The 137,056-nt window shown below is 52.6% G+C and overlaps 10 protein-coding genes across 15 annotated transcripts in view; 6 read left to right on the forward strand and 4 right to left on the reverse strand.

Moving 5' to 3' along the window:
* The window catches only part of DIS3L2 (DIS3 like 3'-5' exoribonuclease 2), a 184,017-nt gene extending 150,985 nt beyond the window's left edge, over window positions 1–33,032 (forward strand). For all 4 annotated transcript variants that reach the window (XM_027685729.1, XM_027685731.1, XM_027685732.1 and 1 more), the window contains 7 exons: window positions 22,269–22,452; window positions 23,612–23,698; window positions 28,254–28,401; window positions 28,519–28,649; window positions 28,883–28,987; window positions 29,668–29,769; window positions 32,488–33,032. In XM_027685729.1, coding sequence (XP_027541530.1) covers window positions 22,269–22,452; window positions 23,612–23,698; window positions 28,254–28,401; window positions 28,519–28,649; window positions 28,883–28,987; window positions 29,668–29,769; window positions 32,488–32,586 — 856 coding nt within the window. In that variant the 3' untranslated portion in view covers window positions 32,587–33,032. The remainder of the gene's footprint in view (window positions 1–22,268; window positions 22,453–23,611; window positions 23,699–28,253; window positions 28,402–28,518; window positions 28,650–28,882; window positions 28,988–29,667; window positions 29,770–32,487) is intronic.
* Window positions 33,033–34,398: 1,366 nt separating this feature from the next.
* Window positions 34,399–37,598, forward strand: LOC113968850 (intestinal-type alkaline phosphatase-like). The gene is made up of 11 exons (XM_027685804.1): window positions 34,399–34,503; window positions 35,055–35,171; window positions 35,326–35,441; window positions 35,517–35,691; window positions 35,791–35,963; window positions 36,037–36,171; window positions 36,251–36,320; window positions 36,437–36,569; window positions 36,673–36,866; window positions 36,990–37,106; window positions 37,311–37,598. Exons 1-11 carry the CDS (start codon window positions 34,407–34,409, stop codon window positions 37,595–37,597), a joined length of 1,614 nt encoding a protein of 537 aa, XP_027541605.1. The 5' UTR covers window positions 34,399–34,406; the 3' UTR covers window position 37,598.
* A 641-nt stretch (window positions 37,599–38,239) lies between these two features.
* Window positions 38,240–41,661, forward strand: LOC113968834 (intestinal-type alkaline phosphatase-like). The gene is made up of 11 exons (XM_027685776.1): window positions 38,240–38,442; window positions 38,945–39,061; window positions 39,177–39,292; window positions 39,523–39,697; window positions 39,838–40,010; window positions 40,107–40,241; window positions 40,331–40,403; window positions 40,489–40,623; window positions 40,741–40,932; window positions 41,047–41,157; window positions 41,246–41,661. The coding sequence occupies exons 1-11, from the start codon at window positions 38,379–38,381 to the stop codon at window positions 41,506–41,508; spliced, it is 1,554 nt and encodes a 517-aa protein (XP_027541577.1). The 5' UTR covers window positions 38,240–38,378; the 3' UTR covers window positions 41,509–41,661.
* Window positions 41,662–41,826: 165 nt separating this feature from the next.
* On the reverse strand, window positions 41,827–52,117 carry ECEL1 (endothelin converting enzyme like 1). Its single transcript, XM_027685769.1, has 18 exons — window positions 52,001–52,117; window positions 49,683–50,572; window positions 47,709–47,777; window positions 47,441–47,551; window positions 46,788–46,880; window positions 46,445–46,569; window positions 45,837–46,059; window positions 45,589–45,687; window positions 45,427–45,501; window positions 44,866–44,969; window positions 44,600–44,658; window positions 44,394–44,445; window positions 44,213–44,280; window positions 43,977–44,101; window positions 43,636–43,701; window positions 43,332–43,427; window positions 42,736–42,812; window positions 41,827–42,497 (listed from the first exon to the last, which is right to left on the reverse strand). The coding sequence occupies exons 2-18, from the start codon at window positions 50,424–50,426 to the stop codon at window positions 42,398–42,400; spliced, it is 2,286 nt and encodes a 761-aa protein (XP_027541570.1). The 5' UTR covers window positions 50,427–50,572; window positions 52,001–52,117; the 3' UTR covers window positions 41,827–42,397.
* A 3,284-nt stretch (window positions 52,118–55,401) lies between these two features.
* On the reverse strand, window positions 55,402–66,891 carry SLC12A9 (solute carrier family 12 member 9). The gene is made up of 13 exons (XM_027685747.1): window positions 66,663–66,891; window positions 64,475–64,609; window positions 64,176–64,313; window positions 63,671–63,970; window positions 63,338–63,445; window positions 63,118–63,229; window positions 62,851–63,008; window positions 62,503–62,585; window positions 62,071–62,195; window positions 60,522–60,714; window positions 60,186–60,360; window positions 59,262–59,408; window positions 55,402–58,831 (listed from the first exon to the last, which is right to left on the reverse strand). Exons 1-13 carry the CDS (start codon window positions 66,841–66,843, stop codon window positions 57,993–57,995), a joined length of 2,694 nt encoding a protein of 897 aa, XP_027541548.1. The 5' UTR covers window positions 66,844–66,891; the 3' UTR covers window positions 55,402–57,992.
* Window positions 66,892–69,764: 2,873 nt separating this feature from the next.
* PRSS56 (serine protease 56) lies at window positions 69,765–75,828 on the forward strand. Its single transcript, XM_027685901.1, has 17 exons — window positions 69,765–69,789; window positions 70,243–70,404; window positions 71,010–71,195; window positions 71,714–71,767; window positions 72,082–72,271; window positions 72,374–72,482; window positions 72,563–72,722; window positions 72,854–72,996; window positions 73,137–73,296; window positions 73,382–73,570; window positions 73,684–73,845; window positions 73,994–74,057; window positions 74,283–74,445; window positions 74,796–74,949; window positions 75,065–75,150; window positions 75,409–75,525; window positions 75,655–75,828. The coding sequence occupies exons 1-17, from the start codon at window positions 69,765–69,767 to the stop codon at window positions 75,826–75,828; spliced, it is 2,298 nt and encodes a 765-aa protein (XP_027541702.1).
* Window positions 75,829–76,901: 1,073 nt separating this feature from the next.
* Window positions 76,902–80,863, forward strand: CHRND (cholinergic receptor nicotinic delta subunit). Its single transcript, XM_027685559.1, has 12 exons — window positions 76,902–76,953; window positions 77,596–77,741; window positions 77,909–77,953; window positions 78,044–78,153; window positions 78,269–78,424; window positions 78,641–78,756; window positions 79,006–79,206; window positions 79,543–79,654; window positions 79,778–79,892; window positions 80,089–80,290; window positions 80,395–80,513; window positions 80,599–80,863. Exons 1-12 carry the CDS (start codon window positions 76,902–76,904, stop codon window positions 80,779–80,781), a joined length of 1,557 nt encoding a protein of 518 aa, XP_027541360.1. The 3' UTR covers window positions 80,782–80,863.
* Window positions 80,864–81,876: 1,013 nt separating this feature from the next.
* CHRNG (cholinergic receptor nicotinic gamma subunit) lies at window positions 81,877–86,503 on the forward strand. The gene is made up of 12 exons (XM_027685564.1): window positions 81,877–81,946; window positions 82,353–82,492; window positions 82,596–82,640; window positions 82,852–82,961; window positions 83,057–83,212; window positions 83,473–83,570; window positions 84,358–84,561; window positions 84,833–84,947; window positions 85,206–85,320; window positions 85,575–85,779; window positions 85,882–86,015; window positions 86,093–86,503. The coding sequence occupies exons 1-12, from the start codon at window positions 81,904–81,906 to the stop codon at window positions 86,258–86,260; spliced, it is 1,533 nt and encodes a 510-aa protein (XP_027541365.1). The 5' UTR covers window positions 81,877–81,903; the 3' UTR covers window positions 86,261–86,503.
* A 4,309-nt stretch (window positions 86,504–90,812) lies between these two features.
* On the reverse strand, window positions 90,813–109,182 carry EIF4E2 (eukaryotic translation initiation factor 4E family member 2). Of its 2 annotated transcripts, XM_027685546.1 has the most exons (8): window positions 109,089–109,182; window positions 108,269–108,383; window positions 106,860–106,994; window positions 104,433–104,537; window positions 101,457–101,609; window positions 101,229–101,365; window positions 93,782–93,860; window positions 90,813–91,291 (listed from the first exon to the last, which is right to left on the reverse strand). In XM_027685546.1, exons 1-7 carry the CDS (start codon window positions 109,106–109,108, stop codon window positions 93,815–93,817), a joined length of 711 nt encoding a protein of 236 aa, XP_027541347.1. In that variant the 5' UTR covers window positions 109,109–109,182; the 3' UTR covers window positions 90,813–91,291; window positions 93,782–93,814. The 2 variants fall into 2 exon arrangements, with proteins under 2 accessions (XP_027541347.1, XP_027541348.1); XM_027685547.1 differs by lacking the exon at window positions 93,782–93,860.
* Window positions 109,183–127,864: 18,682 nt separating this feature from the next.
* The window catches only part of LOC113968651 (cytochrome P450 2J6-like), a 10,525-nt gene continuing 1,333 nt past the window's right edge, over window positions 127,865–137,056 (reverse strand). Inside the window, exons 2-9 of one of the 2 annotated variants that reach the window (XM_027685382.1) lie at window positions 136,736–136,898; window positions 135,492–135,641; window positions 134,287–134,447; window positions 133,097–133,273; window positions 131,581–131,722; window positions 130,721–130,908; window positions 130,145–130,286; window positions 127,865–129,050 (exon numbers count right to left, since the gene is read on the reverse strand). In XM_027685382.1, coding sequence (XP_027541183.1) covers window positions 128,872–129,050; window positions 130,145–130,286; window positions 130,721–130,908; window positions 131,581–131,722; window positions 133,097–133,273; window positions 134,287–134,447; window positions 135,492–135,641; window positions 136,736–136,898 — 1,302 coding nt within the window. In that variant the 3' untranslated portion in view covers window positions 127,865–128,871. Of the gene's footprint in view, window positions 129,051–130,144; window positions 130,287–130,720; window positions 130,909–131,580; window positions 131,723–133,096; window positions 133,274–134,286; window positions 134,448–135,491; window positions 135,642–135,888; window positions 136,001–136,735; window positions 136,899–137,056 lie in introns of those variants that run through there. The other variant, XM_027685381.1, reaches the window with a different exon arrangement.

Below are 137,056 nucleotides of genomic sequence, written 5' to 3' on the forward strand. Positions count from 1 at the left end.
TCCCAGACCTGCTGAGAAGCTGTAAATCCCTGTCAAGTGTGACACTTCCTTGTCCCCAGCTGGTGCTCCTCTAATATGGCTTTCCTGCTCCCTCAGCCTCTAGGTTTTGGTCTATTTTTGAGGTCCCTTCCCCACATCCCAGATTCCACCTTTACCAACAGACCAGCTTGCAGCTCACAAATGAATTTCATTTTAATTCCTTGCTGCAGCTGCGGTTTGTGTCAGGATTATGAATTTGCAGTGGGGGCTTTCATGTTCTCTTCAGAGTAATTTCTAAACCCAGAGGAGCAGCATCTCGCATGGAAGCACTTAGAGACCTCTTACAAAAGCAGCATTGGAGTATTGATCATTTTGTCTCTCTGGGGACCCGGAGTGCTGCAGATCGAGCTGCTGTGCAGTGTAGCCACTTGCGGGCAGCAGCACACAACTCTTCAGAATGAGGAGTGAAAAATAGCTCCAGTTGAAAGGAAAAGTGGTGCCCCCTTTTATATAGAGATCAATGATGCCTGGTACATTGGATTATCAGTTAAAACACCAGGACTTCAAATGCCAGGGTGCATGCACTCCTGATGCTGACAGGCTCGTGATACATAATGCTGTTTGGGTTACCAACGGAGCTCCTCTGTGCAGTCTTTTCATAAGGTGAATGTAATATCTGCAGTGATGTACCCAATGTTACATCAGGAGAGCCAACCTATAATTATGCTGGAATTGTTTGAACGGGTTATTTGTCACTAACACATTAGCTCACTCCATTTATTGCTCCCATTCAGGACTGCAGCAGGTTTGGTGTAAACAGAGCTTGGGTGGAGGTTTGGGAAGGTTTATTTTTCTGAAAAGAGCAAAGCAGAATTGTTTGGAATTTATTCTTTTTTGCTAGGAGAGCTGTTGACTGGCAGTGCTAGGAACAAAATATGTAAAGCAGCTGACACAGCATAACTGATTTGTTTTTAGAGGTAATTCCCGGGTGCACAGCTCATGTGTTGGACTTTAGCATGGACCTGGTTGCTCTGCAATGAGCTGGCAGGTTTACCGTAAGATGTTTTGTTCCTTTTGAGAAATTGAGGCTTGCAGAGTGGGTTGTTTGCACAAGGAGCTGCTGCACAGCTCACACAGTCCCTGGATGCCTGACCTGCCTTATTACGTGGTTGTTTCATGGCACGCATCCCAGTGGAGCAGCACTGCTTGTGTTGGTGTAAATGAGCTCCCCTGGTGGCATCTGATTTTCTGGTTAGTGATCAGCAAATATGTGCTCTGCCCCACTCTGACCTGCAAGGCCAGGGAAGTCTCTGAAAGTGGCATCTTCTCATGTTTGTCTTGTCTGGAAGGCTGGAATTTCATGGGGGAAATCCATGTACATGACCCTTGACATCATAGGGTTGGATGGATGCTAGCTAGTAGCCTTGATATGCCTTGTTTAGATTTCGCATCAAAATAAAATCAGTGTAATTTCCAGGAAAAAAAGAGAAGACTGAGCACATTGGAATTTTTCTTTTGATACCATGTCTTGGTTTTTGTTTGACTTAATGGCACTAAACTTTACCCACGTACACCCTTCATCTGCCAAAGCCTAAGCATTGGAGCTGGCCATGCAAGGCTGGTAAATTATTCTGTCACTGTACATGGTGATAAACCAGTCCTCCTGGTTTTCATATTGGTTCAGTGAAGGGTAAATTGTCCAGGAGAATAAGTCCGGAGGTTGACCTTTAAAACTTCAAAAGATACATAATCCTTCCTGCCTAAGGCATGAGCTCGGTTTTCTGTCTGCCACCTCCAAAGGCTGCTGGGACATATGCTGCAAAATAGCCTTTGTCACTTGAGACTTGCAAGAGCAGAGAGCTGTTCTTTCCTTGCAGAAGGGCCCCTATGGCCATTTGTAGCTGGGGAAGAAGGGCTCTTGGAAAAGGCTCTGTCCAGGGACTATTTAACTGCTTTTGTTGACACAGACCTGCCTCCTCCTGCCACCCTGCTGTTTAATAACAGGTTTCCAGTCCATCAGAGCTGTAGAAATAGTAACTGCCAAGTCCTTGGAGTGTCAGTGTGATATGGGGGATGCAAATAGAAAAGGTGATCAAGGAAACCCACCTTTCCCTTGAGCAATCAGATGGGATTTGAAGATAACCTTATCCCTTCCAAATGAATCTTTGAAGCCTTCTTTGGTGTCCTGCACAGTATCCCACAGTGGCCAGTAGCCCTCTCTAAATCCTCATCAGGGTTCCAAAGCAGTCAGTGTGTGCTCCCACCCTTAAAGGATAGGAAGGACTGGGATCTTAAATCCTGGTGAGTGCAGGACCTCCCTTCTCTCCCTAGATTGAATCAGAGGAGTTTGTCATCTTATTTGTTTCAGTGTTCGCTTGGGGAGGAGCTGTAAAACCTCCTTATTATCAGTGTTAGGTGTCTGGGAATTTGGTGGCAGTCAGGTAGGCGAGAAAATATCCTGCAATTGTAATTGAGTCAGAGATGCTGTCTCCATGTGTCATCCTCTGAGATCTGTTTACATATCCATTTGTTTAACAATAGGTTTGAAAGCCCTCAGCAGCATTTCAGCACCATTTTCCCTGGCCTATGTGTCTGACTAATGCCCAAGCCAGTGAGCTATATCTGGACTAGAATTGCTAACCTGTGGATGTGGGTTTCTTAGCAGCCCTGAATTTGATGAGTCTATGATTAGCCCTTATGAACATGGGAGAGGACAGATCTGACGTGGGAAAGAATGAATAATCGTCATTCCACAAGAACCACCTCTCAATTTCACCTTGAACTCGAGTTGCTGGATTGATTTTGTGTCAAGGAAGGCCCTCTCCTGGGCTGACATCTGGCTGGAAAAATCACCAGACCCCCCAGCTATCCCTTTCCCAGCAGGATTTCTAGACATACTCTTTTCATAATAGGGAGGAGTCCTACTTTTGGCTTGGTCTCTGCGTCCTTGAATATATAGGCATAGTGCAGAGTGACTTCTCTGCCAGTAGTGGGTTTTGCTGGTCACCCTGTGATGTTACAAGCAGGGAGCACTGGGACAGCAGGTAAGTGCATGTGCTGCCTTCTTTTGCTTTGTCAGGAGGTGCTTCAGGTACAAACTAGGGGTGGAGAGTTGCATGTAATCTCAGACAGTGGGGTAACACCGATGTGATGAAGGGAATCATGAGTACTGGCGGCAATGAAGGATTCTCTGCTTGGGGATAGACCTGCCATTCCTGCTCTCCAGCCTTGGAGATAGACCTGCCATTCCTGCTCCCCGTCCTGCTGTTCGATCTGCACTTTCTGCCTGGAGGGAGTGGGGGTTTCAGTTTGCCATGGGCAGGACCTCTACAGTCTGTTCAGCACTAAGTACCTTTGTTCCCCAGGGAATCCACAGTGTAAACTGGAGTAACCGGGTGGATTGTCAGCCAGCTGGGATTGCTCTCTCATAAAGAGCTACTGGCTGAAAGCTGAAGTGTTCAGATTAGAAATAAAGCAGGCATTTGAAAGGCAAGAGAGATTAACTGGCAAATTGTGCCAAGAGAAACCAGGGGATTCTTATTCAAGGACAAATGTAGTTCTGGAAGGTGTTTTAGACCCTACACATCAGTTTATTTGACAGACCAGTAGCAACCTGAAGGCCTCCAGGCACAGGAGATCAGCTGATGGAATAATCCTCCCAGTCTTAAATTCCTGCCACACTGCTCTATGTTAATGTAAAGGATCAGCTTTGCACTCATACCACTTCTCTTTCCATCTGCCAAGCTGGGCATGCCATTTACCTTATTGTGTGAAATTATGTCCTCACGAATTAGAGGGTGAGAGTGGAAGTATCTCTCCTTGCCCTATCCTGAGCAACTAGGGTTGCAGTTCTACTTTTCCAGCTACTGCTGTGTTTTGTTCTGGGTCCTTTTGCTTTTTCAGTGTTTTTTCCACAGTTCAGTTCAGCTGAATCAGTCTGGCAGTGGACTCTGCTCCCTCCACACCTCCCTGCTTCTTCTCCATCGAAAAGAGGAACTCCAAGTCACAAGCATGTTTTGTGCGCTCAGCTCCTTACCGTGTCAAGGTCACCCTGAGTGGGGTTCTTGTTACAGCTTAGCACTTTCACCTCTTTCAATTTGCCATGCATTAGTCAATCTGGAGCCTAATGGATTTGTAACCTGACTTTGCCTGTATTATCTGAGCCGTTCCCAGCAATGTAAGAGGATTTGGGCACAACTTCCTTTCAAGTTAATGGAAAGATCTTGCTTGGAAAGAACCTGCTTGAGGATCTGAGTGTACTTTGCATTAATGTTTCCATTAATTTTAATGGGAGGTGTTTCTAAATTTCTCAGATCAGCTTTGAACATCTTAAATTTTGTGTCCTTCACCTGTCTCATCTGAAATGCAGCACCCTTAAATGAGCAGCGTCATTATTGGCCAAGATGTTCTGCAAGATTTTTCTGCCTCTGGAAATGTTCTGTTCTCTGGTGATCCCACTGGACACCTCACCAGCTCACCAGACGTGGGGCAGGATGTCCAGGGTCAGCTCTTGGCTGTCCCTTGCGTGCTCTCTGCTCCACCACCATCTGCAGAGCAGAAAGGAGAAAGAATCCTCAGTGACTTTTTAATTAGCATTTATAAAGCACTTTGCCATCATCAAACAGAAGGGAATAGAGAAAAGCAAATTTACTGTTGCCACTCAACTCTCAGTTACAGAGCTCAGCCTAGGTTTTAGCCTGGCTGGTGTCTTGTCTGGCTTTTCTGCTCCTGCAGGGCCATGCTACTCTGGGCACTGGCCTTGTGAGCTGAGCAACACAGTATCCCCAGCTTCCCCTCCTTCTCTCTTTGCTCTCTGCCCTCCTGCTACTCGGATAACTTTGACATTTGAACGCTCTGGTGATTAACTGTTCCTGAGCATCTCTTGCTGATCAGATCACTCCTCACTCCTGCCTTGTTCAGCAGAGCATTTATCTCCTTCTGGGGTGCCCGTAGATATTCCTTTCCATCTCCACTGAGCTGAGCAGAGACCGACATCCCAACTGCTCATTGCACCATTCCTGTGATGAAAACCAACCCTGGCAGAGCTCCTGTATGTGTTGCATCTCTGGCATAATCTCGTTTTGCTGAGACAGTCCAGGCCAAACAGTCTGATGTAGTAAAAGAGTTCATGCAAACTCTACTCATCTCAGCATAATCAGGTTAGCGAGCAGCTACACGTGCAGTTGTCTGGGCTTTAAAGAAAGACCACACTGGCTTGGCCCCTCTGGAAGTACCTCTGGGTAATGGGTGGTTAAATAGGACCTAAAGTGGTGAGGAGGCAGCTCTGCAGCAGTAAAACAGGGCACCTTTTGGAGAAGTCATCATTAGTGAGTTTTTCATGCTTTATTTAAGCTCAGTGCTCATTTGCAGTCTTGCTGCCAGACAGGCTCTGTCTGGTGTGGTGCCACTTGCCTGGCACAAGTGTCCAGGTAACAGAGGAGCAGAGAGGGTCCACCAGAGGCAGAGGGGTCTGGTGTGACTTGTTTGCAGCATAAAGCAGGAGAGGCTGGGAGCTGGCTGCCCCGTGCTCACACGCTCGCTCGGAGCCAGGCCAACTGCGGGTCAGTTCCAGCCCCCAACAATTAGTGAGACAGATTAAATCTAGATTGATCTGTCTACTTTCTCAGAGTGAGCCAATTCCAGCAAGAAATTCTCCTTTCCCTCTGTTTCCATGTTAAAAGGAAGGAGACCTTGTCAGATTTCTGGATAAACGGGAAGCACAGGGCAAGGTAGAAATAAATGTTGTGCTAATGCGTAGGAAGAATCATTAGGACAGAGACATCGTTGATGCAGCTGGGCTGCGGCTGATCCACATTGCTGTATTGAAACTCTGCCTCTGGTGCAGCTACTGCAAAAGACAGGATTCAAAAGGGCTCTGCTATTTATTGCACATTTGCAGTGTTTTGCAGAGAGTCAGAATCTGGTTCAGAACAAGAGTTTTCGGCAACAATAACAGTCTGGACTGGTGCAGTGATGTTTGCTGCAGGGAATTCTTAGGAATTACCTCTAGGTGTGGTTATTTGACAGATGCACTTGGATTGCTGAGGTATTCACAGTCCCTATCGCCACTGAGTGAAAACTGAGATTGTGGGAGAGCAGAGGAGAAGGGTCATGTTACTCCAGTGAATTTATAGGAGCAGGGGTGTGGTGTCAAGCTAAGCTGGATTTTATGTGAGTCTCTTTGGGGATGAATTTTTGGGAGGGCAAATGGGAAGTGAGAAGCAGGGGATCAGTCCTTGATCGAAGCCAGCAGAGGAAAATCAAACATCTGCTTCATGCTGTGTGTCACACCTGCCATTCTGAGGCTCCACAGCCAAAATAGGATGACACTTAGAGGGACACTTAACTGAACAGCTGCTGGCCTGCCCTCTCCCTCAACCACATCTCCATGCTGCACTGTGAGCAACACGGACAGCAAAGATTTTCAAGGAGAGTGGTTAATCCTGAAGGGTGCAGTGCTCTAATCTGAGCTCGGCTCCACAAGCTGTTCTGCCCACGCAGCCAAGACAGGACCTTTGCAACAAAGAGTTCTCTCTCTTACACCCGGAGTGCTCAGTTTTTTAAGGGTGCCGTAGAAAGACTGAGAAGTACAACAGAGCACCACAGCCAAACCAGTTTGGCTTTGCATCACTGCAGAGAGCAGCAGACAGGCCTGGAGAAAACAACCTGCAAGCTCACTGACCGCTCCAAAAGCAGAGTGAGACAAAGGATGTTTGTCCTGAAATCTGTGGTGGGTGTAGCCATTCCCAAGCTCCCAAATTCGCAAAGGGATGCTCTCTTAACTGGCAGAGCAGTGTGGTTTTGTGCATGTTTATTGAGGATTTTTGCCTGCATGGTGCCAGTGCAAGAGCCATTGCTTGTAGTTGACAGCTCAGCTATTGTTGCAAAGTGTGATTTAATAGCAAGACTTGATTACAACATGCAAATGTAGCTGCTGGGGGACTATCTCAGAGGTTTGTGGAGATTAGCTGTTAAATTGGCCAGTGCAAAAACATTATTAAGCAGAGAACATAATTACTCATCTTGTGCTTCTGTAGTGTATAGAAGAGACAGATTTGTTTAAAAGCCAGAAAGTCCTATATAGAGAAAAGACTCGTGTCAATGCCACATCATGTACTGCTGTATGTTGCAGCATATTTTATTAGAGAAGCAATACTTAATAACAACATTTGGGAACCTGTGGAAGGAATCCATTATATTATTCTGCATCATAAAAGAAAACCTAATGCCTAGTCTTTGTGAAAGCTGTGCAGATATTGAAACATCTCCTTTTGGTGGTGGTTGATTGCTTTTATGGAGATTGTATCATATGGATATAAACAAATCCAGCACTTGATATGAAATTTGGAAGCAGGGTTTTAGACTCGTTCATCTGTCTTCTATCTGTGCATGTTCCCTCTGAAATGCATCAAGGTTCCCATTAACACCTTAAACGTGGAAAGTAGAATTAAAGTGAGACTGTCAGCACATACAAAATGAACAACCGGGCGTGCATTGCTGTTATGTTTTTCCCCTTCGGTCCTAGAGTAGTCTGTGATTGCTAAAATAAAAAGCTTATGTGTGTGAGGATGCAGGGGAAAGGATTAAAGTGTGGAGAGCTGCAGACCTCGTTTTGGGATCAGGCTGTGGTTCAGAGTTTCCTCCTTCCCCGTGGCTCTCTGTAGCCCAGGCTGGGCTGCAGGGCATAGTGCAGTGGCAGCTAGAGGACTGAAGTCAGATGTAAAAGTGCATTTGGCTAGTCAAAGCCCCAGACAGTTTCAGGAAAATCTTTAACAGAGGAGTCATGAAGACTAAATTAGAGGAACAGCTTGTTCCTAATGCAGCGTAGTTCCTGCAGTCACGAGTGCTGGCATGGGAGTGGGATGATGCTGTCAGGATGAACCTGCTGTGCTGCTGTGGCTGCTGCTCACCCCTGATTCACAGTCGCTGGTCACTTCTCCTCCAGCATCTCTGGCCCCCCAGCAGATGCTCTGCCAAGCCTTCACTTGTCTAAGCAGAAGGAAGTGTCCTCCCAAGCCTAAGTGGACAAGATAAAGACTTCAAGGAGTGTTGATGGGAAACTCCTTGCCTTCCTCTTGTTGCAGCTCAAGAGCATTTGTATACCAGTAATTGCTCCCCAGGCTGCTTCCCGTGTGACTCAGAGCTGAATGTGGAGCTGCAGTGTGAACCTTGGCATCCTGGCACAATATATCCCAATCAGTCTAAATTTGAACTTATAGTCAGTCCTCCTTCCTCTTTTAGGGCATAGAAGCACACCGCCTTGCTTCTACCTGCTCTGTACTGGAAAATTTGCCACAGCTGGAGCCATCAGCTCTTCCAGGTGTGCAGGCAGGGAAATGAATACCTTGTTTGTGGCTGGGCTTGTTTTCCACTCAGAACCACAAAGCACCTGAACCGCAAGACAGCTGCTCACCGGGATCTCCTGGGGTGACTGTAGGGTGACTGGGAAGAGGTCTGGCTGCATGCAGCAGCAGCATCTCCCTCCTTTCATTACTCAGTGCCAAAGGGTAATCCTAAAAAATACCTGTGAGTGGTTTGCGAGCTATGAGTGTCAGAGGGGACAGCTCTGCAAAGGTCTAGTATCAACTGGGGAAGGGAGAGTGACATATCATGTCATCACTGAGCATGAAGGGATGGTACCTGCAGCCAGGCACAGGGAGTGGGTGGGAGCAGGGACTGAGTCTGGGTCTCAGCAGAGGAGGCCAGCAGAGCATGGATCAGTCCTGTTGGCAGAGAAGCAGGAAGGGACATGGGGCAGCGTGGGCTGAAATGCTGAGCTAGGGCATCTTATCCCTGCACAGGCACATGTCAGTTGCAGCTATTTTTTTATAATATTCATTGATAGTTTGTGATGAAGCCAAGAAGTGGGAGAAACCACACAACAATATTTCATAATAGTGTTGCCCCAGCTGTGTGAGGGCTGTGTGTTCAAGCTGCCTGCATCTCCCTAAGCACCATGTGCACACTTTGAAGCTGCATATCCAGTAATCGGTACTGATAAATGCAATACATTTCACATGGTGGTAGAGTTACAACAGGAGTGTCTGATAGTCAGGGAGGAGGCAGAAGTCATGTATTCCTCTGTTAAGCTCCTTTTTTTTTCTGTGTGTACAGTTTGGGAATGCAACAGATCCGTCTGTTAAATGGCTATTAACCTGTTCTCAGAGTCTGGAGTGCAAGAATTTGTTTGTGTGATCCTCTTTGACAGTACTGATGCTGCCTGTGGGAGATGCCGTTGGCTGCAAACTGAGGTACTCTAGGGAGAGTTGCAATAGCTTTGTTTCTTGAATGACAGAGTTTTACTGTACTGAGCAGAGTAGCACACAATTTGAGGCAGGACCTGCTCCTAGCAGGTCCTAAGAATTTGCCACTGCTGCTCTGAAACCCTAGGCTGAAATAAGGCTGTGATAATTAATGGAAGTTAAAGTGCTCCTTCTGCCTGTGAGCTGGTTGGAAATGGAAAAGAAGAACCTGTCACAATTGTGACTGGCTCTAAACTACTGTCAGGCTTTCCTCCTTCCCTTCCCCTGCCCCAAGTGGAAAATTGTATTGGAAAGCAGCAGTTAGAGCACTTAAATCTTTCCACAGTTCATTTCAAGCTCTCTTTCTTCTTCCCAGCCATACCCAGGCCAGTTTGGGGCACGGATGGGAGACTGCGTCTCTGGCTGAAACTTGCAGGATGTTAAATAACAATGGGAGAGTGAGTTTCAAAGAGGGTATAATGTGCCTGGATTGCACGTACCAAAAGCTGTATTTCCCATGCTTTCACATTCAGCTCATCCATGCATCACTCTCAAACTGTTTCCTTTCTGTGTGGAATCTGTCTTGGTGTGTTGTGGAGCAAGCTCAGGCTGACATGGGGTTGGTACCTCTCCTGCTACAGAGGGACAAGCTTCCACAAGCATTCACAGAAGCTTCTGGTGTCTGTCGTGTCCAGACAGCAAATGTGAGCACGTGAAATGTGGGCAGTAACAGAAGCTTTTATATCCCCTGTGGTGAGTTACCAGGTTCTTGTAATCCCTGCCCTTTCCCAGGTACTTGGATTGTCTGTTTTAACTAGCATGTGCCCCCTTTCTCTTAACACCTCTTGGCACAGTCACCTTGCTGCTGCAGGCAGTGGTTCTGGGTGGGTTTGTCCCCTCTTGGGTCAGGAAAGGGTTTGTCCCTGTTGGGTCAGCTGTCTTCCTCAGCTGTCTGGATTTAACAGGTTGATCAGTTGGAGGAAGCTCCCAAAGCTTTTACTCCATTTTATTGAATAACCCTTGGTAGAGAGCTGAAGGCCCAATAAGCAGACCAGACCCACTCCTTAGGGAAGTCTGCTGCCTCCTTGGGGCCCAGGTTAAAGATGTGAAGAGAAAACTTTCCACCCTGGTACAGCCCTCGGATATTATCCATTATGGATTTTTCAGGTAGGCAGCGATGAACTTTCAACAAGAAGTCCAATGGCATTCAAGAGATATTTCAGGGCTTTGAGGTGACTGATTAAGGAATCAGGAGCACAGGTAGTGTTTCCTCTATCCTCCCAGTTGCAGGAAATGATGAGGGAAGGAACAGGAAGAACCAGCAGATCAATACCTGATTCTGAGCCTGAGGTCACTGAGAGAATTTGCAGGTTTTTTGATTATAGGTTGGTTTACACAGTACCAGATCTGCAGGCAGGGTACACCTGCCTTAAAAGGGGAAAAGGATCTTTGCACAAGAGTTAGCAGGGTTCACCGAAAGAGCTTTAAAGTGGATTTGAAGGGGGAAAGGGATAAAACTGGGCTTTCTTCTTCTAAATGTACATCTTCCCTGTTCATTCAAGGGTTAAGTAATCTGAGAGGTGCAGCACATAGAGCCAGGTATCTGTCAGGCCTGGACTGGAGGCTCACCAAAGCATGAGGATATATGATTTTATTTCTGTTTTGTCATTTGGAGATTACTACTCAATGTCTGTAGGACAAGAAAACTCCAGGGCATCTTAGGATATGCCCCGTGCTCCAAGAGAGGTTGTTGTTTTGGCTTTGCTACATTAATATATAAAGGCAAGAACTGATGGCTGAAGTGCTCCTTTTCAAGGATTAAAAGGCACTGCCAAGGCTTTGCAAGATGACAGTGTTGCAAATCTTATCACAATCCAGTGCTTAGACTGGTTGCTTTCAGCAGCACAAATATGCTGACAGGTCTGTATGTCTGCTTTTTGGTGATGGTAGATTTTTTCAGGAGGTTGGTCTGTGCTGCTGAACTCTGGTTGCAGAGCCTGGAAGGTAACATAGCAAGAATTCTTTTTCATCACACCTGGGTCTTTATTTTAACCAAACTTGCCTTGATCTAGTGAAAAAGGAGCAATTCAGGGTATCATTTTGGATTTATCTTTGGTTTCTCTGCTCTTAAATGCAGCTGAGGGATCCATAAAAATCAGTGGAGGAATTAGCAGGAGTAACCAGATTATTCACTGAATTGAGATCCAGGGACAGAGACATTTGCTAACTTTACCCAGCAGTGTGTGAGGTTTTGCAGACCTCAGTATCAACAGAACTTGTTCTCACTTTCATGTGATTTCAGTAGAGGGACCGTGATGTGAAACAAAGTCCTTTTCTACTAATCCAGCTCTGGAGAGTTGTCATATCCATCTCTGGACTTTAAGGATATGATTCTTTCTTGCTTAGATGATGCGACCCATCCTTACCTGTTATGATCTCACTGAAACTGCCTTATCTATCCTCATCTGCCATCTGGCTGTAAGTAGCTCCAGCTGGAGACAAACAACTCTCTGTCACCAGGGCCGCACATCCTCCTCTCTGGCAGCGAGGTGCCGTTCAGCACCCACTCCCATCCATGCTGCTTGGCTTTTTCCATTGTGTGCCCAGCTCCAGGAGGGTGTTCGGCAGTTTGTCCTCAATCCTGTTGTGTAAATGAGGGTGATTTCAGCCTGCCACGATGTGTGGGCTCGCTGCAACATGACTGTAAATCCAGATCTGAACGTTTTCTTGTAATGGACGTGGTGGTGAAATTGCATTGCTGCCTTTAACCTCAGGCTGTCCTTAGACCAAGCTAGACTCTTCACAGCCCCTGCGTCAGTAAATCAAATAGCTTTTGAATCAATGCACATAAAAGTCGAGAGAGAGAAGTTACAGATGGAAAAGACCTATTGTACCTTGAGCCTGTCCTGCTGCAGAGGGGGTAAGTCTCTGTCAGGAATTCCCGGCGAAGCTCCAAACCTATCTGCTGAGGCCAGGCAGGGTGAGAGTCCTGCCTGGGAAAGATGGGGCGGGGGGGAGATTGCCTAAATTTCCTACAGCTTTTCCATTCTGCTCATCTCTGCATTTTATTCCCTTGGCTTTATTTTTTGGGCAAGGAAACTGATGCTGATTGTATATTCAACAAACCCAATATGTTCATTCTCCTGATCATTGTTTTTCACTCAGGGCTATGTCTGACTTTCCTTTAGCAGCATGTTTTTCTCACCTAATATTTAGTTTAAGATTGTAGGAGCTGGATATAAAACCTTCTGGGATGTTTTAATCTGCCAAGAGGCTGCTTGAAAACAGAAGTTGTCCAGAGTATTTCAGTAGGATATTTAGAAAACATCACCTCCAAATTCTGTGTTGCCCATTTCCCTTTCATCTCCCTGCCAACTTCTATTGGTTGTTTTAACCCCGATCTGCTGTCAGTGTCCCCAATACCTTGCTCCCCTCCCCTTAGGGTTTCCATGTCTTTGAAAGTCCTGGTAACCAGAAGGTTCATGTGTTATGCTTTGCAATTGTTTCAGACCAAGAATAATACAGCCGGAGCCAGCTGGATCCCTCGCTCGGTATTGATACAACTGTTCCCCTTAACCTGCCCACACTCAGTGCTACAACTGCAAATCTGAGGCTGAACCAGGGCAGTGCTGGGAGCCCTGCTCCGTGGCCTTGCCTGGAAAGCAGCACCCCCAGCAGAGCATCCCACAAGCAGTGAGCAGCTGCCTTTAGGTGTTGTCTGCTGGGGACCTCGTTAAGCGGAGTGTGTTTTTCTGACACGGATCTTCTCAGAACCACTGGTCCCAGTGGTCATTCTAATTCCCTTGATCTGTAGCCAACTTCTCCTGAGCATTCCTCCTCTGGCAAGGCCCTTGCTGAAGGCTGGCCAGTCTGGGTGATTGCTTCTCCTGCAGGTCTCTTCCTATAAAGCCCAAACAACACTTGTGAGTGTGGTTAAGAACTGGAACAGGCACCCAGAGGGGCTGTAAGAAAGTTGACCTTGGAGATTGCTAGAACTCAATTGGAAAAGGCCAATCTGATCCAAACTTTGGTTATCCTGCATTGCTTGGACCAGAGACTTGCAGCAAAAGAGGATATTACTTAGCAAGTCACTACCTGACTTGCACTTCATGAACATAAGGGGGTGAACGTTGAGTTGTTGTGCCACCAGTGCTTTGGATGCCATATTATTTAGATTACTTTCCATGTTTTTGGTATTTAAAACTTTTTTTGAATTATCTTTTGTTGTTCATCTCTTCATGAGCTTCTACAGGCCCCTGCTTGTTTGTCCCTGGGTCACATCCTGGTTGGTAGATGGATGCTCTCCCAGTCACTGACCATCTCAGAATATGCTTCTAGTCTGAGATGTTCATCCATTATTCTTTATTTCCCCTTTGTCCATCAGATTGTCTCCTGCTTTGGAAATAATCAACTCTTTAATGCCAGGTAAACTGGAAAAAAACATCCAAAGGCTGAAAGGAGAAACACACACAGGGTGTGAATGTCTCCTCAGCAGGAATGTCTGGGAGAGCATTAGCTGATGGGGAATGTGGAACAGGAAGGCTGGTTCTAGCAGTCTCTGACTCCCTACGGCACTATCAGTTCTCCGGGTGATTAACTGTTTGTTTCTCCCTTAATGAAAACTTATCTCAGATGGAACCACCGTAATAGAAAGCTCATGTTTTGGAGCGATCCCAAGTGTAGGTTAATATTTACAAGCTATCAGATTCAGGTTTTATCTCTATCCCTGCCAGCACAGAGAAAAAATCCTTTTAAAGATCGCTTTTGATCTTTCTGGTTCATGACATGGCTTTAGTAAGACACTTTGCATATGGAACAGGCAAATGTCTTAATGGAAATGTAAGTTTTTCTCATCCTTTCAGGGACTAGTAACAGATGAGGAGCCCCCCACATACCAGGGGCCATGGCTTTATAATGGAGCATAAGTGATGGACAGTATCTCTGCAGGATACTTGTGCTACAAAATGTCAGAATGTTATTTCTGCCTTGATGGCTTAAGATCATGTTTACCTAATGGACTTACATTTGCATTTTGCAGGTGTTGTGTTAATATTAATGTGTTGTCTGAATTGTTAATATTTCTTCACTTCAATGTTACATTAATGAAGGCTGCAGGGGATGGAGAAAAGACCCAGCTAATTAATTAAATCGGCAAAAAGCATCTTTAACTTTGCATCGTGCTGCCCTTTGCTTCCACCTAATGGGTCTTGGCATTTCTGGTCAGCAGCCACGTATCACACGCTGCTGTATGGAGCACTCAGCGACGAGCTTCTAATTTTTCTGACCCATAAATCACTTGTATAAACTTTTAATGGTGAGGAAAAGTGCCTTTCATTCCAGCTTCCTCCTTTCAGTGGGAAATGCAGCCTGATAACAGACAGTGCTGGCCTGATGTGTGGGGCCGGAGACTTTCCCGTCAGCAGAGGGGCTGTCTGCGTTCATTCAGGAATTCTTTCCATTCCCCTCTTAGCCAGACTCTGGATGACATTAATATTATGTGTCTTGTCATAAGCTGTGCTTTCGGAGCCAGTGGTATATCAGACTGCACGTCTCAGGAATGTGGACTGCCAGTCTGGCTGGTTGTGAGGTATCTCCCCTCTCCTCTGCCCCATCCCAAGGTCCTCTGCCCTGGGCTCAAAAATGTGATAGTCCTGAGAAAATTGTGGAAAATGCTGGAGCTGGGACTGAGGGAGCCTGCTGAAGTGGTGCCTCCATGTCCTGTGGGGCCTGGCATATGTGTGCAGGTCTAAACTTTCATCCCTGGCCCACAGCAGCTGAAGGTGCTGTTTTGGCACAGAGGGCACTTCAGTGTCATGCCAGGAGTCTGAAGGTTGTTGCCAATTTGCATGAAAAGGAGCAGACTGCAGATATATTAACATTTAATGAAGAGGCGTAGCCCGCAGAGCCTGTGTCCTCTGCAACACTCACTCTTCAGTCCAGTGGTGTTTCCATTGCCATTTTGATCAAGATGGGATGAAGGGTGGTAGGGCAGGCAGGTGTTGACTTCCATACAAACCACAGATGAAGGTGAGGAGCTCCAGGCCAGGCAGGGTGCATTTTTCACCCACACAGCTGAGAGCCAGGAGGTGCTGAGGGCTCCGGGGCTGCTTGTGCCGTCCAGCGCCCCGACATCCACCCTGACATCGAGCTGCCAGATCAGGGCAGCACTTTCAGGTAACGGGGCTGCACAGCGGTGTCGATAATTTCAGAGGAACTCAGGCTGAGGTTTTTCTAGTGGTCTAAATCCCTGTGTGCAAACCAGTACATCAGGCTTTAGGCAATTAATTCCTAATCATGCCAAATGCCTTCAGGAGCCAGCTTCAATACTGAGAGCTTAAAACAGTTTTCCACCGTACCGCAGATAATTTGGGTAAAGCAAAGAGAGTGGTCTCATGGCATTTCCAGCCTCAAGGTGTGAGCGTGATCTGTAAGTGACATTTGTATTCAGAGAACCCTCCCATGCATTTGTGTTGTAGTCATCTATTACTGGGAAGGCACCATAACAAATGAAAAGGGCATTCTTTATACCCCAGAAAGGGAGTTCATTAGAGGGAAAAGCCATTCTTGCTTAGTAAGAAATGAATCTAAAACTGCCTCAGAGCTGCTATTCTCATCAAGTTTCAGTGGTAGCAGTTTTAACCAAGAGCTAATTGAGCAATCTCAGAAAGTGGAGTAATTCCATTATTCAGCTATGCTTTGTACAAGGCTACTGCTAGCTGCGAGAGGAGCACAAATGACTTTCATCAAGCCAGGAACCGCCAGCGTTCTTGCCTTTTACTACTTTTTCTTTCAGAAAAAAAGTAGGTCTTTTGGTCTTTTGGCAACTGTCATTGGCAACACGAGCTCCACACCAACATTGCAAGGCTCGTATGTAACACTGCAATCCAGTTTTTTTGGATAACGGGATTTGATTTTCAGAACTCTTCAAGCAGCAGTGCTGCTCCAGAGTGGATGGCTGAAGATGCTCCTGTTGGTAGGTTAGGCAGAGTGTCACCAGGAAGGCAGTACACTGTTCTTGCAGAATTTTGCGTGGAAAAGAGCATTGCAAGTGCCGGTCCAGCTACTCGCCAAAGAGCATGATTCTGTCATTGGCTGTGCTCTCAGGAGATGCGGGATTAGGTAATGTTGCTTTTAGAAGAGCTTTTATAGAAACCTCTCAAGTTCCTTTGCTTCATGGAAGAGCTGTAATCAAAAATAAACGAACATGATTTAAAGAAAAGAAGAAAAAGTCGTACCACATCCAGCGTCTTTGGACTTAACACCCTGGAGAGGGTTTGTTGGTTGAACCGTGGTGCTGTTTCTTTACCACTTTCCTTCAGCTGCTGCTGCTGTTGGATGTGCACAGGACTGTTTGCAGCCTTTTGTGGAAGGTGACTTTTTTCTGGGCAAATGCAGCAGGATTTAGAGTCCCATTCCCAGGAGGTGGCTGTAGATCTGTTTATTATGAGAGTGTGCTGTAACTATAATCCCCTCCAAGCCAGCAGAGAGCAAAGGCTCTCAGCAGTGTACTGCCCTTAGCAAGAGGATATATATCCATCAGTGTCTTTAGAGCCCTCTCAGACACACACAAACACATCAGGGCTGCCTCCAGTGGCACTGTTTGGTTCAAACACAGACCAAGTGTGATGCTTTCAAAGCTATACCGTCCTAACCCTGTTTGGACCCAGTGTGGAGCTGGACACCTGAGGCAGGCACATAGATATGGGTTGAGAAACCAGAAGTCTTGACTGCAGGTTGAAGCACAAATCCATGCTGAGCTGGGATGGTAAATCCATCCATAGATGGGAAGGAGTTTGAACAGCAAAAGCTTTTTTCCCGTGCTTTTTTCTCCTCCTGTGCAGGAAGGAGCACGTGCTGTGAGGGAGAGGCAAGATGGAGAGGAGCAGATGGGATTTTGTGATGGGTTAGGAGAAAGAAGTTTGGTAACCTTTACAGAAATGCGTGGTTACATTTGGCTCAAGTCTGAGTTGCTGGAAAGCTACTGGGGATTTACCTGGTGGCAGCTCACCCAGCCAGAGGGACCAAGGGGAGCTCAGACTCCAGATCAGAAGAGTTCAGCTCTGTCCCTTTGGGAGCAGGTTTCCACAATGAGCTACACATGATGAAAAGACCAACTTCTTCAGCCTGTCAAAAGCAAAAGACCCTGCCATAGGGGAGCTGCATGGTGTTTTGGGTTTGTCTCTCACACCTCAGCTGTGATAACTCTTCCAACACCTGCATGCACCCATCAGTTACATCTTGCAAAGGGGATGGAGGTGAAGATGGCAGCATGGGGGAAGAGCTGTGTTCACGTGTCCAGCCCCACCTCACTGCTGTTGGCTCTGAAGCCTGTGGGTCTGTTACACTGGTGGAACAGCAGATGTTTTAGTGACATTTCTCTTTAAGCTGCCTGCCTCCTTCCTGCACTTACTGGATTGCAAGCAAAGTACTCCTTGTCTTTCCCTTTCAGCGAACCTTGCTTAGCTAATGTCGTTTGTCAAGTTAATCAGGGAGAGTGGGCACTTCAATGGCTGCTGTATAGCCTGGCTGTATTGCCATGGAGACAAGCAGCCAAATAGACATTTTACTTGCCCTGCTTTGCTCTGGAGAGATTTGGCATGAGAAACCAGTATTTTATTTGCCATCAACCAAACAACTTGCTAAGGCTGTCGATATTTTTTCAAGGTTGCTATCAAGAGATTGGGAAGTGTCTACCTAACCTTTTACAGAGCAAATGGTAATGCTGCTACTAAAGCAATTCCAGGATCTGAGTGTGTAGCTCCTCTTCCCATGTCCCATGGATGTTTGACTCTGGCAGGAGCTGTCTGAGAGGAGTTACAGCCCAGTAGCTTGGGTTTGGGGCTGCCATCGAGATTACATCAGTCCTCTTCAGTTGGATGGTTTTACAGGTGGCTTTTTGCCTACAGTAGCTGTGACCATCATTTAGGATACTTTGAAAAGCACCAAGACCTGCATTTAAGAGCACCTCAGGAACCTGAAATCTCCCCAGCAGTTGATGAGATTTAGGGGCTGGTATGCCTTGATCACGTTTGAAACTCAGAGATGAGTGTAAACCATACACTTGAGTTAACCTCTTGCATAAGGCAGATTATGAGTTTCACCCACATAACTCATAAGAAAAATCAGAGTATTGAAAGACCCAACAGGAGATGTACATGTTACAGAGCTCACAAGCCATCCCATCACTCCCTCTCCTCCCTCTCACATGTGCACATGTTAAATGATGCATTGAACAGATTTGGAAACGCTCTCTCCTGCAGCCTGGGTGAACAGGACAGCTGGGATCTGCAGGCACCTATGGGAGGGACAGCCACCTGCTGACCTCTAGCCCTGTCTGTGGGATGGCAGAGGAAACCTCACATCAGCACAGAAAGGGCAAAAGTTCAGATCGAATTGTTTATGAGATTTTATGGAGCCAGGAGCCAAGGATAGCTCAGCTAATCCAGAGGAAACTGTAGCGATGGTGTTAGAATGCATTTCACATGGGATTCATTCAGTGCGTGTTCAGATGGACCAGTCTTTCTGTCTCCATTTTTTTAGCCATGAAATATTTTTCTTTGCACTCCCGTCTGCCAGCTGTACTGAGCCAGACTCCAAGCTAGGCTGTTTCAAGAAAAAGGAAAAAAAAAACCCAAAACCAAAACCTCTTGTCATTTGACCTGCCGACAAGTTAGCAGGGCTTCAGCACAGCTCCCAGTAACATCAGCACCAGGCACTGGTGTGGATCCAGGCTGCTGCCAGCCTCTGCTCCCACTAGCCTCAGCATCCATTGCTTTTCTCCAAGCCACAGCATAGTGCTTGCTGAGTTGAAGCCCTGATGAGGAGGTGAGCTAAAAGTGCAACTAAAAGGCCATGTGGGGAGGGCAGAAAGGCAGCAGCTTTGCTGTGCCCTCCTGCTCCTCGGCACCTGAAGCCTTGCCAGCGTTGTGGGCTTTTGTAACCCTGGCTCATCCTACTGAGTCACCAACATCCCATGCAGCGTGAGCTCCTCTTGGGAGTAAGGTTTTCCTTTTAGATGCAATGACACCACCACATTGAGCTGTTTGATGCAGATCTTGTCTATCTCCTCATGTCCTGAGCCACAGACTCCATTGCTCTGCTGGGAGATGACGTGGCTCAACTCCAGGCACAGGTGCCAGCTCCTTCGCTGTCCCCAGCCTGTTTCCTCTGACCCTGGCAGGCTCTCACATGCTCTGGATTAGCCAGCTATGACTTGTGCCTTCTGGAAGCTGCTTTCCTCTCCCTGGGGACTAACTCCTGATGTTTAGAACAAATCTGGCTAGGAGTTACTATGGAGCAGCACCACACTGTTCTTCCCTTTCAAGCTTGCAGGACTGCTGCAAGGTGTGAAGGTATGACCCCCCAGTGATCCAGAGATGAGAAGGACCCTCTGTCTGTGCAGAGTGTTTTGGCATCAGCCCACAGGGCATTGCAGCCTTCCCAGAGCACTCTGGGTTCATTAACCTCAGCTGACACAAACAAACCCATCAGATGCTGGGGTTTCTTTTCCCCCCCAGGTACAGGACAGTGTCCAGCCTTATCTGTGTTACCTGCTCCTTGAAAGCCCAAACTGCAGACGTGTCTCCCAAAACCTGCCCCCGCCTTTGAGTGAGAGAGCAAGACTACTTTTTCAGTTCTGAATATCTACAGTCACATCCACCACACCCTGTCATGGATGCAAAACTCCTGGGTGCTCCCCAGGATGGGATTTCGCTGAGTAAAGTGGGTAATATGGGCTGTTAGTTCTACTTTAAGAGTAAAAACATCCCTGGCAGGAGCGTGCTTAGGTATGAGCTTCTATTCAGTACTACCTACAACATCAGAACAAGGATATCTCCAGGAAATTGTAAAAGCCCAAGCCCCAGAGCGGTAAAACAAAATGCAGAACTTAATAATCAGGTGGAAACTGCATCCAGCCCAAAGTGTCGCTGAAGGTAAGAGATGAAGCTTCACACTCCAGTGCTCAACAGGAACAGGAATGGCAGGAGCTGCTTGAGCACTCGCAGGTTTTGTCTCTGGGACATGTGATGAGCCCATTATATCTGTGCCTAAGAGGAGATTTTGTTCACAGTTGTTTTTTGCTTTGTCCTTAAAAATGGGTTTGCATCTCACTCCATAGAGGCCACATTTCGAGGAATGGGCAGGGACTCCATGGCCAGCCTTTGCCCATGCATGCATCTGTGTAGCTGGGGCTAGAGCTGGAAAAGTCTCCCTGTTTCATTTCACTAAAGCCCAAGGGAGGGAGAGGCACTGCCTTTCACAGCCCACACTGTTTTTTGTGCCTCGCTACGAGCTGGCTTGGGCAGAAAGGGCTTCTCAGGTGTGATCGTGGGCTGGCACAGCCTCACACCTGTCCTCAGGCCACTGTTCCCACGTGCCTCTGGTGTGAGAGCTGGTGAGTCACCCACAGGAGATAGGGATGGCCATGCCATAACCCACTGGGTGCCTCCGGCTGCCCCACCCCCAGGGTGCCCAGCGCTGTCCTGCACCCCGGGCCACTCTGTCCCGCACCCCCTGGAGCCGGTGGCCATAGAGGGACCGAGGTTGCCATCTGCCGGCTCAGCTGCACAGGAGCAGCAAGAGCCTGGCTCAGCCCTCTTGGAAGTGGTCCCTCAGGAGTGTGTCCTGATCCTGCTCGGGCCGCCGGGCATTGCCCACACCCGACTCAGCCCTTGGCCTCTGGTAGCATCTCCCCATGGGCAGGTGTTCCCGAGGACAGGGCGAGCAGCCCATTCCCATTTAGGCTGTGCTGCTCCCCCCTGCCCACACTGCCCCTGTGCCAGGGTGTCTCTCCTGCCCTCCCTGTGGGGCCTGAAGCGTTGGCCTCTGGCACAAAACACTCTGGGAGAAACCGCAAGGCTCTTGATAAGGGAGCTCCTTCCCATTAAAGACTAAGATTTCTACTGCAGATTATCACTGTCAGGTACTTAGTCCTTCCCTGGGCTTGTCTTTATTTCCTTTCCCTTTTGAGTTCTTGGCAAGTACTCCCAGGCTGAGAATGTGTTGCTGCTGTAGCGAGTACCCCAGGAGCACAGCACCCTGGCCAGTCTCGCCAGCAGTGGCTGGTGCAGCTGGGAGCTGCAGGATTATTGGCTCCAGCCCTGGTCCCCCAGCCAGCCCTGCAAAATCACTGCTTTGCCTGCAGGAGGACAGGGCTGAGCCGGCATAATCAGGCACAGCTCGCTCAGGCATTGCTGGGAGGATGAGGTTACTTCTGTAAATCTATTATCTTTTTTGGCAATTAGCACCAGTTAGGAGCCCTGGGAATACATGCAGCAAATAGCAGGAAGCCCAGTTAAGCACATCTCTCTGCTTATCTAAGCCCAGTTAAACAAGTCTCCTGTGGCACAGCCCTACAGCTGGTAGCACAACCCATAAATGCACCAAAGATGATCCCTAGTGCTGGGATTGCTTTCCTCAGCGGTGTGTAGCCCTTGAGGTTTACATTCAATGCGTGTACATTCAGAGCTGGAAGGTGAGGGCTCACCATTGCCTGGATGCCGAAGGCAGCCCTGCTTGAGTGATGCCAGTGGCTTGCCCTGCCCAGGGACTGGCTGGGCTGTGCTGTGGGTGGAAGGCTGGCTTGGGGCAGGGCTTGGTGGCTGGGCCTGACCACACATGTCGAGCTCAGGATGGGGAGCGAGCAAGGCGCTGTTTTCTCTGGCCCAGGAAGACAGAGATGTGTGTTTGTTTTCCATGCTATCTTTCACACGGCGTTTGTTTTGCTTGTCGAGCATTTCAGGAGATAAAATGACCTAAAGGGAGATTATTTTATCCTAATTTAAGCTGTCAATATTTCACTGACTTCTGCTTGTCTGTGCCAGCAGGACAGCTTGCTCTGAGTCCCTGGGGAAACCTCAGCTAGAAAGTGAGAATTTGGGGGGGATTTACTGCAGTCTCACATCTAATCTGTGCTTATGACAGCAACTACAAGCTGCTCCCCTGTCCCCCTGTGTCGTGTTAATTCCCATCACTGTGGACTGGCTTGGCTTGCCAGGGGACTCCCCTCTCTAACTGGGGCCTGGGGTTGTTTCCCTCGTGCTGCAGGCTGGTGGAAGAGTTCATGCTGCTGGCAAACATGGCCGTGGCCCATCGGATCTACCGCTTCTTCCCCGAGCAGGCCTTCCTTCGCCGCCACCCCCCACCCCAAACCAAGCTGCTGAAAGACCTCATGGACTTTTGCAACCAAGTCGGCCTTGACATCGACTTCAGCAGTGCAGGGACCCTGCAGGTGAGTGCACTGGCCTGGCAGGCAGCAGGGCAATATGGGCAGAGGGGGGGCAGCTACATAATGGCATATTTGTGGCAGCGTGTGGTTTATTCCCTGTCCCTCTCTGCCCAAGCAAAGCTGGCAGCTATTCCATGCCAAAACAAAACACCTCCCTCATTCACTACTTGATCTGCCATGTTGTGCACAGAGGTTAGAACAGGGAAGGAAGGACCTTGCAGGTGACCCCAGCGCTGCCCTCCCTGCAATGGGAAGGATGTTTCAGTGCAGGAGCACTCACTGGGACACCCAGATTTCCTTCTCTGCCTTCTCTAGCTATGTCTTGAGCAGGGAATTTGCTCGATACCGCAAGGAAAGTAACTCTGCAAGGGGGTGTTTCTGTCTGGGCTGCTGCAGGTCTCAGGGAGGGCTGGGTGGGGAGCAGGGTGACTGGGAAGGACTGGAGAGCAGTTCTGGGAAAGGTCAGATGCAGCCAGTGCGAGAGGTATCCGACCACTCCTCTGCTGAGCATGTCCTGAGGCTGAACTCCAGCTGAACAGCACAGCACAGGTTCCAGGATTTTCTTTACTCGCAGCAACTGGACTGTGGATAATCCTCTGTTAATCCCATCCCCACTAGCCTCCTGCACACCCCTCCATCAGCTGGGACTGCTTTCCCCACTTGCTGGCTGCGCCCAGGCTATGTCAGCAGACGCGGGGTTGCTCACTCAGCTCCTCTCCTGCACTTTGAACCCTCCAGCCCTTCCTCACTGCTGGCCCCAGCCAGTGACCTCCCATATCCACATCTCCCCAGAGTCCCATTAGTCCATGTGCTGAAGCTCTCAGTAGCTGGATGGGAGCCAGGCACAGGTCAGGAGAGGGTTTACGGGCACTCTTGCACACTGCACAACTGGGGACAGAGCCAGCAGTCCCTGTGCCCTGGGTGCTCCCTGCCATTGAGCCCAAGAGGTGGGTCAGTACTCAGGACTCTGTGTGCAGTCCTGCCAGGGCTGTTGGGACCACAGCAAACCCCAGTTTCATGTGCACCTTTTGCTTATGAGGGGAATTGCAGGAAAGGGAGGAATTTGGCTTTGACAAGCTGCTGTTTGCTTCAATGAGGTCTGCCTGGGTCACTCTACCACCATAACATGCCAACACTGAATGCTCTCTCTTTTCTCCTTCAGAAAAGCCTAAATGAAATATTTGGTGTTGACAAGTATTCCAGAGCAAGGAAAGAAGTGCTGACCTACATGTTCTCCAGGCCCATGCAGGTGAGAACAGCATTGGACACGTCTGGCTGTAGCTGTAGCTTTCTGCTGTGGCTCTGTCTTCAATCCTCTCCCCTTCTGCGTTACTGAGCTGGTTGTTCCACACAGGGGGAGTGAATGAACACTGAACATGGTGCTCTGGGGCTGCCAGCAGCTTCCCCCAGTGCTTCCAGCACTGTGTAGCTGGCAGTGGGAGTATCCCCTGAGCAACAGAGCTTCACTGGATGGCAGGGTCGGGCTGAGTCTTTCCTCGCCCTCCATAGTGTCCCTGTTGGGACATCCTGTGTTTGGATGTTTTACCCTTGAAGCTGCATGTGGGGTGTCAGCAGACTCACAAGGACCCAGCCTGCTCTGTGAAAAGCTGGTGGTGGGCTCCAGGGTTCATGTTTGTGCCATTTCTTCACACCATGGTATCCCAACTGGTCCAAAGAAGGAATCAAGAGTGAGGATGATGTAGGGGTGTGGAACTGGCCATAAGCACAGTCTGGTATCTGCTTTTAGAATCAGGGAAATTCTGGAAAACCTTTGGTCTCCCTCCAGCCCAAGTGGCTTTCTGTGACAATCACTGCAATGGAGGCTTGTGCTGCTGACACCAGTTGTCATGTTTGGTGCATCTGCAGCTCAGGACACTTATTTGGGTGTTTATCACCATCAAAAAAAGTTTTTGTGACTCATCAGCTGCACTTGCAGCTGGGCATAGCACAGCCTGTTTTTAGGGAAGTCCTACCCCACAGGGAGAAGGGGCACGTTCCGGAAATGGTCTCTCTGCTGTGGCCTGCTTATCACTGCAGGAATGAATCATCTTCCCAACATCACTCATTTGACTGTCACTCTTCTAATTAGCTTATTTGCTTCATTTACTCATTAGCAGCTGCCTGAAGTCCTGCTGTGCTTCAGGGACTTAATGCTTTCTTCCAACTGGGATTGGGGTCTGAAGCCGTTTTGTAAATCACCCCCCTCATCTATGTGCCCAGCTCAGGAGTGCTGCTTTGTAAAGAGCAGGGAGTGTCCTCTGGAGCTGGCTGTGTTGTCCCAGAACCCATGGCCTGCTTTGGGTTATTTTGGTCCTTTCTGTTACATCTTTCTTTTCTGGTGGAAGGTGCACTGATGATATGCATTCCTTGGAGTCCCTCTCTGGTCCTGCTGACTGGCACAAGCCTAGGCTTTGCCAGTAGAAGCACATGGAGCAAGCCTGGCTATTGACCAGGATGGATGAGCAAGGAGAATGCAACTTTGTTCTGCAGTGGCACCAAGGAGGAGATGGGCTTTTGGGGACCCACTGACTTGCTGAGATTTTGCCTCTGTGGTCTCCTGAGACTTTGGTTGGAGAAGTGGTGGGTGTGCTCTGATATACCTCACAGTGGCTCTTGTTAAAATTTAGCCCTGTGAATACATGTTAGCTCTGTATGTGAAAGAGATATCAAGGTTTTGGGGATGAAGTCTTCTGCAGAGTAGATACCTGACAGACAGTTTGGGAAAGAAGAAAGAAGCATTTTTGAAGGAAATATTCCATGAGACTTGATTTTGCCAGGAATTAGACTCATTTTGTCATCAGAAGATCAAAGTGCCCATCAGTTCAGGTCCACTCATACCTGGCAAACCTGCTGCCAGGCACACTCCCATAATAGGCAAAACCCTGTTTACAGCTGAACCTGTTGGCCCTGCAGGGCAGCCTGTGTCTGGATGGTAAGCAGCATTCCCATCTGCTGGCACTCCCCAGGAGGGCACTACTCCTGTGTGTGATGGGGTGCTGTCATTATTGGAAGTGGTGCATGAACCATAAGAAGCAGAAATCAGTCTCAATCCTGGGATATGCTTATGCAATTTAGTTTGTAAATGGAGTTTCAGACTTGCCCAAAGCCATCGGCCAGGTGAGCAGATGCTGCCCTCCTGTCTTCAGGGCAGCTTTCCAATCCAACCCAGTGTGTGCTTACAGCAGTGGATCCATATGACCTCCAGTCCTTAGGGAAGGACCGTGGCACTGCGGTGGTCTCTATTCTCTGACCACACTTGTTGTGGGGTGGACTTGCAACTCCATTTACAGAGCAGTTCATATTCCCACCATTGTTCCTACTACTAAACGCAGAGGATGGGGAGTTTAAAGCCATGTCAGTACCCCTTGGAAAGGGAAGACAGCCTCTGGGAGGAAAGAGCTTTCCCTGGGACTAGTATTTTTTGCTGTCTGCCACCAGTATTAGAGCAGATGGAAGAATCAGCCCCATCCTGCCGGATGTCATGGTCCCTCATGGGGGAGAGGACAGATTTGAGTGTTGGCAGCTGTGGAGTACAGCCACATGGGGGCCCGGGATGGTGTCGAGGGCTGGGCCATCGCTCTGACAGATGGTGTGGCGAGACCGTCTGGTCAGGGCACTGAGGAGTCACCTGTATCCCTGCACATGTCTCAGCTCCCAGTGATAAAGCTGGTGTTTCAGGGACAAGGCTGCAGTTAAATCAGCCAAACCGACCTGTCCACAGGTTTAACCCCTCGTTGTGCCAAGCCTGTGTCTTCCATCTTCACTGCATGCTGGTGGTCAAAGCATCAGCCTCTTGAAGGAGGAGGGAGATGGGAAGCAACTGGTAATGCATGTGTCTGGGTAGGTGCCTGGATTGCCATGCCAGGAGCCTTGTAACAGATGAAGGAGCAGCGACATACCATTTTTCAGGGGCTCAGTCACTCGGGGATTCAATCTGTCCGTGAGAGCAAAGCTGCCCCTGGTTGGCTGGGGCTGATTTATTTCCAGGCTCCTCGCAGTTCTCCGGGGATTGCAGCAAACCCTGGGGATTTGAGACCACTTGTGAGTCAAATTTGTTAATAAGAAAACATCTGCTTTATGCCAGGCTAGTGTCACTGGGTAGTGTTGTCATGGTGGTGAGGACAGGTATCAGATATGGCTTGGACTGGGCTCCCTGCAGTGTGTCACCCTGCTACAGCGCAAAGGAGTATTTTTGCTGTGATACCCAAGCTGATGCCAATGTCAGTGAGTCAAGAGCTGCCAAAAGGGTGTCCAAAATGGTGCTGGACCCTGCAGTGGCCTGGTTTGGCCAGCACATCCATCAAGATGAAGTGCCCTAGACAACAGCAAACGGCACAGGACCTTCAGCATCTTTTCTAACTTGAAACAAGGCAGAGCATAACTTGAAACACTGCTGGGCATAGGGCAGGGATGGGCCCTTCCCAGGGGCTTTCTCATAGCAGGGATTTTGTCTGGTGCTCTGCTTTCTACCTGCCTGGCATTGTAAAGACCTTCCTCCCTTCTGCCCAGAAGCTTGGCACAAGTGCCTGTAAATCCCCTGAGATTTCATGCTGTCTGTCTGCACAAGGGCACTCATCATCTCCCGCAGCAGCCTCCAGTGCTTGGCGTCTCTCCCTGCCCAACAGAGCCTCGTTCGGTGGGAGCCGAGCTAATTGAGTGGAGACCATACTTTGTGGAGTCCATCAGAAACAATTTAATTCTGGGTTGTGGAAATTGGCAGCCACCACAGCTCCTATCCCAGCTCTTGGGTCTCATAATAAGGCCAGGACTGATGCTGCTTTTTTTAACCTGCTCTATTTACTTGCCCGGATCAGTGCGTTGCTGCTCAGCAGGAGCTGGCTGTGCTGCTGGGCTGGAGAGTGGAGGATACAGCTGCCCAAACTGAGGATCCCAGGACAGCTCTGTAATCAGAGCTGGCTACTCCTGTTTTTTTTAAATCACTTGCTCTTATTTTTAAATGGGTTCATTCAATCGCCACTGTGCCGTGACCCCGCCGCAACCCCCCTGACCTGCACAGCCTCCCCTCCCCGCCTGGGCTCGGCCCCCATTGTTTTCCCAGCCCTGAGAGCTGGTGTTTCACAGATGTAAAAATAAAAGCTGTAACATGTGGGATAACAGGGATGACACAGGAGAGGTTCCTGCTAAAGAGACTTCTGGGCAACGCGGTGCTGCTGTCGCCTTGGTGTTGGTTTAGATGGGCAGTCCATCCACTCGGCTTCCCAGCTGTCATGGTGGGATGGAACAGCAGGGATCACAGCAGGGCTGTCTCTTCCTCCTTGGTGAATGGAGGAGCCACTTATCCCAGCTCCCAGTGCTCTCCAGGTAGGCGCTTGGAGAGCCTGCAGCCAGACCCAGAACCAAAAAGCCTTGCACAGGAGCAACTCTGCAAGGCTCCTTGTTAGGAAAGCATCTGAGGTGAGCATGGAACAAGCTGGGTTCTCCCCTGGAAGATGGGAGGATGGCTAATGAGCCTCAGGGCATGAACAGAAGCAGGAGAATGCTTAAACCCATGTGTAGTGTCAAAGTTCATGCAGTCCTTGGACCAGGCAGGGTCAGCTGGCAGCCAGCAGCTCCCTGCAGTGGCTTTGCACCTTTTGTTCTGTGCTCAGTTTATGCAGCATCCGCCTTGTCCCTGCTCAGCCCGAACTGAGCAGCTGGTGAAGGGCCATCAGCACACAGGATGTCATTGGAAGGACCATTGGCTGCTGGAGCTCTTGTCGTGCAGACCCAGACCCCTCCAGCCTCATGTGGGGTCCTGCCACCATCCTTGCTCACACCCTTCCCTCGTTTCTCCCCCCTTTCAGATGGCTCTCTACTTCTGCACTGGTGTCGTGAAGGACGAGACCCTCTTTCGCCACTACGCCCTGAATGTGCCCTTCTACACCCATTTCACCTCCCCCATCCGCCGCTACGCCGACATCATCGTGCACCGGCTCCTCTCCGCCTCGCTCGGTGGGTCCGCCTGGCTGCTCCTGGGGGTGGCCTGGGCACCTGGGTCCAGGGTGCCATGGCATGGCTCTGTAGCAGGAGGGAGCACGGGCATGTCATTGTCACTTGTCCCCTCTGCAGGTGCCAGCTCCCCCATCAAGATGGAGAAAGAGGACATCCAGAGACAGGCAGATCACTGCAACGACCGGAAGATGGCTTCCAAGAGGGTGCAGGAGCTCAGCGGTGACCTCTTCTTCTCCATCTTCGTCAGGGTAAGAGCCAAGACTGTCTTCCCTCAAGGCATCTCTGGATTTCCCTCTGAAGGCTCAGCCTAGATGCCGCCAGGTGCGGGGCTGTGGCTGCCCACTTGGCCTCAGGAAAGGCAAACAGTGAGGGGACACACTCAGCAACCACCTTTCCAGGTTCCAGGACCTGGAGACACTGGCTCCCCTTGGGGATGGCTGTATGAGGGCTGCTGTGTAGTGACAGCCCTGTCTCTTGACAGGAATGTGGTCCTCTGGAGTCAGAAGCCATGGTGATGGGTGTCCTGAGCAAGGCCTTTGATGTCCTGGTGCTGAAGTTTGGAATCCAGAAGCGTATCTACTGCAATGTAAGTACCTCACCAGTGTGAGACAGTGCCAGCACTGCCTCACCAGAGATGGCTGCAGCAGCCTGGGGCTGCTGGAGGCAGTGGCTGTCCTGGTGCCCTTTTGTGCCACCCTGCAACCAGCAGAGCTGTGCCCAAGCCAGGCCAGCCAGAGGGGAGGGAGCCTTCATGGGGTTTCCACTCCACCCCTCAGCCCGGGCAGGTGCGAGGGACTGAGGGTCTGGATCAGCCCAGGATCTGAAGACCAGCGTCTCCCTGTGACGTGCTGGCTAATCTAGCCTAGGCAAAAGGGAATAGAGCCAGATTCTGGGGAACAGAGATGAGCATGGATCTGAAGCGAGGGCAAGGAGCAAGGCCTGGTTTTCATTTTATTTAATCAGGTGGTTTATCTGGGGCTGTGACAGCAGTGCTGTGGGCCAGCACCTGTGGTTGGTGACAGCATCCTCTCTTAATAACCTGGTTATATGGCTGGCAATGACATCTTTAAACAGGACATAGAGTGTGATATATGGGCTGATGGTGTATCACAGCAGCCCCTGATTTACGTGCTAGGCTCAGGCTCACAGGCTGCATCCCGGTTGTTAAAGAGCGTGCTGAGCAAAGCAGCATCAGCCCCATCCACAGGCAAAGTGAAGGAGGAGAGCTGAGTAGGGGGATGTTCCCATTATTCTTCCTGCCTGCAGGCGCTGCCCTTGCTGGACTTCCGCTTCCAGAAGGTGGGGAAGAAGCCGGAGCTGACACTCACGTGGGAACCAGAGGAGCTGGAGGAGGAATCTGTGCACCAGGTAAGACCCCCACAGCATGGGACAGGCTCAACACCATGAAGGTGGCATGAAGGCTGTGTGCAATGCCCACCTGTGATGTCTGTAAGGACAGGTCTGGGAGGCAGGACTGCCTCACAGGTTGTTGGGTCCTGCTGTCTCTCTGTGTCCCCAGTGAGCCCAACTTCAGTCTTAACCTCCTCTGACATCCAGCCCTGCTCCATCCCGTCACTACCCTCACATCTGACCCCTCCACACCCTTCAGTCTCTGCCCTGCCTGCTGTGTTCCCTGCCTCCCAATTCAGTTTCCTCCAGGAATTGAATTAACATGCTGTTTACTTCCTCCTTCCAGATCATCAATTAAGATGTTAAGTAAGATCAGACCTAAAGCAGCTCCAGTCTAGACCCTTCCCCCCATCCTGGCATCCTTTGCCCCCTCACTGACATGGCCCTTTCTTGGGGTTTCCATCCCTGTGTCACGGTTGAGACCCAATTAGGAGAATTTTTTTAAATTGGACTTCCTGAGATGCAGTGTCAAATGTTTTAACAGCATTTAGAAATCTCTCTTTTGTGTCCCTGTCATCTATTAACTTGGTAACTCAATCAAAGGGAGCAATCGCATTTGTCTGGCTTGATTAAGTGGTGCTTCTTTGCCAGCTTTTGTCTGGCATCGCTCTAAAATCACAGCTGTGTTGACTGCTGTGATCCCTGCCTGCTGCCAGGGTGGGGATGGGAGGGCTGAATCCCAGCCTCTCCCTGCACCACTCTGGGAGCTCTGCACTTGAGCCCCATTGCCATCCAAGCCCAGCACAGCCCATCCTTGCCCACCTAGGGCTCCTGATACAGAGCACAGTCCTTTCCTTCCCTTCCCAGGGGTGATGTTGCGGTCAGAGCTGGCTGAGCTCCCCGGCTGCTGCAGGCGTTTCTGCAGGCCTCCCTCCCTTTGAAGCTGAGCTTTCCTTTCTCAGCTTGGCTCAGAGAAGCTCCCTGGATGTGGCCCGAAGTGGCCTCAGTTCCTGCTTTCCTACAGGAGCAGGGATCACTTACACCCTAGCAGAGAGCTGCATGAAAAATGACGCCCCAGCGTGAGCAGGGCCCATTTTGGTTAAGCAAACAGTTGGTAGAGGAAACTCCTTCACGAACCCTCCACACCTCCTAAGAAAACACAAGAGCTCTCCTGTGGGAGCAGGCAGATCCCTGAGTTGATAAATCTCCAGCCTTGGGATGAGCCAGTTCCCTGTGAGCTGTGCTGAACCACGTTAGATGTCTCCCAAACATCCCACGGCACCAAACACCGCACCTCCCCACCCGGACCCGGTGCTTGGCCTCTGCTTCCTGCTTTAGCTCAGCTTGGCCAGGCAGCGGGAATGTCAGGGAAGGCTGTTAATGGGAAGCCGTGCAGGGGTCTGGGCTGGCTGTCCCTGCCACAGAGGGAAGTGTTGCCCCCATCTCTCTGTGATCTCAAGATGGCCAGGACCTCAAGTGTGCATCACTCAGGGTCAGAGTATGAAGTGGATCTAAGACTCGGGGGAACTTGATGTAAAATTGTGCTGTTTGCAGCAGTTCCAGCAAAGGAATGAACCAGGATTGCAAGGGAGAATCCTGATAATCCCCTCCCCAGATTTGGGGGGCTGCCCCTTGACCACCCCCCCCTGCACTGCAGCCAGCTGAGGCAGGCAGGGGCTGGTGCTCAGTAGCCAGCAGGTCTCTGGGCAGCCAACTGCAGAAGGATTTCCCTGCAGGTTGCTCCTCACTGGCCACTTCAGTACATTTAAGTCTCAGTGAGATTTTCTTGCTCTGAATGATTAATCGAGAGCAGCTGGCACTGGATGAGCTGGGAAGGGTTGGACAAGGTTACCCTGGTAGCTCTGTGTCTGCTCCTCCTGTGGGCCAGCCCCAAGCAGATGGCCCCAGCGATCCCTGCTACAGCACAGGGCTTGGGGACAGGCTCCAGCAAGCAAATCCCCAGGTGCCTGGCCATGGCCCCGGGAAAGCCCTTCCCAGTGTCCCAGCCAGCCCCTGAACTCTGCCTCATGGACAGACTGGATCGATGCCTTACACTTCTGATCCATATAATCACAGGAAGAGCTAGGTTCAGAGGAACAAGGAGGTGGCAGCAGCAGTGCCTTTCCTGAACAGGAGGGATTGATTTTCTGGGAGTTTTATTCCCTTGCATCTCTCTCATCCATTGTGCTCCCTTCCGGGTCTCCTCTCACTGTGGGAGCACAGGCAGGTTGTTCCCTCCTTGTGGGATGCTGATAAAATGCTCAGTGGGATGTGGAAAACCCTCCTGACCGCAGCTCCCGTTGGCACTTGGCCAAGCTTCATTAAGGGATGATGTGGCTGGAGGGGGAAGGCACGAGCGGGCTTGAGGGGAGGTTGGGACCCACAGCCAAGGGGATAATTGCCCATAATCCTTCCCAGACTGTGCAAAGAACACAAGTGGGGCCTGATCAGGCTGGAATAAGTGAGGATGTTTTGAGAGGCTCATTTAGGTCGGTTTGGGTTCCCTGTCTGGCTTCAGAGCCTATGGTATTGCCCTTAAAGATGCTGTCTTCAGCCCCAGCCCCAGGAGCACCCTGGACCCCAGCAGAGCTATCTGAATCCATTCTGCTCCATTCTTTTGCTCCCCGTGGGTAACTGGTGGAGGCAGCAAAAGCCAGCGTGGCTCTAAGCAAATCTTAGTGTGTTGTCAGTCACCTGAAAACTCTCTTTTCTCTGTCTCTCTCTCCCTGGCTGAAGGTGATCACCATTTTCACGCTGGTGGAGGTGGTGCTGACGGCAGACAGCGGCTCCCTCAAGTACAGTGCCCTGCTCAAGAGACCGAGCTCGGAGAAGTGAGCTCAGAGGAGGCTGCACGTGCTCCCACTCCCGACGCTCCCTCACCTCCCAGGCCCTGCATCGGCACCTGCCGGAGGCAGAAGGGACCCATGAGGACTTTGGGGATTGAGTTTTAAAACCAGTGTGGTTTTATTTCTGGTTTGGATTTTAACTCCAGCTGGGAGCAGGGCTCAGAGCTTGAGCCTGCCCCAAGCAGAGCATTTCTACTCTCGAGTATTTTTAGCTTGATGCTTTCTTACTTTTTTTTAAAAGCAGTGGTGTCCATCCCCAGCTTCAGGTGCCCGTGGTGAAGGCCGAGTGGGGATGCATGTCCCCAGGAGCAGAGAGGGGCTGGCTCCACCATCCCAGGTGGGATGTGGTGGGATGCATTGGGATGCAGCTGTGGGGCCATGCAGGAGGGTTTCTTGCAGGGTTGTGTGTCATGTAATAAAAGCCGGGTCAGCAGCCCTATGTGGAGCTTGTGCAAGTTTTATTTTGTGCCCTCCATGTTCCCCCAGCCGGGGAATCCCAACAGTATCTCATCTCTCTGGCAGCCTGGTGCCTCCTCCGGCCTCTGCTTCCCAGGCACTATGAAATCCAAGTGATCTCACCATCTCTCCCAGCCCCCAGGTATGCATGCCCAGAAGGTGGGAGAGATCAGGAAAGGGGCTCCCAGCTCCAAGTCTGGAGGCTAGTCCCTCAGTCTGAGCCTTGTCTAGGAGTCCCCATGTATCTGCTCAGTCTCTCACACCTTGTCCTCCAGCCTAACCCTTTGGGGACCCTGCAGCATCATGTCCTTGCTTCTCCCTGCCAGCCAAGAGAGCATCCAGCACCTTGCAGACGGACAGACCTCTCTGCAATCTCCAGGCACCTCTGCCTGCTCTCTGTCCCCATGTCCACCCTCCACAGTGTGCAGGATGTTTTGGGAGGGCATGAGCTGCTCTGACAGCTCCCATTTTATCACAAGTAGTGGCTGGAAGACAGTCTGACAAGAACGAATGGATCCATCCTGCCAGGCAGGGAGGGAGCCCTGCATCACTCTTTCTCATCAGTGGTGACAGCTGTGGTCCTGGCATCAACACATCTGCCCTTGGCAGGAACCAGCAGCTGGCCAAATCTGGGGTGCCCAGCTCAGGATGGGGGATCAGGCCCTGGGATGGGTCAGGACTGGGTAAAACACACTTCCCAGGAGCTGGTGAGCCCTGAAAGCCATCAGGGACACCTGCAGTCCCCAGGGGTTGTGCTCCTGCAGCGTCTTTCCAGATGGCCTGATGCAATCACGGATGGATGCCACCTGGTACTGGTGACATGGGGCTGTTCCCTGCCTGCAACAGGTACCTTGTGCAGGTGTGCTGGCGTGGGCTGCCCCAGTGCACTCAGGACCTGACAGGCAGTGTGGCTCTGCTGGGAGAGGGGACTGGAGGACAGACACCAAAGCCAAGATATCCATCCCCTACCCCTCAGCCCAGTGTTCACCTCCTTGGGTTTGTCTCAGGGGGAAAACCAGGCAAATCCAGCCCAGTCTGGCTCAGCCTGGCTGCAATAACAGTGCTTTGCCCTGCACCCTCCCCTGCTGCTCCCCAGGGTCCTGCAGAAAACCACGGAGCTGGGGGCCAGGAGGTGCCCAGATCCCTAGGGATAGGCCTGAAGGTCCTGCCTCCCTGGTGGGGGCAGGGATGGCCCCAGGGGGGTCGGGAGCATTGGGAGGGCCCTGGGAGGGCTGGGAGATAGTCCCGGAATGTTATCAGCCCATCGTCTCACGGGACAGGGAAGAGCCATAAAGGGCTGTCCCCTTGCCCTGGACTCAAGCAGCATTCCAGGAGGGACCTGGGGTGGGCAGCATGGGACAGCCTCTTACTCCTGGAACTTACCTTCTCCTCTGCTTCCTCGCTCAGCTCACCGCTGCAGCCTCTGACAGGGGACGTGTGGGACAGTGGGGTAAGAGCCCTTGGTGGGGGGTGCTGGGGCTGGTGTCACTTCCCTGGGGGTCTCCGGGGACCCTGTCAACTCCCCATGGGATACCAGCAAAGGGGAACCCTCACAGCCACCTCTAGGTGGTCTGAGACTCTGAGACCCCAACCTTCCCCCCAAAGCAGGCCCTGTCCCTGCTCCCCCCATCCCCACTGCCCTGGTCACTTTCTTTGGATCAAGTGACTCCGTAGTCACAGCCAGCCGGAGTTGCTTGGCCATTACACCCTCACCATGGGGGCTGGTGCTTGGGCGCCCCATTCCCTCTGCCAAGAGACACAAGGAGCTTCCCTGCCAAACCCTGCCTCAGTTTTCCCCTCTGCAGGTGGGTTCTGAGCAATGCTGGGGTGCCAAAGGCCATGTGGATCCCCAAAGGATTCCTGACCCCCCTGGAAGGGGACTTTGAGCAGCTAAATTCACCTCGGTTGGAGATGCCCATGCTGGACCCCTGGGGTGTGCCCCTGAAGACCCTCAGGGGGCCCAGTGCCCCTGCACACCCACAGCTCTGCTCTCACCTCCAGATGCTGAGAAGTCTCCAAGCTACTGGAATAAAGGGGCCAGGAGGAGGCTGGAGTTGGCCCTGGCATTGCAGCCAGCGGCACAGCGGGCCAAAAACATCATCCTCTTCATGGGTGACGGTGAGTGCCCCAGGTCCCCGCCAGGCCCTCAACAGCTGGTGGATGTGACTGATGAGAAGATGGGGCTGGTGCAGATCACAGGGCAGTGCCTGGGAAGGGCAGGACGGTCCCTGGTCCCGGCCCATGCCACCCTGTGACTTGGACATGCCCACAGGCATGGGGCTGTCCACCATGTCGGCTGCTCGGATCTACAAGGGGCAGCTGGCTGGTGGCTCAGGCGAGGAGAGCGTGTTGGCCATGGAGACCTTTCCCCACATGGCCCTGGCCAAGGTGAGTGGGGCAGTGCTGGAGGGGACATTCCTGCTGCCCCTGACCAAAACCCAATTGGACCCCTCTTGCTTCCAGACCTACACCATCGACCGTCAGGTGCCTGACAGTGCTGGCACAGGCACCGCCTACCTCTGCGGGGTGAAAGCCAATGCCAAGACTCTGGGGTTGAGTGGGGCAGCCACCTATGGAAAATGCCGCACCACCTTCGGCAACGAGGTGGACTCCATCCTGCACCGGGCCAGGCTAGCAGGTACGGGGCAGCAGGCAATGCTGTCAGAGAGCCTGCCATGGCCACCCTGTGCTGTGCAAGGCTGGAGGGGCTCCCTGTAAACCCTTGCCCACGCTGCAGGCAAGTCGGTGGGCATTGTGACGACCACGCGGGTGCAGCACGCGTCCCCTGCGGCAGCCTACGCCCACTCAGCCAGCCGGAGCTGGTACGCGGATGCCAACATGCCCAAGGAGGCACTGCGGGATGGCTGCAAGGACATCGCCTACCAGCTGGTGCACAACACGGACATCAACGTGAGCTGGGGAGCGGGCGCGGGAGGGAGGGGGCACCAGGAATGTTGGGAGGGTCTGCTGAGCTCCCGGGCAGGTGATCCTGGGCGGCGGAAGGATGTACATGACCCCCAAGCGGACTCCGGACCCCGAGTACCCAGAGGACTCAGACCAGAATGGCACCAGGAACGATGGCCAGGACTTGATTGCCGAATGGCTGAGTGCCAAGCAGGTAATGTGCCAGGACAGAGGGGATGTGACTCCGGGCATGGGGCATGTGCCATTGGCACTGGCTCTGTTCTCATTGGAAGGGTGCCCGCTACGTCTGGGACAAGAAGGGCCTGGATGCGGTTGAAGATGACTCCGTGAGCCATCTTATGGGTAGGAGCATCACTGCCTGCACCACTGGCAATGCTTCCTTCTCCACCCCTCTCCAGAGGTGCTGATAGAGGCACAAAGCAGCCCCAACATGGACCCTCCTCGCCTTGCTCCCCCAGGCCTCTTTGAGCCCAAGGACATGAGGTACGAGCTGAACCGCAACACATCCACGGATCCCTCCATCGTGGACATGACGGAAAAGGCCATCCGTATACTGCGCAGGAACCCCAATGGCTTCTTCCTCTTTGTGGAAGATGAGTAGTTCCAGTAGTGTGACTGGGACTGGGGTGGGATGCGGGTCCTGGGAGCACGTGGGCATCCAAGGGGATGAGGGTGATGGCTGCGTTCCCTGTGCAGGTGGCAGGATCGACCACGGCCACCACAGCGGGCGGGCCAAGCAGGCGCTGATGGAGGCTGTCATGCTGGACCAGGCGGTGGCACGGGCGGGAGAGCTCACCTCCCCCTCAGACACCTTGACCGTGGTGACGGCAGATCACTCCCACGTCTTCACCTTTGGGGGCAACACACCGCGTGGCAACTCCATCTTCGGTGGGTCTTGGGGAGGGGCAGTGAACATCCCTCTTCCCACCTCAGCCTTCTGCTCCCAGCTGAGGCTGGTCTGGCCCAGGTGTAGAGCGAGGTGTGAGGTGACAATGTCTTTCCCTGTGCCAGGGCTGGCCCCCAAGAAAGCCAAGGACAAGCGAGCCTACACCAGTATCCTCTACGGCAATGGTCCTGGCTACAGCATCCGTGACGGGGGCCGTCCAGCTGCCAGCCTCCCCGCTGCAGGTAGGAGTCTGCTGGGGACGGGGTGGAGGCACAGGGTGGCTGGGGACAGCATCCCTCTGGCACAGCCACTGGGGACACGCAGGGTCCTGGTGCCACCACGAGGCTCAGGAGTCACTTGGGCAGGAATTACTCTGACACTGGGGTAATGGGAGCTCCCCCCACCCTTGGGAAGCCTCAGCCCCATTTCTCCTCTCACCACTGCAGAGGACAAGGACTACAGGCAGCAGGCAGCCGTGCCCCTGGAGACGGAGACTCACAGTGGGGAGGACGTGGTGGTACTGGCCCAGGGCCCCATGGCCCACCTCTTCCACGGGGTGCAGGAGCAGCACTACATTGCCCACGCCATGGCCTATGCTGCGTGCCTCGAGCCCTATGCCACAGAGCCCGGGTGCAGAGCAGCCCGCAGGGCCTCCCACAGCACCCAGTGCTCCCCACAGACCCTGCTCACCCTCCTGGCCCTCGGTGTGGCTGCCCTCATGGTGGGGGGCTGAGAGCCCCTGGCTGAGTCCCTCTGAGGGTCTTGGCAGCCAGGTCACCACTGTGGCCAGAACTAAGGGATGCAATAAAACACGTTGTTTGTCTTGTTCCACTGTGCAAGGGTTCATAGTGATTGTCACCTCCTGAGGTGCTGCCCCGTGCCTCAGTTTTCCCAGCTGGTCATGGCTCCTAGATCCCCCCTGGGAACAGCACTGAAGGCACTGGGGTGAAGGAGGTAAGGAAATGATGGTGAGGGGAGGCCATGTCCTCCCCAGCTTTGCCAGGCTGGGGCACAGTACACAAGGGTTGGTACATTCCTGGAAAGGGGCTGAGCAAGGAGCAGAGTTTTAGTCCACATCCATGGATTTATTACTCAAGAAAGCCTGGGCAGAGAGCAGGGTGCTCAATGCACAAGTGACCCCAGGAGCTGCTGATACTGCTGTTATCCCAGTTCCAATGCTCAGTGCTGCCTTTGGCACCCGGGGACAGGGTATTCCGCTGTCTGACACCGCAGCTTTGTAGCTGGGGCAGCATTTCCTGCCAAGAACTGCACATCCTCTTGTCCCTGCATCTGTCTGCTCCCCAAGCCCATCCACGCCCCAGCAGCCACACGCTGGTTTGCCAAGGAGGTGCCAGTAGCCCAGCCCTGTGGCCTTTGTGCGAGCTGCCCAGCAGAACACTCGGCTTTTGGACACCTCCACACACCCTGCAAGGGCTGGTCCCTGTCCAAAGTCCCTCCCTGGATCTGCTGGAGCTGCAGACGCTGCCAGCGGCATCTGGCTGTTGGATCCCACCATGAAGCTCCTGGCATCCTTCACCCTCTGCCTCTGGGCAGGGCTCAGCACTGCTGTCATCCCAGGTGGGGACAGGGATGGGGACCGGTGCCCCTGGCTGCAGGTGGTGTCTGGGAAAGCAGATCATCAGCCTGGCTGGCCACAGGGAAGGCTTGGGGAGGGAAGCAGGGGCTGCCCAGCTCTGCAAGGGTGAATGGGGCTTAACTTTGCTTTTCTGGGGTCCTTGAGCCAGTTTTTCCCTGACTTCCTGCTTGTTTCTGGCCTGGGGCTGGGCTGGGGAAAGCGCCTGTACCCTCTATCACCTCCCCATTGCCATGGATTTGACCCCATCCCACCTGCCAGATAACTCCTCATCGTGTCTAGTTTTGCTGCCCCCCTCCTTCTCTGCCTCAGGAACCCAGTCCAGGCAGTAGGTGCAAGCCTGCATGGTCTCCTCCCACCCCAAATAGCACTCTGAACCCCTTGGTCCAGCATGGGGATGCCCAGGGAATGAGTATCCCTGCTGGTGTGCCCCCAGGGAGGCAGGTGCTGGTGAGCTGGGACTGACAGGCATTTGTCCTGTTCTAGAGGAGGAGGAGAATCCATCCTTCTGGTACAAGCAGGCAGCTGCGGCCATTGACGCCTCCTTGAAAATCCAGCCCAGGATAGGCCAAGCCAAAAACCTCATTCTCTTCCTGGGGGATGGTGAGTCCTGTTGGCACACCCGGCAGGCAGGCTGGTATGGCCAGTGCTCTGCTGAGTGGGGTGTGAGGAGGGCACCTGGTCCAGAGGGTGACCAGGACCCTCTCTCCTCACCCAGGGTTCGGGATCCCCACCATCACGGCCACCCGCATCCTCAAGGGGCAGCAGCAGGGGAAGCTGGGCCCTGAGACCCCTCTTGCACTGGATGCTTTCCCCTACGTGGCTCTCTCAAAGGTAAATCCCACCATGCTGGACGGGGCCAGAGTGATCCCAGGCATGGGGCCATGGTGATGCCCGTGGGGCTGCTGGCAGCACAGGGATGCACGTATGCAGTGCGTGGGGTCCCTGCCCATCCCACACTTGTCCCTGGGTGAGCAATGAGTGCAGCAGGGAGTGCTGGGGGGGCACCCCGCTGTGTGCTTCTGCCAACTGACCCCTGCCCTGAGCCCCTCTGTCCTTGGCAGACGTACAACGTGGACCGTCAGGTCCCTGACAGCGCAGGCACAGCCACAGCCTATCTCTGCGGGGTGAAGGGCAACTACCAGACAGTGGGGCTGAGCGCAGCCGCCCGCCACTCGCAGTGCAACACCACCGCGGGCAACGAGGTGATCTCGGTCCTGGAGCGAGCCCGCAAAGCTGGTAACAGGGGCTGCAGGGCTGGAGGGACCCCACAGGGACAAGGGATGTCACACTGGGGGCTTTCACCCGTGAGAATCCCATAGCTGGATGGTGGGAACCCTGTTACCCTTCATGGGGTCTGATGGCTGAGGGGTTGGCAGGGAAGGCGGTGGGCATCGTGACGTCGACGCGGGTGCAGCACGCATCACCCTCGGGGACCTACGCCCACGTGGTGAACCGTGGCTGGTACGCGGACGCCAGCATGCCTGCGGAGGCACGGCAGGAGGGATGCAAGGACATCGCCTGGCAGCTGGTCCACAACGTTGACATCAACGTGAGTGCCCGTGTGTGGGACAGGGGAGCAGGGGCAGACACTCCCCCCCACCCCAGGACAGCCCCATTAACACTGCACCTGTCTCACCCCCTCCAGGTGATCCTGGGAGGTGGTCGGAAATACATGACCCCCGTGGGGATTCCGGACCCTGAGTATCCCACCAACAGCCAGCAGAATGGGATACGGGAGGATGGGATAAACCTCATTGACACGTGGCTGGAGGCACGGCCGGTGGGTGACACAGCAGGGACCGTCATCTGCCCACTGCCTCTGGCACAGGGCCAGGCACCCACTAACCCCTCTGTGGGATTCGCCCACAGGGTGCCCGCTATGTCTGGAACAAGACAGAGATGCTGGCTGCTGCTGCCAACCCCAGTGTGAATTATCTGATGGGTAACAAATGTGCCGTGTGCCGGGACCCAACAGGCACTGGGACACATGAAGGCACTGAGGTTGTCTCCAACGTGTCCCCTCCCAGGTCTCTTTGAACCCGGGGACATGAAGTACAACGTGGTGCGTAACACCACCCTGGACCCGTCGCTCACCGAGATGATGGAGGCAGCTATCACCATCCTGAGCAGGAACCCTGAAGGCTTCTACCTCTTTGTGGAAGATAAGTTGGGGCTGGTGCCGCTGGGGCTGGTGAGAAGGGGGTCCCACGTCCCAGGGTGGGGGTAGGAGCTGGGGGTGCTGCCCTCAGTCCCAGCCCACCGCGAGTGCCCATCTGCAGGCGGTAGGATCGACCACGGCCACCACGACGGGGCAGCCCAGAAGGCGCTGACGGAGGCGGTGGAGTTTGACCGGGCCATCGAGCGGGCAGGGGTCCTGACAGACGAGGCACAGACCCTCACCGTTGTCACCGCCGACCACTCACACGTCTTCTCCTTTGGTGGCTACACCCTGCGTGGCTCCTCCATCTTCGGTGGGGCTCTGCCATGTGCTGGGCACTGCCGGCTCTGCGGCACTCTGACTGTGGCCAGAGGGGTGATACAGGCTTTCCTTGGCTGATCCTTCCCTTCCATCATCCCCTCCCCAGGTCTGGCCCCCTCACCATCCACTGATGGGAAGAACTATACATCCATCCTCTATGGGAATGGGCCAGGCTACGCAGGCCCCGGCCGGCCCGATGTGGACCATGACACAGCCAGTGAGAGCACAGAGACCATGGTTGGGTGGTGGGATGGGGCTGGGGGCCATCACTGGTCCCCCCTCATCCCCTTCTCTCCCCTCTGCAGTGCAGTTCGAGTACCTGCAGCAGGCGGCCGTGCCCCTTGACTCGGAGACCCACGGCGGTGAGGACGTGGCCATTCTGGCCAAGGGCCCCATGGCCCACCTCTTCCATGGGGTGCAGGAGCAGACCTACGTGGCCCATGTCATGGCCTACGCCGCCTGCCTCGAGCCCTACACTGACTGCCAACAGCGGGGCTCTGCCCCTGGCACCCGTGCCACCACCCTGGCCCTGCTCCTGCCCATCCTCCTCCTGCCCCTCTTCCACTGATTCTGTGGCCCTAGGGCACCCAATGGGAGCTGCCAGACTCCTCCCGGTGTGGCAGCTGCAGCTTTCTGAAGCACCTCTGGTCTGGATGTAGCAGCCAAAGGGTCACCAAACCCTGAGCATGGGGCGGGTCCTACACCACCCACACAGGGAGTGTTAAATAAACACGGGGTGTGACACTGGTGAGACAAGCACGTTAGCAGTGTGGGGGTGCCGTGTGGGCAGGGCTGGGGGTGCTGCCCACTGCTCCCATATACGAGCCATTGCTACACCATGGCCCCTTGCAACCGCCCGGCATATCCAGTGCTTTATTGACCAGAAACAGCAGCGAAAAATACAGCAGATGTCTGTGTTCCCAGGCAGGCTGGCATTGCCTGGCCCCCAGCTCTGCCACTGTGCCCCCCACACTGGCAGGGCTGGTGAGGGGCCAGGATAGGGCTGGCGTGGGGGATGCCAGGGAGGGCACCAGGGAGAGGAGACTTTTGGGATGGGGCAGCCCCATAGTGACTCTGGAATGCTCTCCCTGCCTTGACGGATGCTGGGCTGGATGTGGTAGGGCTCGGTGAAGGGTTTGGGGTGGGTGGACAGAAGTTGGGGTACAGGGGTGCCTGGACATGCCCTCATTCCTCCATGGGGACTGAGGGCCCCCCCAGTGCACAGGGTAGTGAGTAGGAAGGGGATGGGCAGGAGGCAGCTGCCCAACAAGTGTTTCCCTGCTGCCTCCGCCCCTATGGCGGGTGCTTGTCTTTGGGGTGACCCCCTATGTCACCTGGGGGTGCCCTTTATGCCTGGAGAGTAGGAAGGGGAGATGGGAAGGTGGGGAGTGGGCACAGGGTGGCACTCAAGCAGGGATGGGGATGGGGGCTGCCAGCCTGCCAGAGGGGGATCGGCCTCACCACACTGAGCACTTGTGCACCGGGTTCATGGGAGAGTTCTTTGGGCAGTGGAAAACCCGTCCAAACTCCTCAAACTGCGAGACACTGCCCAGGACCCTGCCGGGAGAGGAGGGCACCTCAGAGCTGGGCACCCCCCGCCCCTGCTGCTGCCACGGGTCCTGCTCAGGGCACCTGCTCATCCCAGCACTACCCCATCCCCTCCCCCAGGGATATCCACCCAAAATCTGGTGGCACCAGCACCCCAAAGGTTGCCCACCCCATTTTGTATGGCACTGACAGATGTGGAGGAGGCTGGCCCCCACCGTGCCCCTTCCGTTTCGGGAGCACCCAGTACCTGTAGTGCTCGGGGGCGTGCTTGTCTGTCAGCACCTGCAGGTAGATGGACTGGGATCGCCGCTTGATGCACCAGTTCTGCCGGGGAGAAAGGTTCCATGGGTGAGCCAGATGGGGCATCCCAGATCCTGGCATCTACTGGGGCACAGTGGCCCTGGGGGTTTAGGCCAGTGATGCCTCAGTTGTAACTGTTATTGTAGGGTCTCCCAGGAGCCTGTGTATGTGGTACAGGTGGGTTGAGAGAGTGTGGAGGCATGTTTGTTGTTATAGGGTCTCCTGGTTTGTGAGCTGCCTGGCTGTAGGGTTCTCCTAGAAGTTTGGGATCATGTGTATTTATTAGTATGGGGCTTCTGGAGACGATGGGGGACACACATGTTTGTTATTGTAGGGTCCCCAGGAGCAACGGAGCAACGTGGGGTGCTCTGTGCAGGGCTGTGCCCAGTACCCTGAGACCAGGACCTGCTGATGCAGCTGAGCCTGGCTCCTGGCTATTGGCACTGGGTCCCCCAGGGCTGTCTCACCATCCCTTTGGGCCACCCACACAGGGTGACCCTCCTGCCCCAGTACCTGTTACATGTGGGGAGGACAAGAGCTCACCTGGGCAAAGGCGATGAAGAAGAGCTGGTCGTGTGTGTATTTCATGTGGTGCAGGGGGTGCTCAGGTCCGTGCTCCCGCACCCACTTCTGGTAAGCCTGGAGAACAAGCGGTGCCCTCAGCATGGCCTCCTCCAAACCCACCCTGAACTCACCCCTCAGGGCCCCCAGCAACCAGCAAGCAGGATCATGCCCACTCCCTGCTGCAGGGAGCAAGGAGGGGCTGTGGGATCTCCCGCTCACTCAGTGGGGATGGCAAAAGCAGCTGGCCTATGGCTGTGACACCCCAGGGTGGGGGGACACTTACGTAGTAGGCGAGTTTGAGCCCCCCCATGTCAGCGATGTTCTCCCCCAGTGTGTGTTTGCCATTCACCTGCCAAGAGAAATGACAGGGTGAACAGAGATGTCCCCTCAGCCAGGCATCCCCCCATCCCCGTCCTGGCACATAGGCTATTCCTCAGTTGCCCCCACTCAGCACCCTGAGGAATTTCTAAGCTGACCTGTGATGAGTCGCTGGGTCTCAGGGCTGGGCAGGGCAGAGCCAGGCTCTCCTGCAGGCACCCAGCCATGGCAACAGAGCAACAGAGCCCCCTCATGGGGCAGAGTGTGCCCTGGGGGGCATTGCCCAGCAGGTGAGGGGCATCTCACCCGCTGGTTGTAGACAGTGAAGTTGTCATAGAGGTTGACGATACACTGCGCCTTCTTCAGGAATTTGCTGTACGACCGCTCTGTCCACCAGTGCACCAGGTTCCCGTGCCGGTCATACTGTCCCCCTGCCAAGGCAACCACCGCCTCCAGTAGTTCCTGAGGGACCCAGGTGTCCTGCCTGGCTGCCCCCAGCCCACCCACCTCCCACCCTGGCATGATATAGGGGGGACGCTCACCCCAGTCATCGTAGCCGTGGGTCAGCTCGTGCCCAATGATGGTGCCAATCCCACCATAGTTCAGCGACCTGTTGGGTGGGGAACAGGGGTGAGAGGGTAGAGAGCAAGGTGGTGGCAGGGATGGTGGCACCCCATCACCCACCCTGACACCCCCCCGGCCACCCCCCAGCCCCACACTCACTGCGGGAACTCAGGGTCATAGAGGGTGGGCTGCAGGATGCCAGCAGGGAACACTGGGGACAGAGGAGAAGATTGCATTGGGGGTTACCCTGCCCTGTACCCACCCACAGCACCAGCCAGTGCCAGGAGACCCTGGGCTCTGCCCCCACCCCAGATCCTTGCCATTCCCCCACCCCAGGGGCTGATCAGGGGGTGGGCAGTGCTCACCCATTTGGTTCTTGTTGGGCAGGTAGTAGGCGTTCAGTGCCTGGGGAGGCAGCAGCCACCTGCAAGGAGAGACAGTGGTGCCAGGCTGCAGGGGCACCAAGGGGCATAGAAAGGCCACCCCTTTGCACAGCTGGGGAAAAAGGGGGCATTCCTGGCTTATCCTGTGCCCTTCACCCTGTGGGGTGCAACTGGGCATGGAAACAGGGGGCATTGGTGGGGCCATGCTGTGCCCCCTCATGTTCCTCCCAGGGCAAGGGGATACCCACGCGGATTTGTCCACCTCCTGCCGGATCTTCTTCACTGAGAGCCTGATGCCAAAGGCGATGCTGTTAAGGATGTTCTTGAAGTAGGTCTTCTCATCCACCTCAAACTGGGGGGCACAGCCACATCAGAGGGGATGCCAGCCCCAAGACCGTGGTTAGCAGGGCTGGGGCATCCTCCCACACCATGAGCCTTAGTGAGAGAGAATGTGGGGTTGCGGCCGTGGGCTGGATATGGCACAAATTTGTCCTCATGTCCCATGCTGTGTGCCCACAGGGACAGCTGCTTCTCCATCAGCTCTGTGGGGTCCCTGCATCATGCTGGCAATCCCAGCTCTTGCTGAGAATGGGGCTGAGCTCGGTGGGTTGTGATGTGGGGAATAAAACACCATCCCAGACCCCAGGGAGAGTATGGCACTGCCCGTGTGGGGCACCCTGCCAGTGGTGGTCACAATGAGCACCAGGAGGTGGTTTGTTTTAGGGTGGCATCTCCGCAGACCCTGATGTGGGGAACACCTTCCCCCTACACATGCTCCCTCCCCCATGTGCTCCTGGGCCACTCCTTGCCTCATACTCCTTGTCGATGGCCTCTGGCTTCAGCAGGAAATCAGGGTACCCGATCATCACCATCATGTACCGGAGCTGTAGACAAAGTGAGTGGTGGGTTCAGGCCCCCACCCCAGGCTGATGATGGGGGCAAGGACAGTGGTTCATGCTGGTGGCCACTACCTTCGCTCTGGCCGCTCTCCGTGTCTCCTCGTCCATCCAGTCCAGCTCATCCAAGCGGTGGTCCAGGATGTATTTGATGTCCTCCACCAGCTGTTGCACCTGTGATGGATCACCACAGTGCTGGTACAGCATCCTCACCATCCATCACCCACCACACAGCCCTCAGTGGGGTGCTAGGTGGCAGTGGCACTTTGGCACGGTGACAGGAGGGTTGTGGTGGCTTCATGCCCATAGGCAGCATCACCTACCTTGGCTTTGCTGGCAGAGGAGAAGTGCTCCTCAACGAAGAGGGCACCCAGGGCCATGCCGAAGTGCTTGTTGGCCTGGCTCAGGCAGATCTTACCCAGCTCAAGCTGCTTCTCATTGCCCTCCATCTCCTTGGAGAGCTCGTGGATGGCGTCGCGGAAGGGAGTGGAGAGGTGCTCACTCAGCACCACCACGATGCGCCACAGCATGTAGTTGTGAAGGATCCTGGTGACAGGGAGCAAGATCAGCCCTGGGCATGTCCTTGGGGACACAGGGAGGGCAGGAGTATGCGCCAGGATGGGGATACCCCTGCTCGGGGACACAGGGGGGCCATGGCCTGTGGGGACACAGGAACAGTCTGGCACCATGTCCCTCCCAGATGCGTGATGAGCCTGGTAACCTCTAGCATGGGTGGCTCAGTGGGTGTCCAGACATGACCAGGATGCTGTGGGGCTCACAACAGTGCCTTCTCCCAGGAGATTTCTCATGTTTCCTGTGCCCAGCCCAGCCTTCCCAGGAAGAAGGTAATGGAGGGAGGGAACCAGCCACAGACACCCTGTGCCAGGCTGGGAAACGTGCCGGGGGCACAGGGGATGCCAACCCCCCTCACCTGCTGGGTGTCACACGGATGAGGTCGGACACCTTGTGCATGTAGTCGGTGGCCAGCAGCACCACCTCCTCCTCCTCCGAGAAGTTGTCGTGGAAGATGCGGTCCAGCAAGCGCTTCCACTTGAGCTGCCAGGTCAGGCACTGTCAGGGGGGCACGGGGACCCCCACTCCTTGCCACCCCTTCCCACCCACAAAAGTGCAAGGTGGAATCATCACCCTCAAGTAAACTTAACTAGGGGCAAAAAGGGGGTGCAGCAAGGGCGTGGAGCAGGGGGACAGGGACAAATATAGGGCACAGGGCAGATGGGGGAAAGGGGTGACAGGCTGGCACGAGGGGTACTCACCGTAGGGGTGATGCGCTGCAGCTCGCCCAGGGTCACTTTGTGGTACATGCTGCTGACATCTCTCCGCACGTCATCGTACTCAGACACCGTGATCTGCACAGAGTGGGCATGGCTGTCACCATCCCACTGCCCACCCTGAGGGTGACACAGGGATAGGGTGCTGGGATGGGGCACAGCTCTGGGGCAAGAGGGGTTACTGACCCACATCCTTCCCACTCCCTGCCCCAGGAACCCTCTGCTGCCAGTGGAGCTGATTGTAGCGTCCTCAAGGAACTGGGGTACCCAAGGGATGGGCACAGGGGTCCCACGGGGACCAGACTGGGGTTTCCGAGACATTGGTATGAAGTCCCCAAGGGCCTAGAGTGGGTTCACAAGGGTGGATGCGGGGCTGGAGTGGTTGTCCCAAGGGCTGGAACTGGGGGTTCTCAAGATGTGGGGCTCAGTCCCCGAGGCTCCACCATGGGGTCCTCAAGGGGCTGAGTTCCCCAAGGGCCAGGCATGAAGGTCCCCAAGAGCTGGGAGAGGAGGTCCCCAAGGAGGAATTGTAATGGGGTCCCTTAGGACCAGACATGGAGGGCCCCAAAAATTTGTAACTGGGGAGTCCAAGGGCTGGGCAGGGGCACCCCAAAGCCCAGTGCAGGCATCCCCCTCACGTTGGCGAGGTGCTGCTCCAGCTGCAGGATCTCCTGGGCTTTCTGCTCCACATTCTCAGCCCCCAGGAGGGTGAGCAGTCGCTCCATGAAGACCCGGTATGCAGCCAGGATCTGTGCAGAGGGAAGGGATGCTGAGTGCCACCCCACACTGTCCTGCAGCACCCCAGCCCCTGGCATTTCTGCAGTGGGGTGCCCTCTATCTGACACCTCATGCTGGGTGCTGGTCCCTCTCCTGGTGTCCCAGTGGCAACAGTGTGCCTGCCCTCACCTTCTCGCTCTCCTCATCCTGCCCCAGGTAGAGGGTCCGTTCAGGAAGAGTCAGCCCATCCTGGTCGATCTGGGAGGGAGAGACGGGGGCAGTGGGTGAGCAGAGGAAGGGGGCTGTGCTGAACCAGGCACCCCTCACCTTCCCCTGTATTGCAGTGTGCTCCTGGTGCCCCTGGAGCCATAGGGTGGTGGTGCGGTGGAACAGCCACAGGCATGAGCACGTCGGTGCCTCAGTTTCCCTCCTGCTAGAGGCTGCTGGAGCTGCACTGGGCAGCATACAGTGGGGTGGGAGCGCTGGGTAAGGGGCAGACCCCTGCCCCAGGGCCCGACTGGCACCCAGGCTGCCCCATAGTCTGCCCTATGATGCCACCACACTCCACCCCAACCCTGCCTCATGATATCCCCACACCTGCCCCATGGCCAGCCCCAATCCTGTGCTGCGTCCTGCCCCATGAGGAGCCACAGGGATGAGCTGCATGGACACCTTCACTCTCCAAACACACCCCCTGCTATCCTGTAGACACAGGCACAGCCCCTAACACATACACACACCTGAACACACTTGCATATATGTGTACACATGCACCTGTAACTCATCCCTCACGACACATGCCTGTGGATACCCACACCCCTATGCATGCATTCATCTTACTCCCCCTCCGTGCACACGCACACAGACAGACACAGACCCACCCACACCCTCCCCTTCCCTCTGTCTCAGCCTCCCGTGTCCCACACACACAGCCTCGATGCTGCCCCGCACACACACGGACGGGCACCCTCAGCCTTTCTCCACCACCTCCCTCATCACCTCCTGCCCTCTTTGCTTTCCCACACGGGCGCTGCCACACCTGCAGCCCTCACACACCCCCTCAGCCCCCTCGCACACCCCCTGTCACGGTCACACCCATCGCACACCCACCTCCAGTCACACCCATTACACACACACCGCTCCCCCAAGCCCCGACCCCCAGCCCTGGCTGTCACACCCATCTCCCCCCTCTCACTCCCACGCTGTCCCACCCCGCGCACACCGGACCCCGCTCAGCCCGCCCACCCTTTCTCTGTGACACACGCTCCCTCTAGTGTACACACGCGCGGCCCGGAGCCGCCACCGCGCCTCCCTGGCCCCGCACACTCACTCACACTCTCATTCACATTCATACGCCCCAGCCCCACCATCTCACAGGGAACGGGGCGGCTCATCCCTACTACTGTGTTCTCCCAGTGCTCCCACCAGCACCAACACCTCATCCCCGCCATGCTGTCACCATGCACACCCATGTCCCTGCTATGCCCACCCTGTCCCTGTTATGCCCACCCTGTCCCTGCTATGCCCATCTCCGTGCCCACCGTGGCATCTCTGCTGTGCCACTGCTGTGCTCCCATCATGCCCACCACTGCACCCCCATGCCCACCAGGGCGCTTGAGGCTTTGCCACCCTGGCAAAGCCCACCCGTGCCCTGGTGGCACCACAGGGCGAAGAACATGGACTAGAAGGAGTGGGAAAGGCTGAAAAAGCCATGGGCAGATGCCCTGGCACCCTGGCATAGTGCTGTGGGGTTGGTGGGCATCCCCCTGCCTCTGCCTGGGGCTTGCCCCCGAGTACAGATGGCATCCAGAATGCCAAGGTGAGGGGCTTGGCTGCCAGCACTCTGGAGACCCTGGTGCCCTGCTGGGCTGTCCTCAGCACCCAGGTGGGCGGCACTGCCTCACTCTGGGCATCCCCCTGCCCATATCCCTAACCCTGTCTGGGACGTGCCACCCTCACCCCAGAGCAGCCTGATACAGGGATCCCATGGTGGGGAGACAGGAGGGTCCCCAGGGACAGAGGGAGTCACCAGCCCAGCCATATGCTGCAGCTAAGTCCACATGCCCAGTGGCACTGCAACAAAGACAGTGACATCAGGCAGGTGTCACCAGCAGTGGTGGGTGGCTGGGGTGGGGGGCAGCCCCAGGGGCAGGGTGCCCTCACCCGGATGACGTAGCGGGAGGTGTTCCTCTCGTCCAGGCTGACAGTGAGGGAGAAGAGCACGGCAGCGCTGTAGACCCCCTGCGTCTTGTAGAGCAGCTCGTTGATGTCCCCACGGTCCGCAGGGGCGTCCCAGCCACCGCACTCCGCGATGACCTCCAGCATGGGCCGGGGGCCAAGCCGGTCGATCTCAGCCCGGTCCAGGCATGAACGGAAAAACTCCTTGACCTTCCTCTCAGCTGAGGCAGGGGCTCGGCGCCGCACAGGGCGGCTCAGCAGCGCCCGCAGCTTCGCTTCGTTCTGCTCGGCAATGGCCCCGATGGTGCCATACACCAGCTTGTCCTCAGGGATGCCGTGCCGCCGGAGCCAGCCACCGCAGGCAAAGGAGTAGAAGTCCTGGCAAGGGTCGATGGTAGCATCCATGTTGGCGCTGAGGAAGCGGGACGCCCGCAGGAAGGCCTTCTTCTCCTGGCACCCCTCCAGACAGTAGCTGTCCCCTTCAGCCGCCAGGTACTTGAGGACCAACATACACGTCAAGATGACGCAGAGCCCCGCAGCGAACACCAGCCCTGAGAGCAAACAGACCTCCCGGCGGCTCCAGCGTGGCAGCCCCCCGCGGCGCTTCTTGGCCCCCGTGCCCAGCTGGAGGGCAAAGCCATTGGGCAGGGTGCCACTCTGGTACTTGCTCACATACTTCACCTCCTGAAACTCATCATAGTGTGCTGTCAAGGAGTAGGTCTTCTCCATGGCCAGGAATGAGGCTCCCTGCTGGCAGCACGGGTGCAGGGGGCTCAGGGCAGGTGGAGAGCAGGCTCAGGCACCCCACGGTTCATGCTGGAGCTGTGCCTGGCACAGGGAGGTGGTGGAGGGTGTCCGGGTGAGTCAGGAAGCTCCTGGAAAAGGCAGAGGAGATGGTTGAGGGGGGGAGTTGGGAGGAGCAAGGGCGGGGGGGTTGCTTCTTGTCGTCATTGCTGTCTGCATCACCATCCCTGCCTGTGTGCCCCACTGGCGGTGCTGGGACTGACCCCAGCGCCAGGAGCTTGGTGGCAGCTCTACCCCATGGCTGTCCCCTCTGTCAGCTCCTTTGGTGACAGGGCAGGGTCCTGCCTCTATGATCCCAGGCAGGTTTCAGCCCCTGGCACAGCTTTATCTCACATACACCCCATGCCCACACAGCGCACCAGCAAGAGCATCCACACTGGGTGGATATCCACGGGGTCCAGTGAGCCCATCCTCACACAGCACCTTGAGAACCCTTCCTGACCACGGGCTGCACAGGGCTGCCAGTGCCTCTGGGTGGGGTACAGATGGGGTGAGCAGCTTGGGAAAGAGGGGCTTTGGGGAGATTTATGAGGGGAGGTGTTGGGTTGGAGTGTTGTGGGTTGGGTCAGGTTGTGTGGCCCTGTGCTGTGCCATTGCATTGTGTTGGGTTGGGTGCTGGTGTGCCGTGTTGCATTGTGTTGTGTCAAATCCTGGTGCGGTGCGTGATGTGTGAGCAAAGTTAATTCCAGTCTGTGGGGAGCCCTGGACCCTGTGGACATCTCACAGCATTCCCACAAAAGCACCACCACCATCCACCCAATTGCTCTCCACTGGCTGGTGCCCGATGGGCAGGAGTGTCTATGAGGGGTGACTGGGGAGGAGAGGGTCTGCCCATGGGGAAAGGAGGGTGGGGACACAGATGAGTTGTGAGCGTGGTTTCAAAAGGAGACCCTGCGTCTCGCTTGGTGCAGAATGGCATCCGGATTTGCAGGTGGGGGAGGACAGGCTGGGGACAAAGAGCCGCTCGGGAGGCGGTCAGTATCCCCGCGGCGGGGCCGCACCGCGCCCCCCATCCCCCTTCCCTCCGCAACTTGGGCAAAGTTGTGCCCCGGCGCCGCAGACTGGCGGTGCCCGCGCCGGAAAGCTGCCGCCGTCGGAAAGTTAGCGGGGACGGCAGCGAGCACGGCGGGGCGCGGGGGCGGGGAGGGGACTGGCCGGGAAGCTCGGAGGATACTGCTCGGGATGCTGCCCAAGATGCTTGGGGGATGCTCGGGGGTGGCCGGGGGACGCTGCCCAGGATTAACGGGAGATGCTGCCCGCGATGCTCGGAGGACGCTGCCCAGAATGCTCGGGAAGGTGCTTGCCGGGATGGTAGGGAGATGCTCGGAAGGTGCTCTCCGGGATGATGCCAGTGATGCTCGGGGGCATGGTCGAGGGCTGCTCGAGGGATGCTCGGGAAGTGCTCCCCAGGATGACGCCCGTGATATTCGGGCGATGCTCGCAGAGTGCTCGCCGGCAGGCTTGGGGTCTGCTCCCCGTGCTGCTCGCGGGGTGCTCACCGAGGTGCTCGGGGGATGCTGAGGGTATGTGCTTCGGTCTGCTGCCCGGGATGTCCGCGGCTGCTCGGGGGTCGCTCGCCGTTTGCTCACCGAGACACTTGGAGGATGCTCCCGGGATGCTGGGGGGATGCTGCGCGGGATGCTCGGGGACGCTGTCCGGGATGCTCGAGGGGTTCTGGGGGGTGCTCACCGGCTCTCCCGGGGGCTGTCAGGAGGCTGCCGGGGGCTGTCCGGCCCCGCGCTGCCCGTCCGGCTGCGCGCCCCGCGCTTCGCTCCGCGCCCCGCGCCGCGGCTGGCGGAGCGGCGGGGCCGGAGGGAGGCGGCGGGGCGGGGAGGGGGTGGTGTCTCCAGCCCGGCTCTCCCGCAGGCCAGGCTCCATTAACGAGATTATTATGCAAATGGAGCAGCCCTGTGCCACCCGCCAGCCTTACCTCATCCCCGCCGGCGGGGAGGCAGGGCAAGGGGGTCCCTCGGTCCCCCACCCCGCGGGAATGGCACGCGGCTGGCAGTGCCATTCCACCTGGAGTTGCCCGTCTGGGGACCCTGCTGCCACTCCCCGGGCAGCCGGGCACCCCGGAGGGGCACGGGTGGGCACGGCCGACGGCCGGTGCCAGGAGCATCCCGGCGGCTCGGCACCCCCCGCCCTACACAAGCACCATGGAGGGCCCGTCCCGTCCTGTCAGGGTGGGTGCAAGGGGACAGGACTGTGGGTGGGCAGGAGACAGAGCCTGGGAGGCTCCAGGTGAGAGGGTGGGCACGGGGGTGGCATGGGGTGGCACAGGGAGGGGGCCGTGCGTTCACACACACACGCAAAGGTCCGGGAATATTAAACTGCATTGCAGATAAATCCCCAACATAAATATCGTGAGCTGCTCTGCCACGGGGGGGCCCAGCATGGAGATTTATAGCCCAGCAATTCCCACCGCCCGCGGTGGTCCCCTGCAGCAGCTGCGTACCCCGGCCCGCACGGCTGTCCTGCCTGCCATGCTCAGGGGTGCCCTGCTACCCTCCCCCCACCCCGTGTCAGCACATTCCCAGATGCTCAGAGGGGGTTCTGAGTCTTCCTGAGTGCTGGGGTGGGACAGCACATACTGGGTGCTGTGCTACACATGGCATGGGGCCCTGGTTGCCATGGGATGGGTGGTTCAGTGATGTGGGATCCAGTGTCTAGTCTCTGTGGGCACCATGGGCTGGCCCCAGGCACAGCCCTCACTGCCTGGGGCAGCTGAAGCTGTACTCTCCTATGCTGGGGTGCCAGGATGCTGGGCATGGCCTGGGCAAGGTGCCTTCTGCTGCAGCAGGCACACAACATCACCTGCACAGGTAGTGGCACACGTGTGCATCACATGTACACTCGCACACATCGACACGCACTTGCAAAGACACACATGCTGCACCTCCACACACATACTCACACTCAGGCATTCATTGGCCTCCACACATACCCTGGTACACTTACATGCACATTAGTGTGTTGCAGCACAGCTTTCCTGGGGCTCATGCCAAGGCAGAGGGCCTCCATGAATCCTACCAGAGAGACACCTCAGGCTTGGGCATCCCAACCAGCCAAGCACCACCAACCACAGTGGGGTACAAGGGCACCCAGAGTCAGGCTGCTTCACAGGTGGGCATGGGGAGCCCAATCTTGCTGCTCCATCCTCCCCATGCCTGCACTTACCCAGTGCTGAGACACACTTGGCACCTTGGTTGGAGCATGATGGATGCACATGGAGGGGGCAGGGGAAGGCCTGGCATTATTAACAGCCCTGGGTAGTGCTCCAACAGGGCTGTAAAAATTAAAGGCGTGTGGATATAAAATAATGGATAAATCTGAGCCGGCCGCAGAGCGCTGCAGCATCCCGCAGGTGTTGGCATCTCAAAAAGCCAGGGCACGGCAGGTGTGTGATGGGCACCCGCATGTAGATACAGGGCATCAGGCAGTGCCTGCACCACTTCCATGTCCTGACTTTCCCCCAGAAAGTCCACTGAGTGCCCTGAGAGGATGCACAGGCAGTGCCAACCTGTGGAGCTGGCACTGTGAGGGAATTGGCTGCTGCTGCAGCTGGGATGGAAAAAAAAGAGTTTATACATAAGCAGATGGGACTGGAGGTGCAGGGCACTTGCTCCAGGATGCCCATAAGTGATGCCCAGCCCATGCACCCCCAACAGGCAGGATCCATGTCATGGGGCCAATACACCCAGGGATCACCAGGCAGGTGTGACCCCTGGGGTTCTGCCCCCCCCCACGGTCCAGGGCTCCGATCCAGAGCAGGGCCCCCGCATCGCCCACCTCACCAGCCCCACTCAGCCCTGCCCATCCCGTGGGCCACCCCACCGGCATCCTCATTTTCCCCAAGATTAGCCGCGGCGCGGGAGCCTCCGCGCATCGCCAGCAGGTGACAAATAAGATTTTTCCACTCTCCCGAGCACCCGGCATGGGTCTGTCATTGAAAATGCAAAGCAGCGCGGTGCCAACCTCCGCCACCCGCCCTCACCTCCATCAGCCCCTCAGTGCTGAGCACCCAGACAGATGAACTCCCCCACTATCACTGCTAGACCCTCTGCTCCACTCGCTGCTGTCTCTCAGTGGTCCTGGGGTGCTGGGCATGGTGCCCTCATGCCCAGTGGGGCAGGTTCCCAGGAGGTTTCTTAGAGAGATGCTAGTTTAGGAGTGTCAGCCTGGGTGGGCAGCATGGCCTCATGGTGTCCTTGGGGTGCACCCACATGCCTAGCACTGCGGGTAGGTCAGTGGGGCAGGGGGTGCCTGGGGGTGCCCACCAAGTAGGGTATGTGCATCCCCCCAGGGCCTGCCTGCCTCCAGAGATGGTGCCAGGCTCTGGGGTAGGCACATGGCAGGATCATTCCAGTGGTAAGGGGTGAGGGATTGTCCCTTATAGGAAACACCTGGCCCAAGACATGACTTTTGGGGTGAGAATCACCCCACAAACCCTACCCCAAGGAATTCCAGCCCCAGCACCCAAGTGGGGAGCATGAGAATGCTCCACTCCACAGCTGGGCACATCCACCCAGCACCCACAACCTGCACCCATGGACCCAACTCTCCCAAACCCCTCAGTCCCCCCCAAATCCCTCCATTTCCCCCAACTCCAACCCTGACATCCCATTACCCACCATGCCCCCAGCCCAGAGCCAGGCACCCCCCAGCAGTCCCCAGCCCCGCTCCCCCCGCCGCTGCCGCGTCTCCCCTCCGCTATTGTCAGAGGGTTGCCTCTGCCTCTGTCTGCAAAATTAATTCGGAGGTGGAGAGGGAGAATTATGTAAAGTGTGGTTATTCTGGAGCGGCGGGGGAAGCGCGGCTGATGGCAAAGTGCCTTTTTGTGTGTTTAATATGCATTTTTTTCCAGCGGTGCATTTTCAGGCGGGTAATTTGCTGTCTTTTCAGACCCCGATCAGTATCATTTCTCCGGCAATGACAGCTTTTATTTGCACTGAAATGAATGCTGCAAAATTTCCAAGAAATAGCCGAGGCCCTGTTGGCTGCCCACCCCCACAGGGCCGGGGCATGGGCCCCCACTGGCGCCTGCCCCTCGCAGCCCCCTGCCCACGGCCCCACTTGGCAGTGGTGCCCTGGGGTCCTGGGCATACAATGTGTCAGTTTGCACACCCCGTGTTCACGGGTGTGTGCCCTCCCCTGGTCCCCCCTTCCTTGAGCCCTGTGTGCACATCAGCACATCACAGCTGGGGTGGGTATATACACCCACACCAACACGTGTGCACATATAGACACCCCTTGTGCACGTGCACATCCCCCAGCACAGCACCCCCCTCCCATGTGCACATGCACACAGAGTCTCCTAGTCCATGCATATCCCTGCCTTAACATGCACACACACATGCATACATGTCATCTTGTGTGCTGGAGGGTCCCCCCCACTTTGTATCCTCCCACACCTTGGCATAGCACCCCGACCCAGAGCACCCAGCCACCAGAAGGATTTGGAGGTCCCCCATTCATCCCCCTCTGCCCCAGCACAGCACAGCCCTTGGGGAAACCGAGGCACAGAGGGGGCAGGCACAGGCGGGTGCTCTCCCCACAGCCTATCACCTCCGGGCACTGACAACAATGGGTGGGAGCCTGGAGGAGATGCAGGGGGTATGTGTGGCTGTTTGTCTGCATATCTCTATGTTGGGAAGGAGGAAGAATGCTGTTTGTGTAGGTGTGCGCCGCGTGGGCGTTGCGTGCCGGAGCTGGTTTGCTGGAGCCACGGTGCCGGCGTGAGATGCTGCCTTTGCAGCGGCCGTGGCGCTGTGTGTGCACAACTGGGTGTGTGCCCGTGTCAGCCCCCGGCCCGTGTGACGGTGTGTCTGCAGCAGTGCCCGTGCGATGTGTGTGGGCATCTCCGACAGGGACAGCATCCTTGCATGTGCCCAAGCACACGTGGCCCAGGAGTGATGAATGGAGTTGTGAGATGCCCATGCAATGGTGCACCCCACAACACTGTGGGGGGCTGCACAGTCCCAGCCTCGGGTCCCACACACGCCCAGCCACGGGTCCCCTGTTGCGGAGGAGCTGGTGCCTGGCACGGCCAAGGTTAACTGCGCCAGAGCCCATCGGCACAGTGCAGGGAAGCTTTAATTTAATGAAGTGTGAGGCTTTTTATGGGCTTTTAATTACGTGGTGATAATTAACATTATAGGCCGCCGGGTCCCGCTGGTGCCCGGCTGCCCTGTGCCAGCTCCTGCCTGTTTGTAAATAAATCCCACAGGCCATGCGGTGGCCACCCCAGGGCACCCACCTCCCACAGCAGGGAGCAAAGCCAGCTCCAGCCCCCTGCCCACCCACCAGGGCACAATCCACTGCAAAATGTGGGGAGTAAGAGTCCCCATCATTTTTTCCCCACCAGCAGCACCCAACCACCTGGGTTTTTCCAGCCCTTTGGCTGAACAGAGCTGGCAGGTGGCAGCGCCAGGCTTGGTGAGAGCAGGCACAGGCAGCAGTGTCATGCTTGTCACCCCCACTGGAGGCCAGCCTGGCTGGGAACAGTCCCCCCACCCCTGTGTGCCGGGGCTAATAGGAAATGATCAATCAGGCAGCGCTGGGCACGCTGCCCACCCGCCAGGCACCCGAGGGATTTATCTCCAGTGCCCAGGCAATTTCCTGCCCTCCTCTAATCAATAGGGAGGAGCAGGGGGCAAGGCCAGCTCCCCCTTGCAGGTCGTGATTGGTGGGGGAGATTACAATGCCCCATGAAACAGGGCCCAGAGCAAGGCCAGGAGACCCAGGTGTGCAAGGAAGGACCCCCGCCACAAATCATTTCCCCCCTTCCTGCCAGGACCAGGAGCTCAGCACCCATGGGGGTGGGGGGACTACAGATTAAAGCATGTGGGTACCTCCCACCCAACAGCATTGGGGGTTTTGAGCAAGATCAGGGGTGCCATACCCTGCAGCCATTAGGGCCAGCACCCTGCTGCTTCCCCCACCCACCCAGCCTCATGCAGGGAACCCAGGCCTCTGGGCTCCCCTCCCCCACCCTTTCCCATTTAATTTTTCCTAATGAAAGGCAGGAGGATGGCGGGGAGCCGGGGCACCAAGGTCGAGGCTGCCTTTAATCAATCCCCGCTGCTGGCTGGGTGCCCGGAGGAGCTGGCGGAGAAGATGGGGGCTGCGGCAGGGGGGAAGCACAAGGGGGGTTGCAGGGTGCAACCAAGGGCCTCCCAGCAGCCAACTGGGGCACCCAGTGCTTGGCAGCCCCTGTAACCCTGCTATCCCCCACCACCAGCCCAAAGAAAAGGCACTGTGAATGCACCGTGCTGCCCGGCTGGACACCAGGGTTGTGTCTGGATCCTGCCAGGGCAGCTTTAATCCTCTGCAGGAGACAACCCAAAAAAGAAAACCCTCTTCCTGTACCTATCTCCTACCGTGGGGTACTGACCCCTCCTTGTCCACCAGGGTGGGGACACCAGGGCTGGGACACTCAGGCTTAGGCTGCAAAAGGCACTGGGCAAAGGAGGGTGCAGGGAGCAGGGTGACCTAGAGCTGGGTGCTGGTGACAGCACTCACCCCGTGCACCAGCACGGTGGGGCCCAGCCCACGGGTGAGCAGCTCCAGCTGGTGCAGGTAGAGCGGGTAGAGGCTGGTGTCGGCCGGCGGCCGCGGCAGGTAAAGGAAGCGCACGGCCGGCGCGGGGCTCTGCTCCAGGACCAGTTTGTTGGCTGCACACACGTACTCATCTGACACTTGGGCAGTGTTGGTCGGGAAGTTCACAACCCCTTCCTCTTCTTCCTCCTCCTCCTCTGCTGGTCCCCCCGGGGGTCCCCGGCAGGTTTGCCAGTGCAGGCGGGTGATGGTGTCCCAGGGCACCAGCTGGATCTGGGCCTGGATGCGCAAGTCCTTGAGGAGCTGGCGCAGCTTCTCCTCCTGGGCGTGGGGCATAGTACCCGCCTCCACACAGAGGAAGAGGCGCAGGCGGGCGCGGCGCCAGGCCCGCGCCATGTTGAGGACACAGGCCATCTGCAGCAGGAACAGGCTGCAGGTGTCGGCGTAGCGGGCGCTGTCGGGCCGCAGCAGGTTGACTGGCCAGACATGGATGGTGGGTGGGGGGCTGGCAGCCCGCCGCAGCTCCCAGGCCTTGTCTAGACTCTCCAGCTGCCGGGCCAGCAGGACATTGCGAAGCATCTTCAGGGCATCAGCCACAATGCCCACGTACTCCCGGGCTGAGAGCATCTTGGGAGTGGTGGGTGCCCGCAGCGGGGGGAAGCCCAAGGGAACCTCCTCGCGGGCGCTGCTGAAGGCAGGGTGCCGGGCTAGACCATCCTCTGGTGCCTCATCATCATAGAAGCCCAACACCAGGGTGTTGGGGCGCATCCCACCTGCCAGAAAGACCACACCAACCCAGATGAGAAGAGGGGGAGGGCTCCACCAGCCAAGCTTGACTTTGGCATTGTTCACCCTGGTGATTCCAGACCCCTCAGCATCACACATACAGATGCCTCCAAGACCCAACTTGGCTTTGGCATAGCCCACCCAGTACCTCTCCAAATTGGCTTTGGCACTGCCCACACTAGGTGCTTCCAAACCCCTTGGCATCTCCCATCCAGGTGTCTTCAAGCCCCTCAACACTGCCAACATTGATGCCTCCAAGGCCCAACTTGGCTACAGCACTGCTCACCCCAGATGCCTCCAAGAGCGAATCTGGCTCTGGCATTGTCTGTCCAGGTGCCTCCAAACCCCTTGGCACTTCTCAGCCCCCAGGGACAGTAGGATGGACCCTCACCCATGTCCAGCCGAGGTGTCACTCACCAAGGCCAGAGGTGAAGAGGAGCTGCCGGACACCGTGCCGCACTGAGGGCGCAAGGGTGAGGCTGACGAAGGCCTTGACGTTCAGCTTGTCCACCAAGCTCAGCCATGAGTCCTGCTGGGACTGCAGTGGGTCTGAGGGCAGCATGTCTGGGTGGGGAGCAAAGCCAGCATCAGCAAGATGGGTACCCCATACTGGGGCTCACCTTGGTGTCCATCCCTGCTGCAGACCAGTGCCAACCCCTGCGCCCACCCCAGCACCCAGGAGACAGAGAGGGGGAAGCAGGTGCTTAAAGACAGAGATACAAAATTATACATAAGTGTGTAAAAAAAATACCCAGGCAGCCCCATCCCCACTTCCCAGTTTCAGGCCATTAGTCACCACAGCAACGGTGGGGAGCGGGGGAGCAGAGCCTGTGCATCCACTGGGGTGGGATGGGGACAGCCATGACGTATGCCAGGGAGCAGGGGTGTGCAAACCAGCACACACCAGGGTGCAAACACACCTGAAGCACCTGGACACAGAGCAGCAGGGCTGTGCTGAGTGTGTGCCCACACGTGTGCTGGGTGTGCACAGGCGCTGCCAGGGTGGCACGTGCCACGTACACACAGCGCTGACACGGGCAGGAGCCCCATGTGCATGTGCAGGGATGAACATTTGAGTGCACGTATGTACAAGCTTGCAGCACGTGTGTTGCAAGTGTGTGCGCACAGGAGGCACAGGACAGATCCAAGCCACCAATGTCCATCACACCGAGCCAAGCCCATGGTGCCACACATGTGCCCAAAATGCTGACATTCCCTTGCTGTGCCCACCCTGCCAAACTGGCAACCGGGCAGCAGCATCAGTCCAAGAACTCCGAGAGCACACTGGCAACACAGCAAGGGACAGAGTCCACCAGCACTGGGGACAGTGCAGATCCTCACCCAAGTCCTGCAGCTCGACATGTCCCAGGATGTAGAGGCCGCTCTTCTTGAGGTCATTGACGAAGTCGATGAGGCGGGCGCTGCCTCGTGGGTTCTGCACCATCAGCAGCATCTGCGGGCGCCAGAACTTGACGTGGTCCTTCCGCACATCCAGCATCAGTAGGTACTTGCGCACCTGGAAGAGGGAGGGAGGGGAAGAGGTGAGGAACACTTCTTTCAACAAACCACCCCGTGGGGATGCCAGTCCTGAGGATGTGCTGCCCAGGATGGAGCTGAGCTGCCACAGGGACACCAACTTTCCACCCCATAAGGGGACAACAGGAGGACAGGGCTCACCTGATGAAAGATGAGGGCCTGACTGATGTAGCCCCAGGTGCTGCTGGGTGAGAGGTAGTGGAGGGCGAGGAGGAGGAGGAGCAGGAAGCCCAGGCTCGCTGAGGCTGACACAGGGCTGATGAGGAACATCATGACGCAGCAGCCTGCGATGCCCAGCAGGCATGTGTGCCAGGTGAAGTACCGGAAAGTGGGCCTGGAGCAGGGAGGAGGGGAAACCTGCTATCTTGTGGTGCCCATGCCGGCTGCAGGGAGAGCACAACAAGGGGAGCTGTGCCAAGGGAACACACCAGCCACCCCCAGCGATCCCACTGTGCCAGCCCAGGGCACGTTGGGCACCCCATATGCCTGCAGGAGAGGTTATGGAGGGCAGATGGTACCTCCCAGGGCAGTGGGCAGCCCCTTGCTGCCAGCCCCTGGCAAACAGGGGCAATGATGGCCATGTGGCTGGTGCTGCCCTGGCACACTCAGGCAGAGTTGGGCAGCGTGTGGCAGCGCTAGCAGCCACGGTGTCGGCTCAGTCTGGTGCAGGGAGGTGGAGGCGGGGAGGCGAGAAGCTGTTATTTTCTCTAATTGCTGTTTTTCCTGAAAGGTAATTAAAATCCTTTTCCGCTGTGCTTGATGGAGACCTCAGTGCAGGGAGGGGGGGAGGCACCAGATGTGGGGTGGGCAAGGGGCCTGTTGCTACCCCACCCCAGTAGCTTACCCCAGGCACTGATCCTGCCCCATCCGTGCCCGGTCAAGGGAGCAGCTGGGCAGGGTGGATGGGGACCAAGCCCCATCCTGGCACAGACATCAGCTCTCCCTTGGGAATGGAGTGCTCTGGGGGATCTCAGGGTACTGCCACCTGGCCCTGCTTGGGCACCACCTCTGCGTACCCAGGGGACTCTCCTTACTGTGGAGTTACAGCATTCTTCACTGAGGGCAGTGGGCATCACACGGGGGGAGATCAGGCTCCCCCTGGCTACTCTGCCAGGACCTCACATCCCAGATTTGGGCAGCCCTGCCAACCCAGCCCCATGCCAGGATACCCCACTCCCTGTGCCCCATGCTGGGGCTGCCTGCCACACATATTCCTCCTTCCTGGAAGATCTTTTCTCCTCCCCCCACCCAGGATCCCCCTTCCTCCCTCCCCCTTCTCCCTTAGTTTAATTAGCACTAATGGAAAGTGGGCTCCATCACTGCTTGGCAAACTGCCCGGGGGATGCCGGCCGGGCACAGGCTATAAATTACCTCTGGAAAGCCTAAGGGGAGGGGGCGGGTGGTACCCAGTGGTGCTGGATTTATCTGTACCCACTCAGCAAAGCGGTGCCAGGGCATGAGAACTGTGCCAAGCCAGTGCCATGCTGGGACCTGTTTCCTTCTCCCTCCCCAGGGATAGGGGTGTCTCTGCCTCCCCTAATGCCCATGAAAGCGGTGCTCAGCATCTCTGCCCACCATCTCATCATAATGCCCAGGCATAGGGAGGCAGGGGAACCAAAACCAGAAGGATGCAGATATGGGTGCCTCCAAGCACCTCAGCACAGCCCCTCTCCCCTGTGCCGGTGGATACCTGAAGTTGGGGGCCGATGCCCATTCCAGTGCCAGGCAGGCCAGGTTGACAGTGGCATAAACCAGGAGGAAGAAGGTGGTCACAACGCCTGCAATGGTGTTGAGCTTCCCAGAGAAGAGCACCAGCTGCAGAGAGCACAGATTGAATGTACACCTGAGCCATCCCTGTTTGCTTGGGGCATATCCAAGAGGTATGATGGGAAAGTGTACAGGCAGGAATCCCTGCCCCTTGCAGTGATTTATCCTTCATATAGGGGATATTTCGCACCTCAGGGAGGAAAGGGCACAACCGCAGTGGGACACCTGGGGCAGGGAGCCTGAGGGAGGAATCCCCAGGGGCAGGGGGATGTGCCAGGCTCCACAACACCCAGGCCAGGTGCCAACCCACCAACACCCAGTGAGGACAGGAAAGGAGTGTTGCCAACAAACTCACCTGCACCACCATCCAGGAGAGGATCACCGCCATCACTGGGTTCCCACTGGCAGATGTCTTCTTGGCCAGAGCCAGCGCCCGGCCTGCAGGCAGAGTGGGGAGCTTGGACTGGGCACCCCAGTGGGCATCAACAGGCTCAGCCACCAGCCACGAGTCCCATCCCCACCCTGGGTGCTGGGGTGGAGGCAAGTTGCAGGGCACACACAGGTGACCCAAATGGACACATGCCAACCCACAAAGCATCACCCCCACACCAAAAAGGGAGTTCCCTGATGCCAGGGCTGGTCCCCGGCAGGGTCAACCTGCTGGGTGGGCTTCAACAAGTGCCAGTGCACTCCAGGCACTCACCAAAGAGATCATCCCGGGCCAGGGCGTACAGGATGCGGGATGCCCCGATGAGGTTGCTCATGGCTGCAGAGAGGGTGGCAGCATAGATGCCCACGGTGACCAGGGGAGGGAAGATACTGATGTCATGCAAGAAGCCATAGTCTTTCTGCAGGAGGACCCTGGAGAGAGACACAGACACACCGGCACTGCCTCAGCTCAGGCCAGGATGCCCTGGCACCAGGCACAGCCTGGCACCAATGGCCCTGGTCAGGGGACAGGTGGCCGTACCTGTTGCAGGTGGCACACATGAGGAAAGCCAGCAAGTTGTAGACAAGGTAGGTGAAGAGCACAGCGGAGATGGTGCCCCGTGGGATGGAGTAGCTTGGGCGTTTCAGGTCCCCTGTGGACAGGAGCAGGCGCATTAGTGCTATCCCACAGGCACTCCCAATCTCCTCCAGCCTCAGCTACCATTCCTGGTGCCACCCAGCCCAGCACCTCCTGTCCATACCTGACATGTTGGAGCCTGCCATGATGCCAGTGCAGCCGTTGAACATCACCGCGAAGACGGAGCTGAAGCTCATCATCTGCCCGGTGGTGTAGTCCACCGCATAGTCACCTGCAGGACACACAGGTAGGGGCTGTAACAGGCCGTCCAGGGTGGCACTGCCCCACCATATGCCCTCTCCTCAATGTCCCCATACAAAAACCACAGGAGAAACCACCCCATGGCACCTGCTACGTGCCCACAAGCTGCCCCCACCCTCCAGCAAGCCGCTGCTGATGTGGCAGTGCCAGTGCCATGGTGGGTATGGCACGCAGGGTGTGGGGAGCCTCTCCTCACCCCCCAGGTTTTTTCGCAGGGTGTCGAGGGAGAAGCCAGTGAAGGAGCCGTTCTCCATCTCTGAGCCATTGAGGTGGGGCAGGCGGATGGGCACCCTGATGGGCCGCGTGGCGAAGAAGCTGACAAGGACAGTGCCCAGGACACCCGCAACGATGAGGAAGATGAGGAAGGTGGCCTTGGCATAGATGGAGGCGCCCACGAGGCACACGAGGAGGCAGAGTGCCAGCAACACAGTGCCATAGAGCAGCTCATACCAGTAGCTCTGGGGCAGGACGTGGACACCTGCGCCTGCTTTTTGCCCTAGGGAGACACAAGTCAGGATCAGTGAGACTCAGAGGGGGCATTACTGGGAGACAAGAGCCACTGGCATTGTGCCAGGCATGATGGGCAACAACTCACTAGCCAGAGGGCTGGGTGAGCCATGCTGGCTATGCTGGGCACGGTGCTTGGCATGCATGGTAAGGGACACCTGCTGTTCCCTGCCACCATACAGGGGGGTACTTACCAGGCGGGATCCCAAAGCTGTCTACCACTGCCTCCACCAGCCCCAGCACATAGAGGGCGCTGCCACACACATTGGCCAGGAAAAACATGATCCCAATGCTGCCCCCGAACTCTGGGCCCAGGGCACGGCTGATCATATCTTGCTTGAGTCAAGGGAAGATGTCAGCAGCCCAAATGACCATCAGGTGCCCCCACCCCTCTCTCACAGGCCAACAGGGTCCCAGCCTCAGTGTGGCACCCCAAGGTCACTGGGTAGTCACCCAACTTTGGCCCACATGCAGCACCCATAGCAAAGGATACAGTAGGCTCCTCCAGCATCCAGCGCCCCGTTGGTGGCAATGGCACACACAGACAGCACCGTCATGCCGATGATGAAATAGGCCACTGCGAACATGGCCAGGGCCTGGTACAACCCAGCATGACCCACCACAAACCCTGTCACGGACAAGGGAGAGGTCAACATGTCCCTTAGCTGGGAATGAGCCACCCCCACGACAGAGCCCCTGGGCACAGCCAGCACACAGAGCTCACCCCACTGAGGTATGCGGCTGCTCCCATCCCCACACCCACAGCTCCCCTGAGGACATGCCAGTCCTTTCCTTGCCAGGGTGGGGATGTTCCCACCTCCCACCCACAGCAGCATCAGCCAGTGTCCCTACCTCAGGGCATCTCCATCCTCCTGCCATGCCAGGCCCAGGCACGCCTAAAAACCCAACAAACAGGGCATGGGCTCTGCTGCCCACCCTGGGGATGCTGGGAACCCTGTGCCTGGATGCCACCCTTGTCTCCCAGTGAAGGGAGTGAGGCGCTCCTCACAGGGTTCCCATTGCTGCCCTGCTCACCCACAGCAGAGCAGGAAGCAGAAGCAGCGCCGGGTGTCCCTGCCAGCCAGGGCACCACTCCCCCGTGGGTGGGTGTGTGTATTCTGTGTTGAGAGGGCACACAGAGCCTCCCCAGCCCTGCCCAGGCTGATGGGAGTGATTCTGGCTGGCAGCGCTGTGGGCAGGAAAGGGCCATCCGCGGCTGTGGGCGCTGCCCTATCTCAGCCACAAGCCAGGCCACAGACATGCCCGTGGGGAGGCAAGGGGGGGTGACAGGGGCACCGGCACCACAAGGAGCCCTTGGGGCACCAGGCTGGGTTTGGGGGCACCCTCTGTGGTCCCCAGAGGGCTGCAGGGTGCTCGAGTGCCAAAAACAAAGGCAGGCAGGGGGGTTGGTAGAAATAAAGGGGTGCCCCAAAAGCAGTGCAGGGGTGAGTAGGAGGGGGTGCTCACCCTGGAGATCTGAGGAGCCTCTGAGATGTGGGGGAAATGGGGAACTGACGGGGTGAAAGTTCCTCTTCCTGGCAGCTTCCCTCCTGCTCCGCCCCATACTTCCCCTCCAACACACCTCCAGGCAGGGGGACCCTGGTGCCCGCTGTGGGGCTGGGGGGTCAGAGCCTGTGTGAGGACTCTGAGCAGAGGAGTGGGAAGGGAGCAAGTGATGTCAGGGGAGAGCTGTGCCCCCAGCGTGAGGGGCCCCCCAGGCAGGGGAAGGGGCTCAAGGCCCCTTCCCCCCCACCCCGGGGCTCATGGGCCTCCGGGCATGCAGCCAATTCCTGCCTTGGGCTTTTCGTGGGCGGAAAGTGAAAGAGGAAAAGCTTTTCCCGTTCCTGGACCAGGGCGGACACTGCGTGCCTCAGGCCTCTGCCTGCCCCGGGCCGTGCAGAGGCACCCCAGGGCCCCCCAAAAGGCTGCCAGTTGCCCCAGTCCATGCCCAACCTGTCCTCCGAGTTCTCCCAGGGGTCACAGTAACAGGCCCATAACCCAAACTGGGGGCAGACTGGGAACCAGTCTGTACCCTTTGCACACACAGAGAGGGGTAGCCAGGTGTCTGTCAGGGACACCAGGGTCCTGCTCTTGGGACATCAGGTGTGATGTGCGAGAGAACTGGGGTGGTGGATCCTGGCACTGGGGGATGCCCGGGAAGCAGCGGGGTCCCAGCACTGTGGGACAGGTGGCACGAGGGTACTGGAATCCCATTTAGGGAAGGCACTGGAAAGACACAGGAATTCTATGCCAGGGACACTAGGGCTTTGGACCGGGGTCGCTTACAGGGGTTCCTAACTGGATTCCTGTCCTGCAGGTTCCTGTCCCTCAGTCCCCAGGCCCCAGGCTGGAGGGATCAGGCAGGGACACACAGCACCGGGACCCCAGCCCGGGAGAGAACTGAGTGGGCACAGGGAAGGCACTGGGACCCCAGACTGGGGGCACTGGGGTAACCACTGGAGAGGAGCACTGGGACTCCAGAGACGGAGGCTCAGAAGAGGGCACTGGGAGGGCACTGGGGACCCGGACTGTGGGGCTCGGAGCTCCAGATGCGGGGGGTCCGGGGCTTGGGGTACCACACACGAGGCCCGGGCTGGGGGTACCAGGCTGGGCTGGTGAGTCTCAGGGGGCCCCGGGCCGCGGCGGGGAGCAGAGGGCGCCCCGGGGGCGGCGGCACTCACCGAGGCGCAGGAAGAGGACGACGCTGAACATGGAGAGCAGCGTGGGCACCACGACGCCCAGGAATGTGGGCAGCTTGCGGGGGGCGGCGGCGGCCCGGCCGCGCTCCCGGCCCCGCTCCTCCTCGGCCGAGCCGCCGCAGAGGCGGTACGTGAGCAGCGCGCTCCGCTCTGAGCTCTCCATGGCTCGGCGCGGCTCGGGCCCCGCCAGCCCCGAAAAGCGCCCGGTCCCCCGCCCGGTCCCGCTCCCGGTCCCGCTCCCGGCCCCGCCCGCCGACCCGGGCCCGACCCGCCGGGCCCCGCCCTCGCCCCGCCCCCAAACATGGCCCCGCCCCGACCCGCAGGACAGACCACGCCTGCAGCCCCGCCCCCGCCATTGGCCCCGCCCCACCCGGACAGGCCCCGCCCCCGGTCCAGACCAAACGTCGAGGCCCCGCCCCCTGCCACCTGACCGTGCCCTTTTATTGGCCCCACCCACAGCCCCCTGCTTTCATCATGGCCCCTGTCCCAAAATGCTACCCCACCCTGGTCCCCTCCACCGCCCCCCGAGCCCCACCCCGACACCCCCACAGTGACCCCATCACAGCCTCAGCGTCACCCCATACCCTGAACCCCCACAACCCTCGGCCCTCCCGGGGTCTCCGCACTCTGATACCCGGCCCTGGCATCCCCCTTGCACTCCTGAACTCGCCCCACCCCCCCCGTTCCCCCCCCCCCCCCCCGCATCGCCACACGCCCCCTGCCCCCGACCCCCCAGCGGCCGAGACCCCGATACCGACCCCGGCACCCCCATCCCGCCCGCCGCGCCCCGGGCATCCCCGGGAACCCCGGTACAGCCGCCGCTGGTGGCCGCTCCCCCGCCCCGCGGCGCTGCCGGCCGGGCTCGGCTGCCCGCGCCAATTACCGGACAATCGGGGCCCCGGGGGCGCCGACCCCCCCCGCCCGCCGCCGGGGCTGGGATCTGCCCGGGCCCCGGGGTCCCACTGCTGCCGCCGCCCGGGGCGGCCGAGCGCCTCGCCAATTAGGTTAATGGGGTTGGCACTGGCACCGGGGCCGGGAGCGGGGGGCACGGTGCGGCCGGGGCCGAACCCCACGCCAGCCTCAAGTACCCGCGTGGGCGCCGACTGCGGTTACCGAGCGCCTGGACCCCCATGTGTCACGGGTGGGAGGGAGATCAGTGCGGGGACACCGGGGCGGGGCGCGGGTCCGCTGTCCCGTGTGCCGCGGCCATGTGTCCCCCCGCCCGTCTCCGCGTCCCCCGTGGGGCGGAGGCGTAGCGTGCCCCCGCGGCCGAGGTGGGAGCCCGGCGGGGCCGGGGCTTTCATCTGCGGCGGGCCTGTCGCCGTGCCAGCCGCGGGCAGCCCGCGCCTTTGATGTGCCACTGAAGCGGCATTGTCCGCGCCCTGCTGGCACCATCGCGGACGGGGGGGCCAGGGGGAGTGCGGGCACGGAGGCGCTCCTGCCCCTAATGGGGACGGGCACCCCTTGGACTCGAAATGCGGATGGGGACATGGGCACCTCCTGCACCTAATGGGGACAGAGAGCGGGGAATAGGTACTTCCTAAGGAGGACAGAGATAGGGGCACGGTCACCCCCTGCCCCGCAGTGGACATAGGGATACAGGCACCCCTTGCCGCTAACAACGACAGAAAAAAGGACGTGGGCACCCTCCAAACCGATGTGGGACCCAGAAACCCCAGTCCCCTTTACAGGGACAGAGATAGGGGCATGGGCATCCTCTGCGTCCCAAAGAGGTGATAGAGATGGAGCCGCGCCCTGTCCCGCCGCAGGAACTGAGGCTGAGCCCGCGGGCACAGGAGGACTGCATCCCAAAAGTGTGGGACCAATGACAAGCCGAGCGGCAGGCACGGAGGCATCCTCTCCAGCTGGGCTGGTGAGTGTAGCCCCCCCATTCCTGGGGCCAAGGCTGCCCCCAACCCGGGCCCACTGCTTAACAAGGACAGAAGGACAAGCAAGAAGGACAGCCGGTGCTCCGGCCCCACCTGCCCCCAGCCCCCTCCCCGGGGCACATCCTCCCTCCTGCACCCCAGGCAGGACACGGGAAACTGGGAGAGAAATCGGAGGGGGGTCCCCGGGGACAGCCTGTGCTCAGCACGGGGGTGGCTGCGCTGGGCACGGGATGGCCCGTTCAGCCAGGGCTGGGCTGGCACAGAAAGAGGGGGACCCCCCCCGCGGAGCCCCCCCTCCTCCCCTTCCCCCGCCTTGTCCGCCCGACCGCTCCCGGCCCGCTGCCCGCCTTTGAAACCGCCGGCGGGGCTCCCACGCCCAGCCCGGGCCCCCCGCGCCCGCAGCCGCCGGTGCGTTCCCACCCGCCCGGGGCCCGCAGGAGGGAGGGTGGCGCGGCCGGGGCTTGGCGTGAAAATGATCAAGGGCCGCGGGCAGCGCCGGAGCGCAGCGCCCGTCTGATGCTGCCCGCCCGGAGGCCCCGTCGAACAAAGGCGGCATTGAGGCCCCGGCTGCGCCCCCCCCTCGCGCCCCCCGCCCCGAGCTGGCATCTTGGCGCGACATTAATGAACTCGCCTGTTTGTGCTCCCCCGGCCCCTCTCTCCTCCCACCGCCCGGGGGGCACCGTATATATCCATCCCTCCTCTCCCGCCTCGGGCATTTCGGGGGCTCCCCCCTCCTGCCCCCTTTGCCCGCCCGGGGATGAAGAGAGGAGGGAAGAGGACGCGGGGAGCTCTTCTCGGGGTCCGCCTGGTCCCCCCCATGCTTCTGCTGCTCCTGCTGCTGCTGCAGCTGGTGGGGGGGGGTCCCCCTGGGCCAGGGGCTGTATCCCATGCCGGCCAGCATCCTGCAAGGTCAGTGGGGCCCGGGAATGGGGGCATCTTTTTGGGACAGTTTGGCTGTGGACAGGGCTGCTGTAGGAGCTGGGACCCCTGGGTTCACTCTCAGGAAGGGAGGGAGCACAAGCAGAATGGCCAGGTCCCTGGTGAAGACCCCCAGATCCTGGGACGCACCTGTGCTGCCTGGACTGGGTGTCAAGTGCTGCCAGTGGCACTAGGGGACACAGGGGATGCAGGGTGCCCTGTGTGCTCCCTCCTGCCCAGGTACCTTTGCCAGCCCCAGGGGACATTCTGCCAGGGCATGGCCAGCAGGAAGGTGATCACAGGTAGGGACACACAGGGGGATGCATATACAGGGCACACACAGAACTGCACACACATGGGGACATGCAGACCCTGGCACACACAGGTGTGCACTCACAGTGCACACACAAGTGCGTACAGAAGTACCTGCACACTGATACATGTGGGCACACCTGCCCAGGCTCACACCTTGCTGTGTGCCCACATTTGCACACACATCTGTCCATGGGGTCTCCACAATGGACACACAGAGACCTAGGCAAACACCCAAGTGCCCATGTGCCAACCAGCAGAGAGGCGACACTAGCGGTTGTCACCTTAGGCAATGTCAACGGGTGACAGGCCATGCCCAGCCTGACACCCACCACAGAGATATCGGGGCACAGGCACTAGGGGGGCTGGGGGCACCCCATGGCTGCGGTGGGGGGCAGTGGTGGGGGCTCTGGGAGTCTGAACACCCTGTGTGTGTCCATCAGCACTGTCGAGCCGTGGGACGCTGGTGCTGGAGGCAGCACTGAGGAGTGCACTGCTGGCACTGGAGCGGGCGCTGTCCGAGCAGCAGCGGCAGCGAGGGGCCTGTGGACTATGTGCCCCCTGCCTCTTCCCACCTTGCGCCAACATCACTGGCCATTGCCCACGTGAGTCATGACCCCATGGCCCCCACTGCCCCATCCCCAGGAGGCCCTACCCAAACAGAGCCCAGGATCCCGACCCAAACACAGTCCAGGAGTCCTATCCTAACACCATCCCGTGCCCAAAAGACCCTGCCAAAACCTGCACCCATGCCTAGAAACGTTTGCCAAATATTTCTTTGGGTCCTTACCAAAGCACCACCTCATCCCCTAGAAATCCTAACAAAATTGGACCCCAAGATCCTACTCAAACCATACCTTCTCCCCTATTGGCTTACCCTACAGGCTTTACCAAAACAGTGCCCAGAGTCCCGAAATGTATCCCTAACTGCAAGAGACCCTACCAAAACACCACCTGAAGACCCTACCCAAGCAGTTCCCATCTTCTCTATATTCTACCCAATCACCCAAAGCCCTATCCAAAACATTGTCTCCTTTTCAGAGATCCCCTCAAAAACATATCTCAGCACACAGAAGACCCTACCAAAATGTGCTGACTACACAGCTTATCGTGCCCCCTTCCCACCCACACCAAAGCAGAACTCAGGGTGGCCTGGGCAGAGGTGGGCAGGGAGGACATGATGATGCTCACAGCCCTGCTGTTCTTGCAGCGCCAGCTGTGCCCCCCAGCTGCCAGGCCCTGCTGGATGCCCAGGCACTGCCCGAGCTGCCCCAGCGCAACTGGGCACTGAGCCAGGCCTGTGCCCCCTACCAGCACCTGTGCCCACCTGAGGGGGCCCCACACGCCTGTGCCCCGCTCAGCGCCCGGCTCTGCCAGCACCGCCTCCAGGAGTGCCGTGAGTGGGCACCTGCACCCCCCTGGCTCCTCCCAGAGAGGGAAGACCCTACGATAAAAAACGGGGCATTCCCAGGGGAGGTTTGGAGGGGATACGGGACATTGGGGGTGATGGGATGCTGGGACGGAGTGGGGGAATGGGGAAAGTGGGGGTACAATTGAGTGATGGGGTATCTTTGGTGGGATGGAAGGTTGGGGGGAATATTGGGATCCGGGGTAAGAGGTGGAGATTTGGGGGATGGAGGCATTGGGAACAATGAGCACATTTGGGGGAATGGGACATTGAGAGGTAATGGAGAATCTGGGAGGGAGAAGGGGGTAAGGGAAGGTGGCTGAGAGATTGCGGACACTGAGTCACTGGGGATGACAAGCACTCCTGGGGTGGTACACGGGTGTTTGTTCGGGATGATGGGGGTCTGGAGGCACTGAGAGGAACTGAGGGGAATTGAGGACAGCAGGGATGCGGTGGTGACACCGGAGGGGAGTGTCCCCACGTGCCTTGACAGCCTGTCCCTGCAGAGACGGCAGCCGCAGACCCAGGTCCTGACGCAGCAGCAGAGGTGGCAACGCCAGGTGAGCCGGGGCGGCCCCGCGGTGCCCACGCCACCCCCCCACCACGCCAGCGGGCGCCCCCGGCCCCCGGCTGCCTGCTGGGCCGGGGGGCAGAGGTTAGCGTCGGCAGCTGCCGGGCTGCGGGGTGCCCCCGGCCCTCCGCCCGCTCGCCTCCGTGAGCACGATGAGGCTTGACAGCGCGCCCGACGCGCCTGAGCCCCCGCCACCCCCTCCACCTGCCGCGACCATCCCCGGACGCCCCGTGCCCACCTGCAGAGGGAGTGTCCCAGCAGCAGGGCTGCAGGACCCCCTCTCACCCCGGCTTTGTTTCCCAGGGAGCTGTGGGCGCCGCGGGGGTCCACAAGCCAACGCCACGGCCCCCCGCGGACGGATCATGGGCGGCAGCGTGGCCCCGCGGGGCGCCTGGCCCTGGCTGGTGTCGGTGCGGCTGCACGGGGAGCTGATGTGCGGAGGGGTGCTGGTGGGGCGCTCCTGGGTCCTCACCGCAGCACACTGCTTTGGCGGGTACGGCGTGGGGCACGGCAATGCAGGGACGATGTCCCTGCAGAGGGGGGCACGGGCTGGTACCCCAATATCCCTGTAACTAGCTGCCCCCCACCCTGCCAGGAACCGTAATGAGCTGGCGTGGACAGTGGTGGTGGGCGACCACGAGCTGGGAAAGCCAAGTGTGGGCGAGAGGGCAGTGCCCATCCGGCGCATCCTGCCTCATCCTAAGGTGGGTGGAAGTGGGCACCCTCCTGACCTCCCTGTGCATGCTCCAAGGCCCTCCACTGACGACCCCACATCTCCTTCCAGTTTAACCCCAAGACATTTCACGGGGACCTGGCGTTGCTGGAGCTGGCAGTGCCGCTGGCCCCGTCACCCACCGTCAGCCCCGTGTGCCTTCCCAGTGGCCCCACAGAGCCCAGCCCTGGCACTCCCTGCTACATCGCGGGCTGGGGCTCCCTCTATGAAGGTAGAGCCACTCTGACACCCTGTGGGGTGTCCCCCCTGTGCCCCTCTCGTGTGCCAAGTCCCAATGCACCAAGCCAGGGCACAGAGACGTCCAAGCACAGGGGACACTGCAATCGGTGCATTGCCTGGCAGAGGGACCAGTGGCCGATGTGGTGATGGAGGCGCAGGTGCCCCTGCTCAGCCAGGAGACGTGCCGGGGTGCCCTGGGCAAGGACCTGCTCACCAGTGCCATGTTCTGTGCTGGGTACTTGTCTGGAGGCATCGATTCCTGTCAGGTAACACCTGGGCCTAAGGGACTACCGTCACACCACCTCAAAAACCCCTTGTGGCACACAGGGCTGCTGGGCACGTGCCACAGCTAGTCAATGTGGTTGGGGTCCCAGCCCAGCCCAATGCAGGAGCATCTCCCCCACAGGGCGACTCAGGGGGCCCACTGGCATGCCAGGACCCCACTTCACACCACTTTGTCCTCTACGGTATCACCTCGTGGGGTGATGGCTGCGGTGAGCGGGGCAAACCGGGAGTCTACACCCGCGTCACTGCCTTCACGGACTGGCTCAGCCTCCAGATGGACTGTGAGTGCCACTGGCTGCACCGTAGGGGGGACGGAGACACCCAGAGAGGTTTCAGCACCTCATTGCAGCCCCGGTTCTCTCACAGCTGCCCCTGGCAGCCGAGAACCGAGCTGCTTCGACCTGCTGGCACTGGCCCAGCTGCCTCCAGAGCGGCAGAACCCTGAGCGCACCCGTCTCTGCACCTTCTATGCCGGATCCTGCCAGGCACCTCTGGGCCATGCCACCTGTGCCCGCCTGGCTGAGGAGACCTGCCGTGCCAGGATAAGACGATGTGGTGAGCTGGAGGACTGTGGCAGGGCTAGGGTGTGGGGAGGGACCCCATTTCTGGCAGCATGAGGCTGGCGTGGTGCCAGGGCCATGTGCCCACAGGGTCCTCTCTGCCCACAGAGCTGCACTCCTACGCCCAGACCCTGGTGGATCTCCTGCGCCAGGCTGGGGACTTCATCCGAAACCAGTTTGATTTCTCCTTCCTCAGCCGCACTCTGCCCCAGCTCCTGGGCAAGATCTATGGGCATTTCTTCCCTCCTCGTGTCCGCAGGGATATCCCAGGTACTCTCCTGTGCTGGACCACCCCACACCCACTTGGGGTCCCATCAGTCTCCCCTGAGCTGATGGCTGGAGCACCAGCAGCCTGCCCTGTCACCCCCATGGGACTCCCCTGCCCTTTGTCTCTCCTGTCCCCTTCTTGTCCCCTCAGACCTGGCTGTGGCAGGGGGCCACTCAAGGCCCACAGCAGAGGGACCCCAGAAAGTCCCCACCAGGTGAGGCATGGTGGGCATGGGACGAGGGGCTAAAAGGGTTGGGGAGGTGGTCAAGATGACAGTGGGCACTGGCATGGCTTTTGGGGACAGCCTGAACACTGGGGTCCTGTTTCTCCTGCAACCAGGGCACCCTCCCAGGGGTGCCCTGTGGGGTGCACAGGGTGGCACTGCCCTGGGGATGGGTGCTGCTGGACACCAGTCTGAGCTCACCTCATGTGCTTGTAGGTGGGGGGCCAGGCGGCTGCCCCCCTTTGCAGACCTCTTTGGGGCAGTTGGACCCCAGTTGCAAGACTGGGTGGAGGCGCTGAGGGCCATGGAGGGAAGCAGTCCCCCGGTGCCCACAATGGACAGGGAACAGCTCCCTGGGGAGATGCAGCTCTTTCTGCAGGTATGTGGGGAGGGACAGGCTGGGGGAGCCCCTGCCCCTCTGGTGACTGTGCCACTAGGGACATCCTATGGGTCTGTTGTCCCCTGTGCAGCCATCTCACTTTACCACTACAAAGGAGGCATTTCATCCTCCCCAGCTGAAACCAGTGCTCCCAGTCCAGGCAGTGCAGAGCCAGCCATGGGTCTGACCCTGCAGCTTGGGATCTGACCCAACACAGCCACAAGCAGTTGCATGTCCCCAGTGCCCCATCTCACACAAGCCCAGCCATGCCCTGCACTCTGCCACCAGGCACCTGGCTGTTCTTAGAGGTGTCCTGTGGGTGTCCCATCACCCTACCTTCCCTTCAGCAGAGTGAGGATGTGGTGGAGGAGATGGTGGGACAGGGACAAGCCTTCCTCACCCAGCTGCGGGCAGAGTTGGACCTTGGCACTGCCCTGGATACTATGGAGCCACGACAGGCACCCGGAGAGCAGGCAGGGATCCCCCTGCTGAGCCGTGAGCCCTGTGAGCCTGGAGGGTCTGGGGGCAGTGGGATGTCCACCCTTTGGCCGGCTCCGTGCCCGGACAGTGCCCACCGGCCGTGTCCCTGCCGGGAGTTTCACACCTCTCTCGGTGGCAGGGTCCGCACTGAGGGAGAAACGTGAGCTGGTGTCCACAGAGCTGCCCAGGGTGGAGGAGGAGGAGGAGAAGGCAGGTGCCGGCAAAGGTAAGCTCCCACAAACCCTGCGGGATGCCCCGTGGCACCATGGGGACGGTGGCAACTCCAGCCTCAGCCTTGCACCCTGGTCCCAGGATTGGTAGTCCCATTTCAGTGGGACAGCCCTTGGTTATGTCCCCTTCCACAGGGACCCATGCTCCCATAGTGTCCCCAGAGCAAGGGTGCTCCTCCCTAGGCTGGGCCACAGCATGGCATCCCCACAATTCACCCTGATGTCCCCCTCCATGTTTCTCCTGCCCATTCCCGGGGTCGCAGCCTGCCCTGGCCTCAACGAGTCGGCAGCACGGGTGGGTGCGGTGCGTGACCTGTACGCCTGGGTGCTGCGGGTGCCCGAGACTGACCTGGCCATGACCTTCCAGGAGGTGAGTGCCTTGTCCAGCCACTCAGAGTCCCCCACCCTGGCAGCCGATAAATGCCGCCCCCAGCCCATCACTGTCCTGCTCTGCCCCTGGCTCCCCCAGGGGATTCATGGTGCCGTTGTCTCCCTGCAGATCCTGGTGGACCTGGACTCCAAAAACACCAAGGGACTGTACCGGGCGCAGGTGCGGGCCACTGTAGGGGGTCGCCCCACGGCCTTCACTGGCCTTGTGGGGCTGGAGAGTGACTCGCTGGCCCGCAGCATGCCCGGCCTCGTCGCTCTGGCGCTGGAAGCGCTGAAAACCTAATGGTGCCCCTGGGGCAGCATTCCAGCATGGGGAGAGGGCACTGGGGCAGGTGTCCCTTATGTCCTTCAAACACAGTCCCCTCCCTGTCTCAGGCTCTTCCGCCCCCATCGTGCCCCAACTTCCCTCTTCCCACGAGCACTTCCTAACTTCCCCCCAGGGCAATGGTGCCCCAGACAGTACCTGGAGCACCTCAGCCAGGAAACACAGTCCTCCTCTCTCCTGGGACCACCCACCCTGACAATCCTCATCCCATCCTCACCCCATTTTCCCCAAAGGTACCTGAGCTGTTATTTATTTGTACAGAGAAGGTTTATTTTTCAATAAAGAAGGGCTCTATTTTCCAGTAGCCAGTGTGAAGCAAGTGCTGTGCCATGCAGTGCTGATGAGGTGAGTGACAGTGGAGGGACTTTCCAGTGGGGCTATGACATCGCATTGCATCTCCCCCTTCCCATGCACCCTGTACCCCGAAGTGATGCCCCCAGCCTTGATTCCTGCTGCGTCCAACCTGGAACAGACTCCCCAGACCCTCACCGGGGGTTGGACACCCTCCTGCCCACTGCAGCACCCATGGCACAGCACTGGTGCTCATCCCTGGTGACATCTCATCAGGGACCCACGTGAAACCTGCCAGTGCAGGGGCCAAGTGTGTCCTGGGCCACTGGTGGGTGGCGGGATGGTGCCACCCCTGTGCTTGGGCATCAGTGGGTACCAACCCCTCCCACCTGTGGGGACTCTGCCGCCCCGAGCAGCATCACTGAGACTGCTGAGCAGCAGGGAAGGGACCACTCCTTCCCGTGCCCAGCAGTGCCCGTGCTGGGGTGCCCAGGCTCAGGGTGATGAGCTGTCACCCGTGGGGCTGGTGAGTCCAGCTGTGCCTGCCTGTCTCCCCTTCCCCGCACGCTGGGGTGCCGGAAGAGAGGGCTGGGAGCGGGTATCCGGTGCCGGTACCCTTCCCCCTCAGCACCTGGCACCATCCATCTCCCACTCTGTCCGGCAGCCGGACATCCGCTCGGCCAGGCCAGGCGGGGAGGCAGCCAGGGCCTGGCACGGCGCGAGGGCACCGCGGGCACCGCATGGGGAACCTGCTGCAGCAGCTGGCCCTGCTCGGGGCACTGATGCTGTCGGGTGAGCGGGGTCTGGGATATGGGGTGCCCTATTGCTGGGGGATTCCAGTCCCCCTCAGTGGGGTCGGTGGGATGGTGGCAGGGTCCAAACAGGGCACAAGGGTCCCCAGGGCTGCTTTTTGGGTATTACCTGGCAGAGTCCCCTCACTGTGCGTCCCTTGTGCTTCTTTCCCAAAGCCGTGTCCCAGCCCAGGCCATGTGCTGTCTTTTCCCAGTGTCACTGTATGTCCCTGTGTGTGCCTGTCTGTGTGCACAGTGACACCAAATCTCTGACCACATGTCCCTGCATACACTGGGTCCATGTTCGTGAGTGCATGTGTGCCTCTGTGTGTGCATCCACCTATGTGCACAATGCCACTGGATCTGTACCCAAGTATCTTGTGTCTGTGTGTCCCTTTGTGTGCTAGGTCTGTATCTCTGTGTCCCTGTGTCCATGCCCATATCCTTGTCCTATGCCCACATGTGCCCAATGTGCTCCCGTAAGTCTGTCATTCCTGCATGTCCATGTCTGTGCTCCTGTGCAGCACAAACATGCAATGTCCTGGCCTGTTCCTGTCTGCTACATTCTTATACCATCCTATGGGGTGGCACTGGGCCCAGTAGCCCCACTAGCCCCCTGGTTTGCCTGACCCCACACCCCCAGGTGGGCTCTGCGTGAACCACGAGGAGAGGCTCATCCACCACCTCTTTGAGGAGAAGGGCTATGACAAAGAGGTGCGTCCTGTTGTCTCCACTGATGAGGTCGTGGACGTCTACCTGGCCCTCACCCTCTCCAACCTAATCTCACTGGTGAGCCTCAGTGGGCAGTGCCCACTGTGGGGAGCCCCACAGCCATGCCTCACCCCCAGGGCTGGCTGGATGCCACCCCTGCTTCTCTTTCACTCTGCTGCTGAGTGTTGGGGGTCCTGAGCTGTCGGGACACCTTGGCATCTCACTGCCCCACACTGTTGTTGCAGAAAGAAGTGGATGAGACACTCACCACCAGCATATGGCTCGAGCACGTGAGTAGGGACAGGTGTCATGGTATCAGTTGTGCCACCACAGCGTGGCCCAGCATGGTGAGGGGGTGACCTGGGGATCCTCCCCTCCAGGGCTGGACCGATTACCGTCTGCAGTGGAACAAGTCCGACTTTGGGGACATTGAGTTGCTCCGCCTGCCAGCAGACATGCTGTGGCTGCCTGAGATAGTCCTGGAGAACAAGTGAGCTGTGCTTCAGTTTCCCTTCCCAAATCCCCTAAACTGTGCCTGGTGCATGCCCAGGGCTCCCCTGGCCCCTTCCCAGCCTCACCATCACCTTGTCTCTCTGCCGGCACAGCAATGATGGGCTCTTTGAGGTCGCCTACTACTGCAATGCCCTCCTCTACGACACGGGCTATGTCTACTGGCTGCCACCTGCCATCTTCCGCAGCACCTGCCTCATCAACGTCGACTTCTTCCCCTTCGACTGGCAGAACTGCACCCTCAGATTCAGGTGCCGGGCTGCTGGGTCAGGGCAACAGGGTGGGCATCCCATCCCCCTGTGGTACCTGTTGCTGGTAACACCCTCCCCTTGCTGTTGGGGCACAGCAAGGTGGGGGTCTGCAGGTGACCCAGTGGCCTGAGTCCGTCATGCTGGAGGTCATGGTGGGTGGGTGGTGTGTGCCCAGTAGCAGCTGCAGCTCCTCACTGCCTGTCTCCTGTGGTCCAGGTCACTGGCATACAGTGCCCTGGAGATCAACATGCACTTGAAGACAGACACCGACCAGGACACAGGCAAGGATTACCCGGTGGAGTGGATCATCATCGACCCTGAAGGCTTCACGGGTAAGGCTTGTGCTCTCTGCCATGTCCTGTGGCAGCGGGACACCCTGTACAGGGCTGGGTAACACTCTGGAATTGGGGCACTCTGTCACGGAGACACTCATGTACCCGGGGCTTTTGCACCCTGGCACCCAACCCACCAGACTTGGAGCTACCCAGACCCTGGATGGGGAGATCAGTGCTGGTGGGGCTGGTGAGGATGGTCATGGCAGGTGTCCCCCATGCCATGTGCTGTCCCATGTGCCCTGGCAGAGAATGGGGAATGGGAAATCATCCACCGCCCAGCCCGCAAGAACATCTACCCTGACATTCCCCCTGACACCAGTGAGCACCAGGACATCACCTTCTACCTCATCATCAAGCGCAAGCCGCTCTTCTATGTCATCAACATCGTCATACCCTGCATCCTCATTGCCTTCATGGTCATCCTCGTCTTCTACCTGCCTGCCGACAGTGAGTGAGCCCTGCAGCATGGGAGTCACAGCGCCGGGGCACCTCCATGTCCCACACCTGCACCACGTCCTGGGACATGGGGATACCCCAATGCTCAGCACAGGGATATCCTAGAACTGGGATATCCCCATGTAAGACACTGTCGTCCCAGCCAGACACCCTAGCAGAAGCACTCTTGGGGACAGGATACCTCATGTGGGACCCTGGTGTACCCCCATAATAGAAAACCTAATATGGGGCACTGTATAGTGGGACACTGGAAGGGCAACCCTGGCACTGGGGATACTGGGAAAGGCACATGGGGCAGGGTTTTCCCTGAGCTCACCTGCTCTCCAGGTGGTGAGAAGATGACCCTGGTGATCTCAGTGCTCCTGGCCCAGTCTGTCTTCCTCCTTCTAATTTCCCAGCGCCTGCCTGCCACTTCCCACGCCATCCCCCTCATTGGCAAGTGAGTTCTGGGCACCACTGGGTGCAGTGGGGACATTGTGGGGTCTCCATGGTGCCAGAGGGCAGCTCTGCCTGTGCCCAGCCCCTGTGGCAATGCCAGCTCCAAGTCCATGCTCCCTACCAGGTATCTGCTTTTTATCATGCTTCTGGTGACAGCTGTGGTGATCATCAGTGTTGTGGTCCTCAACTTCCACTTCCGTACCCCCAGCACCCATGTCATGTCTGACTGGGTCAAAGAGGTGAGCAGGGTGTGGGTGTACTGGTGGGTACAGGGATGACACTGTGCCCCACGGAGGACATGGGACAGCACAGCCCTGGCATTGCAACAGGGTGTCCCATCTCTGCCACATGTAGTCTGTGGACAGAAAGTGGGGACAAGGTGGCATCGCACTGGGGAGATGTCCAAGGGAGCTGACAACCCCTCTTGTGTCCCAGGTCTTCCTGGAGAGCCTGCCCCGGATGCTGGGCATGACACAGCCGGACGAGAGCCTGGCAGGCGCCCCGTGCATCCGGCGCTGCAGCTCCGCTGGCTACATCGCCAAGGCAGAGGAGTATTTCAGCGTCAAGTCCCGCAGCGAGCTCATGTTCGAGAAGCAGTCGGAGCGGCACGGGCTGGTCAGCCGCGTCACCCCTGCCCGTGAGCCACAGGCCCTCCATGGGGACATGGGGAAGGGCGGTGGAGCGGGGGTCTCCAGTGGTGGCAGCCCTTTGGAGCCCACCTCACCGCCCCCTTGCCCCCAGGTTTGGCGCCGCAGGGCACGGTCACAGGCGACGAGCAGCTCTATGAGCACATAAAACCTGTTGTTGACAACGCCAACGACATTGTGAAGCACATGCGGGACGAAAACAGCTACAACGAGGTGGGGCCATGGGCACTGGCAGGGCAGAGGGGACTCCCTGTGCCCACTGTGCCCCCCACTGCCTGGCTCCTGGCTCTCTCCCCAGGAGATTGACAACTGGAATCGTGTGGCCCGGACCCTGGACCGCCTCTGCCTCTTTCTTATCACCCCCACGCTGGTGTTGGGCACCCTCTGGATCTTCCTCATGGGCATCTACAACCACCCGCCACCGCTGCCCTTTGCTGGAGATCCCTACAACTACCAGGAGGAGAACAAGCGCTTCATCTAAGGGATGTGGGGGGGTCCCATGTGCATCTCCCCCACCTACCTTGGCTTGGGAAAATAAAGCTGGATGTTTCTTGCCATGGAGCACTGAACTGGTGGCTTCTCTCAGTGTCCCCTGCTGGGCATGATGCCCACCCTGAGCACTGTGTGTGTGCTGGAGAGGGTGATGCCCACCCAGGGAATGGGTGCTGTCGGGTGTTCTGAGCATGGTGAACCTCAGCTGTGGCTGGAAGGGGTGATTTCCAGAGGGGTGTGGTGGTACCAGCCCTGCTACCCCTGTGGGCTGGGCACTGGAGGCAGGATGGGCAGGGGAAGGGAATGTATCCCCCCCCCTAACGTAACACTATCCCATGCGGATCCACTGCAGTGAGCAGAGATGCCATCAGTGCCCACATTTCCCCCCCCGCCCCCATGATCCCCCAGCCAGACCCACAGTGTCCCCCCCCAGCATACCCCATCCAGCAGTGCAGAGCTGGGGGCCCAGAGGCCTGTCTTCTTCCCCAGCTCAGCAGTGGGATGCCAGGGCTCTGGTTTCAGGGGCGCAGCTGACATCCCCCCACCGGCAGTGGCCCAGGACAGCTGTCACATCTTCTCTGCTGAGCCAGGAATCTCATCACACCCCCATTCCCCCGCAACGTGGCCCCCCTGCAGGGGGCCTGGCAGCATTTGAACCTCCAGAGTGGGCATTACTCTCTGGGCATGGTGGGACTTGCCTGCCCCTTGCTCACCCTATACCCTGCGGGCAGCCACTGCCCTGGTGGTGACAGGAGGTCCTGGCAGCATGGCACCCGTTTTCCATAACCCATGGGCATCTGGGTTTCTGCTGCAAGGAGACGCATGCCTCCATGGGGGACATGGGGAAACCGAGGCACAGAGCTTAATTTGCCCCCAGCCCCAATCCCAACCCCTCTAGCGAAAAATCTCAGAGGAGCTTCCCAGTGAGCTGGCATCACCCCACCAGCGGGGGGAGGTGGGTGGTCACCCGTTCCTCCCCAGCCCCCGTGGCTGTTGGGAACAGCTGACGGTAGGAGGGGACAGCTGTCCCATCCCTCCGGGCGCCCGGCCCAGAACAGCGCCGGGCGGGCGGCGGAGCAGAGCCTCAGCCCCTGCGCCCCACGGCAACGCCATGCGCTGCCATGGCCTCCTCCTCTTCCTCTGCGCCCTGGCAGGTAAGGGGTGCCCGCCCTAGGGAGAGGCCTGGGGGGCGGGGGGGAACTGGCCACCCCCCACCTTTGCACTGGAGGGTTTGTCACCCCTGGGAGTACAGTGCCATGCACCTTCCCACCAGGGTGTCCCCGTGCTGGCAACCTGTTGTCCCCATGTCCTGCCCTTGGAGAGGTCCCTGGGGTGAGTGGGGTGGGGGATGTGGGGGGGATGCACCCCCCCTGCTGCATGCAGGGCACTGACTCGACTGTCAGGCTCACAGAGCTGAGTGTGCACGCTCACAGTAACAGACCTGGGCATCCCCTCCCCATGCACACCCCCTGCCTCCCCCTCAACACATCAGGTCACAGGGGCATTGGTGACCCCACTGTCCCCACCCCGGGGTGTTCCCTTGGCATGTGCCCTCTCCAGGTGTGGGCTGCAGGAACCAGGAGGAGAAGCTGCTCCAGGACCTCATGAGCAACTACAACCGGCAACTGCGCCCGGCCCTGCGAGAGGACGAGATCATTGATGTCTCCCTCAAGCTCACCCTCACCAACCTCATCTCCTTGGTGAGAGAGGTCCCCTGGCACCCACAGTGGGAGAGGATTTGTCCCCACATGTGGGGTAGCAGATGGAGCACTAAACCCACCTCCCTCCTTCATTCCCTGCCAGAATGAGCGAGAGGAGACCCTCACCACCAACGTCTGGATCGAGATGGTGAGACCCCTCACCTCCAGGCAGGATCATCCCCTGTCATGTTTGCACCTCAGGGTGGCACCCCATGGAGGGCTAGCACTATAATCTGCACCCCCTTCTGTGGGTGCCCCCAGCTGAATCCATTTTGTGGGCAGCACAGGACAGACAGCTCACAATCTCCCTCGTCTTGGGGAGCACCATGACGCCTCTTCCTTTGCTCTGCTTCCCACAGCAATGGTCCGATTATCGCCTGCAGTGGGACCCCGAGAAATACGACAACATCCAGCAGCTGCGGGTGCCCTCCACCATGGTCTGGCTGCCCGACATCGTTCTGGAGAACAAGTACGTGACAGGGCAATAGGGACATAACCCCACATAGGGGTGGCAGCTGCCCCCCAGGCACAATTTGGGGCTGAACCCACCCTTTTCCCCCTCAGCATCGACGGGACATTTGAAATCACTCTCTACGCCAACGTGCTGCTATCTCCTGATGGCAGCGTCTACTGGCTGCCCCCTGCCATCTACCGCAGTGTCTGTGTCATCCACGTCACCTACTTCCCCTTCGACTGGCAGAACTGCACCATGGTCTTCCAGTGAGCATGGGCTCCATGGCAGGTCCTCCTGCGACACAGGGATTAGCATGGGATGCCCACCTTTGCCCTGGGGCATTGAACCCAGATAAATGGCAGATAAATGCCACCTACCTGTCCCCTGCTACCTGGCAGTAGGCACCACAGACAAGTCAAGCACCCCAAAGCAGAGCTGGAGATGGCCAGCATGACCTGGTGCCACACTGGCACCCTTTGCCCATCCAGGCCGTTGCATGCCAGCCTCTGCCTTTGTCCCTCCCCAGGTCCCAGACATACAGTGCAAATGAAATCAACCTGCTGCTGACAGTGGAGGAAGACCAGACCGTGGAGTGGATCGTCATCGACCCTGAGGCTTTCACAGGTAACACTGCAGCCCCCCATGGCATAAATATGTCCCACCAGGAGGGGTATCCAACTGGTCTGCTGCCATGCTGGTGGCTGCCAAAAGAAGGGCTTCAGGGACTATTAGCAGCTCCCACCATTACATGGGCACTTAAGTTATTAGTGGAAGCGGGAGTGTAGGAGAGATTTGTTTTTCTAACCCCCCCCGGCTCGGGGCTCTCGCTGCCTGGCAGCCGCTCCTGGAGAGCACTGCTCCTGCAAGGTTGATTGATGCTGGGAACGTAGCTGTCATGGCCAAACAATGACGTTTTCCATCACATTTTAATTGCATATTGAAGGAACAAAATGCTTTTCGGGCAGCGAGATTTATTTTTTCATTACCGGCCTGAGTTGCGATCTTGACTGGGAAAAAATCTATCGCTCCCGTGGAGAGCAGGGGAGAGCAGTGTGCTATCACCCAGTGTCACACTCAGCTTCCCTCCGTGGCACCCTGGAAATGGGGAGATGGGGGCACCCCAGCCCCACACCTAAAAGCCCTGGGAGCCCCCAAGGGGCTCAAGGTGCCCCATATGTGCCCAGCTGCCCCATCCAACAGCTTTTTGGGGTATTTTGCACAGGCACCATAGCATGTTGCACAGTGCTCATCTCCATTCCAAGTGGCTCTAGCACTGTGCCCAGCCTGGCTGCCCTGTGGGGCTCATGATAATCACCAGTCCTCCCCTTCCTCCCCTACCCGGACTGGGGGGCTGGCAGCCCCAGTGCCCCCACTGGGGCAGTGGGGCTCATGTGGCACTGTGATGATGCAGAGAATGGCGAATGGGCCATCAAGCACCGCCCTGCTCGGAAGATCATCAACTCGGAGCACTTCACCCCAGATGACACCCAATACCAGCAGGTTGTCTTCTACCTCATCATCCAGCGCAAGCCGCTCTTCTATGTCATCAACATCATCGTGCCCTGTGTCCTCATCTCCGCCATGGGCGTGCTCGTCTACTTTCTGCCCGCCAAAGGTACACACTGGTGCTGTGCCCACTGCAGGCATGGGGATGTGCAAGGGGGCAGCAACACGCCAGGAAGGGCTCCTTGTCCCATCAGCGTCATCTCTCACCTGCTCCTGTGATATCTGGGGGGGACTGTGTGAATTTCCAAGTACCCCTTAATTAAAGCCTCAAGGCAGGACTTGGCCAGTTCAGCTTTGAGGTGGGGGCTTTTTGCCTAAGGAGGGCAATGCCCACACCACTGCCCCATGCCAAACTCTGCTTTTCCCCCCCTCCTTGGCAGCGGGTGGGCAGAAATGCACCGTCTCCATCAACGTTCTCCTGGCCCAGACTGTCTTTCTCTTCCTCATTGCCCAGAAGGTGCCCGAGACCTCCCAGGCTGTACCACTCATTGGGAAGTAAGTGACACATGGGGACAGGGGTGCCAGCCCTGTTGTCACACTGTGCCAGCAGGGTCTTGAGGTGCTGTGCAGCAGCCAGTGCCCAGAGACAGGACCCTGGCACAGAAATAACCCCCAGCCCAGGTAGGGCTATCACTTGCTCATGTCCCACTGCCAGTCCCCAACTTCCAGCCCAGAAGGGCACTGAGAAGGACCTTGCACGTCCATAACTTGTGACCCAGCAGCCCCACGTGAGGCTCTGTGCCCTCTCTCCAGGTACTTGACCTTCCTCATGGTGGTGACAGTGGTGATCGTGGTGAATGCTGTCATTGTCCTCAATGTCTCCCTGAGAACACCCAACACTCACTCCATGTCCCCGAGAGTCCGCCAGGTACCTGCCATCATCTCTCTACCCTTTACACACGGGGAATGGGATGGGTATTTGGGGATTGAGGCCAGGTCCTTCATGGAGCAGAGTGGCAGGCATGCCTTCATCTGAGTGCAAGTCTTGGCACAAAGATGTCCCTAGTGGATCACAGAGTGCCACTAAACCCCTCCAAGTCACTCCCAACACGGGAGCAGCAGGTGTCAACACACCCACTGGGTGTGAGGGGGTCATATCCCCTCAAGTAACACCGTGTCCAGGTGTTCCTGCACCTCCTGCCTCGCTACCTGGGCATGCCTGTGTCAGAGGAGGCACCAGGGCCACCACAATCTGTCCGGAGATGCAGCTCCCTTGGGCTCATGGTGAAAGCTGACGAGTACATGCTCTGGAAAGCCCGGACCGAGCTGCTCTTTGAGAAGCAGAAGGAGAGGGATGGGCTGATGAAAACTGTGCTGGAGAAAATTGGTGAGTGTCCCCAGGGAGTTGGCACCTTCCCGTGAAGCTGGGCAATGTGCCAGGGGGCCGAGCGCTCACTGGTGCCCATTGTGCTGCCTCTGCTGCTCATAGGACGTGGCCTGGAGAGTGGCAGTCCCCAGGACTTCTGCCAGAGCCTGGAGGAGGCAGGTCCTGAGATCCGCGCATGTGTGGATGCCTGCAACCACATCGCCAACGCCACGCGGGAGCAGAACGACTTTGGCAGCGTGAGTCAGGATCGGGGGGAGAGGGACTCGTGGAGTCTCACTGGGGAAAGACCTCACCCTTCTTGTGTCACCGGCAGGAGAGCGAGGAGTGGATCATGGTGGGACAGGTGATCGACCGTGTCTGCTTCTTTATCATGGCCTCTCTCTTCGTGTGTGGCACCGTTGGCATCTTCCTCGTGGCTCACTTCAACCAGGCACCTGCCCTGCCCTTCCCCGGAGACCCCAAGCCATACCAGCCACAGTGATGCCTGCAGGTGCCCACCAGCCCTCTTGCTGCCAGGACTGCTGGAGCCAGGGGCTGGGCACCCCTAAAGTCCCCTGGCTGGCCAAGATCCCTGTGGGCACTGCAGCTCCTGGTGCCAAGCACAGCACAGAGGGAGGGCTGGGAGTGGTGCATCTGCCACACCCCTGCAGTGGTGGAGATGAGGAAAAGGGGAACATGGGGTCACCATGCTGTGCTAAATGTGGAAATAAAGCCTGTGACAGTCTTGCAAGCCTCCATGGCATCTTTGCTCCGTGCCCAACCCTCTTGGCAGGCTGGATGTGCCACCTGTGTGGGCTGGCCACGCACCTCTAGGTCACACAGTCCTGTGAGATGAGACATGGGGGGGCCCAGAGCAGAGACAGGCACCCAACAGGCAGAGCAGCAACACTGGCAGCAAGAGCCACATTTCCCCACTGCAAATTTACAGTTTCAAACCCACAGCAAATGGGGCCCCTGGAATCCTTTGCCATGGCAATGGGGCAGGAATGCCAGCTACAGCCCCCCATTCTGGGGCAACAGCAGAGCCAGGGATGGGATTAGAGGCAGCTAACTTCTCCCTCCATTTATGCCCTGGCTGTGGCTCTTGATGAAGTGCTGTCCTTGATCCCTAGCAAGCAGCTTGAGGTGAGAAGACCCTGGGTCACTAGGCACTAAAACCTCCTCAGGGATGTGTACCCCTTGGCATCCATCCTGTTACGAGCACCAGCATGACTTCCTCCCCCACCAGCCTTCCCTGCCCCATGGGATCATCATCTCTGTCAAGCACAGCCCCTTCCCCCCATCCCAGCAGTGCCGCATCTCCCCCAGACCCCTCAGTGACCTCTGGGGCCCCCTGGCTTTGTCCCTGCTGGCAGGGGAGATGAGAGAGGTCAGCTTGGGAATGGTGACAAGCAGCATCTGCTCCTCTGTGTCCAGCTCATGCCACCTGTGCCTGGCTCTGGGATGTGCTGTGTCTCCATCCACCTCATGGTCCCAGTACCAGTTGTCTCTGCTGCTGCTGGGAGAAAACCAGTTGGTTACTGCCTGCAACTGCTCCTGGCACTGCCTGCCAGAGCTGAGGGCCCTGCAGGCACAGATGGAGGAGGGAGGCAAATACCCAGTAGCTGAGACATCACCTCATGGACACCTGCAGCCTGGTCATGGCCTAGAACCACCCCGGCTGTGCCAGTCTGCCTATGCACTTTCCAAGGTGGCTTTTCCAGCCCTATCCCTGCAAGATGTGTAGTGCCCACAGCACCGAGACCAGGTGGATCCGGTGCTCCAGGCTGGCACCTTGAAGGAGGTGGGGATGGCACTCACCAGTGTAGGCAGGAGTGCCCAGAGGACCTTGGCTGGGTCCTGCCCCCAGCCTCCCATGGGGGTGCAGCCCTGTGGCCATGACCCAGGTGAGGTGACCAGGTCCTGGGGCACTGTACTCCGAGCCACAGACCTCCTGCTGGAAAGTGATGGCACTGCACAGTACTCCTGTCCCACCACAGCTGTGTCCTCTCAGTGGCTAAAGGGACACTCTCCTGGCCAAGTGTTCCCAGCCCAGGAGAGCCAGGAGCTGCTGTAAGCTGCCCAAACCAGAGCACCAGGCACGTCTGCAGCCCCTGGGCCCTCTGTCCCTGAGAAGGTGCAGAATTAATGAGCTCTGGTCTGTCTTTGCCTGGCAATTTCCCACTGATTCCTGTGTCCCTGTTGCCCTGCTGCCAACCTCCAGGGCCAGGTACTGTCCTCTACTTCTCCCTGCTCCACAGAGACGCTGCTTCTTCCAGCAAGTTCAGGCTTCAGTGTGTCCATACAGCACAAGTGGAAACGGATGAGCTCTTCCAGCCTGCCAAGAGCATGTGACCAAAACCACACTCTCCACCATTACCAAGCAGTGGTTTTACCAGCCCTCAGGAGATCTCTGGGGTTTATCACCACACCAGAGATAAGAACAGAGAAATAGCTGGCACGTCCCAGGTCTCGGGCAGCAGATGTGCCTTGCAGGATCTGGTGAGGGAATACCTTGCAGGTGCAGGGCATTGGGGCGAGTTGCAGTGAGAGACAAAATGCCTCCCCAGCATGTTGTCAGCCTCATGTGCCCACACTCCATCAGGAACACTAAGACAAGGCAACAGGATCCTCCAAACATTCCCCAACTGCTCCCCTCCAAAACTGGGGACTCCTTTTTCTCTGTGGGCTGGAAAGAGCCATCAGCCCCCACTTGAGCAGCTGTAGCCAGAGACACCCAGGGCCTGTGAGCCCACCACATCTCAGCATCCTCTTGGGAATAAAGAGCCCAAGCAGATGCTCTTCTTTGGGCTCCAGGGCCCCAAGGGGTTCAAAGCCCTTCCAGTTTCCCCAAAGACCACTTTGCAGGAATCTGAGGAAATTTAAGGGTGTACAAAGCCTTCGGGATAAGGAAAGCAGGGAAGGTCCTGACTCACTGCAGATTTGAGGCTCCCGTGGCTAGAGGTTTCCTTCCTGAGTGAAGAGGACCTGAAATCTTTTTCTAGAGCTTGATGTAAGCTCCCTCCCCTCCCAAGCAACCCCATGCTTGTATTTTCACCACTCTTATTAGCAGAACACAGCAGACCACAAACCAAAAGTCCTGCTCAAAAACCAGTTTGGCTTCCCCCCCTCTCCAGGTCATAGGAGGCACCAGACCTGGTGCTTGGCACTGATCAAACACTGCTTTCCTCCTGACCTCTGGAAAAGTTGTAGCCTTAAAGAGGACAAACTGCATGCCAAGCCAGCTCTCTCCCTTAAAGGCTGAGCAACCAGAACCACTGCTGAGTTCCTCCAAATCTCAACCACAGTGGCAGTGGGAGGAGAGGAACAGCCTCCCAGAGAAGGGCTCTTCCACAGCTCACTCACAAAGCCTATTTGAAGGCAAGCACAGCAGGACCGCAGCACTTTCAGATTTAATAGCAAGCCTGCACTCATCAGCACCAGCTTAGACACGGGGCATCAGAGGCGAGAAGTGGGGGAGTACATGAAATAGCAGAGGTGGACGTGACACGCAGCTGGGCACAACAACGGCACTAAAGCCCCAAGTGATGCCATCTGCAAGAAGCTAAATGTGCTGTGAATAAAGGAGCCTGCAGCTAGTATTTCAGCCCTGCCTTGCAAGGCTATTTTTGCTTAGATTGCCAAAATGTAATTACAACTAAATCCCCCCTAACAAATACTGGAGAGCAGCAGGGGAGAGTTGTATTTAAAAGGAATCTTAAGTAGCAGCCGTAGTAATACCTGATCGCAGCAGGGAAAACAAACTGTGCCTCAAAAAGAGCATTTGGTTGAGAGCTGGTGACAAACAAGTGGCAAGAGCAGGAACAGGACCATGGGGTCTCAAGAAACAGGGAGAGGGATGTCACCACAGCTTGGGGAACACAGCCAGATGCCAAGTGCCTGACCACAGGGAGCAGTTAGTCATTGCTGTCAGAGCACTGAATGTCTCTAGAGACAGCCTAGGACTGACACTCTCAATGCAGAAAACAAAGCCTTCAGAAGACTGAAAATTTTAAACTGCTTTCTCTGTCAGTCCTGGCTGGTTTCAGTCTAGACTTCAGTGGTAAGACAAGGAATTTGCAATTGGAGTCATGAGGCTGAAGGTCTCTCAGTCCCCAAGGCTGGTAATTGTCCCAGACATAGGCTGATAGTTCTGCAGTCACAACCAAATTGGCCCAAGCAGCCCTTTTTCCTGGGGGACTGTGCAGAGCACGTGGGGCAGGAGATGTGCCCCAGCGCTGGTTGCAGACTCCCCTCCTGGGCCCAATGCAAAGGCTCTATTAAAAATGAAAGGCAATTGTGCGATTCCCCAAGGAAAAGGGGAAAAGGCTGAAGCTGTTAATGAGTACAATTAGTGTTGTAGTCAAGCAGAATCAGAGGAAATAATTAGCTCCTATTGTTTCCGTGGCATCCAAATTGCAGCCATGCTGGCTTTCCAGGCAACAACCCCTCATTCCAGGCTCACCCCAGAGGACAGGGGGTCACTCACAACCCCTGTTCTGGTCACAGCTGTCACGCAGCTATGAGCAGCAGCCTGGGCTATCCCCCTCTCCTGCTACATCCAGTGGGGGCCCAGTTTCCCAAGTGGCCAGAGACTTGCAAACCCCAGCGCACCCCAGAAACAGGCTTGGCCCAAATTTAGCCTTTCCCTGGATCCAGCACAGGGCAGCACTGCTGGCTCTCCACCGCAACAGCCAGAGTCAAGGCAACTGACACCAAACATCTCTTTGTCTTAGTTTAAGGGAAGCTCAGATCCCTCTTCCCAACAAATAAGGCACTGCTAACCCAGGAGTATGAAGAAGAGGCAAAGACAAAGCAAATATCTCATTTTTTTAAGCAAGATGGTACATCTCTAACCCCTCTGCTCACATAACTCCACAAATACAGCAAAGTTTGGCCACCACTTGCACTTGGGGTGCTCTGCAGCTTCATGCAGGTGGGCAGCTCAGGGGAAGACGCTTTATGGAGCTTGCAGAAGCAGGCCTGTGGATTTGCCTACAGCAATATCACTCCACCAAATTTCAGACAGAGAAAAAAAAAAAAAGAGACTGAAAGAAACAAAGAGACCCAATAATTTATTGGCAGAACTGAAAAGGGGCATTTGAAAACCACAGGGCTGACTCTCAACTGGGATGCTCCGCCCAGCTGCAGAGAGATTTATAATACTGGTATCCCTCAGCAAAAGGCTCCGATGTTGAGGCAGAATCCCAGAGATCCTGCATGCCATGTAGAGAAAGAGAGGAAAGTGCTGCAAGATGCGGCCCCAAGGGCACGCTGCTAATTGAAAGGCTGGCCTCCCGCCCCACTGCTAAAAAAAGTTTGTGTAAGACAAAATCGGCCTCTATTGTCACCGCTGCTGGAGGGCTTGATGGATCCTTCCTCCAGGGAGGAGTGCGAGAGTGGCCCATGAGTCCCTTCAGAGGTCGAGGGCACTGGTAGAGACCCCTCAGTGCTTTCAACATGGAGAGAGGAGCTTAGTGCCAACTCTTGTTCTCACAATGTGATTTTTGTGTTTCGAAAGCTTGAATTATCCCTGGAAAACAGAGAGAAGAAAGAGGTTAAGAGATGTGCATTCCTTCAGATCACAGCACCTCCCCATTCTACCCACCAAAGCTACCAGTGTTGCCATCCCAGTATGTCACTTAAATGCTCATTAAACCTCCTATGCAGATCTGCTTCCTAACTAGAGACTTTTCACACAAGTCAACCTGTCACTCCAGAACACTTGGAACAGCGGGAGATCCTGGTTCATCCCCACTCAATGACAAGAAAGAAGTGTCATCTCCTGTGAGCAAAGCATATAATAGAATCTGGCAACCTCCCTGATGGATTCTGTTGTTTAAACAACTTGCAAAGTCTCTTCCTTACCAAACATTCAATTTCAGGGATTCTGCTTGGAGCACAAATATACCGTCAGACCAACCTCTTCCTGCCTGTGTCCCTCGTATTTAATCATACTGTCAATGAATTTAGCTCCCTGGTCTCTACTGCCTTAAAAGAATATCTAATCTGACAAGGGCGTTTCTCTCAAGTTTAAATAAAAGAGTTTCTTCAGCAGCTTCTACTCACATGAGTACAGCCATGAGTCACAGGGGCTACTGACAAAGAAAGGACTGCTGGTCTACAGCCTTCCTCTATAGACCTGCAGCACGGGGCAGCAATGGAAGATGGGGTTACACAAACCTGTGTGAATGCTCACTGCCAGCCTCGGAGCAGCAGCAACAGGCAAAGTGTATTTACACATTAACAGAGAGGTGGTGTGTTGGAAACAAATGAGATTACAATTACTTTGAGAGGACAGGTTTGGCAGCTATTCCCATAAACAGGGACAGAGCAGTAAATTGCCCAAACCAAACCTTGGGATGCCCCAACACAAACCAGACCAAACAGGCAGAGCTGGGCTGAAGAGCAAAGGCAGCAGCTTCAGTAGCAAGGTGCTCTGCAGGACTGTGAAATCCTTTAAACCCTTGTGTGCTGCTAGGAGCTGCACGGCAGCTGTACCAGCACAGTACAGTGCAGACTGGAACGCCTCCAGGAGGTGGGCTCGGGAGCTGGAAGTGCAGAAGGAAGTGAAAAACACTTTGTAGAGTTAAAAAAGTTACTTTGGTATGACATGACAGCAAAAACCATGCTGGAGGCCATCTGCAGAAGACTAGGGTTCACCTTTGCACTTGCCAGCAAAGTAGGCTGTGCTGCCATTTGGGAACATGATTCAGGATTCATTAACTGGATTCTGGTTAATTTGCAACAGTGGTTTGGCTTTCTATCCCATACTGGACTTTCACCCGTGCCATCTGTCACCCGTGACAGCACACTTTGATCAGTTCTTGGACATTTCCTCTTCTTTTGCCTTTACTGGGGTGTCCCAGGCCCTCTGATCATCCTTGCTCAGCACAGGCAACCCAATACAGCTGAGAGCTAAATCAACTCTGCCACTGCTTTCCTATACCCTTGGCACATTTACTGCCTTCAGAGGCTGACGTTTCATCAAGTGAGCTGGTTTCCTCTTCTGGAAGGTCACCTGAATGTCATCTAACAATAGCAACACTACTAAGGGTCTCTATAACATTTTGTAACCACTGATCCTCACAAAAAGCCAAACCTGTGAGGAGAGAGAGAGATTTTCACCCATGACTTTGGAGCAAGCTATGGGAACACTGCTTGCTCAACACTGTTGGGGGAGGTTTTGGGATCCCAAGCGGCTCCTCAGAGCTCAGCTGTGTTGGAGCAGCTACATACCACTGCCCAGGAATGTAAATGCTTGCTTCCACCGGATTCCTCTGCTCTGACACTCGGCAGTGCAGCAATCCCACTTGGCTACTACCAAATGCAACTCTCATAGCCAGCCTTCTTGCTGGCCCTTTTTAAGGAAAGGGCGTGCCATCAGGGAAGTGGGCACTGGAGGGGAAAAACAATCTGAGCTGCAAGGCTCCCAACTGCCCTGAGCTCACCTTGGCTATTTTCTCTGCACATCTCGGCTGCTACTACCGGCAGTAGCTGGTGGTCTTCTCATTACCCACAACCTTATTTCTACATATAATAGCTACTCTGTGTCCTTTCTAAACAAGCTTTTATTGACCAACTAATTTATTCTGCTCCAACCCACTGTTAAGAGCAAAGGCAGTATGTCAAGCTCTAGGTGTCCCTCTGTGTCCATCACCTGAATGTCCTTAGGATTCATTTACCACTCCATACCTGCTTACAGTCAACCCTAGGCAACACACCCAAGCTGAAGACATACCTCTCAGCCTCCCGGGACCAGGTCTGGGATGCAAGTGCCTCACACAGAGGAAGGACACATCAGCAAAATAGCATCCAGCAAAAGAGCACAACAGAAAATGCTGGTGGTTCGGTCAAAAAAAATAAATTTAAAAAATCATTTTGACCTTTGAGAAAGAACAAATAGCAGAAGGGGCCCACCATCAGGCCCATAAGGCAAGAGAACATGCCAGCCCACGGGAAGAAGGTTGGAAGCTGAGAGGTATGCTATGAAGTCACATAGGAAAAAAAGATGAGGCCCTACCCTGGGTGTGACAGAGGGAGGGGGAGCGTTCGATCAGCGGCCACTGCTGTTCACCAGGCCATGAAACTCCTCCCAGGCCCTGGCAAGCCAGAGGGAAAAAAAATGAAATAAAAAACAAAAAAATAGCACTTCAGATCAAAGGCTTCTTAACTTTTAACGAGAGCAGAAACATTCAATGGCGTTTGAAAGGCACTTGTCTTCAGAGAGCAAGGCAATATTCTCTGATAGCCCTAGTGGATAGAAGCATCCTTAAAACCCAGCCAAACATCTGACAGCGCGAGGCAGCTTTAGCGTTCTGCACAGACATGAAGCGTTCCCACTGGCTGCTGGTGATAAAGCCACATTAATACCCAGAGACAGGTATGACCTTCCTAGTCACAAATGGAATATCCATTTCCTATTGCTAATAAAATAGCCAATGTTACATCTTCCTGGAGGATTATCACATTCCTTGGCTGGTTAAACTCAGCCAGTTACTGGCCTCGTGCTTCACCATATACTGCATATGCAGGTAATCCCCCCAAAAGGGGCTTCTTTTAATGCCACATGGCTTAGTTATTACAAAATTCTTCAATCAGGCAGCAGAATCCAATTGTTATTAGAAAGTCTCATTTCCTATTGTAAACCTGCATTGTTAATGACAACCCAATAAAAACATCACAGCCATTTGAAATGAAAATGTTTTCAGGTAAGTTGGAGGGACAGGCCTAACGCTGCATTCCCTGGTGGAGAACGTTACTGATGGATGAAGTTAGCAGACTGAGAAATTGCTGTCGGTTTTACAAAGGCTGCATACTGAAAGCCCTCTCAGGGAAAAGATGCTGAGGTTAATGTGAACATGACTATTACCTTCTGGGATCAGAGACATCAAAGAACCTCATAGTTCTCCATGCCCAGCAAAACAGTACTGGTGCCTACAGCACATGCCAAGCCATTTTCTGAATCCACAGAGTCCAATGGAGCTGCAGGGACCTTCAAGTAAACCCAGGTCAACCATAAACTCAGATCACTCTGCAGATTTTGTTGTTGGTACTTACCAGCTACCTCACATTTTGTTTTGTGCATTGCCTCATCAGGCCACTGCAACACAAGAAGAGATTCCAGAAATGGAAACCCTGGGTTAGTCAGCATCTGGGCCAAAACCAGACCACCAGATTGGCTCTTCCCTGAGCCTCAGAATCAAGCTCCAAATCAGCATTTGCAAAAGCAGCTCAGTGTCTTATGCTCTTTCCCAGCAAAATCATAGCCCAAATAAACAGAGAGACACTGCAGGTACAACTGTCTCTCTCATGAAGAAAGTTAGGGAGAAGAGAAACTCTGGATATGAAGCCCTCTTAGCTGCTGAATATGGGTTGGAAAGCTTTGCACATCTCCAGCCTTGTCAAAAGGTCTCCACCTTCATGTCTTCCCTCCAATCTCCCAGGCCTTGTATTTCCACCACATTCCCATCATCCACAATCACATCTTCTCTTTTTCCTGTCCCATAGTCCTCCCCAAACTTGTAACTTCTGTTCTCAGCAGGAGGGACACAAGGGCAGATTATCTGTCAACATAATCAATAATTTATTACCCCTTTCAAACTAAGGAGTTCCCTGTTCCAACAACCCAATAACATCATGCACACAGTCCTTCATCTGCCAAGTCCTCACAGACGTAGAGAAAAAGCTTATCCAGCCAAGAATTCTTAAGCCAAGACCCTCATACATATTATAGTACTAATGACTCCAACTATCTGCTGACTTGACTGAAAAAATCCACCAGGATGTGTCCGCCCCGATGTACCTAAGCTATGCTAGCGGAGTGAACTGCTCTCCATCCCACACCCAACAAGGCTGCCAGTTCGGTCCGTCTGGCAGAATCTTTACGACCTGTGACATGCCAAAGGCACAGTGCCAGAGAGACTAAGAGGTTATTTTTATGTATAGACATTTTTAGTACCTTATTGCCGTACTGTCTGTGCAGTGATCAAATACTCAGTGAATTGATCCCCAACACTTAGATTATTCCCACTGAACAGATGGGAAATGAAAACATTAGCAGGCTAAATAAAGCCAGCCAGTGTTGTTCTTCCACACTCGTTCCTGACCCACAACTGCTGAAACTTCTCACTGCCAAGGGTCAGGACCTAGGCAGGGCTCCCTTTATCCTCAGCAAGTAAGTTGGAGAAAAAAAATGCAAAAAAGAGCCACTATCTCCTCAAAAAAAGAAAAAAAGAAAAAAAAGAGGAAGACTCCAGCAAAAAGAGGAAGAAGAGAACAGTCACAGCCACTTGAAGGGACTTTCCAAATCACCATTGTGCAAGCCGCACTAGCTGTTTTCTCCAACCACCTTCAATCTGTACGTCATAGCAGTTTCCCTTTAGTATTTCCCTGTGCGGCCCTGCTCCTCACCATCTCCTTCCCCAGCTCAAAAAGGGTTCAGAGAGTTCATAGTGCACTCATGCACCTCACAACAGGCACGAAGGTCTGACCCTTCTGGCAGCCCACATGCAACCTCCCAGCACACTGACCACTCGTTACGCTCTGCAGGTGTCCAGGGCAGCACAGCCTCTTCCTGGGTGCTCCCCTTGGGATTTCTTCACAGCCAGACAAACACTTTGTGACTAACAGCTTTTAAAAAAAATAATCTAGGATAGTCTCCTAGCCTGATATAATTCTTTCACCTACCTGGCAGTATCTGTAGCAAAGGCAAATAGAGAAGCCATCATGACTTCCAAATGAACAAAACTGAACTGTCACTTCTTTGGTAAGAGACAGACCACCAAGATAAGGAAGCCTTTCACAAAGTATGCACTTCTAAATAAAGCATACTATGAGTGATGGAGAACGAATCAATGAATCCATCAATTGAAAGCCTGGGTCTATAGAAGTGCTCTTAGACTTGCAGCACCTGGAAACATTACTGGAATTGGAGAATGGAGCAATAAATGAATTAAGCCAGAACTGCAAAGACTCGGGAGAAGAGGACAGCTATCAGATCTGGAACCTCACTGCTCTCCTCTAGATTTTATTCTCGCTCTCAGACTTGAAGGAATGAGGGTGAAATGCAGCTCTCCAGACTGGCAAGACCCAAGGCAACCTGCCTTTCCCTGACAGGCATCAGATAGTGTGTAAGGGTCCCACTGGGCAACCATCTAACTTTAGACAAGGTTAACCCTGCACACATCATTTAAGACACGGTCAAAGGCACAGGTGACACAAGCAGGACAGCAATATTGAGGAATTCTCCCAAGGTTTTGCAAATTGGCAAGCAAATGGAAACCAGTGCTATACAACCGTAACAGTTATAGAATTAGCTGTACTCTGCTGTGACAAGGGAGACCTCACAAGAACTCTACCACCAGCTGACTGTCTCACAAACACTGATCTTCTTGCTCAACATCTGCCACTTCCACGGGTATTTCTCTTCCTTGTCACTTTTTTTGTCATTTCTCACTTTTTTTGTCCTGAGAACCTCAACCCTGTGATCTTCTTACAGTCCACACTCTTATTCCCTTCATAGGGTATCTGCTTGTTTGGTAGCTGCCATTTCCTCCAACTGCCTGCAGTGAAATGAACCCAGTGCCAGCTCTATTAAGATCAACTATTCTTCTCATTTACTCGAGCCATCCCATTAGTTATCAGTGGTGACTTTGAAAGGAAAGGGTAGTTTTATACCCTGCTCAGCTCTCACTGCAGCACGCACTTACGAATAACTGAAGCTTTGTTTCCAGAAAAAGCAGCCTTGCTTTAGAGCTGACAGGACGATCCATAACGTCACACAGCAACCAAAACATTTCCGGACCAGCCCTCTCAGTGGCAGCCTGCTGATGGCCACTGGTCTGCTCCCTCCTGGCATAGGAAGCAATGTTGCTGAATCTGCCTGGGGTTCCTGGATGGTACTGCGGGTGAGATCTCTCACCACAGGAGATGGTCACTGACCACACAGTTATCAGTGCAGAAAAGAAAGGCTGATTACTCCAGGCAGGGCAAAGGTGTATGCAAGACAGACAAGAACTTCATGCTGCAGTGCTCAAAAGTCAAATATTACACTGTTCACTTCCCTTCCACCCCCCTCCGAACTGCAGTTCACTGACTCCAGATACCTGACTGTTTTCAGTGGCTTCACTGAGACATCGCCAGGGTGTGCCTGGAAACATCCTGCTTTCAAAAAAGCACAGTGCCCCTCCTATGGCAGCAAAAGAGGTTGGTTTTTTTTTCTTTAATTCCAAACCACAGGAAGTACCATTGTCCATAACCCGCTGTCACTTCTGGACCATGTCACCTCCAAGGTTAACAACGCTGATGAACAGAACCCATGAAGTGGTTCGCTGCATCCGTGTGCACCTCTCTCAGTCCACCTCTGAAGGAACAAAGAGAAGTGATTTCTCTCCAGCTACTGAAACAAGGCAGCCCACAAAATGTCACATATGTACTCTTCAGGTGCTCAGCACTGTAACGTCTAAGGCACTATAAATCCCTTGGAATTAAACAGAGTCCAAGAGATTGTTCTAGCTCTCCTAGCAAGATTGGAAATTCATACAGACTAAGCTGACCCTTCCACTCGCTGGGATTTAGGCAGCTTGTCAATATCACAAGCAAGAGAAAGGACAAACACAGGAAAATTGCAATGAAAGATCTGCTTATCTAGCTAAATGCACAAGCCCCATCACTGAGAGCAGGAAGGACAGAATGCAGAACAGCTCCTTGGAATAGCTGTGATGCAACAGGTACTTTTCAGATGCCACTTGGCAGCACTGCTGCTTTCTGAAACAAAAGGGGCTGCAGCCTCACTGACAACTCATGAAAAATGGTGTCTAAAAATGATTTAATATGAAATGCATCATCACAAAAGGAATATATAAAACCTGAAACACAGGGCTCAGGTTCCACAGTGAGGGGCATGCTAGTAATTTCTACAGAAGCGTTCATTTACAGTGTGTCAAAAGCTAATCCAGGTCAATTCACCACCTAAAAGTCAAGGTTTTGAGAAACGCCTGCTCTTTTCTTGCTAAGCGTGCTCCCTTCCCTGAAGCACAATCAATGCCAATCAAACCCCGCACATGAGCAGAGCTCTAGTGGAGAGATGCAGCCCATACAAATGAAAAATGCCACAAGCCCCCCCCCCTCAAAAGGCAGCCCTGACAAAGCCTACAGCACAGCTCTTCCATTAGAGCTTTTCATGAAACACAGCCAGAGTGTGAATATAGAGTGCTGGCTAGAAAGCCCTCCCGAGTCATAAATCACATGGTACATGTGCAGCATAAGTGGAGTTTATTCATGACGGACAGTATTTCAACAGGGCTTGATAGATGGGTGAGGAAAAGGAGCCAGATTTTATGGAGGATAGAACTAGTTACACAAGAGATTCTTCATTAGTGAGAGAACCTTAATGACATGAAGAGAAGCCAAGCAGAGTCAGACTGAAAGCTGGGGCTGTCCTGCTCTTCTCTGTCACAGAGCAGCCACCGTCACTTCTCTGCAGCTGCTGCCCCTTTGCTGCCTGCTGGTACCAGGCAAGGGAGGCATAAGAGGTCAGTCTGTGCATCACTACACAGAAACTCCACTGACAGCAGTTCTGCTCTGAATTTACAGCAGTGCCATTTGAAGGGGATGTTGGACAGCACTGCAATCAGACTGCTGCAGCTCAAGCGAGGCAATGGGAAAAAAGGGGCTTTCTTGATGCCTTACATGGCAAAAGGTTAATTGCTTAGATCCACCTGACTAGGACACCATCAAACGAGCTTCTGTCTAACCCTCCTACCCACAGAAGAATGAGTGGGAGACGAGCCAGTCGGCCTCTGTTTAAGAACTGCTCCCAGCTGTAATCTGAACTACTAAACTTGATACCCTAGACACCTGTTATTCTCACACAAGCTCGTTTTGCACCATACGTCAGCAACACAAAATGAAGCTTGGATGCTATGCAAGAAGAGAGGGCAGGAAACACAACATGTTACACCGGTGTAGAGAAACAAGGCCATCACTCAAGGCCTGACACCTGCTAGAGCAAGAACAGTTACAAACATTGCTACAGCAGCATTTTCTGTGCTACAAAGTGCTGGTGGCAATAGTGTAAAAGGGAAAGGCCACAACATTCCCATTCTACGCTTGCTATATGAACCACCACCACAACTTAGGACAGCTGGCTCCATACACAGCTTTCCCCACACAGACTGAGAGAAGTCAAACACCTCCTTCCTCTCACCACAAAGCTTCATCACCAGTCTGCAGTCTGCTGCTGCTGAACAAGAGTAAAATACTCTGCTGTGTGTCCACCAGAGCACTTCGCTATTTCCCAATATGGACAGAGAGTCCATAGTGCCCTCTCCTGGCAGAAAGTGCATGAGAAATGTTACTGGCAAAGTCATGGAAAAAATCATCTCCTTCCCTTCTCTTTCCCACGCACTCAGGAGGGAGGGCCACATGGAACACTAGATACTTACAGGCTGTTTCAACAAGATCTCTGTATAATTACTAATGACCCACACTCAAAACTGGCCACAATCAGAAGCCAGCTGCCTGCTAAAACCAAGACTGATGTCACCAAACTGTCTGACAGCACACTGATGACAGGGTGATTACGTGGAAACGACAAGCCAGCATAATGAAAGGAAGTCATGAAAAGTACTTGGCACCCTGATTACAGGCTAGATTGGAAAGCTCATTGCCCTATCGGTGTCTTATTAATTTGTTTCACTTCTTCCAGGTGCACCTTTTCAAGTGTTAATTTAACCAATATGACCTAATCAGTGTATTGGTTTATAAAACTTAAGAAAAAATAAAAAAATTACATAACTCACCTCTAACTAATACCTATATATGCAATTTTTCGTCACTTTGTGGAAAATAAAAGTCACCCTGAATGGCCTGGTATGGTAAGCTATAACACATTTATTTAAAAATACAGCTGTCCTCTCTGTGTACCGTGATCTTCTAGTCTTGTTAAAGAGCCTCTGTCACCAGGGCCTGGAAGACTTAATATACGACGTTTATTATGATTAGAAATCATTTGTACAGCACTGTAAATTCACACAGCACTTTCCCAAGACCATTTATAAGTCTAATGGCACCATAAATCCCCGTTAGCTTCCGCACTTTATTCCCCAGAATCTCTTTTTATTCAAATGATCTTGTCCCCCCCCCACCACTGCAATCTTGTCTTTGAATACATCAGGCCACAGTCCCACCCTGGGCTGCCCATCGCCCAGGTGACAGGCTGGGTGGATTGCTGAAATACCCCTGGACTACACACTTAAAAAAATAAGGCTTTGCTGTTAGAACCAGATGTCCCTAATAACAGCACGATAACAACACAGGTATTTGGCTTTCAAAGCGCGCTGGCAACAACTGCTGCTGTTTGCAGGGAACAGCCCTAACGCACATGAGCATTTCTTTCAGTCCCTGCCACCTGCGCTGACTCAAGCAACACGTGCAACCTGCAGCACCCCCCCTGCCCCCACACGTACTTGATGCTATCGGTGTGGGTTTTGTATTCCATGATGGTGTTGGGAGGTAGGTTGAGCACTCTTCGTAACGTGTCGCGTATCCGCGCTGTCGTGGCCTGGTCGCTGGCTGTCTTGTTCCATATCGAGATAATGTCCTCCTGCGGAACAGCACGTGAGGGGTGAGCAGGTGGATGCACTTTCTGCAGCCCTGCCAAACGGAAGCACGTGCCAGCCCTCAAAAGCACCTACCTGGAATCGGACAGAGACGACCGCCCCGCAGATTTCTTCCCCCACCATAAACTGTTCTCCCAGCATGGCCAGAATGAGATTCTCCCAGCATCGTGACGCTAAGCCCTTCCGCAGACGGATAATCCATTTACCACCGTTTTTGTTGGCATCATCCTAGGAAGAGGGGCAAGAAATTGATTTGTTTTCTTCGAGCTATTTTTCTGCTACCCATAAGGCAGCAGAGCCACAAATAGGAGCAGATATTGATTGGGAGGGGCAAGGGACAGAATGGAGGTATTTTCAAGCAAAAGCATTTCACTTCTCCCCCATACAAGCAGAGACAGAGGTAAAAGACTTACTTTGAATACGAAGTATTTGAAACAATGGCTCTCAGCATTCCAGACAAAGCTCTATTCTCTGAAGACTTGAGCTCTAGTGTTTTGATCTCACTAGCAAAGACTAACACCAGCCTACCAATCTACACACAGACCCAGAGGAAAGGACCTTAAAACTGTTCCTAAAACTAAGACTGATTCCCCATTTGTCTAATTCCCTGTATATGTAGTTCTGCTCATAAAACAGGAAAAATTCCTCATCACAGAACATGGAAGCCCAGGAAAGAGTTTACAAAGTGATATTTAAAAGCAAGCAAAACGTAGATAAACGTTTTCCTTCCACATTTCTAGGAATGGGCTCACAAGAACCAGTTTGTTCTCTGGGAACCACTGACAGTATCACAAATCATACAGCTGAATGTTTGTTGCAGGCTGTGGTGACCAAGGGAAATAACCAAAAACAAGGGAAGAGAGTTAGAGAAAAAATTTATGCTAAGCACCCAGTCTGTCACCTAAATATTGTGATTCTGTATTTTGCACCTGATAAACAGCTGGAAACTGCTACAGCCTCCCCTGCTCCCCAGAACATAGAGCTGTGTCAAACAGCTCCTCCTCTGTGCAGAACACTGTGGCATTGTCTTGTACAACACTGTAGCTGGGAAATCTTACAAGATGAGGGGGGAACAAATTCCATCCAAAGCTGAAGAAGAGAGGTAGGAATAAGTCAAAGAGGTGGCAATTAGGAAGGGGAAGGATGACTGAAGGGGGACTGCAGAAAACAGGACATCCGCAGTCAAATCACCAGCAATCCCTTCTGCCAAGTTGGGACACATCTCAAAGATGCCAGGCAAAGCAGCCCAACCCTTCTTAATGAAATAAAATTAACTTTATTTTAGCCTTAAAGCTTCTCTAGGGCTCAGATAAAACCAAACATTTGTGTGCTCTCTCAGAGACAGCAAGTGCTAATGAAGCAATCCTGAGGAAACATGGAAGGGCCAGAATAATGGCAGCATTCACCTGACTCCTAGTTTTCATGTATGTGCTAAAGCCTGCGCTGAAAGGGGAAGGCGTCAGCTCCAGAGAAACCTCAAAGCATGACAGCAGCCATCCAAAACAACACAAGTTCTGGGAATGTGGCATACTCCCATGAGATGCAAACTACTTTCTGTTAAATGTCCTTGTTTTCCAAGTCATAAACATCACACTTTAGCCTTTAAGCTGGGAGTTGGGTTTAACTCTTCAAGCTTTCCACAATGATTAGTGGGCATCAGAACAGAGAGTAATGTTCCTCTACATATCTCAAAGGTGGTTTAAGCAGGTTCAAGGCTACAAAGAGAGCAGTGATTGGGAGACAGATGCTGTATTGTGCTTTATGGTTACTGTTAGTTTTCTTTCAGGTTAAACAAGCTTCAGTTCAGTCAAGCATTTGATTTTCCTTTACCAGAATAACAATGATCTGCAGCCCAGTAAATCACCAGGGAACATTATGCTTAGTGCTTCTGACTTTACCAGAAAAGGCTCAGATGGATGCAGAAAAAGATCAGCTACATACAGACACATATGTGCCTACAAGAATGAGAATAACTAAGGACCGGTTTGGAAGAGAAAAAGCATAAACTAAGCCCTGCAAACCGCGCAGCAAAGGGAAGGCCAGCAGTAAGATCCCAGGTCCTTTTCTAGAAATACAAGAAGTGAATAGGGCCACAAGTTAAAAAAACAAAAGAATCTCTCCACCTCCATCTTAAAATGGCTACAGGGAAATGCTTTATAGAAATTCTGGTATCATTAACTTGTGGACTCTCTGGTTGACACATTATCAGAGCAGCTGAATCACCAGGAGTCCAAAGAGGGTTAAACGTTTTATATAAATTGTATTTGCAGTAACTGGCTATAAAACACCTTGCTTAAAATAATTGCCAACAAGGGTCACATATAAATTTCTCAGGACCAAGCAGTATAATTAGGTACTTCAGAGCAACACATAAAATCCTCATATTGTGAATGCTATTGGTCACTGCTGGGTGCAGGCCAGGAACTGGAAGAATGATTTGCTGGGCCAAGATTTTTTTTAATTTTTTTAACAGATTTGGATAGGAATAGAAGCAAACTCAGTGCCCTGGAACAAAAAAAAAAAGCAAATAAAAGGCTAAGTTGTTTTTCCATTTCCAGCTCTATGTGCAACTGTAGGCTTTTAACCACATGCACCTCTGCCTTCCTTGACTGAAAAAGGAGGGTTGGTTTTTATAAGCTTTGTTGAATTCCACTTAGAGAGGTCCAGCCCTTCTAGAGGAAAGGCCTGCACTGGTGTCACTGGAGGCACTAAGGGGCAAGTGTCTGTATTGGGAGGCACAGAGCTTAGTTGGGGTCCAGGCAACACTGCCCAGAGACCCTCTAGACCCACAGGCAAAGAAGTTCAGCAACCTTTGTGGGGGGTGGCAACCAGCAAATCCCACACGTTCCCTCTCTGGCAGCATGTCCCAGGACTGCCAGGTTACATGGGACACACCCCTCAGGACAAGTTAACAGGAAACCCTGAAGAAAGGACTGCATCCAAAAGAAGCCAGTGCAGTGCCATTTAATGACAAGGGTCCTTTTACTGTAGAAGGTTCCGTCCAAAATACTCTGGGAAAATATCCAGGCAGAAATGAGAGCTCCAACTCACCTCCCACATGGGTTTGATGCCCTCTTTGAAAAGATGGAAGTCACTATGGCCTGTCAGGTCCCCAGGACGTACCATGTGACTGTAAAACCGCCAGAACTGCTCCACCTGCAACAACAGGAACCACACAATGAGGCTGCTCAAACTGTTCACAGTCCAGATTCCTACAGAAACAGGCTTCCATTTCTCCACCAGCTGGCCAGAGTCACCTTCCCTTCTTCTGTTCTACTCTCCTGTCACAAGGGTGTTGATTAGGAAACACAGGAGGCAGCAGTAAGATCAGAGCTTGGGTGCCTGTTTCTGACTGGCTCCATTCCCAGACCACCACTTGAAATATTCAACAAGTGCCTCTAAAGTCACACGGTGTTTGTCTGAAGAAATCCATGCTAAGATAACAGCTGCTCTGGAGAACAGTTCCAAACATATCTTGTAAATCCTACTGCCCAAACTTTCAACGACTGGATATGTGTCAAATGCATCAGCTACAGCCAAGCCTCTCTACCCTGCATAACCACTGCTCTCTGTGACCATGGAGACTGCAGGAGCATCCAAACGAGACATTTTTTAAATTTAATTTTACTGTATCCAGATTTTAAGACAAAATACAACCTCTGGTGGTAGTTTAAGATCTGTACACTTGGACCACTTCACTTTGACCAGTTCCATTCTGACACCCCTGGGTCAGACAATCTGACTGCAAGGACAGGGAGTTATCTTTTATAATTCTTAAAAATAACATTTATCCTTTGAGAATCTTTGGGTAAGAAAGGATTTTAGAGAGACAGATCTTTAAAACAAAACAAGAAATGGAAGACATTATACTAATTTCCACAGTTTAAGAGGACTCTACTCATTTAAGACAATAGCTATTAAGCAGACCAGCACTGCAGCTGGAGGGGTCAGACACCACCCCAAGTACTTTTTCAGAGACCTTAATGACTCGGTCAGCAGTTGGAATTCTGCTCCAATCTCTGACCTCTGTCACCCCTTTTATAGCCAATAAAATTATGAACCAAGGCTGAGGAGGGGTCAGAAGCAATCTGGTTTTGCCAGACACATCCAAATGCCGTGTGGAAATTGCATTCCCAGAGTGGGGGAACATGCCCTCTAGTGGTTCACATTTCACAGCTTTTAGAGCTTTCTAAAGAAGCCATGAATAAATCTGAACCCAGACTTAGCTCAGGCAATTCCTTCTGAAGGTTGCTCTTCCTTCTCCTTAAACAGAATTTAGAACCAAACTCATTATCAGCTCTGCTGGCCAGTCTCTCTCCATCCTGACAGAATTACAGCACTTCCAGCCTACAACAGCACCCACAAATTCTTTGCAGCAAAGAGCAGACAAAAGAATATGTGACATTTTTCCTCTAAGGAGCTAAAAATCAATGTTAAGTCTACACTGATTTAACAGACTGAGAGGTTATTACTAGATCATCATGCAGTAGCCGCATTTTTCATTCACTGAACTGAAAGCACTTGCTCATACAGGGCAATAGGAGCAGTAACTATCCACAACAACAGGCTCTTCTTCCCACTCTTATCCCCTGTGGATATAACACAATACAGCTGCTCTGATGGGCATATTTTTATGCAGTCTCCAGAAGGAAAAAAGGGGTATTTTTACAAATTCTCCCATACAGAAGATATGTACTGGGGGTCAAAATCAACATTTACATGGGACTCTGAAAAAACTGGACAACTACCAGATGAAAAAAAAAAAGGAAAAAAAAAAGGCAAGAAAGAAAACAGCCAACAGACTTCCTGGCTTTGAGAATAGTATTTTAAGGGAGACATATTTTGCTTATATATCTTGGGTTCTTCACGACTGTTTTGCATTCCCAGTACCATACAACAAGCCAACACTGCCTTTCAAGGACACACTCAAATTTATTCCAGGAATAAACAACCACAAAGAATGTAAGAGGAAAGGGAGAGCAGTTTGCCTTTTAATGAACTTCACTGCAACACCAAACTGCACCTTGTCCATCACTTCCAGACAGACAACAGGCCTCCAGGTGTTTGCAAATACAAGAGGCCAGATGCCTGATCCAAACACAGTCTTTGTGGTGGGAATACAGGAAGCATGAGGGGGACTGTCCGGTCTTTGCTTCAAACATACACCCAAAAAAGCTGTTCCTTTCTTCTCTTGCTGGCCTGTCCAGTCCTGCTCTAGCCAGCACATTTGAGCTACATGGGAGCTCTCTTTCTTTGCAATTATTATTCCAGCTGCTACCATTACTGCAGGCACGGAGGTCTAGCACAGAGCAGAACTGCTAAAGACACATCATCTGCTGCAGGCAATTCAAGAGCTCATCCTTAAGTCTTGGCACATCACTCCCCCCTGCTCCTGACAGGGAGAGCACAGCCTGTGTGTGCACACACCCACCCAGCACACAGGGACTGAGCCAGCCACGACAACAGGGGTGTACTCACGGAGGCAAAGGTGCCGATCTGTTTGATGTTCTGCTCGTAGCTCTGGGAGCTCGTGGGCCGCCCGGGCGTTCGTCTGGAGTACCAGAAGGTGTAGTTGTACTGCAAGGGGTGCTCAGCTGGCCCGGGGACAACAGCCTGCAGGACAGAAAGAGCCTGGCTTACCCCTGACATGCTCCTCCAAAAGGAGAAGGGGAAAAATCACATCCACAGCGCCAGAAGTCCACATGTTCCTGTTTTATAAACAAACTGATCCTCGTTCTTACAGAAAAATTCTGTCTCTCTTAATTGCCCAAAACAGCCTAACGATTAGGCTACTTCAGAAATACTGGAAATTTGCAGTGCAGGGGTGGCTAAGGAAAGAATAACTTAACCAAGCAGAGCATCACAACAAAAGTGACGGTTATAACTATTAGAGGCAGCACTACTGAATTTTCCTTTAGTCCTTAACTGTCTTCAAGGCAAGAAAAAGACAAACTAAAAAGGGCAATGCAAGAGCTTTTTCAAATTGAGAAAAAATAAAAAAGACACTCTTCCCCTCTGGGAAGGACAAACCCTACTTACACTAATCTATGATTCAAAAGCAATTATAAGTCTTTGGTGACACCAACTGCCTTAAGCAACCAACACCCCAGCGCTCTGGGAGAATTAATCTTGGAACTCGTTATGTCAGCTTTGGCAGAACCCATCACCAGCAGTGGGCAGCGACCACTTTTCCATTTCCAAAGCACCGATTAATGATTTAAAAGACTTCTAATGATCACAAAAGAGGCTAATGAGAGCTCATTACCCGAGAGTCCAAACTTACAGAGAAAAAACCCAAACAAAGCCCTTATCTTGTATCACTTGATACTGTTACAGATTGTCAGGGCTTGAATCCCTCCTCTTCTCTTGCTATGGCAACTTTACAAGGATTGCATTACTTTAGACAGAGCAGCTTTCCTAAAAACAAGATTAAAAAAACCCCAAACCAGAACAGATATATGCCCTATGCCTTCCTGACCATGCTACAATACACACACAGAGACACATCTTATGAGTTATTTCATCACTGCCAGGTAAACAAACTGCAAGCCTCTAGTGCCCTGCCAACCAGTCCTCCCCACACACCCTCTGCCAAAATTTTTTTTGTAGAAAATAAAGGTTTATTCCTCATTCCTGTTCAAAAGCCTGGCAGAGTATAGCTGTGTTTGTGAAGGGAGCATTCACCCCTCAGAATATAGACCTTCAAATGCTACATCAAATTGTGAAAGTCTAACATAGCCTCTGTCTTCATCACAGCAGTGACAGTGCGTTTAAGAGACCACAGCCCTCCAAGAGGTATTTTCCTTACCCCTGAACTGAGGGCTGACTCTCTAGCACTCCCACATCATGCTCGGGCAGTGGACTGATTGCAGATGGCAGCACCATACCTTCCTCTTGGTAGTACTCTGTGGCTTCTCCCGATCATTCTTTTCCTTCTCACTGTCTTTCTGTGTGTTATTCTCCTCATTCTGGTCATGGTCTCCACTATCATCATCTTTCAATCTGGTAAAGGAAAGGACAAAGAAAGCCAGTCTGGCACCACACAGCTGGGAAGGTTCATACCAATCTCTGCTTCAAAGCTCCTCCATGGCACAAGGGCCCCCAGCGTTTGGGAATCTGCACTTGACAGCCCACACAGTAAAAACTACTTCTACCTGGCATGGCCAGCACCCATCACAGGCATCTTGGGCACACACTTTTTAGCTAAAGAGAGCAACAAAACAGCTTTTTAGAACAAACTCAAGTAATTTTTACTAATACTGACCTCCAGAGAAAACCCCAGCGACTTGTTAGGGAGGGACCACAGAAGAGCTGTCACTGTAACTCTGTAACTCTGCTGACTCTCCCACCCCGCTCCCCACGCCTCTCAGCACGGCACAGGCGAGCACACACCGGGCACCCCACGAGTCTCTCCGCCCGCCCCATTCCCTGCCAAGCGCCGGGAAAGACGAGCGCGAAGCGGGGCCACGAGGCAGCCCGCGGCTCCCCGGTGCGGGACGGCCGCCGTCCCACGGCCCCCAGCCCTCGGGCCCGCACCCCCTCGGGGCCGGGCCGGGCCCCGGCTGCAGAGACGGGGCTGTGCGGCGCCGTGACTCATCGCGTCTGGCCCGAGGGGCGCCGGGGCAGCGGCGGGAGGCGCCGGCGGGGCGCGGAGCCATGCGGACCCCGCGCCGGGGGCTGACCAGGGGGCCTGGGGGCGACACTCACGCGTCGAATTTGTTGTTCATCGTCGCTCGCTACCGCCGCCACCCCCGTCCGCCTCAGCGACTTCCGCCCTGCTGGCTCCGTAAGCCAAAACCTTCCGCCGCTTCCGCCAGCGCGGACACAGCCGCCCGCGTTTCCCCCCGGAGCCGTCAGTGCAGCGCACGGCGGGGCGGGGAGGGAACACCCTGCCGGGACCTCCCTTGCGGGTCAGGGCCGCCATCTTGGGTGTGGCGTTGGGTCGGAGCCGCATCTTGAGTGTGGCGCGGGGAAGTAAAGCCGCCATGTTGGGTGTGGCGCGGCTGGCGCCAGGCTGTAGTCTCGTGATTTGTAAAGCGGGTTCACAAATTATTCGTACAGTTAATTTGGCTTTGGTAGATACAGTTACACGTCAAAGGATTTGCCCGAATTGCCTCCTGTGGTGACACGCAACCCCCATCCCGGCCGCCATCCCCATCCCCTTCATGCACAGTGAGGGGTGGCACAGAAAGTGGGAAAAACGCTGTCCCTGTAAAGAGCCTGCAACGCCTGCAGTGTTAGTAAAGGATAATGGACACCTTATATAGAGGACAAGGGAGATAGTCCCTCCTCCAGCATCTCCTTGAACTTTATGAATCCATCCCCACGTTACTCCATGAGCACAGAATCTTCTCATAGTACTTTGCGAGTATCTGACCAATAATTTCTCCTATCTGGCAGAGTTAGTAAATGGATTTCTCACTGATTCTGTTTCTCCACCAATTTTTGGTGTGGATAGAGAGTCATAGAAAATTCATCATCTGTGTAATCCAGCTGCTCATGCTAAGCAAGTAAAGCAAAGCAAAAAGCATAATAAATCACACAGTATTATAACTCTGTGTAACTCATTCTACTTAAAACTTACTTATTTATCCTAAACAACTAATATCTCTCAACAGTCTGTCTGTCAGAAGTAGGAAAAAAGTGTGTTCAACATATGTAAAGTACTATATGTCCTCTGTTCTATAGTGTCTGAGTGTATTCACCCTTGCAAAGCACAGTAATGTGATGCTATTTTACTATTTGAAAGCCAAGGCAATGGGTGTCTCAGCAATATGCCTGAAATCACAGAAGTACAGTAGAACAAGGGGAAAAAGTCCTAGGCCGAATATCCTTACAACTGACACCCCCATTCCTGTTGTTTTATGGGCTCAAACTTGTGTTCATAATCTTAGAAGACATAGAAAATTATTTATAAATAGATAGTAGCAGAAATAGTTTAAAAAACTCATGAAGAATTCCCTGGTTGGTTGCAGTTACACATAAATGGGATCTTTGTGCTCTGAAGACTAGCAGTTTACCAAAATATTTCAGAAAGAATGTGTTATACAAATTGCTATGGAGACCTAACATAGACGCTATTTCCTTTCCTGTCCTCTCAGCCTCCACTGATGTCAGTATTATTATTATCCTTCCAGGAGCCAGTTCTTGATTAGCAAACAGGTTTGCATTCCCTGCCTTCTGAAGGGGCTTTAATCAGCCCTTGTTTTCCCACATGACAATCTACTTTCCTACCACAATTACATTTCCTTTCATTCAGACCCCAGCTCATTTTAGCTGCTTTTCCTCAAGATAGCGAAGTTGCAGCAGGTCTCCAAAAACACCACCTCCATTTTCTTCCTACATAGACCTTATTATGGGAATGAATAAAGATACTCATGGCAGGAGATCAGACGTTACAAAAGTTTTGGGCTGTGAAACAATCACGGCAGGACAGCTATATGCAAGACTGAGGATCACTTTTACTTGCAGAAAATGGCACAAAAGCTTCTCTGTTTGCAAAGTTTCCATCCTTGTCTAGGAAATGACCAGAGTTAAACTGTCAAGGACTCTTCCACTGCTCTTGATCATACTGGACAGAAAATATGTTGGGGAAAATTGAAGTGTCTTACTAAAATAAAAAATGAAAATACAAAGATCTTTCTCACAGAATCAAAAACTAGTGACTTAAATTGTCAGGATATCAATCGCTCTCTTGAAATTCTTCAGTGCAAGTGCCAATTAATTATTATGGGGTGAGAAACAGGGTCACACTGTGCTATCTCCTACAGAATAGCTTATTTAAAAATTATTAGTCACTCTTCAAGATCTATTTTAGAGCACCAGAGATGCAGTTATTACAGTAATCAAACTTTCAAAAAAACCCCACCACTAAACCCCACTGAACTGAAGGCTTCACACTTATCAAGGCCCCTAACTTGAATCTTGATTTTCTCAGACATATTCCCCCAAAGCCACACAGGTCTTATCTGTTGGGAAGACCACCTACCTGAAGTTGGATATGGATTTAAAGTATTCTGCTGATATAATAAATTGCATATATAGACAGTATTTTTCTAAAATTTCTGTGGTTTTTATACTTACCTTGTATCAGTTTAAAAGAATTCAAAGGTCGATATACTGGTACCTTTATACACTGATCTAACTCTTGTAATCCTGTATTGAAAAGTGGTAAAAGTAACATCTGTGCAATAGGAGGGGGAAACTGAGTATAGGTTTATTCATATTACAGGATGTAGATAACATCCAGCATCCTATTCACAGTGAAGAGTTCCTCATGAGCTGTTCAAACTCACCTTTAGGTAGTTTTGCAGCCTGGGACCAAATGTAAAGATAAGATGTGATGTTTAAGTCAGTGAGAGGGATGTAATGCTTGGCTTTGCTTTGTTGAAGGGTATCCCCAAAGCTTAGTGGCATTAACAGACCGTAGTGACAGGGAAGCCTTGGAGTGTGGTATCCTAGGTTCACATAAACCCTGTGGCACTAGTGCTGCTATAACACATAATCTCTTGTGGAATTGAATTTGCAAGGGGCAGGATCGTTCAGTCCTTATATTCAATTCCACAGGATGGACCAATGACAGCATCCAACACTTCTTAGAGTCTTTCTGCAGAACAAAAGCATTCAAGAAGGCAGTTGATGTGCAGACTATGCAGAAACTCAAAATACCCAAGACACCTTACACTGCAGGATTTGGGCAGCTGAACGACAGTGTTTTGCCTGTTACCCTGCCATGTGCAAGAACACAGCACGTGTAAGTGCAGCTACACACATTTCCCACCTTGCACTTCCAGATACACCCTCATGGAGAGCTCAGTATAAAGGGAAAGTGGCGGTGTCTGAGCCCACTACAAAGAGATCTGTGGTCTCTTGTGCTATGAATGGAGAGGGTGGGTCATCCTTTGCTTGCAGATACAAGACAGACAGTGAGATTTAAGACTGTTTTAATAGCATAGCAAATTTCCAGCAACAGATTTGTTTTTTACCAGAGTCCATACTGAGTTGATGAAGCTGGTGAGACAGCAGCCATGTTGCTCTGTTAAAAATATATGATCTTGCTGACTGAGGAAGACAGCACACAATAAGTTTTCTTTCAGTCTAGAGTGGAACAACATTACTCTCTTTAATTTTTAGGTTGAATTCAAGGAAAGAAATAGCTCAACAGTCTCTCAGGAGGGAAAGAAGGAGAAAGAAGTAGCAGTGCAGCTGGAAATACCTTAACTACAAGCATTTAAAATATGTTTTAGCTATGCAAGAGAAAATTACTTGTTACATTTAACATCTGAGTTAGGCATGCAGCAATGAAGTCTTGTGGCTCTGCAGGCACTCAGCTCTTCTGGTAGTTCCTGACCTCATCCATAGTAAGTGTTCCTAGGTCCTGCAAGTGTGTCAGTGCCAGCAGCTTCCTCATTAACATAGTGCTTAAGGGCCTCAGTAGTGATGGGAAAGTGTGGTAGAGCTGCACCTGGAAATACAAGTGCAAGGAATGCCCTGATATCTTGGTTTCACAGTGCATTTAAAGCCTGAATGCTCACAGCTGAACTGTGCCTAACCATTGTAATGATGCAGATGTATTACTTGTCTGACTATAGGGAATGCATGACCACTTAATTTAAAAAAAAATTATCTTGTATAGAAGTATGTGAAGGATGACCATTGTCTTATACTTTCCAGGTTGCCTGCTCTCTACTAGTAACTTTCAGGTTTGGGGGATTTAAATGCCCTCAAGTACAGTTTTTCTTGTGTTTTCCAAGTGAGGTCTTTCCTAAATGACCTGTTCCTTCCTAAATTTTAAGTCAACACTTGTCTATAGTTCTCAAAGCCACGTTCATGTTACCTTGTCCTGGTTTTTTCTGGATAGTTTTTGCAGCCCAGTCTAACACAGGAAATCAGGGCTATTACAAAGCCCTTTGAGGCACAAGCTAAGAGGAAAAACCTGATTCTGGCCGCATGGCAAACTTGATGCTGAATAACATCTATGTAAAGCTAGATCAGTCTCTCTGAAGAGAGCTATTACAGGAAATTCAAGGGTCTGTAGACAAAGCAAGCCAGGAATGGTTGCAGAGGGATCATTATTGAGAAAGAAAGGGACAGCAGTGAGTGCTAGCTTTAGCAGAGTTCAGTGTTTATTTAAGAGCTCTTCTTCCTCTCTGTACATTGGCAAAGAACAACCACTTCATGCCACAGCTCACTGAGGAATGCTGTCAGGCTTTGATAAAATTACAGGGAAGCCCTTGCTCACCTGAGGCCAGGAGGTGCCATGGAATTCTGCCATGGCCTAGAAGCCTCTGAGCAGCCTCTGGAGTGAAGCAATGTCCAAAAAGCACATCCACTTGATGCAAGAAGGGAGTGAAACAGAGACATCAGTGTCTACCAACAAAGCAAGCTGCATCATTAACTTCCTTTATAGGCTCTGACCTTTTGTTATGCTGAGCTCTTGATTTGCATGGGATTGCACAAATAGCCTGCAGGAATCAAGATTCAGAAGTCTAACTGGGGGATCATTCTTCAGGCACCCTTATAATGAATGGGGGAAAGATTCCATCCTACAGAAAAATGCATAATCAGCACAATTTGGCAGTCTCTCATCTGTCACTTTCTCCCATAAAGGGTTAGCACGAGAGCAATGAGTCAGGTGTGATGTTCTAGGTTCTACTGTGAAAGCATCAGCTCTGTAAACCTCCCATTGAACCTACTCCAGAAACTGAACTTCCAGCAGAAAAAGCAGAGCTGGAAATAAGGAGAATGAGTCCATGTCATGGTCATGTACATATCTATATTTCACCTCTTTCTCTGGCAAAGACCTCAGTCAACCAGCAAGCTTCATCCCGGAGCCAGGCTTCCAGGATTTTCTTCCTTAGACCTAGGTTCCTCAATCATCAGCCTGAATTGTCTCTGCTGCTTCCAGACATGCCTGCTGGCAAAGATGATGCTGCTACAAAATGGAGGAGGACTGGGGAGAGGTATGGGATTGGTGTCTCCATAAGCAGGAATTGTAGTGGTTCCAAGATTTACCACCATAACTGGAATGACCCCTGGCAGTATTTATATGGAGAATCAGAGGGGTTTATGCTGTTTTATTCACATCTACTTGATCCTTTTTGTGAGAAATAAGCTCCTTGCCTGTCTTTCTTTTTCTGCTACTCTATGTAGAACCATGTACTCAACACATGCTGGGTCCTGCTGGCTGACATTTTTACAGTTTTACATTTTTTACCGCAAAGACCTCTTGAGATAGCTTGGTAACATGCCCAGTAACTAAGAATTGCCCAGGCTATGCAAGTTTATAAATAGAAAACACATTAGTTTTGTGTACTGATGTGTATTTGTGTTTGAGAAGGACATGCACCAGTGGCCCTACAGCATCCATCTTGCTGCCAAGAGCAGCTCCTCTTGAAAAGAGGCGTTAGGAGCAGGGGAAGTCACTGTCCCAAACCCCATTCTCTGAACAGCTCGCCCTGCTGACAACATTTCAGTACACACAACAACAGAAAGTACCATAGGGGACTCCCACAAAATCCCTAAAAAAGAATGCCAAGGGTTTCTCACAAAGTCATTCTGCATGCCAATCAAGGCATCCTTTACTGCCTGAAATCCATCTTGCAAAACCACTGGTGTTTTTCCTAGACAGAGTATGTATTTATTTCCATACATCCTGGCCACCTGGAGAAACAGTAAGACACATGAAGACAGGAAGATATGAGACATTTACAAAGAGGACCTTCTCCATCTTAGTGGTACTCTTGGACCAGAGCTCAAAGACCATTTCTATTATGCAGGGGCTGTTTTGCAACCCTTGTCACTGGCCAAGAAAGGGGTGGGAGAAATTTCATCCTGCTGTCAGGAAATAAAAGAGGTCAGAATCATGTTTCAGTGTTAGAATCTTAAAAGGCTTTCACTGTTATTAATGCATTCCATTATTATTTATGGTGGTCATTATTCACGTGTCTGCAGCGCGTACAGCCAGCAGTGCAGCGATTGTGTCATGTTACCCAAAAACACTTCAGCAGGATTTCTCCATTCACGTTGCCCACCGGAGCTGATTGATAGATACTGCAAAATCATAAATACTGCCTTTATGATCTTTCCATGTTTATTTGTTTTCCAATCATACAGCCTGTTCGGTGTATCGGTACTTAGACAAGGACCAGCCTTCATTGCTAAGTAGAAATTATAGTTGCAATTAACAGACACAGCCATTAGATGGTAATGTTTGCTCATCGCTGCACTGGGCTGTGCTTGTGGGGTCTGTCATGGTGAGGCCAAACTTTTCCAACAGCCACTGATCTGGAGTTTCTCACTGGGGATGTGTTGAGTATTCTGAGTGGTCTGGGAAGTACTCACCTTCTGCAGATCCTCCTGATTGCCCCTGGAGTCTGGGCTCTCAGTAGCTCTGCAAATCAAGTCTCTGGCATCTGTTAAACTAGAGACTGGTTTTGAAGTCTTTGGCCCTGGGTAATTGAGGAAGACCTAATTGCACAGAGGTAGGGGAGATGAGGTAGTGTTACCTTGCACAAAGATTTAGGATTTTAGATAGGTACAACATTAGTTAGCATTTGACTGTATGGGATAGAAGGTAAGGATTTCTGAACATCTGTTTCAGGGATTGTAAAGTGTAAACCAAGAGATGAATAAAGATTGTGTCTGCACCATATGTAACTATATACATATTTATGTAGCTATATATATAAAGTGTGACCTTTTTCTGAGCAGTTGCAGCACTTTGGTAATGTATGTTGGACACTTGAAAAGGCATGGCTCTGCTCTAGGGTTTTTCAGGGAACTGGTGAAAATATGGCATTTGTAAGCTGTTAAGAGTTTGACTGAGCACAGTTTCCACGTGTGTCCTTGCTTCTGTGGTTTGCTCTTAGGAATCCACTGGTAATGTTGTATTGTTGAACTCAGATACATTGCTCAGAACACCTATAAACAGGTCTGCATCTCTCTGGAGGCACATGCATTGCTCCTTTGCAATTTTTGGAAACAAAAGATGTAGCTAGGGATTCCGGAATATGCTGACCATACTGAAAATGCATGCAAATATGATCAGACACCTGGTTGCTGCCACTTGCTGTGAGCAATGGCTGTTTTCCATAAGGGAAAGTAATTTGCAAAATGGTTTTCACAGCAGTTGGAGTCCAGCCTTTTATCTTAATAGCCCATGTAAGGTGGAGAGGGAAGAATAATTAAGTGCTTGAATCCCTGAGTGGTTTTTCATCTAGTACCCAAAGGAACTGCAGAGCTTGGTTTTTCTTTTGTACACCCAGGAAGACAGGGTGCCTGAAAGATGCACTTTGTCTCACACATCTGTAAGTCACAGGCTTAGTGACTCCACTCTTTATCAATATAGCTGTATTTCCTAGGACAGCCAGAGATGGGGTCATGGCATGAATCCTTGAGGATGAATCCCTCCTAGCTCATCTTGGCAGATGCAGTGTGTAGACCGCATTAAGGATTATCAGTAACAATATTAATATCTTCCTTCTGTGTCTCTACACTGTCAAAAAAAAAAAAAGCCAGAAAACCAGTGTGTTGATACCCTACTGTACCAGATAGTACATACAATGTCACCTGGCTGCAGCTCTGTGCATTATGCAGTCAAGTGAATTAAGACTTTAATCTACCCACTTGGTTGTTTTGAAGTGATTATTACTGACACAACACGCTCCCAAAACAAGCAGAACTCTGGGGAAGAGGAAATTTTGTCTCAATACAACCTTCAGTATCGTGACACCACAGGTAACAACACTTTTCTTTATCCTTTCCCCTTCATTCTTGTCCTCAACAGCAAGGTCTGGCCTGGAGCAATAACACCTTTAGTGTGCTGAAGTCTCACCTGCTTTGCTCCTTCTGCACTGGCCAGGCCAGGCCTCTGTCCAAGGAAGCATTCCATGGCCTTGTTGTGACAAGACATAACCAACAATATTGCCAAAATAAGGGCTACAGGATTCAGTCCTTAAGCAAATAAACTTTGCTTTCTGCTTCTCTTTGAGAAGGTTTGCTTATTCTTCCTGTTTCCTTTCCTTCTTCCTTGTAACTTGTGCCGTAATAACAGGATTCCTTAGACATTATTTTTGGCCAGGTGATTGTTTATTGTTTTGGCCAGGTGAATTTATATTATTTGTAACTGTTGCTACAAGCCCTGTCCACTCATTATTAGTCCTCTCTAAAGTCCATCAGGGAGACATAGGGCTTGAAGTTCTGCCTAGAAAGCTCACAGTTCAGACTGAAGCCAAGAAGGAGCAGAAAGGTGCTTTTACATTCTAGCCAAGGATGCATTAGGAGTCTACACCTCAACTACTTGGGGAACTACAAAAAGCATCAGTACCTTCAAGAGTGTTTCATGGCGAATTTGGAAGTCCAGTGTCCACAGCTTGTTAAGGAGAGAGATGTCAGTCCTGGAGCCAGCGTTCTTTGGGCCTTCTGGATGTTTAGGAATATCAGAGAACAGAATATCCAGACACAGAGAAAGAGAAGAACACACATAAAAAGCTGGCTTTTAGAAAACATTGCTGTTCTCATGTTTGTCCTCACTCAGCTGTGACCTGCTAGTCCCAGAGCCTCCAGCCTCCAGATCCACACTGCCACAGGCATTAGTCATGTTGGAGCACTTGAACAGCCCAGGCAAATAAACCTTGTCTAGTCCCAGGTGAATGCAGCTGAGCTGCAATGGAGTGTGTCCCTTGCCCTGTGCACAGAGTGAGCAGGAAGAATGGGTCAGGTAAGCTGAGGTGGGTCCCTTTAGCCATCACAGTGAGAACAAGGCTGGTTCCCTGGTCTGGACATTGGCTTTGACTTTAAGGACTGTGGTACAGATCCTCCTCTGTGATTCTGGGCAAGCTGCTTCATGTAGCTTCAAATTACAGTCAGTCTGTAATCCACCTGTAAGCAAGATGTCTTGAAAACAAATAGTCCCATCCCCTCATTTTCCCTTTCACCAGGGTTGGATCATAGAGCAACCATAGAGCTGTAAAGTCCCTGGACTCATTTGGCTGATCTAGTGGAAAGCCTTTCAGTTTTAGTTGCAGCAATAGATTTCTGCTGGCTCAGCAGTCTGAACACCCTCACCTGCTGGCTGCTGCCTCACTGAGCAGAGTGAGGATGTGGCCAAGGACGAAAGGGGCAGGACCACCCCTTTTGGCAGACTCACTGATCAGTTTAAGCTGGCTCCTGGGGCTGCTGCTGTCACAAATACATTCCAGTTAACCACTCCATTGACAGTAGACAGAGAACTACCCTGTACAGAAATTATATTACAATCTCTGGTAATTGTTTCCTTCTAATGCACTAAAACATTCTCAGCTAATGCCCTAATAAGATTTTGCAGGTATTATATGTATGGATGGCTCAGGGATAGAGAGATATTATAATGGGAGAACTTTATGGAAGACTGAAAACAAATCTAATAAATTTGACATTCTTCAGAAATATTGTGAAAGACAACGAAGCATTGCAAAATACTGCAAAATACTGCAAAAGAGCCCAGGAAATGCCAGCACTGTTTTCTCCCCCAAATCAAACCTTTCTCTGAGACAGAGAAACTTTCGCATCAGGAATTTGTAGGACTTTCAGGGTGTCTGCCAGTGGTTAGAACAGGCTGTACTGGGGGAGGACCGTGGTGGCCTGTAAGGAAGAAATTACTCGATCCTGTGTTGCAGCTGCATGTCAAGATGGGAGTTTCCTTTCTCTCATTTAATGTGCAACTGATAACGCTGCTGTCTCATAGGACCACCCTGGGAGAGACCCGGGGAACTGGTTGTGCTCAGTAGCACAGTTGCAAAGACCTGGTACTCTCTGCTGTCATTTTACAGTCTTATTGCATGTCCAGCTCCCTCTGCTTTCATTCTCTCACAGAAAGGAAGAAAGACTGAATACTTGCCAAGGAGCAAGGCAGCAAGATGAAGCTAACAGGCCTGGGGGGGGGGCATGATTCTCAAGAAATCAGATGTGTTTATCAGCTCACAGAGAGTATGAATTTTCAGTTGGATGCAGTTTTACAAGTGTTTACCTTTATACTTTGTGCTGACCTTGGTGTGTTCCCTGAGAAAGCACAGTCCAAGCAGTTTTGCCTGTGACCTCATTAGTCTCCCCTGTTTTCTGGAATAAGTCAAAATATGGAACAGTGCCCAGTGCGAAGTGGTTGATGCAGTTTCTGTTCCTGCCAAAAAGAGGTTGTGGAGAACCCAGGCCAGGCTGTCTTTGTCATATTGCAGAGCTGGGGTTGCCTTTAATCTGCACACAGGAGAGGGGCGAGTTCAGAGTACAGCCAACAATACAACATATGATTATCAACTCCAGATGACTTCAGCAAACAGTAGTTAGCAGAATCTCTGATTTTCTAAACCAAATAAGTGTGAAGAGCAATAGGAAATAGGGGTATCATCTCATAAGTCTCTGTCTTCTCATGTCAGAACAAAGCATCCTGTCTCCTAGGCAGTGTTAAAAAATGTTTTGAATGACAGCAAAAGATCAAGCTGGAAGTTTTTCAGTGGCAGATGTTTCTTTCAAAGATCTGCTGATCTGCTGAATTCAGAACACTCCATGGGATTTTCTTCTTTCAGTGAAAGATTTAGGACAAGTTTGTAGAGTCCACTTCTCAAACACTGTCCTCCTGTGTCATCTTGCAGGGACAGAGCCCTCCAGTACCACTGAAAAATGCAGCTGTTGTGTCTTCCTTCTTTATCAAAGAATGTGCAAAACATGCAAACTCCTGACAAGTGAAAACCTTCTTGTGAAGATCTAGGAGCTGGTTTGGGAGCCAGGGCAAAACGTCATAAACCAGTAGCAAACACGTAGCAGCTTTGCCATTATTCTTTCTACTTAAATGCCTAGCGGTGCTCTCAACATATTGAAGTATCCAAGATACATTTTGACTGTAAGAACTGCTACTTAATTTTACCAAGAGATATGTTTTGACACCATAATGGTGATTCAGTTTCAGAACTCTGATTGGCAGTATCTAAAAATATATGGCTAAAGCACCACTAGGAAACATCCAAAACACCTAACCTGGGTGACTACAAAAAAAAGGACCTTGCCTGTGTTTTTCTTTGACATACACATCCCCTGTGGCACGTTGATTTCTTTCCCTGGGAAGCATCTTCCTGATTAGAAAATCATTCAGTACTGGGTAATCTGATTTCTTCTCTCCCAGGATGATACGGCCCCTCTCCCAGACAATATGACTTTCCCTCTAAGAGTCTTCATGGCTTTTTTGCAAACTAGCAACATTTACATTAGGGAACATGTGATCTCTGAAACACTTCTGATTGTCTGACTCAAGGTGCTGGATTGTGTCCTTGAAGCCAAAACACATACTTTGCTGAATGCCAAAGTTGTCAGCCATTTTCCCCTCCTCTAGCAGTTTGAGTACCCAAGTCGCTCCATGAAATGCTTAAGTCAGGTCTCTCCTTATTTCTCACTCTGGAGAGAATTTCTTATTTGTAAGATCACACTGGACAGCAATAGGTCTTAAGGAATAATGGGCTGGGGAAGAGTGAGACCTTCACTGAAATGTACTAGTGACTATTGGTTATCATCAAATATGGCAAAATAAAGGTAGGTAGGTTGGCATAATTAAGGCTGGTATTTTTTTAAGGAGAGAAGCTTAAATAAGTCCCTATTTATTGTGTGAAGCACCACGGATTTCTTTGGAAGTTAAGTACTGCTAAATACCACACCACTTTGTAACTTATTTTGAAATTGGAAATTTCTCCATTAGCCTGCCTCTGCTTGCAACAGTAAACTAAAGTTTTTCAAATTGACTTAATTGTTCCCTGAGGGTGAAAATACTATTTTCTTAACTGTCTTTTGGCTGAGTCACAAACACTCTATTTTCATTCCCTCTCAGACTCAGAAGGCTCCCCTAAATCCACATTTTTTTCCATGGACTCTGGCAGTGACGTATGTTTTCGCAAGAGTAAACTACAGATACAGCATTACTCCATGTATAACACATCTTATTTACATGGCATCTTTAGATTATTTTATCATTTATCTGCCAACTGCTTTAAAATATCCAAGTTGTATAACTTCCTGCAGATGTTGTGTTGGTTGTGATGCTATCTGAAGACAGCACAGCCTGAAACCTGTTTTCAGTGGTGGGGAGAGGAGCTGGCTCAGGAGGGCTGGTCTCCTTTTCTCAGCACAGCTCAGACACTGCTAATTAGGAAAGAAGAACTGGAGCTACTGAACCCTCCCTTGTCTCCCTGATGCTTGCCATCTGTCCTCAGTGCTTATCAGGATAAAAGCTGAACTCTTTTTACTCCAACAGTAGGAAAAAGGTTTTTTTCCTTCCCACCGCTTTGTTATGCTCCTTGTAATTTTTCTTTTCTGGAACCTTCAGGAGGTCAGGGGCTGCTGAGCTGAAATTTGTTTAATAGATGACACTTTTCCACCAGCTATTTCTCACCCACTGCACTTTAGTCTCTCAGTTCCTACTGAGACTTCCTTCTTCCCCCAAGGGAGGAATTGTAAAAGCTATTTTGAATGGAAATTTCATTTAAATTATTATTCCCCTCAGTACATGGAGGGAGAAAATAACTTAAATCCTTTTGATTTGGTCTAAAAGATAGGGTTCATAGCTACTGTGTTTTTTGTATTTGATTGCTTTATTTCCTGTGGATGTCTCTGGAGCAAGGAGAAATCTACAGTGAAACCCACAGCTTTTTATTCATTTCTATAAGATACGTTTCCATGCACATACGAAGCCATTCATTTGTTCCAGCTAATATGAGCTCTTTGGATCCATCTTAACAGATCATTCATACAGATTTATAGTGGCTCCTCAGAGCATCCTGGAGAATGACCCACGTAATTTAGGAGTATTTTTCCTGTGTTTTATTGTGCCCACATTTGTCTGGCTTTATTCCATGTATTATTTTCTACATTGCGTCTTCATTTTTATGTTCAGCCAGACCCATAAACCCCCTTTTCCTCTAAGAGTTCTGCAAGGAGCTTAGAATAATTTAAAAATGTCATATTGCAAAACATTTTCTACTTTTCAGCTCTTCTTAATCACCAGAGAGTGGATGGTAAATCAAGCCAAAGCTAATGCTAGATCCCTTTGTACCATCCTTACCTTGTCCAGTGAGTTTCCAGCCATAGCTGAGTTTTTACTGAGACTAATTGAAAGGAATCTTTCCATGCACCTACAGAACGTTACAAAATAGTCAACACAAAGCTGGCCATAGCACTGAACACAGCAGAGTAGGTGTATCTAGATGCCAGAAGGATATTTGTAGCAGGCAGTGCTCTGAAAGCACCCGCTGCCAAGAATACCAGCACCAGTGCAGGTTTCAGGCACGTGCATGTCTTTGAAGCCCTGGCATTGTGTACTCCAAAGGAATCACAGGATGGAAGCTGCTATGTGGAGGATACCACAGAGGCATCTCAAAAGTGGACAAATATTACCAGTGCTCAGGTTCAAACTCAGTTTTACAGAAACTAGAATAAGTAAAAGACTTACAAAAAATATAAATCAAATTAAAACTGTTCTGAGGCTTGCAGTCACTTTGTAAAGCTGCCTCAAGACTAAAGTACCCTCAGACCTTATGGAGGGCCAGAAATTTGCCCTCTAAGAGCAGTGGATTGGAGACTGGAGAGAAGGTGGACAGCAGATCTGCCAAGGCTGCTTCTTGGGCTTGAAAAACTAACACCACTATAGCCAGTGACAATGGGGCAGAGTTCATTGATAATGACACTGATAACCGAGTTACATGAGCCTCACCTCTTACAAAGTTCACTGGTGGGACACCCGAATCCTGTGTGCTGTCTTGTCACTAGTGTATAATCAGTTGGGAACTTTGTATACCATGCAGTCAAGAATGTAAGTGATGTTTTGGGGGAATTGCACTCCTAAATAAAGCTGTGCTCCAGCTCCTGGTTGGTGTTTGTTGCCCTGAACAAGGTTCCTGCAACTGGCTACCTGCCTGTGAGTTGATTCTCTGCTGTATCCTCTTAACGCCCACAGAATGATAAACTCATCTCTTACTATTCTTTTATAGATCATGGCTGTGAACTGGTTTGAATTCACTTGAGCTAAAAAAAACCACCACAACAAGCAAAAACTGTTGGTTTTGTAAGATTGGTTCTCAGAGAAGGCACCTTTTTGGTAAAGCTGATTAGACCAGACCCCTGGTTATGAGTTTCTGTTAAAAGTAAGGTGTAATTCACCTCAACAAATGAGAACAATTTCTAACAGCATGATTTCAATCTGGAGAGATATCTCAAAGGGCTGGGGGACAAGTATGAAATGAAATTTGCCTATGCATGTTGGAAAAAGGTTAAAGAGCTGACCTTTTCCCAGGGACAATTTTTATCTACAAATCTAAAATAACAAAGGGACTTGCTGATTCAAATTGTAGTGCCCATATCTCCCACCATTTGATTTACACACAAAGCTGCCTTAGCCATAATGTTTTCAGTGAAATGGCAGAGCTTTTTTCAGACCTCATGTTTGCCATTGCATGTGCTCCAATCACTATGTAGTGTGGTTTATCTCATCTCTCTGTCATTTGCTTTATTCTGCACTGCATATGCAGCCCTAGACCTCCCTTTCTCTCTCTTCCACTGAATATTTGATGGTGATTTTTGCAGATACATTAACTGTATTTTTCACATTTTGAAACTCAACTGTCTCCAAATCTCCATAAATCTGTTCTTATGTGACACTGAGGTTTGTTGTTACTTTGAATTTAATTTGGCTGCAAACATTAATGTAGCATTTCATAATAATAAATATAATGGAGATATTGAAGATAAAAAAAGAAGTGGGCAGATAACAACATTTATGGCACAAGGATTTTATGGGGAGGGATTGCCTTGCCTTGGGTTGCCCCCTGTTCCCAGTTCAAGGCAGCCCTGACAGCATGCAGAACTTGAATGCAGATCTCACATCTGATGACAAATGGCTCCTTAACGATGTGTTAAAGGAAGTGTGTGTAACCCTAATTCAATTAGCATATTATCTCCTTTTTTAATATGAAATTTCATTCTAGTACTAAAGAAAATCAGATTTTCTGTTCACAATGCTTTTTTCTCACCTGAAGACATTTGGCAAATGAATAAATTAAGCTTTGAAAAATTTCAGAGGCAAAACTTTTAATCAAAGACAAATGAATAACATTAATGCACTTTGGCTCATACTCCAGGATTACAATTGCTTAGATGAGCATCTTTTTCTAGTCTCCCAAGTTATGTCTCAGCAGGCACTTGGTCAGGGCACTCTCTGAAAGAAGAGCAAATTGTTCAAATGGAAAATGTAAGATTATGACAATAAATGTTCAAGATGAAGATAAATATGAAACTACTGTAATTCTGAGTGTTACAGAACTTTCACACCGCCACAGTGTGTCAGGAAAAAGTTTAGCCAGTCTCCTGTTCCATTTCTGACAGCACATGATAGCAGATGTGCTAGAAAAGTCCGTGAGAACAGGACAAACCAGAAACACTCCTAAAGTAATTTTCCTGCTGAAAATCTATCCAACTGCTTTTTGAACAGGAATAAATGCTTAGTACACATCCCATTATAAGGCACAGCTTACCAACAAGGCACGTGCAGTGCAACCCACTCTGGCTCTTCTGACCCATCTCCCTTTTGGTTGCGTTTGACACGTGCCAGCCCTTCCACTGGAGACACAGCAAACCTTTCCTGTTGTCTCACCTCCTGCTTGCCCAAGAGTTTCTAGACTTCATCAAAAGTACAGAAATAGTTTCCCCAAATGTGTATGCTGGTGCGGCAGATAATATTTTTTTTCCCAAAATCTAATCCCATAAATGTCAGGTTCCCCCATTACATGCTGTAGATTCACAGGGTCATATCCTGAAGCATCAACAGGGACAGTTTAGCCTGGGTCTTTGGCACAAACCTGTTTCCCAAACAACTTGTTTGAACAGAAGAGAAAAAAAATCAACTCTTGCTTTTAGTCTTTGGGTGGATGCAAAATCTACAAACTTTTGCACAAGGCTCTCTTTGTCTCCAGTGTCTGCTTTTTCCTTTTGCCAGGGTAAATAGCTTCCCTAGAGTTTGGCACATAGCCTGCTTATGGTTGTGGCACTAATATTGCTGCCCAGGAGAGCTCCACCATGAAACAGAAAGAAAAACACAAGAAAAAAATTAGCAGAGGATCCTGGTGTCAGACAACTTGCCAATATTTTCCTTAACTGTAACTTAGCAGAGCTGAGTGAGCACCATGTAATGTTAGGCAACTCTCTCATATCCAGCAACATGGAATATTTTAGGTTTTCTGGATTGGCACACTCCTGCTATCCTGCAAATATGAAACAAAGCAACACTTCTGCAGATCTGTGACATGAACTCGCTTTTCCCCGAAGGAATCACAGTGCTTTTAAAAGTAATACACCCATTTGCACATCTTCCTCTGGAATAGATAACCTGCAACCTAATTTCAAAACCTTCCAAACTGTATTATTAAGGATGACAGTTCTACCTCAACTCAGAGACCTGAGGCTGTGGCTGACACTGGTTATAAAATAAAAAAAAGATGCAGTGGGAGGGTTAATCTCTATAATTAAAAGAGTTATTACGCCACTCAGCCATCAGCAGCAGGGCGTACACCTTTCATCCTGGCAGCTCTTGGATGGCGTAAGGCAGACACGTGCTGTCGGGCTGTAACTGGTGGGCAGCCAAGTGATGACAGATGGTGGACAGGAGGGAAAGCAGCACTTGAAGGGGCCAGAAGGGAATGGGAAGGGCTGTGGACAGGGAACTAGGGAAGTCAGTTGAGTAACTGACCATCTGAGCCAACCAGAAGTAACTGCTGCCATCCCTGTCATCAAACCAGTGCCCTGGGATCACTTCAGCTCTTTCCCTATAACCCGCAAATTTCTCCACTGCCAGAGGTCAGTCAGCCCAGGAGCTGGAGGTCTGTAACCCTGGACAATTACTGAGAGAAGGATCTTTGGGAGGGGAAACAGTGTTGTTTTCCATATCAGAAACAGTCCCAAGCTTCCCAAAGGAGTGGAGGAAGAGCAAAGTTAATTTTATCAGATTTCCTGAGTTTGTTTGCCTTCCTCCATCATCTCTCTTCAAATCTTTACAGGAATACATGGGTGTAAATCGGTGCTGTAGGTCACTAGCCCAGAAAACTGTCTCACTGCTTGACCCATGTGGACTAATCAATGTAGGAGGCTACGCACACCACAGTGGCTCCACTGGTCGGGAACAGCAAAACTATTGTGCCAGATTGTCTGGAAACTCAGTCAGCCAAAGGTAAAGCTGGGGATGTCCTGCTCTTCAGCCAGATTTTCTAGTAGATTCTTCAAAAGCAAATGTGCTTCTTTGTACTGTAAGGGGCTGGTGGATGGGGTCCTGGAGTGGCTGAAATGGGCAGTACATTGCCAGTTCTTCCACCTTGTGCCGCTCCTGAGCCCTGCTGAGTCATGGGGAAGCCATCTATCAAAAGGACTGAGCACAGTCTCACTGGATTTACTGTTCCAGCCCTTGAGCACAGCCAGCTTCACACACATCTTATGATTAAGCTTCTTCAGCAAGTGGCAAGATGACAAGTGGAGTGGGCCAAGGCAGTGAGAGGCATCACCTCTAGCAGGGTTAGTGGAGAGGAGCATGTGTGGGATGGCAGGGTGGAGGATAAGCGCAGACAAAGGTGGAAAGGAGGCTGAGCAGAAGTGTGTAGGCCCTGGAACCCTGTTTGATACGCTGTGTGGAGTAACAGGCTGGATTATTTATTACAGCTATTGCTTTTGTGAAACCTTTTGCTGCCCTAATTTCCCTTCCAGCCCAGTAAGCCTGCCAATACAGGGTTGTGCTGGAGCAGACCACAGCCAGAGCTACAAGGCACGCCAGGATCTGGTTAGGCTCAGCCTGATTTTCAGTAGTTCTCACTTTTCTGTAATAACATTCTCCTCCATTATTAAATTCGGGGAGTTCAGATGTAGCACGGTGATTTAATTACAAATACTTTCTATTCCAACATAAAAGCACTTTTGGACCTCAATACAAATTCAATGCTAAGTTTACTGCAGTGTTTACAGGCAGCTCAACTCAACTCCAACATTTGAATCCTTTCCAAAAGTGATTTGCATTTGAGAATTCTGCAGTACCTTGCCTTAACAAAGCTACAGTTGAATTTGGCTGTCACCTCCAGCTGTATGCTCAAACTGTCTTGGTCTTGAGCTGAATCAGTGCCAATGAACAGCTACATTAAGTGACAGATATTTTAGAATTCCTGCATCACATCATCATTTATGTCTTTTCTTACATTAGGTCACTTACAGTGTGCCCTCCATGGTTACTGTGCTCTTCTTTCCATGATCTGGAACCGTAAAGAACAAATATATCAGATTTTCCAAACTCCCTCCTGAAAACACACTGGTGATTGTTTTCAGCTCAGGATGGATTCCTCGACTAATACTTGTGCAGAAAAAAGGAGGCAGAAGCTTGATGTCATCACATCAAGGTGAATCTTGAAATAGAGTTTATAATGATAAAGGGTAGGTGGGAGCAGGAACTGAAACTGGGGAAGAGGATTAGAAAGAAATTGAATGGGGAGCAGGGAATGTGGTATGGGTTGTAATGAAAGAAGAAAAGGGCCCAGAGAAAATGAGGAATAACTGAGTGTTTAGATAGTCCCTAGAGGCTGCCTTCCAAAGTCTCCATGTTCCTCTGCTGTGGAGTTACCAGTGAAACCCACTGGCAAAGTGACTCTCTCATCTCACATTTATACCTCTTCCAAGCAGGATTGATAATGAGCATGTTTCTACATCCTTAAAAATAAAATAAACAACAAAACGACTAACAAATCATTTGGCAATATATTATAACCATGATCAGGCTGCAAAGTCACACATTCACATTGCTAGTAGACACCAAACTTAAGTTTCTTTCTTCAACTTTAGGATGAGTCTTTTTACCTTGTACATGGAAGATACTTAACATCAAATTCAGACATGAATTACCCACATTCTAATGTGTTTCCTGGAATTTGGGTGTTGGTTTGGTTTTATTAGTTTTGGGGGTTTTTTTTGCAACATGTCAACAAATTAAAGTGTCTAAGTTCAGGACACTAAAACCAAAACAGGGCTTTAAAAGGATGTTTTTCAGAGTCAAATTACATGAGGTTATCAGACCGCTCACAGCGGTCTTGCTGAGATCCTCAGCTCTTGCTGAGATCCTCTGTTGAATTTTACTGAGGACTGAGCATGAGGATGGTTTTGCTTGGCCAGGACAAGGGGGCACAGCATGTTGGCTTCAGCTGGGAATCTTAGCATCTGGCATCACTTGCTCTCTGAGAGGAGAAATTGGTTAAGATCCTTGCAAGAATATCTGTGACTTTCACAAAGACCAGACCAAAAGTACTGACAGTCTGGATCTTGGCTTGCATCCACTTTCTGAATAGCTCTGGGATAGACTAATATCAATATTCTGTCTAGCAGAAAGAGGTTTATACATTGAGAGGAAATTCACAGAGGTAAAGGTGGCTGTCTTGTGCTGGTCTGTGACTGCTGCAGCCTAACGTGGAATGGCACAAACCCTGTACGGGTGGGGCTGCAGGGTACCCCCCAAAATGGGCTCTGTGTTGATCTCTGTCACTCCCTCGGGGAGCTGGAAGGTGAAAGCCCGCAGCAGGTTGGCAAAGAAAATAAAGAGCTCGGTCCTCGCTAGGTGCTCCCCCAAACACACACGGTGCCCTGCAGAGGGAAGAGGGGAAGGATAGTGAGTATCTAGGAATTTTTCAGCTTCATAGTCACTTAGTTCATTCTTGTTGCAAGCAGAGGGTGGTTTTTTTGTTGTCTAAGGACAGGATCATGAAAGCCACAGAATTAAAACTATGTGAATCCCTTCTCAAAAAGATCTGATCCAATGTCATAGCTTAGGAGACACCAAAAGAAAATTTCAATGAAAATCACTAATGTACAAACATAATTTCTTTCTTGACCCGATAGAACATTATTTTCTTGTTACAGGAGATGTTGAGCTCCAGGGTCATACACAAAGAATCTGCCAGCTGCTTGCACATACTTTCTTAGTGAGTTAACATCAGCGGATCAAAATTACTTGGCATTTGCAGTTGAACAGAGGCTTGGTCACTTCATAGGCAAAGCATGAGGCCTACTGTTCCTTTCCCAGGGTTCTTCATTGGCACCGATGGTGTGAGCAGAACAGGTGAATAATACATTCACATTTCCGGATTAGCAGACAAATAAAAGGAAAGAAAAACCATTTTCATTAAGAAACTGCTGCTGGATGGACATCTAAGTGACTGGTCTGTTATATCAACAGAGAAACTAAAACAAAACCATCAATAGGAACCTTACTGCTATGTGTGATTGCTAACTGTGTGTGCATTGCTATCTTATTTCCTTCTTTGGCAACTGGATTTTCAGTTCTGTAAGCAAGAACTTAATCTTTTGTTTATCAGGATGCATTCTGTTTTTCTTTCATCTTGATCCTTTAAAAGGGATTGCAAGTAGCTCCAGTACAAACAAGGCACATTGCTTCTCAGGAACATAACTACGTATAAAGAATACTACAGACAAAACCTGTGTATGACTGCAGCATGCAACCAGCCCAGTTTGAGTGGGACTCCCACCACAGAGTCCTAAGGACAGTTTGGGGTCTGATGGCACAGAAGCCTCTCGCTTGGCAGAAACAAGCCAGTACTGTTCTTTAAAAGCAGCAAACAGCAGAGATAGAAGATGTAATCTGAAGAAACACCATAATCTCACACTTCTATATTCTTCATTTTATCTATTGGATCAGTTCAAACTACCAATGCGTTTACCTGCTGAGAAAGGTAAGAAAGCTTCTCGAGGGATAAAGTTTCCTTCTTTATCCAGAAAATGGCCAGGGTTGAACTGTCGAGGTGTCTCCCATTGCTCAGGGTCATACAGAACAGATCCTATATTCGGTATAACGATGGTGCCCTGCAAAGAAGAAAGTGTTGATTTCCTTCCAACTACTGGCCTGTCACCCATCAGTTTCTACCTGACAGAAAAAACTGTTGCTTGTTGCCATTTGGGCAAGTGCCAAGTTGAGCAGAGGTCTCTTGACCAGTGCTTTGGCAAAACAGTTTATCCTCCCAGTCCATCCCAAGCCAAGCAGAGCTGGTGTCTGCAGTTGGGATGATGGGCAGGAGCTCAAGGCTTCCCTAGTAGGGGTCTTATCAGCTGTCTGAGCACCTACACATTAAGTAAAGAACTAATTTGTGTAGCCACAAATAGTAACCCTTCCCCAGGCACCACATTGCTGAGTTAAATGGAGAATAGTTTATAGACTGAAAATAGGTTACAAAACTGAAATGAAAGATAAATAAATGCCTCTGTGCTGAAGAAAACAGAAGCTGAAAATGTGTCTGTACCCTTTTGACAGGGAATCCTAGCAGTGTTGTGTTCCTCACACACAGCCTGGGCAAGCCCACAAAGACAATGTTGCTGAAGCGCTGAATCTCATGGACCACAGCATTTGTGTAGGGCAGTTTTCTCCGGTCCTCATAGCAAATTAACTGGGAAGGACCCAGAACAGCATCCAGCTCCTTCTGCACTTTCTCTGTGGAGAAATATGACAACTTCAGATGAGAAAATGCATAAAATATTTTAACTGGTCTCTTAGAGTAACAGGAAAATATATTCTTTCAACATAGTACATTAGGTCTGTAATCTGTGATTTAATATGTTTTAATGCCTGAGTTTAATATAGGATAATAAAAATATACAGGAAAAACCTACCAACAGTGTGGTCCAGGAACACACTGGAGGGATGTAAGGGGTCCAGTGGTTTGTGAAGAGCACTGGTGTGCTCAGCAAGGAGAGTTGGGTTCCCTGCCTCACAGGAGGGGCAGTGAACATAGGCTGCTATAAATATGAGATCAGACTGTATGGCAAACACCACAAAGCTGTGTTAGCATTCCTCGTACCTGAATGTTGTCAGGTGCAGACGGGACTCAAAGCTTTGATCTCTGTACCTGCTGCCATCAGTCACCTGCAAACTCTCCACACAGAGCACCTCACTGACTTGTCACTGCCAAGAGCTAACTTTGGTCTCACTGCAAGTGTCTTCAGCCACTTGACTTGGCCAGGTCACAGAACGGGTCTCTGATTTTTTTCTCTGCTGCCATTCTTTGTGTTTTCAGAGAGTGAGAGCCACGCTGCAGCTCATCCTATTCAGCCATCATTAACATTTGTAGTACCCACAGCATTTCACAACAAGAATCCCTCTCACCTTGGATATCTGGATACACGACCATATAGAGCAGTCCCCAGTACAATGTTGTGCTTGAGGTTTCTGATCCACCGAGGAAAAGATCATTTATGACATAGACCAAATTGTCTTCATCATACTTGGGCTTGACCCCTTCTTTTGACTGCAGATGATGATAAAAAGTTGAAGTTAAAGCATAAAAGTTAGGTCATCTTGTATGCCCTCTGTGTGAGAGTCCTTATTTCCACAGCCGGCATGTGCACAAAGAATAGTCAAAATTACAGTTTTTGATGAGTAGTTTAGTAGTTCCCCAAATAGACATGATAAGTCTGTCTTGCTGTCTTTCATGAGGTGGAATATTCTTTCATTTAAAAAAGACAATTCTATGTCTGATGACTTAATCATGAAAACTTTAAAGCACACTACAAGTTTTGCAGTTAGATTAGCGTGTACTTCTATACAAATGCCCTACAACATGCCGCTCTTCAGGCCTTAGTCTCCAATATGCTATCAAATGGTGCTAGAAAATACCAAAGGAAATCCCATCTGAATAAAAGCGTCTCAAGAGAACACCTTGAAAGTAATTTCTTTTCTGAGTTCAGGATAAATGTGAACTGGGGGGGAGAGGTATTTTCTTCTGAATAATAAGGGAGTAAAATAAAAATATATTAGAGAAAAAAACATTAGACAAAACATTTTAAAATAATGCAATAAATACTGCAATAAATCGCACCCCTGACACCAGAGAAAGTTGCATCTTTGCCTCTGAAGTGCTTATTTTAGCAAATCTTGTCATACTCAATTCAGATATAAAATGTAAGATGGTGCATCAGCTCCTTTCAGAGCCCCTGAGCCAACACTGTGAGGACATGGCAGCCTGATTAGCTGAAAGCTTCTGACCAGATGTAGAAGCTACATAAACTTCATCTACCCCAGGAAAGAGATGCTTCTTTTACTTCCCCAAAGTACCCCAAAATGACAAAGTTTGAAGCAGAAACTCTGGTGCTCTTAGCAGAGCCTCTCTGGCTCGTGAGTCACTTCCTACTATGGAAAATAATAGCCTGGGCAGGGAAGAAGATTAATGCTTATTATGGCCCTGTTTGTGAAATTGTTTCCTAGGATATCCAATTAGAATATAGGTGACAAGCCAACCATGCCTCAAACTGTGGGGAAATTTGAGATAACACAGGGATAATGATTCTCTGCCAAGGGAGGAACCATACAGTTATGTGGCACAAGGACAACCAGTGTTAGAGCACACCCTGAATCCCAAGGAACCATTGTCCTTTGTTTCAGGGCAATTACCTGTGTATGCATATTTAAATCCGTTGTGCACATGAGGTGCCTTGCTGTAGAAGATGAGGTGGTTTCTACCAAACTTATGTAACCTACAGGAATAAACTGTCTCATATTTACTACAGGATTGAAGTATGCACATGGATATTTATGGTAAGCAGATGATAGCTCACGAGTTCACCCCCTGACATACTGGGCCTTATACTCCATAAATGTGTGATCACACAGAACAAACACTTACTTTCTCCATCTCAGCCAGGTAAAAGTCAATGAAATCCTGTGGCTCAGCTGGTATCCCTCTCTCCACATGTCTTCTGACCTCCTTTCTTGCGAAAGAACTCAGGACATCATAGGAAGCCAATGCCTCCTTATGAGGCCCAGGGAGACGGCACATCAGCCAAGGGAGGATTTCGTACATCTGCAGGAGTGACACACAAGAGGTAGTGTGAATTCTCTGTCACTAACAAAGTTGCTTTTAGAAACACCAAAAGGCTGAATTGTCCTGTCTGGAAATGTTGATAGCGGAATAAACAAATTAGTATTGCTTTGAGCAGGTTTTTGCCATCATGTAGTAAAACTTTACTAGTGATTTGACACAATCCCAGGGGTCAAGGTAGTTCTGACAACACTCTGCTCATGCCCCTAAGATTTGCTGAAAAGCTTTACTACCACAAGAGCATTTTATTTTGCCTTTTCCTGTAAAATTCAAATGTCAATGGAATTTGCCTGGCCGTCCACATTCCCCATTACATGCAGCTTGACCATCTTTAAGGGTCTAAACCACAAAGTCTAATTCATGGGGAAAACTTCAAGTGCACTTCAAGACCCTTCAAGTGCAAAGTTGTCCTATATGGTATGCTGTGGGAAGTACCTACCAAAAATCTCTGACAGAACTTGAATCATGAGACTGTCAGAGAATGTATGTATTGCTTTTGCAATGTGTGAATTGAGAGCTATTATGAAGTAAGGGAAAAATTCATAATGAATATTTTATTATTTGTGAGGGAGGAAAAAGCAAAGAAAATTTTTAGCATACAATTTTCAGAGTAGTAAAAAGCAGAACAGTGAATTCAATTATACCAATTTTTGGAGGAGAGAAGTAAATAGAGGTGGGAGGAGCAGCACTGCAGAGTTCAGATTTATTACAAACTCCAGTCACAAAATAAATTTAAAGGTTTCTGTTAATAGTCTTAGAAATGCTGAAGGACTTAAAAACCAGGAGTCAACAGAGAGATATCTCCTAAACTTGCAAAGAAACAAGAGAGTTCTTAAAAATATCCTCATAGCCAAGGAGGCAGTAATAAGGTCCCCAGGACACTTCTCTCCCAACTTGCATTTGCCTGTTGCTCTGTATTTAGTGAAGACCCATTTTTGTATCTGCTCTTTCATTTTCTACTTATTTCAGAAAAAAACAGCATATGATTTACTCACCTGATGAAGAAAGCTGCCTGCAAATCTGAATATATTCTCTGTGGCATGGATCATTTCATGGAAGGTTTTGTCCTCATCAGAGAAGTGATATCCAAAAACTAGAGCACAAATCACATTTGAAATAGAATGGAAAAGAGGGAAAGAAGGATCCACAGGTCTTCCTGCAAACACAGTAACAGATATTCACTCTCAGTGTTTTCTTCAAGTGTTCCTTATACAGATAGGACAAAGTGTTTTTAGAGATTACATAAAATGTTCTCTTTATACAGTTGGGGCATGAATGGGGACAGAAATGTGGCACTAATGTGAATTAATGAAAATAAAACATAGCCTTAGAGCAAAGGACACTGTTAAACTGTTTCCTCATAGCTCTAAAACAATCTCAAACGTTTGTAATGTTGTACAACTAAGATCTGTTCCAGGATATCATATCAAATCTGCTGTCCTCAGTTGTCTGGAGGAAGACAAGTCACCATGTGAGAAGGAAGAAATGTCACTAGAGATGAACTACAGGAATTCAGTGACAGACGTTCAAAAATGTAAAATAATTACTTAGGAGGAAAGGCTGAATGAACGTGGGAAGGTTTAAGAAGAATAGTTGGACAGGAAACTGCAAAGTATACCTAATGAAACTATTACAGCCTCAACTGTGAGCAGATCATCATATCTCTGTCTGATAATTTTTTTAAAGTTATGAGACAGATATCCATAAAAAGTAATTTGGGTAGAAATGATCCTGACTTGGACTCTAGGATTAACCTGATAATCCACTGAAGTTCCCTCCCACCTCCTACTTTCTTTGATTCTCTTGCCAGTAGTTACTAAGCCAGACAGACTAAAATATCAATGGCCCCCAATGTCATTGAAATTACCAAGCTCTGCAATACTCTTCAGTTACCTGTTGCAGGAAGCCCGAGGATGGCTTGGCTGTGCAATTCAGTGGCATCCTGTCATTGTACAATCATAGTATAGACCAACAGTCAGCCCATGGAGGTGGAATCCCAGAAGGTCACAACTTCACTAGGTTTATGAATAGCTATTTTAGAAAGAAATTCCCACTTCTGATTCTATGCTCTATCTGCTCTTAGGCTTTAGTTAGTTTGGATACACCACTGTGGATCTAACCCGGACCGTAGAAGGGGTAGGTAAGTTTGCATACTGAAGATCCAGACTGAAAAGTGCTTGGTTTCTTAGCAGACAGTTACCTTTTAGGTTCATAAAAAACTCCACCAGGTGAGAGGCCTCCTCTTGCACTCGATGCTCCAGGCCTTTTTTTCCCATTCCCAAACTGCGTAGAGTCATTATTCCAAAGCGTCTCTGCTGCTTCCAGGAGCGACCAGATGACAATATAATACCTGAGGGTATTCCCTGGCATATTAATATTTGCCACAGACATGAACGATTCATTTAAATACATATTATAAAATGATTGGAATAAATCAGGGAATATACTGTGATACAAATATCTTTAGGTGAAAGCATAGCCAAACTATAACTAGGCCACATCGTCTTAATATTGATTGTCATTCACAACTGAAAAGAGCAATGTAAGGATTTTCTGACTGCTCCATTTCTTGATGTCTTGAAAAAAAAAAAGAATACCTTAAGATGCCTTTTTAGGAAATCTGCCTTAGCCATAGTCAAGTGATCGTGCTCAGGACAGGAGTAACTGGATGAATTTCCACAGAGTGGAGTACAGGGCAGGGTACGTTTATGAAGGTATAGATCAATTAATGTCATGGTTGTAGGTTGAGATGATGAAGGTGAAGGAAAAGTGACATTTGGGCTCTGTTTCTCCTGTGGAAGAGAGAACACTCCACTAATTGTTAAATTGCACTGGTGGTCACCTGAAGAGCTGTGATGGTGAGGCTTTACCTACCTTTAAACAACCTGTGTCTGCTTTAGTATAGCAAATGCAGGGAAGGGAAGGGAAAAAACTGCAAACTGATGGAATACACCAAGAAGAACTGAGTTTTCCTGTGTCGGAGGCACTCTCATAGTCAAAGGATATTCAAAAAATTTTAGGAATGTCTGCAAATACAGCAATGCGAATTCTGAAAGAGGGTTTTATAGGTCTCTTGCTCGTGATGGAAAGTATTTGGCAACTATAATGTATAGTTACCAAACAAGTGTTGCATTCACATGATGTACAGCAAAATTGTATGCAGAACAATGGATTAGTCTGTGATGAGGGCAAAATTGCTGAGTTCTGAGCTGGATCACATACATACATCTTGAATACCGTGAAAAGGTCGCTTAGAAACAACCTGGAGTGTTTCCCAGGCTTGGGAAAACTCAGTACAAAAAGCATCACACCAAATAATAAGTTATTCTCAAGAGGTAATGGAGGACTTGAACTGTATCTGATGGAAGATCATTCTGAACAGGAGAGCAGAATAGTTTGTCAAGTCAACATTCCTGTGCACTATTTGTGGCAGGAAAATCTCACCTTTTCCTTTGGCCATTGCCCTGAAGAAAGGCGACACCATCCGCCCAGAAACATCTTCAGGGTGCGTGGTCATGCCATCCTTCACTGCTTGAAATCCATTCAGTATGATCACTGGGGTCCACCCAAACCACAAAGTATATATGTTACCATGAGTTTTTGCCAGCTGTAAGTGGAAAAGGTGCCAGGAAAGAACAGATGAAGTCCCATATATACATCTCGAACAGACACTACACCAGTTATTCACCGATGGACAGTTTTGTGCTGAAAATGTCATCCCCATGCATATAATTGTAGATAGAAGCAGAAAGAGACTGTTGTTTT

The sequence above is a fragment of the Neopelma chrysocephalum genome, unplaced genomic scaffold, assembly GCF_003984885.1.
Source record: "Neopelma chrysocephalum unplaced genomic scaffold, ASM398488v2 Primary Assembly neopelma1_69, whole genome shotgun sequence".
Classification (NCBI taxonomy): Eukaryota; Metazoa; Chordata; class Aves; order Passeriformes; family Pipridae; genus Neopelma; species Neopelma chrysocephalum.

Bases quoted from the DNA above. Each gene is read 5' to 3' on its own strand.
- LOC113968850 (XM_027685804.1), top strand. From the start codon at position 34,407: ATGGGACAGCCTCTTACTCCTGGAACTTACCTTCTCCTCTGCTTCCTC. The intron at 35,172-35,325 runs GTGAGTGCCCCA...ACATGCCCACAG, and splicing joins CATCCTCTTCATGGGTGACG to GCATGGGGCTGTCCACCATG. The intron at 35,964-36,036 runs GTGAGCTGGGGA...GCTCCCGGGCAG, and splicing joins TGCACAACACGGACATCAAC to GTGATCCTGGGCGGCGGAAG.
- LOC113968834 (XM_027685776.1), top strand. From the start codon at position 38,379: ATGAAGCTCCTGGCATCCTTCACCCTCTGCCTCTGGGCAGGGCTCAGC. The intron at 40,404-40,488 runs GTAACAAATGTG...GTCCCCTCCCAG, and splicing joins CAGTGTGAATTATCTGATGG to GTCTCTTTGAACCCGGGGAC. The intron at 40,624-40,740 runs ATAAGTTGGGGC...GCCCATCTGCAG, and splicing joins CTTCTACCTCTTTGTGGAAG to GCGGTAGGATCGACCACGGC.
- ECEL1 (XM_027685769.1), bottom strand. From the start codon at position 50,426: ATGGAGAAGACCTACTCCTTGACAGCACACTATGATGAGTTTCAGGAG. The intron at 44,446-44,599 runs GTGAGCACTGCC...CTCTGTCCCCAG, and splicing joins GCCCAACAAGAACCAAATGG to TGTTCCCTGCTGGCATCCTG. The intron at 42,813-43,331 runs GTGAGCTCTTGT...TCTCCCCGGCAG, and splicing joins TCTTCATCGCCTTTGCCCAG to AACTGGTGCATCAAGCGGCG.
- SLC12A9 (XM_027685747.1), bottom strand. From the start codon at position 66,843: ATGGAGAGCTCAGAGCGGAGCGCGCTGCTCACGTACCGCCTCTGCGGC. The intron at 64,610-66,662 runs GTGAGTGCCGCC...TGTCCGTGACAG, and splicing joins CGTCCTCTTCCTGCGCCTCG to GGTTTGTGGTGGGTCATGCT. The intron at 62,196-62,502 runs GTGAGTTTGTTG...TGCTCTCTGCAG, and splicing joins TCTCCTGGATGGTGGTGCAG to CTGGTGCTCTTCTCTGGGAA.
- PRSS56 (XM_027685901.1), top strand. From the start codon at position 69,765: ATGGCCAGCAGGAAGGTGATCACAG. The intron at 75,151-75,408 runs GGTAAGCTCCCA...CTGCCCATTCCC, and splicing joins AGAAGGCAGGTGCCGGCAAA to GGGGTCGCAGCCTGCCCTGG. The intron at 75,526-75,654 runs GTGAGTGCCTTG...GTCTCCCTGCAG, and splicing joins TGGCCATGACCTTCCAGGAG to ATCCTGGTGGACCTGGACTC.
- CHRND (XM_027685559.1), top strand. From the start codon at position 76,902: ATGGGGAACCTGCTGCAGCAGCTGGCCCTGCTCGGGGCACTGATGCTG. The intron at 78,154-78,268 runs GTGAGCTGTGCT...CTGCCGGCACAG, and splicing joins GAGATAGTCCTGGAGAACAA to CAATGATGGGCTCTTTGAGG. The intron at 78,425-78,640 runs GTGCCGGGCTGC...CCTGTGGTCCAG, and splicing joins AACTGCACCCTCAGATTCAG to GTCACTGGCATACAGTGCCC.
- CHRNG (XM_027685564.1), top strand. From the start codon at position 81,904: ATGCGCTGCCATGGCCTCCTCCTCTTCCTCTGCGCCCTGGCAG. The intron at 82,962-83,056 runs GTACGTGACAGG...TTTCCCCCTCAG, and splicing joins GACATCGTTCTGGAGAACAA to CATCGACGGGACATTTGAAA. The intron at 83,213-83,472 runs GTGAGCATGGGC...GTCCCTCCCCAG, and splicing joins AACTGCACCATGGTCTTCCA to GTCCCAGACATACAGTGCAA.
- EIF4E2 (XM_027685546.1), bottom strand. From the start codon at position 109,108: ATGAACAACAAATTCGACGC. The intron at 106,995-108,268 runs GTATGGTGCTGC...TCTGTCCTGCAG, and splicing joins AGAGTACTACCAAGAGGAAG to GCTGTTGTCCCCGGGCCAGC. The intron at 101,366-101,456 runs GTAGGTGCTTTT...GCTGTTCCGCAG, and splicing joins TCGTCTCTGTCCGATTCCAG to GAGGACATTATCTCGATATG.